The 139,918-nt window shown below is 37.6% G+C and overlaps 16 protein-coding genes, 1 long non-coding RNA gene, 2 other non-coding genes and 3 pseudogenes across 31 annotated transcripts in view; 13 read left to right on the plus strand and 9 right to left on the minus strand.

Moving 5' to 3' along the window:
- Positions 1-591: 591 nt before the first annotated feature.
- Positions 592-5,282, plus strand: LOC125185209 (uncharacterized). Its single transcript, XM_048081709.2, has 3 exons — positions 592-972; positions 2,121-2,269; positions 4,753-5,282. Exons 1-3 carry the CDS (start codon positions 787-789, stop codon positions 4,889-4,891), a joined length of 474 nt encoding a protein of 157 aa, XP_047937666.1. The 5' UTR covers positions 592-786; the 3' UTR covers positions 4,892-5,282.
- Positions 5,283-7,425: 2,143 nt separating this feature from the next.
- LOC125185685 (dof zinc finger protein DOF4.6-like) lies at positions 7,426-9,015 on the minus strand. The gene is made up of 2 exons (XM_048082265.2): positions 8,829-9,015; positions 7,426-8,558 (listed from the first exon to the last, which is right to left on the minus strand). Exons 1-2 carry the CDS (start codon positions 8,850-8,852, stop codon positions 7,755-7,757), a joined length of 828 nt encoding a protein of 275 aa, XP_047938222.1. The 5' UTR covers positions 8,853-9,015; the 3' UTR covers positions 7,426-7,754.
- Positions 9,016-12,950: 3,935 nt separating this feature from the next.
- LOC125185689 (uncharacterized) lies at positions 12,951-16,692 on the minus strand. Its single transcript, XR_007170210.2, has 2 exons — positions 13,775-16,692; positions 12,951-13,405 (listed from the first exon to the last, which is right to left on the minus strand). It is a non-coding gene; the product is annotated as an uncharacterized LOC125185689 (long non-coding RNA).
- Positions 16,693-16,869: 177 nt separating this feature from the next.
- On the minus strand, positions 16,870-20,186 carry LOC125220955 (putative alkaline/neutral invertase F). Its single transcript, XM_048123083.2, has 4 exons — positions 19,602-20,186; positions 18,321-18,758; positions 17,523-18,081; positions 16,870-17,360 (listed from the first exon to the last, which is right to left on the minus strand). The coding sequence occupies exons 1-4, from the start codon at positions 20,130-20,132 to the stop codon at positions 17,062-17,064; spliced, it is 1,827 nt and encodes a 608-aa protein (XP_047979040.2). The 5' UTR covers positions 20,133-20,186; the 3' UTR covers positions 16,870-17,061.
- An 833-nt stretch (positions 20,187-21,019) lies between these two features.
- On the plus strand, positions 21,020-34,748 carry LOC125185681 (transducin family protein / WD-40 repeat family protein). 5 transcript variants are annotated; one of them, XM_048082260.2, is made up of 17 exons: positions 21,022-21,520; positions 22,308-24,881; positions 25,406-25,841; positions 25,952-26,180; positions 27,099-27,263; positions 28,054-28,326; positions 28,436-28,681; positions 29,035-29,430; positions 29,512-30,840; positions 30,931-30,987; positions 31,576-32,004; positions 32,367-32,590; positions 32,957-33,090; positions 33,195-33,452; positions 33,796-33,974; positions 34,104-34,256; positions 34,347-34,748. In XM_048082260.2, the coding sequence occupies exons 1-16, from the start codon at positions 21,112-21,114 to the stop codon at positions 34,212-34,214; spliced, it is 7,449 nt and encodes a 2,482-aa protein (XP_047938217.2). In that variant the 5' UTR covers positions 21,022-21,111; the 3' UTR covers positions 34,215-34,256; positions 34,347-34,748. The 5 variants fall into 5 exon arrangements, with proteins under 5 accessions (XP_088918708.1, XP_047938217.2, XP_047938214.2 ...); XM_048082257.2 differs by having other exon boundaries at positions 21,023-21,520; positions 34,104-34,748; XM_048082261.2 differs by having other exon boundaries at positions 21,355-21,520; positions 22,328-24,881; positions 34,104-34,748.
- A 234-nt stretch (positions 34,749-34,982) lies between these two features.
- On the plus strand, positions 34,983-35,056 carry TRNAV-AAC (transfer RNA valine (anticodon AAC)). The gene has a single exon. It is a non-coding gene; the product is annotated as a tRNA-Val (tRNA).
- Positions 35,057-37,013: 1,957 nt separating this feature from the next.
- Positions 37,014-39,394, plus strand: LOC125185684 (uncharacterized). Its single transcript, XM_048082264.2, has 3 exons — positions 37,014-37,131; positions 37,694-38,441; positions 38,710-39,394. Exons 2-3 carry the CDS (start codon positions 37,702-37,704, stop codon positions 39,155-39,157), a joined length of 1,188 nt encoding a protein of 395 aa, XP_047938221.2. The 5' UTR covers positions 37,014-37,131; positions 37,694-37,701; the 3' UTR covers positions 39,158-39,394.
- A 478-nt stretch (positions 39,395-39,872) lies between these two features.
- Positions 39,873-41,729, plus strand: LOC125185688 (uncharacterized). The gene is made up of 3 exons (XM_048082268.2): positions 39,873-40,023; positions 40,763-40,845; positions 41,459-41,729. The coding sequence occupies exons 1-3, from the start codon at positions 39,945-39,947 to the stop codon at positions 41,489-41,491; spliced, it is 195 nt and encodes a 64-aa protein (XP_047938225.1). The 5' UTR covers positions 39,873-39,944; the 3' UTR covers positions 41,492-41,729.
- A 211-nt stretch (positions 41,730-41,940) lies between these two features.
- Positions 41,941-43,468, minus strand: LOC125185686 (uncharacterized protein At4g00950-like). The gene is made up of 2 exons (XM_048082266.2): positions 42,816-43,468; positions 41,941-42,219 (listed from the first exon to the last, which is right to left on the minus strand). Exons 1-2 carry the CDS (start codon positions 43,407-43,409, stop codon positions 42,121-42,123), a joined length of 693 nt encoding a protein of 230 aa, XP_047938223.2. The 5' UTR covers positions 43,410-43,468; the 3' UTR covers positions 41,941-42,120.
- Positions 43,469-46,916: 3,448 nt separating this feature from the next.
- On the minus strand, positions 46,917-50,693 carry LOC125185683 (auxin response factor 18-like). 2 transcript variants are annotated; one of them, XM_048082263.2, is made up of 14 exons: positions 50,344-50,693; positions 49,895-50,010; positions 49,713-49,808; positions 49,571-49,627; positions 49,342-49,494; positions 49,140-49,224; positions 48,971-49,061; positions 48,733-48,897; positions 48,539-48,652; positions 48,395-48,467; positions 48,183-48,327; positions 47,604-48,097; positions 47,339-47,526; positions 46,917-47,257 (listed from the first exon to the last, which is right to left on the minus strand). In XM_048082263.2, the coding sequence occupies exons 1-14, from the start codon at positions 50,447-50,449 to the stop codon at positions 47,110-47,112; spliced, it is 2,031 nt and encodes a 676-aa protein (XP_047938220.2). In that variant the 5' UTR covers positions 50,450-50,693; the 3' UTR covers positions 46,917-47,109. The 2 variants fall into 2 exon arrangements, with proteins under 2 accessions (XP_047938220.2, XP_088919466.1); XM_089063340.1 differs by having other exon boundaries at positions 49,713-49,823.
- An 8,190-nt stretch (positions 50,694-58,883) lies between these two features.
- On the minus strand, positions 58,884-63,722 carry LOC125222313 (exportin-2 pseudogene; annotated as a pseudogene). The gene is made up of 2 exons (XR_016134539.1): positions 60,554-63,722; positions 58,884-59,293 (listed from the first exon to the last, which is right to left on the minus strand). The product of XR_016134539.1 is annotated as an exportin-2 pseudogene (transcript).
- A 4,738-nt stretch (positions 63,723-68,460) lies between these two features.
- Positions 68,461-70,950, minus strand: LOC125206318 (uncharacterized). The gene has a single exon (XM_089060509.1). It carries the CDS (start codon positions 70,948-70,950, stop codon positions 68,461-68,463), a length of 2,490 nt encoding a protein of 829 aa, XP_088916635.1.
- Positions 70,951-76,034: 5,084 nt separating this feature from the next.
- Positions 76,035-78,731, plus strand: LOC125222051 (transcription factor MTB1 pseudogene; annotated as a pseudogene). Its single transcript, XR_016134563.1, has 2 exons — positions 76,035-76,348; positions 76,467-78,731. The product of XR_016134563.1 is annotated as a transcription factor MTB1 pseudogene (transcript).
- A 1,079-nt stretch (positions 78,732-79,810) lies between these two features.
- TRNAQ-CUG (transfer RNA glutamine (anticodon CUG)) lies at positions 79,811-79,882 on the minus strand. The gene has a single exon. It is a non-coding gene; the product is annotated as a tRNA-Gln (tRNA).
- An 8,476-nt stretch (positions 79,883-88,358) lies between these two features.
- Positions 88,359-90,181, plus strand: CYP703A2 (cytochrome P450, family 703, subfamily A, polypeptide 2). Its single transcript, XM_048119389.2, has 2 exons — positions 88,359-89,302; positions 89,387-90,181. The coding sequence occupies exons 1-2, from the start codon at positions 88,361-88,363 to the stop codon at positions 90,023-90,025; spliced, it is 1,581 nt and encodes a 526-aa protein (XP_047975346.2). The 5' UTR covers positions 88,359-88,360; the 3' UTR covers positions 90,026-90,181.
- Positions 90,182-98,550: 8,369 nt separating this feature from the next.
- Positions 98,551-100,182, plus strand: LOC125224143 (aspartyl protease family protein 2-like). The gene has a single exon (XM_048127501.2). It carries the CDS (start codon positions 98,638-98,640, stop codon positions 100,042-100,044), a length of 1,407 nt encoding a protein of 468 aa, XP_047983458.1. The 5' UTR covers positions 98,551-98,637; the 3' UTR covers positions 100,045-100,182.
- A 6,865-nt stretch (positions 100,183-107,047) lies between these two features.
- On the plus strand, positions 107,048-110,092 carry LOC125218379 (UV-stimulated scaffold protein A homolog; annotated as a pseudogene). Its single transcript, XR_016132545.1, has 3 exons — positions 107,048-107,357; positions 107,877-109,632; positions 109,735-110,092. The product of XR_016132545.1 is annotated as a UV-stimulated scaffold protein A homolog (transcript).
- Positions 110,093-111,600: 1,508 nt separating this feature from the next.
- Positions 111,601-114,157, plus strand: LOC125223300 (E3 ubiquitin-protein ligase SINAT5-like). The gene is made up of 3 exons (XM_048126383.2): positions 111,601-112,018; positions 112,881-113,267; positions 113,632-114,157. Exons 1-3 carry the CDS (start codon positions 111,818-111,820, stop codon positions 113,992-113,994), a joined length of 951 nt encoding a protein of 316 aa, XP_047982340.1. The 5' UTR covers positions 111,601-111,817; the 3' UTR covers positions 113,995-114,157.
- Positions 114,158-114,443: 286 nt separating this feature from the next.
- Positions 114,444-119,789, plus strand: LOC125221907 (uncharacterized). Its single transcript, XM_048124235.2, has 5 exons — positions 114,444-117,092; positions 118,174-118,814; positions 118,971-119,180; positions 119,305-119,522; positions 119,613-119,789. The coding sequence occupies exons 1-5, from the start codon at positions 114,548-114,550 to the stop codon at positions 119,653-119,655; spliced, it is 3,657 nt and encodes a 1,218-aa protein (XP_047980192.1). The 5' UTR covers positions 114,444-114,547; the 3' UTR covers positions 119,656-119,789.
- On the minus strand, positions 119,734-120,687 carry LOC125221908 (uncharacterized). Its single transcript, XM_048124237.2, has one exon. It carries the CDS (start codon positions 120,448-120,450, stop codon positions 119,839-119,841), a length of 612 nt encoding a protein of 203 aa, XP_047980194.1. The 5' UTR covers positions 120,451-120,687; the 3' UTR covers positions 119,734-119,838.
- An 8,507-nt stretch (positions 120,688-129,194) lies between these two features.
- On the plus strand, positions 129,195-132,221 carry LOC125221973 (phosphatidylinositol 4-kinase gamma 4-like). The gene is made up of 2 exons (XM_048124334.2): positions 129,195-131,046; positions 131,631-132,221. Exons 1-2 carry the CDS (start codon positions 129,733-129,735, stop codon positions 132,003-132,005), a joined length of 1,689 nt encoding a protein of 562 aa, XP_047980291.1. The 5' UTR covers positions 129,195-129,732; the 3' UTR covers positions 132,006-132,221.
- Positions 132,222-136,014: 3,793 nt separating this feature from the next.
- The window catches only part of LOC125199178 (uncharacterized), a 3,932-nt gene continuing 28 nt past the window's right edge, over positions 136,015-139,918 (plus strand). The window contains exons 1-4 of one of the 5 annotated variants that reach the window (XM_089062588.1): positions 136,015-136,124; positions 136,833-138,122; positions 138,227-139,111; positions 139,531-139,918. The exon at positions 139,531-139,918 is cut by the window's right edge and continues 28 nt beyond it. In XM_089062588.1, the coding sequence (XP_088918714.1) occupies positions 136,833-138,122; positions 138,227-139,111; positions 139,531-139,581 (2,226 nt within the window). In that variant the 5' untranslated portion in view covers positions 136,015-136,124 and the 3' untranslated portion in view covers positions 139,582-139,918. The other 4 variants (XM_089062585.1, XM_048097294.2, XM_089062586.1 and 1 more) reach the window with 4 other exon arrangements.

A 139,918-nucleotide genomic window follows, 5' to 3' on the forward strand; every position in this document is an offset into this window, starting at 1 on the left:
TACCATTTCAGAAAGTTTCTTCATAGTTGAGTCGTATGGTAACTTTTTCCTCTATCTTACTTTACTCTCTTACTTTATTCACTTTATACTTTATTATCTCTACTTTTTCCTCTCTCTTACTTTTTTATCTATTTATTTAACACACCCATCATTCATTTCTAAAATTCTGTGCCGAAAAGTTCCGCCTCAACTATGAAGAAACGGAGGGAGTACTTTTGATCAAATAAAAATGTGGAGTTTTCAGAAATCCATGCCGCACGCATCCTTATTCTCCAACTAAAATATGACATGCAAGTTAATCAAAATTATGTTAAATAAGGACGAAATGAAATAAAAATCGAAGGATCTATTATAACATAAAACCATTTAATAAAATTAAAATAGGACGATCTAAGAATGTGCCTTACGTAAATGACAGTAATCAAATCAAAATTATTAGATACTACATTTTTTACATTTAAATTGGTATGCATAGAATCGTTTTGAATCTTGATTTAACAAATAAAAGTAGTACTCGTAATTATTTTTATGAAACATGCATCCAGAAATAATTATACACGAGAAAAAGAAAAATATGTAATGATGAACAAACTTTGAACCAAAAATTGGACGGCACTCATTAATTCATGAAATACGGAAAAGGGTTTATCTTCAAAACCGCCACCGGAAAACGCAAAACAAACACATCATTTTCATCACTCCCAAGTCCTCCCCCGCCACCTTCTTCATCGATTAACCGGTTCGGATCCCTATCCAATAATTCCGATCCAATCGCGATCGCCGACTATGGGAAAACTCTACGTGCAGATGGAGCCGCCGGCGGATCTCAACCGGAACACTGAGTGGTTCACCTATCCCGGCGTATGGACTACCTACATATTGATTCTCTTCTTCTCGTGGCTCGCCGTTCTCTCCGTCACCAATTGCACCCCCGGCATGGCCTGGACGATCGTCAATGTCTGCCATTTCCTCGTATGTCATCGCCGCTCGTCTCTTCTATTTTTTTTTTTTTTTTGTGATCTAATTTGGGTGTTTTGTGCCCTAGGGTTATATTGTCATGATTGTGGCCTAGATTCCTTGTCTGCGCCCGAGCTGTAGCTCGGATCTTCTGTCCGGCAACATGACGCTAGAGTTTATTGTTTTAACTGCTAACAATTGGATAATTCATCGATTCAGTACTAGTTGAATCCGGCTAGATTTTTTATTCGTAAACTGACGATTGAGATTGTGTTAGAGGTGCAGCTCAAATAAGCTTTTGGTAATTAACCCTAGCCAAGATGTGAATTGTTTGGTTCATTTGCAGCCCGATGTTTATGTGATTACTTTCTACTATTGGACTGTCCTTATTACGTTGTTCTGCAATTTTTCTAACCGTAATTGGTCTCTGGTTTGTATGGCTCTCCCGTGCCATTCTTGGTGTCATGAACATGGTTATATTTGTGAATACATGTATGGAATGGGTCGGGAAGTTGTTGTGCTGGGCTTGGGTCTGTTAGTAAAATTGGGGCTATGACTAGCCTAACTCAATAATTCTGTAGCTGTTGATTATGCTTGTTCCTCACATGAATGCTTGAGCTAGAAAGTGCTGTGTAGAAGTGTTTGTGGAGAGTGCTTCTAATATGGTAGTGGTTCTTGCATCTGATCTGTTTTAGAATTATGTTGACGCAGTCACTTTCTCCTTCCTATGCTTCATTCTTGGAATGTGATGTTTAGGATATTTATGCACCCCATATAGATAGTACATACTAGATACATCATCCTTTTCCACAGGGAATGGATTTTTGGCCATTGAATACTCGGCAGGAGAGGCTCTAGTATCATATATTCAAATGCTTACTAAGTCTGCTTGTTTGGAGACTTGTATGGTCTCTCTTTACTGCTCGTCCATTAATAATGCCTGTGTTGCATGCAGCCAGTGATAGTTTAACAATATATAGCCATATAGGAGTGTGTGTGTGTCTGTAGTGCAATCGCCATTTAGTTCTTCTTCAGATGACTTTAAGTTGGTTTTTAGATGACTATCAATAGGCTCCTTGATGTGCCTAGAACTGAACTTTTTGTGCTTGCTGATGATCAGTAGGAGGTTCTCTCTGACATGACAGTTTTGTTTCTATATGTAGGTAACTTACCACTTCTTCCACTGGAAAAAAGGAACCCCTTTTGGTGATGATCAGGGAATCTATAATGGCTTGACATGGTGGGAGCAGATTGACCATGGAAAGCAGCTCACTCGCAATAGAAAGTTCCTCACAGTTGTTCCAGTGGTTCTGTAAGCTCTTTCCTCCTTTAGTTTGTTGTTTAATATTGGGAATAATGATATGCATTTATATCTCTTGTTGATTGTATATGAGAATGGAGATTGTTGTGTCCACCAATAAACATCTTGCTTTTTGGCAAATCGGGTTTTAATAAATGTAAAGGAATGTGGTGGAAAAAGATAGTGGAATGTGAATCTTAATTTTATACTCCCTTCGTCCCAACTCCCAAGGTAGTTGAGGCAATTCTTTTGGGCACGAGATTTAAGAATTTGGTGTGTTGAAGGTTAAAGTGGGGAGAGTAAAGTAAGAGAGGGAATAAAGTAGGAGAGAGGAAGAGAGAGTAAAGTAATAGAGAAGAAAATTTCTTTGCCAAAAAGGGGAATGGATGACTCAACTACCTTGGGACAACCGAAAAAGGAATACGACTCAACTACCTTGGGACGGAGGGAGTACTAGTTTTATAATGAAATGTGAGTAAGTTAGTGGAATGTGAGATCTACTTAGTAAAAGTGAAATGAGACGAGACAAGTAATTGTGATAGAGATCAAGCTAATGATCTCCATTATCTCTTGAGATCATTTTCAGTATTGTGGAGATTGATGAAAAGATTGTTTTAAATGTTGAGGATCTGTTTCCTTGTTTATTAATATGCTGATTCACTTTCCTAGATTAGAGTGCGTAGGAGCCCTATAAATAGCTACTCTTTAGAAGAGCTAGAGATCTGGGAAAATAAAGTGTATTAGGACGGTATCAACCGTAGGCCTCTTCGGAGGATTATCTTGGCCTCTTCGGAGGATTGTTCTTCTTTTATATTAATTTCAGTTCTTATTTTACTTCCGCCTTTCACTCCATATCAATTTGGTGCGGTGAACGTGGAACACATCATGGTGAACACTCGGAGCACTGAACAACGTCTTGACACACTGGAGAAGGCGGTTGCGGACATCAAAGTGCATATGAGCACATTCGATGCCCGGATCTCTAAGTGTATCAATGATGCCTTGGCACCATTCTGGCGGGAGCTGCAGTCTCGTGGCATCATTTGGGAGCGCGGGCAGCCCGATTTTTTCACTCTAGATGATCAACATTCATCTCACACCAACAATACCAATTCCTACAACTTCAACACTGAGCCAACACCGCCCTCACTTCCTCCTGCACCTGCTCTGCCCACAACCAGCCCCCTCCTGCAGGAGATACAACCAGCCCAGCAACCCCCCTTAGCTTCCCCACATTTGGATGCACCATCCATCCCTGAAAATCAGCATTTCCGTAAGTTTCCCGTCACCCAACCTAATGTTGCACTTCCACCATCCATTTTGCCTGTAAAATTGCTTGCACACTCCCCGCTCCTGGCCCTGGACATGACAACCGAACATCTCGAGTATGAACGGCTATTTGCAAGCCCAGCAACGAGGACACCCAAGCAATGCATCAATGTTGTTGGTCGTCTTCTCTTGTCCAGCAATCTGGATCCTCTTCGAAAGCACGAGTACGAGCCTCCACCGGTCAAAGCAATGTGTTTAGGATTCAAATCCAGCCTTGCGGGCAAGGCTGTTTTGACAGTGGGGCAATTGATAGAGATCAAGCTAATGATCTCCATTATCTCTTGAGATCATTTTCATTATTGTGGAGATTGATGAAAAGATTGTTTTAAATGTTGAGGATCTGTTTCCTTGTTTATTAATATGCTGATTCACTTTCCTAGATTAGAGTGCGTAGGAGCCCTATAAATAGCTACTCTTTAGAAGAGCTAGAGATCTGGGAAAATAAAGTGTATTAGGACGGTATCAACCGTAGGCCTCTTCGGAGGATTATCTTGGCCTCTTCGGAGGATTGTTCTTCTTTTATATTAATTTCAGTTCTTATTTTACTTCCGCCTTTCACTCCATATCAAATTGAGGATGGACCAAAATGGCAAAATGAGACATGTATAGGAAGGAGTACAATATTTGGTGGCTTCACCGTGATATTGATATGATGATATATTTAGACGCCTATGTCATAACTACTCCCTCCGTCCCAAGGAAGATGACCCCTTCCTTGGGTGGCACGGGATTTTATGCAGTTAATTTTTGTGTGTTAAGAGGAGAGAGTAAAGTAAGAGAGATGGAATAAAGTAGAGATAAATGCGTTTCCATTTTAAGTAATGGGTCATCTTGGTTGGGACAAACCAAACAGGAAAGTGGGTCATCTTCAATGGGACGGAGGGAGTAAAAAAAAACAGAACTTCATAAAGTTTTATCCCCAGATAACTACTTTTCTTGTATACCGCACCTATGTAAGGCGGCCACTGGCCATCAAGTTCCTGAATGACTTCTTATGTTTAGGAAAACTGAAAGTATAAAAATGGGACTTTGTCAAATTGAAATAATGTTACGATGTTAGCCTCGCCTCCTGTCTTTTTTGAGGATGTGAAAGAAATTTGTTACTATTTCTTTATTTCTCCCTTCATATTAATCATGTTCCCTTTTTCCATTTGTGTTGTTGACAGATACTTGATAGCATCTCACACAACGGATTATCAATATCCGATGCTGCTCTTCAACACAGTGGCAGTACTTGTGTTGGTTGTTGCCAAGTTCCCTAATATGCACAAGGTCCGAATCTTCGGAATCAATGGGGATCTGTGAACTGCTACCTCTTCCAACAGTTCATCTTAACTTAGTAGTTGGAAAATGCTTGATCCTCACAATATCTGTGAAGAAGGTTATGCATCTTTGGTGTATAGAATCTGCATCTGAAACTCATTAGTACGTTTTGGTCTGTGTAGCATATTTTGCTTTACTCGTTTTACGGTCACCCTCAAAACTGATAGGCACTAAATTGTAAACAAGCTGTTTATTCACACTAGAAAGTTTGTACACTTGTGTCTTGATCAGTATCTTGATCCGGCTTATAATCTATAATCGTGTCTTTGACTGATCTTATTGGCCAAACATCATGTATATAACTTGCACCGTCACTTGTTATTCAGTGATTCAACCATTTATGTTCTATGATAACTAGGCCTTTATTTGTCAACCCTAGCTATACTTTTCTAGCCTCTGTTGGCACACTTCGAATTTTTGTTTACTTTTCTTAGGACATGGTTTTGTTAAAGGCAATGTTTGGAGGGACCCTTGTATACTAGTAGCTCCAAATTAGTGAATAGTTTTTGTATCGGAGTTTTTATTTGTTGTTTGAAGTTTGAACGTCAACATATGTAATCAAGTAGCCAAACCATTGATTAATTAGGTGGAATTTTGGTTTAGCATGTATATTCAAGTTGGCTTTTAGTTTTAGTACTATAGTTTTAAGGCCTGTTTTCAAATTACTTTATGGATAAAATAACTTATTTATCTGTTTAATCACACATAAATAAACAGATTTAGAATGCCCTGCATTTGGAGTTGAAAATGTATGGGCTGTCAAGAATTCAAACTCACATTCTGGCCATTGCTAGTGTTCTTTATTTCTTTATGGTGTAATTGATTAGTCTTATTGGAAGTGCTTTCTTAGCTGGAAGAATCTGAGTCAAGATGTGACAATTATTAAAACATGCATCTCAAAGACTTCTATCTAGGGATCGGGGCTCCAACATATGTTGGGTGGATTGTGTGTGGGCGAGGGTGATTAAAATAAAATCAATTTTTTTTTGAACCTCGGCAGACTTAAGAAAACATGTTCCCACAAGGCCACAACACAAATTAAAATGTAATATTCGAAGGGAATATGATTTTCAAATAAAAGAAATAGTATCGTTCCATTTTACAACTCTCGCCGTTTTTACTCTATAATATGCTTAACCCATTTCAAATAATTTCTTCACCATTTTCCTCGTATTCTTCTTCCTTTTCTTTTCAAATTCCAATAAGTCGAATCACCATTCTTATTTGCAAAATTTTCTTTAGATTAATGGCCTAAATCACGACAAAATGAACCTCCATTGGAACAATCACTACAACAAAAAAATTGTTAAGGATATTTTTAATGCAATTAAGGACTCTTATTTATACTAGTAAATATACCACCAACGCTTCAAAAAGCATCCTTATTGTTAGTGTCTCAACTAAAATTAGAGGACGAAATTGAAACGTCCTTAAAAAAAGATTAAGTTAATTTATCTTTAATTTTTGAACGTTTTCTTTTGCGTCCTAAATTTTTGTTATTTTTGAAAAATTTCAACCACAATTAATAGTCTCGATTTTGTGTCCTTAAAGATTTTTTTTTTCTAGTGAATCTACCATTTTTTTTCAACTTTCAAATTATATTAGCTTCCACCAACACAATTTCTTAACCGGCAAGCGCCTACTCAAACCAAAGCTACTTAGATTTAATACACAATTGCAAATTATGTGAAATAAAAAAGAATTATAAAAATAAGAATTGTGAAAAATGATCTCTATGTAAAAGTAGTTGTGACTTGTGACTTGTGAGCATGGGTGAACCCAAATGAGGATCTCAAGGGGTTTGGCTTAAGCCCCTACTTAGTTTGTTTTTTTTAATCCCCTTTAAATTTATTAAAATTTTATGTAAATTGTTATTCAAAATCTTCTATCAATGAATTAAACTATATAAAAGTATATTTTCAAAAAAGTTTTAAAAAAATATAGATCCTACTAATAATCACTCCATTTATTTGTTCGTCCCTGCTTGTGAGCCTACATTATGAATGTCCTTGTATTATTAATTTTTACTTTAATTAAACGAGCTGGCTGGACATTTATTTGAAGATGGAGAAAAGGGATATGTTTATATAAAGATAAGGTAATTATTCAGAAGATATACTTTAACACAGCAATGATAACATGCTATGAGAAATGGGAAACAATCCCCAAAAGCAATATCTCATGTTGCTAATATCATATGGCCCTGCAGCTTTAATCTTTACGGTGGACAATTATATACATATAGATAGTCATAGTTTATGCAAATAATAATTCGAGTATCACATCAAAAGTTCATGATACCTAATTTGAGCACTTTATTGTCCTTTTTTCGAATAATTTTTTAGACGATATAATATATGTAGTGTAAAAAATTTCATGAAAACTGTCATAAAATTTTTAAAAGAGATCATACACAAGAACATCTTCCTTTTAAGTTTTAAATTCTGCTCTTTCCCCCATTTATGAAGCTAATTAAGGATACTTATGTACTAATTCTCAAACATTTAATACAATGCTATACATAAACAAATTGTGCACCAATCTAGTTGCACTTAATAAGCAACAATTTCAATTCTGGTAAGATAAAGAATAGTACAAGAAGCTCACTTTTAGGTCATGGAAGCTACCTAGTTAGCTTCAATTACTACTTAATTAAAACTGAAAATAAAAGTAAGAAATACATAACACTTTATGCAGTATGTATGTTAGTTCTTAAAACTCCCGAACAGCTAACCAACCATGACACCATAGAAATAAAAAGATAGACAAAAAACAAGAAATAAATATTGATTAAAAAAAGAAGAAGAAAAAGTGATCAAAGCAGCCTACTTGTTGTTATTTTTCTTCACCAAGAGCCTCCACCTAACATTCCATTCCAGATTAATCCATTCGAATTCTCCTGCCCCTTATCTTGATCTTGATCTTGATCGCTCGAGTTTCGTCTTGTTGCACCCAACGCAAACATCAGGCTTCCATTCACGCCCTCTTGAGGGACACTATTCGAGTTTGAGTTTGAGTTCGAGTTCTCGTATAGACTCCCACCACCGTCTCTAGTTGGGAACGAGAGTGGCGCCGGCTTGCATTCTTGGAACGGGAAACCCGATGCAAAGATGGCACTGTTTTGATCGTGAAGAGTCGGGAAGAAGGAATTCAAACCCCTAGCCGCAATGCCGCCGCCATTGGTGAAGAAATTCAGGGCTGAGAGAGGAGCAGTTGTGGAAGAGGAGGTGTTTGTAGAGTTCTGAATCTTAGGGAAGTCAAGAAACTGGCTGTAATCATGTGGTGGGCCAGCAGCTGCTTGAAACCCTAGATTGAGGTCATGGCCTTGATGTTGGATTTTAGGGTTTTGAGATGAAAAAGGGGAATTGCTTGAGGAAGAAGAAGATCTCTTGTTCTTTCTAGAGCCTCCGCCTACGGGAACATTCCTTAGGGTTCCGCCCTCGGTCCAATAACGCCGGCACGTCTTGCAAAAGTACCTTGGCTGGGTGAGGCTGTAGTTGTTGTAGTAGCAGAATTTGGTGTTTGTGGAGTGGCATCTTGGGCAATTTATGGCTTCCTCTTTCTGTGGCCTCACTTTTCTCTCCATTGTTGCTGGCTTGCTGCATGCATTTGGAGCACCTTCTGTCCTTGATCTTGCAACTCCAAATTCCTAAAGAGGGACATGTGTTTGGGATTGGTGAAAAATGCTAGTAAAATGATAAATGTAAGAATTCTTGAAAATCTAATCTCATAATGAACAAAAATGGAATTGCTTCCTTTTGTGTATGTCTAATAGTGGTTAAAAATTCTGAATAAAAGTAAGTTTGCAAAGCCAAGAAAGATAAAGTCTATGAACATGAACACCCTATAGTTCTAATTAAGCTTGAAAAGTGACTAAAAAATTAGAAAGAAATGAAGAAAAAGGTAAAACTCTTCGCACCTGCGTCCATTGAGCACTATCCATGGATGTTCACAAAAAGGCAAAGTGATGGAGAAAAATCAACTAGTTTTTGTCTGCAGCTGTCTTTGATGCAAAGAAGGAAAGAATGTTTTTGAGTTGCTTGTAATTTGGCTTTCTTTTTTGAGTTGGCTAACTTTATGGATGATGGGAGGAAAAAGAGGAAATGCTGTGTATTGTTGTTTTGACTGCACTCATATCACTAGAGAAAAATATAATTATTTAAATCTAGTGTGAACTGTGAACTAATCCTTTATCTTTTTTTTTAATTCTCTGGTTAGTGCTATATGAATGTGTATCTTCTCTGGTGGGTTTCTGCTTTTTTGACTCTTGAGATATGTACTCTTCAATTTGGATCCCCACTTTGATAAAATATTAATATGGAATTGATTAATTAGTAGTTTTTCAGATGATGGTTTGGTCAATTTGTTCTCCATCCAATACATGGATATTTCATTGTTGATTTTTTATTAAGAGAAAGCAAACAAGAAAAAACCTCTGAACTTTCCTAATTCTTATGGATTACGAAAGTGGTTAAAACATGAAAAAGGTACATTGTCATAATTCAGAGATTCGAAATTTAAAAATAAATGGCATCATTGTTCAACAAAGGCACATAAATTAGACCATCTTTTCGTTCTTTATGCTTTGTTGATGGATAGTTCTTCCTTCTTATGCTTCTAAAGGGGTGATGTGTTCCCATATTCAAAACCATCATCATCACAAGGAAACCCTTTTCTTTAGAGCATTATAATGGTAAGCCATAGGCCAGCCACTCTCTCTCCCTGTCACGTCAGCAGCACAAAATCCATCTGCCACATCAGCATAGGTCAGCTATAGGCCAGCCGCAATAAAAATAATTCAAAAACAACTACATTTTACGGAATAAAATTTACGAGTAAATTACGGAATTAAATTTACGAGACATATACGAGAAAATTCATTCATTTCATTAAAAAAAAGGTACATAGTTTAAAAAAAATACATGATTTTTTTTTTAAAAAAAGGGCTTCCACACACGAGCCCCGCCTCTACTCCTCGTAGTCGCCGCCACCCGGGGTATCTGAGCCCGCGTCTGAACCCCCCACCAGTGCCCTCGAGGCATCCAAACCCACCCGCATGTTCTCGAGAATCGAGTAGAGGAACATCTTCTCTGTGGGGTCGGTTGCGGCCTTCCACTCTTGGAAGACCTCGAACATACGTTCCTCCGTCTTCGCACGCGAGAATAACGTGTACGCGCGTGGGGGTGGGGGGGCCGAGATGACCTCATGGGGCGATAGGGGGGATCCTCCCCTCGCTGCCCATTGCGCCCATTTTGGCCAACCGGGCGAGGGCGATGAGCAACGGATGGAGGGGACGGAAACTCCTCAGCATCCGGGGGGAGGTCGTAGGATCCGCCGCTGCTGCCGCTCTAGTCGCCGGAATAGTTCAGCCTCTGCTTCTTCGGCCACCCAGTGTCGCACCCCGCCCGAAACTTCTCGGAGTCCTTCAGCAACACATAGCATTCCCAGAAGAGGAACTCCTTATACTTCCCCGACAAGAGGAACTGACTCTCCGCTATCCTCCGGGCGTCCTCCTCATTCTGCCCACTAGTCAGCTGGCGGAGGGCGTTGGCGTACAACCCCGAAAAACGGCCGACCGCGGCCCTAATGCGCTCCCACCCCTTCCGGCACTCCTCCCCGCCGAAGTCCTTCCTGTGCAGGCAGTTCCTCCTGTAGGCAGCTCTAATCTTCGCCCACATGGTGACGACCCGCTGGTTGTTCGCAACCAGCGGATCGTCGCACACCGTCAACCACGCCTTGGCCACCCCGGCGTACTCATCCTTCGTCCACTTCCCCCGGGTAGGGGTGTCGTCAACAGCGGGCTGCGACGACTCGCCAACCGCCTTGGCCTTCCCCTTCGTCTTCTTCTTCTTCTTCGCCGCGGCCCGCCCCGCTAGAACGGGAGTGTCCGGATCCCCGAGATCGATCCCCATCTCATGCAATGACAAAAGGTCATCGCCAGTGAACTGCGTCTCCACTGAGGTCGACGTGTGAGACGAAGCCGTCAAAAAATCAATAGAGGGACGATAGACCGTGTCCCCCCCCGGTGGCCCCTGCATCCCGGGATGCATACCGTGCTGCATCCCTCCCTGCCACATCATACCCATCATCTGTTGCATCATCTGTTGCTGCATCTGGGGCATACCTCCCCACCCCGGCGCTGACTGCCCGCCGCTCCCCTGCCCCCCGCCCGGCATCCCCCACGGCATACCCCCCTGGTTCCCCCCTGCATCCCCCCCGACGCTCCAGCCATCATCCCCATCAACTGCCCCCAAGTGACGTTAAACCCTGGGCCCATCTGCCCGCCCATCTGGTCCCATCCAGATCCCACGGGTACCGTGGGCGTATGAGAGCCGCTCGTCGCCGGACTGGACTCGTTGTTGTTGTCCATCGCTCGATGATGCTCTTGTACAGAAAGTTAGAGAGAGACAAAACTCGTTAAAACAAGTGGTGCAAATGAAAATGAAACTAAAATCGCGTATATATAGGTTTTCAAAAAATTAAAAAAAAAACGAAAATAGGCGCTGGCCGATCGGCACGCCACAATGACGGCCAGCGCCCCTGAATCGGCTAGCCCACGCCGATTTTCTGGCCGATTCGCCGCTGGCCGACTGCAATGGTTTGGCTAGCCGATCGACTAGCGACGCGAATCGGCTAGCCGGCATTGTGAATGAAGGAGAAAGTGACTAAATAAGAATGTTATTATTACTTGCTTGAAAATTTAATATATAAGAACTGCACATATATTAATTAGTCTTATATATCTTGATGAAATCTTTAAGTTCAACATATTCCAACTGATAAGACATACTTCCAACTACTTTTAGAGACGAGGCCAAGAGAGATGCTTTCCAACCAAAGCATTTTGCAATTTGTATTTTTGCTACTAATTTGTTTGTATATATCTTTTGCATGCGTGTAACTTTTTTTAATGACCATCCTATATGTACGAAATTTTTGTTCCCATCCACTTTAGTATTTTGAAAAGAGTGAATTACACAAATGGTACCCGATCTTTCACTTTCGCACAGAAATGATACCTGATCTTTATCTTATATTATTTTTTGTTACCTATTAATCACATTTTTGGTACCTGATAAAATTTTCATCCTAAAATGCCCTCTATACAAATACATTTTCCCATTTGTGTCATTAAGGATATTTTAGGTATACACAAAATTAGTACCAAAAGTGATATTATAATATCTTCTTTCATTCTTCTCCCTCTTTATACTAGTATTATTAATCAATATTAATATTATTATTTTATTATTATACATTATTTTTTAATTTATTTTTAATATCATTCAAATATACTTAATTATAATTATAGTTATAATTATATTTAATTATTATAATAATAATATTATTATAATACTAAAAAATAGTTGAAATTAATAAATAATTATAGTATAATTATTTAAATTATGGATCACACAATATTATATAATAATAATAATAATAATAATAATAATTATTATTATTATTATTATCATTTTACATTAAATTAATAACTAATCAATATAGTTTTAATAAAAAATTAAAATTGTGAATTGTATTCATAATAATATTAAGAGTTGAATAATTTTAGTCACGTGTTTCAACCCTAAAATGAGTATAAAATAATTACATAAAAATATTTAATTGATTTAATTATTTTAAGTAATTCATTTAATTAGGTGTTTTGTTCTTGATTTATATTATTAGTGCAATTAGATGTATGTATAAAACACTAAAAAGAAAAAGAAGAGAAAAGAAAAAAGAGGAAACATAAACTAAGGAGAAAAAGAAAGAAGAAAGGAAGATAAAATACTAAAAAGAAAGAAGAAAATGGAGAAAAAATTAAGAAAATGGAGAAAAAAGAAAGAAGAGAAGAAAAAAATAATCACATGTTTGGTGCTATTAAATGAAAAATTGCAAAAATATCCTTCATAACAAAAAAATCACATATTTGGTACCTAGGGTTATTTTTGTCACTGAGTACCAAAAAGATATAAAATAAAGATCAGGTACCATTTGCGTGCGAAAGTGAAAGATCAGGTACCATTTATGTAGTTCGCTCTTTTGAAAAAGGGATCTCAGTCGTTGAATAACTATTTAATACTACTGCAATTTACAAACAAATCATGATATCAAAGTCCCACATATAACACCAATTGATAGATGCATTATCAATACCTTCGTGGAGTATTTTATACGGTATGAGGAGGAAAAAATACTCTTTATAATTCCCTTTATTAGACGATGGGTAAAGTTATTGAATGGATCATTTTCTGGCCTGGTCAATTTATTGAGAATGTGTAATTAAACACGCATTCTGATAATGCGTAACACTTATATGTAGAAATAAAAAAGTGTCCCATTTGGAGACATGATTTTATATACACGTCTGCCTAGATCGAGAAATTTGCCGGGATCTTGCAACAAAGCTCCTTTGCTAGGAGTTTAGGAGGAATCCAGCCAGCAGGACTCTATAGTTAATTTGCCCAGATCTACATTGTATGTCTGCTCCTTCACCTATCCATGAGTATCGTCGAAAATTAAACGATTAATTTTATACTATATTGCCCAAAGATTAATAAAAAGATGAAATAAATTTATGATTTGAAGCATCATTTTAAACATCAAATTAAACATAAAACATTGATCTAATGCATAAACATAAAATGACTTTTAGCATAATATAAAGTTAGGTAAGAGAGAAAATAAGATAGGAAAGAGATAAAAAATAAATAAATGGTCAAATTTTCCTGTTTATATGAATCTCGGGCTTACTAAAAAAAGAAGTCCACCTTCATTACTAGAGCAGGCCCAGTTTTTATGTCATAGTAGTAAAACTTATGAGACTCAGGCAAGGAATCAAGAAATATAGTGTATGTATCTTACTTGGTCTTTGTGTTGTGATTGCTTTGCTGCTGCAGTCTTGATTGTGTTTCTAATTCTCTCCACCAGTTTTGGATCCTGTTACCTTAACACCACCAAATCCAATCCTCAATTATTATTACTAGAAGCTCTGTCTTCCTTGCAAAACATCACGCTCAAATGAGTGTCTCACACTCCACAAATCCATCTCTGATTTGTGATTGTGAAACACTCATTTGAGCAGGATGTTTTTCATTGAAAACACTCGTAATGCTATACCGCAACCACACTAACTCCCCCTACTTATGCTTTCCTTCACTCTCACCAATTCTATCTTATTGTCACACTTTTTACCCTGCTAATAAAGGGGTGGTTGGAATGGAAACTATCTTAATTTCATCGTCCTTTTCTATGCATTGTACAGAGAATAATTCTCCTTACACCAAGGTATTTTTCAGTACAAATGTATATCATGTAGAATTAATTTGGGAATAGGTTCAATCTTTCGCCCTCTTGAATTTCCGTTTGTTATGTTTACATATTATTAATTAGTTTCCTCTTAAACTTATTGTTCGATGATAACCATGGTTTGAGAATAATTCTTCAGGCAGTTGATATACAGCTGATTGACATATGTTAAACATAAACATTAAAATGCAATGGCTTGTTCTGGAGTTTATTAAATCTTGCCTTATTTTGAACCAAACAACTATTGTTCACTTTGATAGTAGTGCCTGTTTTTACTCTGATATTACTCTGATATTTGTTGTTGTACAAACTTTCCATTTATAATAGATGCATTTAGCATGTTCTGAGCATTAACATGTGCTCAGGGAGTGAGAGTAATGAGTTGGTTGGGAAGGGTCCTTCTTGACAATAATTACAACAGATAAGCCCCATGATTAATCCATCTACATATCAGTTCATAAACCAGGCCCCTACACAACATTCATAAATTCTCATCAAGAAACTAGGTCAGGCAACTAATTTGCTCATGTCCAGGAGCTATGTTAAAATAATTTTCGCTCGTGTTTATGAGCCAATTTTGACAGTTTTTGCTCTAATCCATGAGCCACTTTTTCTTCTTCGAAAATTGAGTTTTTATTCTGGCTTTGCTAATTATAATTGCAATTGAGAGGGCTTTTTGTAAAAAAAATTCCTTATTTTATATAGAGTTTAGGGTTTTTATTTTAGTTATGTGTAGATAACTCTTTGGAATAATCCTCGCATGTAGTGGGTTGGAACAAACCATATTTTCGACACATTAATTTCTTGATTGATTTTATGCATATTAATTCATTTCTATTGTTTCGTATTAATTTGTGTTATTTTGTGATGCATCCTTAATAGTAAATTAGTAACACAGTGTTTGCTTATTTTCTGATATCTCCTTTAACTCGAAATTAGAAACAACACATAGATTGGAAATCAATAAAGTTTATCTATTTTAATTTTAGTTCTCTTGCATTTATAAGTATATTTAGGGCGATCTACTGCTTGTGTTTTTCTGTACTTAGAATTTTACGCCTCAAATATGAAACACTTACCTCATTCACAAGTCCACTTAATCATTTCTTTAATACAACAATTGATAACATTTTGCTGAATGATGGTAGTATGAGAAGTAATAATATAATGGGAATTTCAGTTGATGATTTTCACATTTGACGCGGGACGACTCAACGTATGAAACATGTATAGTCATCTATGTAGGCAGTAGGCTAGTATTTAGATTCAGTCAGCTGATATTATATATTAGTGCAACAATTTTCAAAAGTTTCAAAAGTTTGTTAGTATTGAATGATATCCGGGTATGTTTTACTTATTATTGCATAAATCTTCCTTATAATTTTGGATAAGAGCATCTTTAAGGGAAAAGGTAAATGCCTTCATACATCTATATCATAACTAAAAGCGGTTAGTAGTAGATATCATATCCTCAATAATTTTATACTCCTACTATAGCACTATTGATTTAAGATTAAATATGGGTTATTTCTCTAAAAGAAATTGAATATGGATAAGAAATCTTTTTAGACGTGCTACGAGCCTACGAGAGGTTCGCTTTTTCATAGAAGAGGGTCCTCCATAAACAATTATTTTCCATGAGTGTGAAGCTTAAGGATAAAAAGAAACTAGTTCCACTTTATTCAATTAAATTTCGATGATTCAAAGAACTGAATCCGATCTCAAATCACAACATTCGTCCTAATATTTTTCATGGCATATTATATGATTGTTAAAACAAATAACGAAAGGAGATAGAAAATCCAAACTAAGGCTAGCATTGCCAAATTAACCAAATTGCACATGTAAGATGGAAGACTATTGTTTTCTAACTTTTTTCCACACATAAACCGATAGGCAAAAAGAAAAGTTGTAAAATCAATCGCCGGTAATATATATGATAAGTTTTCTCTACAAGATCATATCATTGGTCGGATTCTTAGAGAAGCCACTTTTCCAGACATGTATAATTAGATAGATGCATCACAGAGGCATAGAAATAGTTATAGGGTAATGAAGCTTATCGATGGAAAAGCGGTGGTGGGAGGAGGCTTCAGAGGGGAATCTGGTAAGCATAAGGGGACGATCGTCTGCCTCCTCATCCACATCCGAGTCTAGAGTTGATATGTTAATACACGACCATTTCTCCAGAGACGAGAAGAAGGCCGCAGCCACGCTTGCCCCCACCCACCTCACCACTTTCTCCCACTTCATCAACAAAGGACTAATGGTGCTTCTCTTCTTTTCTCAACATATCAAGAGGAGTAACTCAAGGGTTAATAAATAATGGCCGCTTTTGTTTTTGAAATGCCTTAGCTGGAAAGGAAGCAAAGGCTTTTTAAGTAATTGGCGTGTGGGATTAAAGGGTTGGCCGCACGGTTTAGCTAGAAAAAGTGTCACACACTAGAAATAAAATAATTCAAGAGCCTCAATCACACTCAGAATTAAATACTCCAAAGCCTCAACTTCTTTATGTGTGTATAATCATCAAAAAGCTGGCATTGGATACCCACACATGAGATCAAGGCATGCATTAATGATTAATCACACAACTTAAAAAGAACAGATCCACCATCTTTAGCCTAATAGTAATGGAGTGACAAAGACATCACTAATATGAATTCAGATTTAAACTGTGAATCAATCAACTAATTTCATAGATGGTCTAATATCCATCTTAACAAAAAACAAAGTTTACTTGAGTCAGAAAACAGATGTATCTGAAGATTACCGTTTATTGAACTGAACCCGGATGAAAGCGATCAGAAGAGCCGTTATTTACCATTTGACTCTTCAGCAGAAAGCTAGTAGGTCCATGAGGCAGAACGGGTGAGCCTTGGCTTAGAAATTTTCTTGTCCTCTTCAAGAGATATGATGAGCAGATTCGATGGGTTCTCTATCATTAGCTTAGCAACCAGATATCCTGCAATCGACCATGTTTGGTGCTTCCTTGCCTGCTTTCCAATGTACCGGCCAGTGATTCCATCATAATATTCAGGCCATCCATCTTTCGAGAGACGTTGTTCAATCAACTCTATCGCTCTCTTAGCAATTTGAGGCCTTCCAGTCTTTATGCTTGCTGCTGTGAGTAGCCATAAAAGAACTACAAAGAAATGCCAGTCTTACACATTGAAAATGTAACCTCACTGACACTATATGCTAAATGTGAATTAAAAGAAAGCTTTGACATGGAGTAATAATCGAATTTTGAACAATAAGGTAAAATGCTTCATAGGAAAAACTGCACATAAGTTTTGTTTCATACCTGGCCAAGAACCACCATTGTGATAGCTCCATCTCGTGTTCTTTGGATCACAGCCGGTTACGTTCTTCCATTCATGTCCTTCAAGTGCTGGATATGCAATCTTCAGGGGCATCTCTCCAATCAAGTCTGTCCAGCGCTCCTCGATCAAATCCATAATTGCTGTAGCCTGCGCTGGTGTTGCTAAACAGCTCAAAATAGCAATGCAGTTTCCAACCAAGAACCACCTGAAATCCATGCGCGCTGGGCTCACATTCCCAATGAAATACCCTCCCTTCAGTGGCATGAACTCAAAGACCCAGTCCGGGATGGATTCAGGAATGACATTGAATTTGTTTACAGCAGTGTGAGAATATTCCTCAGTTTTATAGCGATATATGTTGTTGAGTTGAGTGAAATCAAGCCAGTAGTAATTTTGCATATGGTAACTCAGAGCAGTAATCCGTTTATCAATGCGCTCAATCAACTCCTTACCATCATGCTCGTTGTTAAGCAATTGTCTCGCACACCTCAGTGCAAAAAAGAAGAGTGCTTCGATCTCAATGGGATAACCATAAACCCCCTGTCAGGAATGAAAGTAAAGGCTACATCAATTCCAATGCAATAACTCATTACCATCATCACACAGGTAACAGTAGATAAGAGATGCAGTATAGTCTTTGAAGATGATTATAACTATATAGTTCAGAAATCATGCATTTTAACTTCAGGGTACACCAAATCAGCACAACAAGTATCATTAGGCTACTGCAACATCAATCAAATACAAACATAGAAATAATAGATGTAGAGGGATCTTACCATTCGCCTATCAATCATGCTGCATCCATCTGCACATAAGAGTGTAGGAAATGTATCAAATCCATCCGACAGACACAGGTTAAGTATCAGTCTGATTCCTCTCTGCACTTCTGGTAGCTCTGAAAGAGAGTAATCGTGTGTGCATTTAGTATACGAACGTAGCAATATAATCCACCAGAACCCAGAATCCACGGGCGCAACTCTTCCAATTGCACTTCCACCAAAGTCTGCTTGTAAAACCTCCTTCTGGCGGATAGGGTCTTGGATAACCTTGAAACTGGCAGGCATAACACCTTCTCCAAGTGTAAAGTTATCTATCCTCTTCTCCCATCCCTGGAGGTGAAGGGTCTTCAGCAGAAAATTTTTCACTATTTCCACATCAGCATCATTTCTCATCAGGCAAGCCAACCCAGAAGGAACAAAGTCTCTAACAAAAACCTAAAGTCGATAGCAGCTGTCAGAAGTGTGCAATACTGCAATTAGCCAACGAGTTACAGAATATAGCACGGGATATATCATTAATTATGTGGACTAACTACATTTACAGCATCTAAAAGTTTTGAGAGTCTGAGACATTTTGAATCTGTAGTAATCGGTGAGCAATCTAACTCGAAACAGAGAATGACACCAGCATGAATTATGGTGCATGTGATGTAGTTCAATCCAAAACATCAAATAATCAAAACGCATACTACAGAGAAAAGTGCACTAAGAAGGATCGTAAACTAGAGATACATATCAAACAATATAAACAACCGAATCCAAACAAGCAAAGGCCATGAACATTATATAATCAAAACGCACATACTACAGAGCAAAGTGCACTAAGAAGGATCGTAAACTAGAGATACATATCAAACAATATAAACAACCGAATCCAAACAAGCAAAGGCCATGGACATTATATAATCAAAACGCATACTACAGAGCAAAGTGTACTGAGAAGGATTGTAAACTAGGGATACATATCAAACAATATAAACAACCAAAATCAAATAATCAAAACGCATACTACAGATTTAAGTGCACTGAGAAGGATCGTAAACCAGGGAATAGAGATACATATCAAACAATATAAACAACCGAATCCGAACAAGCAAAGGCATTGAACATTATAATAAAATTGATGCTATAGAATGCAACGCGGTGTTGACATGCAATTATCAATTGTTTCAAAGCTCAACACGCTTTTAAATAACGCTAAACATAAACGTAAGCATCGGTCTGATATTTTCAGATTTAAACCTATAAGCATCAATGGAAACATATCTAATTAGCTACCTGATTATAGTTCAAGGTCTCGCTGCCGGGATCATCATTGGCTGCAATTGTACCAACACGTTGTCCTTTGAAGTAAACATATGATTTGCTTAGCAGTTCCCACGCCTCATCGATCAGTGAGGAAGAGGTGCTATTTTCGCTGCTGCCGCTTCCATTCGGCGAATCCATATGGTTCACCAGAGTAGCCCCCACGCTAGGCGACGGTTTCAGTACCGAAGTGCTCTTACCTCCATTACCATTACTTGTATTAGGTACCGGATCCGACTCTCCGGTGTCTGCCCTTCCACCGTCAGAACTGCTCGGAAACACGACATTTACGCTCAATTTCACTTTATCCTTGCGAAGTTTTCCAGTATTCTCCACATCGTTAGCAGAGATACCAAAATCGACGCGAGTAGTCGAATCGTCGTGAGCGATACTCTTCCACGCATCGTCGACAGTTTCCAGAACTTCGGTTTCCTCTGACGGCAGATCTCCCGGTGACAAATCGGAACAATCGGCGATGACCTCATCAGCAGATGCAGTAGACATTATGCAGGAGAAGCAGTAGGGAGGTATAGAGTTTCGGGTGGAGAGAGAGAGAGAGAGAGAAAAGAGTATTAGAGAGAGAATAAGAAAAATGGGAGCAAACTCATGCAGAAATGCGAAATCACAGAGTATTTATGAAGGGTGGTGATCAGGAAGTACTATTTCCTACGGTTCGATTGGATACAGTTCTGCGTGAAATGAATGAAAAACGCTCGAGAAACTGGAGAGAAACGCAGGCGATATGGTGTGGATTTTCATTTTGGCGGTAAACGAGAGGGTGAATATGGGAGGAGAGGACGTATAAATGTTACGGTTATAACATCATATCACGTGTTTATCCTTCAACATTTTCAGTATTTCAATGAATAAAGAACGAAAATACGGAGTATGATTTTGCTGTTTTTTTTCAATCATCCATGGATCAGATTTAGGTGAAATTATTTTTTAGGTGGCATTGAAAAAATTTTATGTGTACAAAACAATGCATCTCTTAAACCTTTATAAAACAAAGTCGTTTAATAATATAAATATTTTTTCCTTGTTATCTTTTCCATTGTCAGATCTCGATTAATCTTAAGACTTAATGATTGATGCGTGAGCAACTAAGATATGGTCCTATTTGAGGCGTCGCTTCTGAAATCGCATTGGAAAATAAAGTAAAATTTTCATACGCTCCAAATTATCAGTTTTAATTGAATTTTCTTGAATTTTTTTTTTACATAATTCGTGAAATTAAATAAATATTCTTCGTGCATCTCAATATTGTTGCAATTGTATTGTTCGATTTCTTTTTTAAAAAAATTGATGAATTTTAGTTTAGAATCTAATTTTAATTTTGAGTATCCATTTTGACTCCACTTAAAATTTGCTCCTAGTATTTTTTATTGGAAGATCTGTTAGTTGTCTTGACATTATCGTGTATGATGCCGTTCAGCCTCTAATTTGCACTGTCACTCAATACATCTCGCTGCTAATTCCGATAATGGCGGAGGCTACTTCGGCCGCCGTTTCTCCCCCGCCGCCGCCGCTCGATGTCGGCTCCCGCTTCCCGCTCCACTTAATCAAATCCGAGATAATTCCTCCCGCTCCCTCACGATCCCGCTGTGGATCCGCGGCGGCCGCCGATTTCCTGCTCGACTTCGCCGGGCACTCATGGATCGCCTACGGCGCCGCCTCTCTCGTAGTCATATCTCACTTGCCAGACCCTCTATCGGAAGCAGAAACGAGAATCGGGCCGATATATCGTCAAGTGATCGAGCTATCTCGAGAAGCCGACGCTCACGTTTCCGCCGTGTGCTGGTCCCCTGCGACGCCGTCCATTGGCGAGCTTGCGGTGGCGTTGGGTGATCGCATTTTTTTGTTATCGTATGGCGGAGATGAAAATCCAACCAGTAAGTTCGCGATTGTCGATTTTCTGACTTGAATTTATGTTTTGAGTTTATTTTGGAAGGGTGGAGTTTGACGAGAGTGTGATTGTTTTAAAATTGAGAATCAAAATCGCATGACTTGAATTTGTAAATGAAATTAGGCGTAATCCTGATGAAACTTGAAGCATTTGCTCTTTTGCATTTCATTTTGGAGTTTGGAGTTCTGAATCACTAGTGGGATGGTTGTGGAGCTCGGTTATGGTTAAGCATATGCAAACTGAACTCGAGATATACTAAAATGAATGGAACTCGCGGGAGCAGCTACATATCTGTTTGATTGATTTGTTTCTAATTTCCCCGTCAAATATTTATTAGGTAGATTTTATTTTCTTAATTAGGTTATTTTAGAATTGGGACTCAGATATATTGTGCATGTATAGGGGCTAAGACCCTGCATTTTACTCTCACACACACATAAAAAGAAATTCTGACCACCTAAGTAAGGAATAAATAATTATTGATCTCACTTATCAGTCAAATCTCAGACACACTTCTTATCCCATCCCTGGAAATAAAGAAATGAGTTAGTAGTGATGAGAGGTTTTCTTTTTCATAATCATCTGCTGTCTGGGTTGTGAGTAGAAACCTGGTATACATCTCTATTGTCGTAAAAAGCATATATGATGGTCTTACGCATTGGTATTAAGTCCTATTGAGATTTTCCTATAGTTCTGACATTGCTTAAGTTAAACGCTCCCCCCTGACGCCCTCTCCCTTGTAATCGAATATGGACTTATTTACTGAGATTCAGGTTCTTTTTGTTGGAGGCAGACTACAATGCTTGTCTTATCCATGAAGGTTGAGGCCATCCAGTGGACAGTTTCAGGAGATGGAATAATTTCAGGAGGCATTGATGTTGTAATGTGGAGAAAGAAGGAGAAGTCGTGGGAAATAGCTTGGTCATTCAAACCAAAAATCCCTCAAGTTCTTGTCTCTACCACCTGGAGTGCCTGTGGTCTTTCAGCTACGGCACCATGGAGTGAAGTACAAGTTGGAGGTTCGTCTGCTTTCCCCAATGATGCAGGAGATTGTGTATTAGTTTTTCAATTTGATGGACATTCTAAATATCCACAACATGAGCTGCGTCATCCAATGCCTATTGGGATGATACAGTGGAGGCCTTCAACAGGAAAACCACCAAGTAAGCATGCTAAGCATGCCCAGAGACCAATCTTGTTAACTTGCTGCCTTGATGGATCTGTTAGGTTATGGGGTGAAATTGATGATGGGAGGATTAGAAGAAATGTAAAGGATAATAGTGACCACAAAGCAAAGTTATCTTTTTGTGTCCTTTCTGTAATCGAGGTAAACCAAACACTGAATGGTATTCTGGGCTCTGATGTCTTTGTAAGATGGGCAATGGACGTTGAAGGTGTGACTGTTAATGATAAAGAAGTATGCTACTATTCATGCTCAGACAATCTTCAGCATGATACAGCTGCTAGATGCGAGTGGTTGATTGGTTTTGGTCGAGAAAGGGTGATAACGATGTGGGCTATTCACTGTCTTGATGATTTTGCTCCAGTGAGATTCCCAAGGGTTACTTTATGGAAGAAGCATGATCTAGTCAGCTCTGTAGTGGAACCAAGTCAATTGCTTATGCATAAAGTGTGCATTATGAGGACTCAAGTTTCTGGCTCTCCCGCTCTTTGCTCATTGGTTCAACTGTCACCTTGTAATTCATTCTCTTGGTGGCAATTATATTCTCAAACCTCAGCTAGCATGAAATTGGAATCTGCTAGTGACGTTCATGCCAACAGCTCTTTGGCAGCTTGTGCCAAAGGAGTGCTAGAAGTTGAAGGTCACATCGATAAAATTTTACAGATTGCAGTTCATCCGTTTTCTTTTGAAGTTAAACTCGCTGCTTCTTTAGATAGAAATGGAATGCTTCTTTTTTGGTCATTTTCAACCTTTTTCAATAGTCATATTGGCCAGCCAATATCTACACCCTCTTGGAAACTCTGTGGAAAACCTGCTATTATCGATCACTCTCCTAAATACACGTGCTTGAGTTGGGCCCCCACAGTGCTAGGTGACAGTAATGTTCTTCTCATGGGACATTCAAATGGCATTGACTGTTTCTTGGTTAAGGTTTTGAAAAACAATGAACAGAAGATCACTTATCACAATTTATTTTCTTTGCCCTTAGTTATTGAAGGTCAAGAACAAGTGCTAACTAGAATGAGCTCCATCCCTTTGCCTTGCAACTGTGATGGGAACTCCGTTTCTAGTAAATTTTTGCTTATAGCATTATGGATGGATACTTTTAGGGCTTTATCCTGGGAAATAACCATCCATTGCGATTATTCACAAGGGAGCTGTTTGAATGACCACTGGAAAACATTTGAAGGTGATTTTTCTGGTAAGCAGTACTTGGTTGCAGTCGACCCTGCCTCATCAGTCATTCCTGTGACTAACAACGATGACAAGGTTACTAGTTGTGCTGTAGTCTGCCCCAGTGACTTGGTTTCATCTTCACAAAAGCTGAGTTCTCCCGATGAGATTGGCAGCACTTGCTATGCCTATCATATGATAACTGGTTGCTTCAATGGCAGCTTAAAACTGTGGAGGAGCATGCCACTCGATTCTTTGAGCTCAGATAAGAAGTGGGCTCTTGTTGGGGTCCTTACTTCTCAGCAAGGTCCTATACTAAATGTCTCTATGAGTCCCTGTGGCCAAAAGATTGCTTCTGCCTCCAAAAATAGTCTATCAAAAAATCATTCTACTACACTTTGCATATGGGAATGCTTGCATGTCAAAGGTGTGGGCAGCTTCATGCTGGAAGATAAACTTTGTTTTGATGGGGTGATTGTTGCTTTTAATTGGTTAAAAATGGGAATTGGTCAGCTATTACTTGCCGTTTGTTCACAAAATGATTTGCGGATATATGCTTCACGACGCCGTGGGGGTCAAGGTGAATTAAAATCAGAGAAGCCTATGGAAGAAAATGCTTGGATATGCATTGCAGCTAAGAGTAATCTACCTCCTATTTCTGACTTCCTTTGGGGCCCTAAGGGCACAGCTGTAGTAGTTCACGACAAGTATTTTAGTATTTTCAGTCACTTTTTGTCGTTATCTGATTACACTGGCTCCCATGACATTGTGCACTATTCAACTTTCACTGATTCTGAAAAAGCACTATCAAAAATTGGAGGCAAATATGAGTCGCAGCCCCCTGCAAAGATGAAAAGCAATGTTGAGAGCTTCCAGTGGTACAGTTATGCCACCGAAAAATGTTTCTGGAGCATGTCAGAAATAGCCGAAAAGATAGGAGGATCTTTGCCTCTATTTCACCCAGAGGCCCTCTTTAATAACTTGTGCTCAGGTACTGCTGGTCATGAAATGGTTACTAATATTTTTATGTTAAGTTTTTGTGTCTCTTTATCCTTTAAACTGATGATGAATGTTTCATCTGTTTAAATCAGCATGAACACCAATTTACAATGATGAATTGTCAATTAAAAGTAGTTTCTGTCCTAATGTGAACCTCAAACTTTTGAGACCCTGGTTCCAAACTTAACAGCTTTAACCACCTGTTTCCTAGTTGTTTGAAATTTGAGAATTAAAAGCAGAATTTATCTTCTGAAACAAACTCTTTTTATTCCCCACTCTGAAATCTGTTTGGAGAAAGGCATACATAGTCCATGCAATAGCTCTAGCTGGATGCTTGCCATCTTCTTGGATGTCACTAAGGGAGTACATTTAGTCAACATATATATCTAATGACATGGATCCCTTTTGCTTTGTTAACTCATTCTACTTGGAACTTCATGATGTTCATGTTCTTAGTTGTTAGAATGCTTAACATTTATCATTACTTTTCTTTACCTTATTGTTTTATGGCTTCAGGTAACTGGAAACGTGCGTTTATAGCTCTACGCCATCTTGCTAAACATCTTGCTTCTGGCACTTTGTCTGAACAAGGTCATGGTGCTAAAATGCCTAGCAGTTTAGTTTCACCAGTTCCCTTGTCAGATTATCTTGATGGGATTCTTCCACTTCATTCAAGTGGTAACGTATTTCATTGGAGTACATCCCAACTTCACACGGGTTTATTTAACTCTGTCCCGGAGGGTGGTTATGGTGCTCATAATTCCACCATGACTTCATCGCTGTCCAAATCTGAATTTGATGGCTTCATTGAATCTCTTGAGAGTTTGCATTCTTATAATTGCATAAATACAGACGAAAAGATACAGGCCATTGCACTTGTTGATCTTCTACGAGAAGTTGGTAATGCTAACTCAACTTCTGCTTATGGAAGTCTAGATGAACCTGGTCGGAGGTAAGTTTGAACTTTGAACCATTATCACTAATATTATTCAATTTTACATTCCATTTCTTAGAACTCTATGGTAGTTTGCCATCAACTGACTAGCCTTTTTTTCACTGAAGATTCTGGGTTGCAGTGAGGTTCCAGCAACTATATTTTGCTCAAAGATATAGTAGGTTGCCTCTGGTGGAAGAGTTTGTTGTCTCTCCAGGACTCATTGGGTGGGCTTTTCATTCAGATTGCCATGACAATTTGTTTAATTCGTTACTACCAACAGAGCCATCTTGGGAAGAAATGCGCAGTATGGGTGTTGGGTTCTGGTATACAAATGTATCGCAGTTGAGGGTTAAGGTATGGTGTGAGCTAATGCTAAAAAGTAGACAAATATTTGCAGTTGCTTATGCTCTGTTATGGCTCTAACATAATCTGAATGGCAAAAGCATAATGTAGAGGCACTACATCTAGTAAAATGCTCTTGTATGTAGCTAATGACTCACAGCACTGTACATGTTTCCATGTGTAGGTCATATATTTATAGATAAGCCTGCATCGTTTTCATCTGAACGAATACTCATAGATACTTCTAATACTCTTCTTGGGATCCGGTGAGAATTGGATTTAATGTGAGAAATGAGTAACATCCATCAACATGAATTAAACATGCATAAACACATAAATACATGAATAAGAGATGAACGAATAATTTGACCTATGGGGATTCGAGCCCAGATGCTTATTCATCTCTAATTCATGGAATTTATGCACTATGCATGCACAATTCGTGTTAATGCAAATTTCTCATTTCTCACGAAATATATCTAGTATATATGTATTTATTTGTGTGTGCCATTATGTTATTTGATGTCAATCTTATGCTCTGAAAGATATTTTGTCCTTTGTATACCTTTTCAGATTGGAAGGGTTTATTTGTAAATAATATCACTAAAGATATGAGTTAAATATCATGGAATAGTAGGTTTTGTCATTAATTCATAAAGCACATATATATAGTACAAGAGACTAAGCCAGAGTAGGTCACATAACTGATGTGGGATACTTATTCTATAACATATTCTATAACACTTTTGCAGCTGCCAGTTTAGATGATTTATATTTATTTTTTATTTGCAAATTTTTATTTTTGATAGCTAGAACTGAATTGTTGAGCACCTCCATCGTAGAATAATCTTGTAAGATGCATGGAAGGGTGGTTGTCTTCCCTCTTAGTCATTCTTATCTAGGGGTTTGACAGTGTCTTTCTTACTGCAGATGGAAAAGCTGGCTAGACAACAGTATATGAAGAAGAAAGATCCTAAGGCCTGTTTACTCCTTTATATTGTGTTAAACAGGCTTCAAGTTTTGGCTGGCCTCTTCAAAATAAGCAAAGATGAAAAGGATAAACCATTAGCGGGATTTCTCTTTAGAAACTTTCAGGTATCTAATGATCTATCACAATTTTCTTTAACCTCACGTAAGATAAAAAGCTTTAAACTCTTCAGCTGCCAATTTTGAGTGTCAAAATCCATACCCTTGTGCAGTTATTTTGTAATCCATTAAGGGAGATTGTATTAGATCAGCAAACTTTGGGAACTTGTGGCTAACATAGATCCCAGAGAAACCCAGAGAATTGTATGCACATAAACAAATTCTTAAAAAATATAACTTCTGATCTATGCTCAATGCCACATGTTGCGGTACTTTAATACTAAAGTAACACACACAAAAAGGAGACATTATTACTCCTGTAAGGCCAAATTCATTTGATGGTTAAGTTGAGGAAAAGGAAAAAATTGAGTGAAATCAAAGGAAGTAAAGGCCAGATATGTGTGCTAGAAAAAATTATCTGAAGGCAAATGGTAATGGTGATGTTTGGTGCCCGAGGGAATAGTGTATACTCATTTCTCAGTTCTCCTCTCATGTTTGTGAGGTTAATAAATTTCACCATTTGCATTACACGCTCCTTGAATTTTGTTTCTTTCTTAGTTTTCATGGACAACAAACAAAAAATTCTTTATGCATTTTGTTCTCCTTTTTAACCAAAACCCTTGAAGCTAGCAAGTTATCAACCTATCTACACTACCCTGTACCCTCTCTAACATTTGCTTTATGAATATATATATCTTTTGCTACTTTCACCTAGACGGTCCTATAGAAGTTACTCTTCTAGATGGTGTCAGATTGTTCCTTAATTTGAATGAGTTAACTGAACCAACTTTCTTTATAGGAAGATAAACATAAGGCTGCAGCTATTAAAAATGCTTATGTACTATTGGGAAAACATCAACTGGAGCTAGCAGTAGCTTTCTTTTTGCTCGGAGGAGATGCTTCTTCTGCTGTGACAGTCTGTGCCAAGAACCTTGGAGATGAACAGCTTGCTCTTGTAATATGTCGTCTCATAGAGGGATGTGGTGGACCTTTAGAATGCAATCTCATTGTAAAGTTTCTCCTCCCATCTGCACTATCAAAAGGCGACTTCTGGATGGCAAGTTTTCTAGAGGTAAGGATAATCTCTACAGCACTATAAACTTTATTTATATGTCAGGTTTCTCTGTCATGCACCTTATATTCATATTGTTGAATGTCCTATTTTATCATTTTGGGAGCAGTGGCTATTGGGAAATTATCCCCAATCGTTTTTCAGAATGCTTGGTGCTGAAGTGGGTTCGGAGGTCAATATTTCTGTCCTTTCATCCTCTCATACCTGTTTTCTGGATCCAAGTATTGGTCAATATTGCCTGATGTTGGCAAACAAAACTAAATTGAAAAATGCTGTTGGGGAGCTTAATGCTGCTAATCTCTGTCGGTGGGCATCTCTGATGAATATTACTTCCTTCCGAAGATGTGGGCTACCTGTAAGTGTCTCTACACAATTTATTTGGACTTATGTTTAGGCTGTAACTCTAGTAAAATGTACAGTATTACGTGATGCTATTACTTCAATAGTATAATAGGCTATAGGCAATAGCACATGTTGATGATAGTTATTGACTATGGAACCGGAAATTACTCTTCCTAAAGCTTCCTTCTTCTTTATGGCGATGACAGTATGCTTAAGGATTATAAAATTTTCACTTCTATGAGTATATCTTGGAGAAGTAATTATTAGCATGCTGAGCTTCTGCTTGCCCATCTGTATAGTTTTATCTTCAAGGATGATTTCTAAATCAAAAGAGTAATGGCCAGTTCTATTTTGTTTCCCAACAAGCTTGAAGCGTTGGAGAGCCTTTTGTCATCTGTGAGCATATTTGGTGGCCCTACCCATGGGAGCTTGACGCATAACCCAACTGGTGATCTTCCTGCTGAATTGACACAACCATCTGTGTATGAGAACTCCTCAAACTGGATGTTGGAAGAGACATCTTTCCATATTATATCGTATTGTAAGTTATATTTAGCATTGCAGTACATGTCAACCTTGATGAAAGAACATCCAAGCTCTTTAGAAAATGATAGGCCATCTTCTTTCAAAGAGGCTATAAACCTGGAGGTTGACCGTCAGGACTTTGAGAAATTACTGAAGGAATTTGAAGACAAGTTGACAGAAGCTATTACATATTTCCAGCAAAAATTCCTCTTGGTTCCTCTCCATCTAATTAAAATGGTAATTGGTGTTGATTTGAACAAGTGCACTGCATTCTAATCATTTTGGGGTTACCTAAACTTTTTTGTTTTGCTTACACAGATTGTATTGTCTTTGTGCCATAATGGTCTAGACTTTATTGGACACTACATATTACAAGATTATGCTCCAAAGTTCCTGTCGCAAGAAAAGAGTAATCGCCCTGATGATTTGTTTTGTTCTCCATCCAATCTGTTTAAAGCTACTGAAGAAATGTTATCACTGTATGTGAAATATATTGTTGCCTCTTGCAAAAACTGCTTGAGATCAACATATTTTTCCGTGGATAGTCTTTCTAGTGAAGGCAGGTTATGCTGGCTTACTGTGTGGGGTTTGTCAGATCAGGGCATGACAGAGACATTTATGTGTCTAAGAGCTATGTTGCAGCTGTTCCTAAGATCCCAAGCTGTAGATTTTCAGAAGTTACTTTTATTTGTTGTCAGTTTGTTTGAATTCCATATACTTTTTTCTACAGCTTGGCTTCAAAAGAATTTCAAAGCTATTATTGTATCTATTGGACCTATTCTGTCTAATTTACTGGACGAAAGTGGCTCTAATGGGTTGAAGATGGAGAATCTGAATAAACTTATTAGTGAGGTTATGGAGTTGCTAGCTCATGGTTTAGTGTATGTTGAGTCAGGACAAAAGCAGGAACCAAGCGGAGCAGTTTCTGATAACAAGGCCTGGCATATCATCAGTTCTTCTTTTTGGGTGTGCATGTCTAAATTCTTGGAACATCAACTCAGTACATTGCCTGAAGTACCTGAAGATTTTTTTTCTTCTGGGCCTCCCCCTGTATTAGAACTTGATGGAAATAATCTACAGCAACAAGCCAGATTGACCTCTAGCACTTTGGTTCAGTTTCTCAAGCTCACGTGCTCAGATATTTCGTTTTATTGTTCAAAGCAATTTGCAACGTACCTACTTCAAGAAGCAAATACTTTGAACAAAAATAACCTTTCATCCTTTGAAAATGGTCTGTATCAATCAGGAGGGGAGAATATTAATCCAATGATTGAATATCCAAAACCATTAGACCACGGCAATGAGTTGCCAGATCTTGATAAGTTAAGGAATATTTTTGCTGGTTCCGAAATCCTTCGTGGAACCTTTGAGAAAGAGTATCACAATTGGCTACCATACATTAAGCAAAAGTCATCTAGTGGATGGAGTTATGCATATGCAAGCATCACAGCAGAGTTCGGATTAGAGGAAAATTGGGATAAAGAAGATGGATTTGGTAGTCCTCGTGCAATTGGATCACCTTTAGCATGTACAACCCCAGATCATCCTTTTAAAACTTCTGATGATAATAATACATGTGACTCAAAGAGGGTGATGCCTTTCCAAAATCCTAAAGAAATATGTAGAAGAAATGGAGAACTTTTGGAGGTACCCTTGCACCCTTTCCTATCCCTATATATAGTTCTGCAATTCCATATAATTTTAATTTCGCCTCACCTGCTTTAATTTTTGGAGCAGGCTCTGTGCATAAACTCCATCGATCAATCCCAGGCTACACTTGCTAGCAATAAGAAGGTTTGTACCTGTGTTTGGTTCATTATGTTTTGCTTTTCCTGAATGTAAAGGGCTGTCTAGTACATGAAAACTTTGGAGCTTATCTGCTATTGGTTGTTTGAATTTGTTTTGAAGCATATATAAATGATAATTAAAAACTTGAATTTGTTATCACTCAATTGTTAGCTTTGTAGGGTGCAAATATTGTAGATTGGTGGAGGATGAAATACTAGTTTAATTTGGAAGGATCTGTAATCTTTGGCCATGTCCTGTGGGTTTGAGCCACTATGAGCCTTTTGCAATTTTAGTAGGATTAGCTTCTGCTATCTTTATCCTGCTTCCTCAATTTATCCTTTAATTTTGAAAATAAGAACTAATAGTACCTGTGAACTTGCCTTCAGTTTTATGAAGTAGATTTTACATTTTTTTTAAAATTTTCGTATCGGATCAACCTTTTGTAAACAAGCTTTAAGCTATATTTGAGCTGTTGTCTAGGTATTTCTTTTGTTCAAATGGGTGCTTGTGCTGTGATATAGCCAAAATTTCCCCAGTAATAATTTATTTCTTGATTGGTTTTCCCTGTGCATATGCTAATGGTTTCCATTTCAGGGGATAGTATATTTCAACTGGGAGGATGGGATTCCTGATAGGTATAAAGCTGAATGTATTTGGGGAGAAGCAGACTGGCCGCACAATGGGTGGGCAGGATACGAGTCCACTCCAGTTCCTACAAATGGTTCTTCTGCTGTGGGCTTTGGAAGTAAGAAGGCCACACACCTTGGGTTGGGAGGGGCCACAATTGGTGCAGGCTCCTTGGTGCGACCAGGAGGAGAATTAACTGGTGGGGGAGCCTTTGGCATTCCAGGATATGCTGGTATGGGAGCATCCAGCCTTGATTGGGATCTACAAGAAAGTTTTGACGAGTTCCTTGATCCACCTGCAACAATTGATAGTGTAAGGACAAGCGCATTTGCATCACATCCATGCAGGCCTTTCTTCTTGGTTGGTTCCAGCAATACTCGCATATACCTTTGGGAGGTATGTTTCTGTGCTTCCATTTTTACCCCTTGCCTCTTCCACTCTAAATCTCACTCCTTCCCTCTCTATCCATTCATTTTTCAATATTTGCCCTGAGTAATTTTCTTCTACTAACCTTTTTGATTTGTATTCAAAATTTCATTTATACCCTTGTACTTTCTCAAAGAAAATAAATGAAAAATTAGAAAACCTTGTGCTTCCTGCGTTATTGATCAAAGGGCAAAGTACAGAAGGCATGTGTAGAAATAAAACTACAGTGGGCATAGTTTAAAATATGCAGGAAGCAGTATATGCATTTTCTTAAAATTCCCTCTCATTGCTCTTGTTTACCATGAAAATCAATCTAAAATATGATCTTTCAGTTTGGGAAGGGCACAGCTACTGCAACCTATGGAGTACTTCCGGCTGCAAATGTACCTACACCTTATGCTCTTGCCACTGTGTCTGCTGCGCGTTTTGACCACTGTGGACACAGATTTGTGACTGCCGCATTAGATGGAACTGTATGCACGTGGCAGCTTGAAGTGGGAGGAAGAAGTAACATTCATCCTACAGAATCTTCTGTCTGCTTTAACAATCATACTGCGTGAGTAACTACTCTAAATAATTAAACTGCTGATAAAGTCTGCAATTGAATAACTATACTTTCTTTACTTTCGTGAGACATTCTGCCAGAAGTGAAATAGGCAAATACAATTTTTTGCCCAATCTCGCTCTTATTCTTTTTTGCTGGTTCCCAATCTGCCTAGTTTTTCCCCAGGGGGAAAAATTCTGCTCTTTATTATTCTTTATAGATTTTTTGTAAAAGGAGTTTATTGTCTGCTGGTTTCTGTATCACTTGAAAATTTGCTCTATGCTTCTTCCCTGACAGGCATTTACCACTGGCATTTGCATGCTCCAGGTCCTTTTTCTTGCTTTTTAGTTGCCTTCTGATTTCATCTCGTCATTATAGGGATGTTACTTATGTTACGGCAAGTGGATCAATTGTGGCTGCAGCAGGATACAGCTCCAATGGGGTGAATGTTGTTGTATGGGACACACTTGCTCCTCCAGCTACTTCTCAAGCTTCAATAATGTGTCATGAAGGTTTGTTTTATTTAAGTTTCTGGTGAACTATGTTCAGAATTTGTTATAATTTAATAATGCATCCTTTCCTGTTTCAAAAAAGAATGTGTGCTTTCTTGATCCAGGAGGTGCTCGATCCCTTGCCGTTTTCGATAATGACATAGGGAGTGGTTCTGTCTCTCCTCTCATTTTAACTGGTGGAAAAGGTGGTGATGTTGGGCTTCACGACTTCCGTTACATAGCTACAGGAAGGACTAAGAAACACAAGCACTTGGATCCTGGGGAACATAATATGAATGCTTCATCTTCTGTTGATATGCGTAGCAAAACTGGTGACCAAAATAGGAATGGTATGCTTTGGTACATACCAAAGGCCCACTCAGGTACCGTAACTTATATGCATACACGTGGGAAGGATCCAGTGAGAATGGTAGATATTCGTGAGAATTGAGAATGACACATAAATGTTATGCATGCATAAACACAGTAAATCCCATGCATAAGAAATTTGTGGAAAAGCACCTGGTTGAATTTCACTAATGGTGAATTATTCGGGAATTTCATATGCATGAAATTCACTATTAATATGCATGCATAATTCACATTTTGCATCATTCTTACCTCTAAGGTTGAGTAAAATTCTCAATGTATCTCACCATCTCTCTCTATGTATATTATTAGCTCAAATACAGAGCTTAAACTGACACTGTCATTATCTGCATGAAGGGAGTATCACCAAAATTTCTACAATTCCAAATACCAGTTTCTTCTTGACTGGGAGTAAGGATGGGGATGTGAAGCTTTGGGATGCGAAGAGGGCCAAGTTAGTATTTCACTGGCCAAAATTGCATGAAAGGCACACCTTCTTGCAACCTAGCTCTCGTGGATTTGGTGGAGTTGTTCGGGTAATTCCAAAGACAGTCACCATTATTTTTAGTTAAAAAAGGCTGAAGTGCCAATTTTATCAGTCTATTATGACTCGAGCACTTCCTGTTTCAAAATGTAGAACTAAATATCCACCCTCTCTTTTGCAGGCTGCAGTCACAGACATTCAGGTTGTTTCTAATGGCTTCCTTACATGTGGAGGAGATGGTATTGTAAAATACATCGGATTTCAAGGCAATCCACTGGAGACAACAAATTAAGATCCAACTCCATCGCTGTGCCGTTGTCTCACATGCAAAGAGGTATCAGACTTCATCTCAGCAATTGAGCACACGTGCAACCGGCAAAGTTATAGTTCCCTTATCCACCCAGAATCTGAACATTGGCAGCAGTGATCTTGTTTCCAAACTTGGGCGTGGAGCTAACTCTGAGGTTAAATGCTGTTATGATTTTCTTAACCAATCTCAGCATTTCTGCCATCACACTCTCCAGTTTAATGGGAACTGAACTAACTGGATGTGGCCAAATGACACCATCATTCAGTTTTGAGAGAGATTATGCATAAAGTCTAGGTCTTATGCATTTGAAGCAAGCCAGCAGAGAGCAGTTGGTTAGTTCTTCTTCAAACAGCATCTGTTGCAGTAATTGGCTGGATGCGACGGGATAGACTATGATGGAGGCTTTGTATAGTGATTTTCAAACATAAATAGGGCACTTCCTTGTCAATTGTCAAGTGTGTATGCAGTGTACATTATTACGAATAGATCAAATCAAATGCGCTTTTTATTTATTAATTTTTTGTCTCTCTTCTAGTCTGGTGAAGCCGAGAATTGAAGTGAGCCAATGTTACAAGTGATAAGTAGAGTGAGATGTAACTAATTAAATTAATTTGATATAAACCAACATGGTGCGATTAGTTGGTTTCGACCACGCCAGAGTTTGGAACTATGCAAGTCTGGTTTGTACATTTGAATTCCTAAACAGTATTCACCAGTATATATAAATAAAATACATGGACAGAGCAACAAGGTTTCGTGGTGTAGTTGGTTATCACGTCAGTCTAACACACTGAAGGTCTCCGGTTCGAGTCCGGGCGAAGCCAATACATGTGTTTTTAGTTTTATAAATTTTAATATTTCAATAATTTGTTGGTGATCAACCTATTTGATTCCTTCTTGTTTCTGCACACAATATTCAATCCTCTGCTTGCTTAATCTGCTGACTTTGACGTTCCAATGGAAATAATAAAGGCTCCATATATTTGCTCGTCTAATAGTATTGTTTTGCATATAGGAACCATCTTTCATGGTCTGAACCGAAACCAACATATCAGTTCTATTAGTTTGATTGTCGTTAATAATCTTATCTCATCTATATTGGTTCGATTGTCATTCATAATTTTTAGAATCGTATAGATCTATCGGATGATATATTAATCACTGATTTTGACCCAAAATTAAAAAAATATTGGGAAAACCACGAAGAATTATTAAAAAAATTGATATTAATATCATTAAATACTTTATTAAGGCTACTTTATAGCATTACTGTTGCTTATTCTTTCTGTGAAAGTCAATATTCTAATATTTCTATATCAAAATTAATCTGTGGATTGCTTAAATTCAATATCTAAAACTCTGACTCTGGACTAATATATATCCAATTAGTCTCACTTATGAGCGCTAGTTGAATTTCTTACCACCAACCGTCAAGTCAAGGTTTAATTATACTGTGAAAGCATTGACAGTCTTTTTTCTTAGGTTTGGCATAATCAATGGAAAAAGATGAAATCACCCATAGTATATTTTATTCAAAGGTAATGTAATATACGTTAGCTATAGAAAATACATACAGGTGGTGAAATGCTCAAATTTGTTTGCATATGTAGTAAATAAATATAGTACTCGTATTATTTTTTTAACATGGGAAATGGTGGTTAAAATTTGGCGATTCACTTTGTTATAATAATAGTAATAATAATACAAAATTTCCTAGCTATTATTATATTCAAATTAGGGCCACTAAGATATGTTAATTTTCCCTCCTTTGACAACTAATGTTTGTTTGTGGTTCTGGGCTAGTCGCTTTCAAGACACAAGACGCCCATTTTATTTCGTGATCATAAAATATCATATTTGCCATTACCAATTAAAATCAAAACTAGCTAGGGAGTGGTCCTTACTCCTTAGCCTTTGGATTCTTTTTCAAGCAAATTAAGCTGGCATCGCCATTTTTACTTATTTTCACATAAAAAAATGAATTTAGCATACTCATTAAGATTTGTTTTAAACTGATATATATACCGCAATTATTGTAACTTTATTGATATTCTTTTCACTTTGTAATTAAAAAAACAAAGTAGTAATCACAATTTCTTACTACCCAACTAAATTGAATCAAAGTAGTAAAAGTAGTGCAGTTGTTGGCTTATGATTGATGCGGTGGATTACATGAACAACAATGCAATTTAATTTTCTTCATTGTGATTAGATTGAATTAGATGGGAGTGTAACATTTGATCAGTATATAAATATATTGATACTGACATTAGAAGATATAAACATAACTCTTTGCAGTGTGCGAATGGCATCTTAATATGTATTCAAATACGTTCCTTAATTATCAATAAAAAAAGAACACTCAAAAATAAATGCCCTAGTTATCATTTTGGGTTATATAAGGTTTTATTCTTATTCAGCAACCTCAAAAGTTTTGGATTGGATTAGCATCCACATTTAAAATATGGGTAATGATTAATAAATATATTATGGGATCTTATTTATAAATGCCAATAGGTTAATATCAAAATGGTAAAATGAGATTATTCTGTGATTCAAAAAAAATATGTGAAAATACGTTACATGATCCATATAACTTGAAAATGATTTAGTTTTATGTAAAATAAATGATTTTTGAGAGTGGAGTAATTAATTGGGCTTTGAGGCTACCAAAGATCACAATGTACGGCACACAACTCGCTACGCCGTATTCGGGGATGAACGCGCCAAGCCCAACAAAAGGCTCGGCAATGCCAATCATTTGAATACTCAAATAAAAATACAAAAGCAAACACCATCTCTCTTATCTCTCTCTCTCTCTCTCTCTCTCTCTCTAGATGAGTGAAATCTGAATCCACACCTATCCTCTCGCCCAATTCTGTTTCCACTGAACTTTCAGGTTTCTTTCTCGCTTTATCTCTCTATTACCTCCCGATCATCATACTTTCTCATGCAGTATTTGTTTGATGCTTGATGAAATTAATTTTACTGAATTGCAAGGATAATTTATCCGTTTTATATGTGCTTGTTGGTTTAGGTTTAATTTGTTCTTCATTTGACTTTGACATTTGGCGTTCATCAATCATAATGTACTTTTGGACTCGCAATTTTACTGGTAGATTATCATGAAATTCTCTACTTTTCTTGTTATAATTGGTAATCAATTGAAATGAAGCAGCTTCAGCAACGGATTTTGCGAAGAAAGTTCTTGTTGCGTGTGACGCCAGTTTCCTCTGATAGTGATTTTCGCTTTGTTGTCTTTTGAATGTGATTAACCTCATTGTCCTTTTATAAAATTTATAAAAAAAAAAAAACATTTCTTTCATCCTCTTCGCAATTGATCCTTTTCCTATTAACATAGTTAATTTTGCCTCCACTTGAATATTGTTTTGGAGAAAATGTTAGTACCACTTAATTGGGGGAGATTTCAACTCAATATAATCTCTTATTGAAATCTGCAGGATGAAAAATGGCAGTAGCTGAAGCTAGGGCGGTTTTGCACAGGACAGCTAACCGATGCATGGTGCAAGAAGATGCAAAGCGAGCTCCAAAATTCGCTTATTGCTCGACAATACCTACTTCTGTGAAACAGGCTGATACTGTCTCTAGTGCATCCAGAGGCCTAGATGTTCCCAATGGAGTGTCCATACCTTTTAATCTAAATCCTTCATTTATAAATTTATCCCCCAATTCGAAATGGTGGCTGCAACCGCAACTAAATTATGGGTATCAGAAGGGTTCGACAAATCAACAGTTTACATCTTCCGAGTGTAGTATGGATATCTGGCAAAAGCACGAAAGCTCTGGAGCTTTAGTGAGGAATGAGGATAATCAGGGTAGAAATATAGTAACTGGTGAAAAGTTAGAGTTTGGAGTTAAAGAGGATGATAGAGAAGTACCTGTTAAAGATCTTGGTCCCAAGGTTCCAAAACATGCTGATGAGATTTCTTTTGATCCCAAGTCGCGGATAGGGGCTGGAAAAAATGCTCCGTGGTGGCGAACTGCTGATACTGATGAATTGGCTTTGTTGGTTGCACAAAGGTCGCTTGACTATATAGAGAATTGTGACCTTCCCATGCCTCAGAACACTCATGTGAAGAAGGATGTGGATGTAAAGCTATCTTGTTTTTGCCATGATGGAAGTGCCTGTGACAAACATTTTGTGTTAGCAGAGGGTCAATCAGAAAACAGTACAGAGAAGCTCTTTAGGTAATTTGCTCCTTTTCTTTAATTGTTCTTAGCCTGCTACATTGAACATTTCATGAGCACATTGTGTTAACATCTGTAGCCTTTGTATGTTCGTTTTGGTAGTGTCGACAAATCATTCACAGTTTCTGGTTGTGGAAGTTGATCATTTTAAATATGTTAAAAAATGCACCAGAAAGATTGATTACATTTGGCATATGTGTGGCTGCATGATTTTAGGCTAAACTTTTCTTAACTAGAACTACACTGATGATTTTGACCTTAAAAACAGTGATATCCCGACTCTTGAAACAACGGTTGAGAATGACCAGAGCAAGGCCCAACTGATGGAAGCCCTATGTCACTCCCAGACTCGTGCAAGAGAAGCCGAGAGGGCAGCAAAACAAGCCTGTGCAGAGAAAGAGCATGTGGTCAAGCTTGTATTTAGGCAAGCATCTCAGCTGTTCGCCTATAAACAGTGGCTCCGAATCGAGAGCATGTATCTCCAGTTCCTGAACAGCTCAAGCCAGTCAGTGGTCCCTATGTTACCTTGGGCACCTCAAATAACTAAGAAGGCACAGACGGCCAGAGACATGACTTCCAGTAGAAACCGCGCCAAAAATTCAAGCTCTCGGCATGAAGCTAGTAAGTGTACAGTTGCTTTCACCATAGGGCTAGGACTAGCTGGTGCTGGATTCTTGCTGGGATGGTCCATTGCGTGGATGTTTCCAAGTTGGTGATAAAGTTGTGCAGTCTGTATATCATCTACTGCAGCTTGAGAGTTTTGTGCGCTTGTATGATTTAATAGAGCTGTATTTTCCCTTTTCTTGTACGTGATTAAGTGTATTGCCTTCAATTTCAGTTTTTTGGTCTTTGAGTTATCCTTCTACGTTATGTAGCAATGTTGTAAATATGATCTTGATGGAACTTTGGTAAATACTTGCAATAAGATTGGGCTAAGGGATGGAGTTGTAGCATTTTGTGGCTTTTAATAGTTAAAATATCTTCTTTGTAGCATTAATTCACATTCTTCCTTGAACATTTATGATTTAATATTATAGTATACCTTTTTCATAGAAAAAATTGTAAAGTACTTGCATTTACAGGAAAATAAAATGAAAATTGTATATAAAGAATATGAGGAAAATTATAGGATTTTTGTGATTCATCAAAATTTTCTACCAATACCTTGTGTAAAGTGGTAAACGGTAAACCGATTGGAATTTGTGGGGTTTTAGAAATGGTATCTATACCATCCCTTGTATTTTAGCACGTTTACAAAAATTAATCTGTTTTCATTTAGAGAGTACATTACTCCATATGATATTATTGTCATATGATGAAGTTATTTAAGTAAAATTATAAGTTCCAGGCCATTTTGGGCTTAAGTGATGAGCACATTTTAGTTGGCCCATCTTATGATCTAACCCGACCCGGCTTTGCTGAATACCCAAGCTATTCACACACACACACAGAAAAAGGGAATACGCACAGCGAGTGGGAGAGAGAGATCCTGAAATTGGAAAGATGCCGGTGATGGATAAGCTGAAGATTTTCGTTGTACAAGAGCCTGTTGTGGCGGCTTCTTGCCTCATCGCTGGCGTTGGTCTGTATTTCTTCTATTCTTCATAGCTTTATTTATATCCACGCATTCCGAATTTCATTGCTGAAGCTGTATTTCATTTTGCTCACATGCTTTTGATTTCTGAGTTTTCTTAAAATACAGATAATCAGTGCTATTACATTAAGTTAGAGCTAACGGATTTGGAATTGCCGAGTCAATCTGCTTCAATTGAGATGTAGTATTGGCTATTTTTTGTTCGCAATCACTAGAGGCCCTAATTCCAGCTTGTGATCAATTATTTGATTGTTACAAAATTATTTTCGGAATTCGGATCAATGGTTTTTATTTATTACCATACAAATTAGGGCAAAGTTCAAGACTTAATTACTTTGATGCACTAGAATTTTGAATGGTAGATTGGACATATGCTCAATAGTCAATATCGTATTGTTCTAGAAATGGGGGAAATAATAAGGTTGGATTGTTTGGGATGCACTAGAATTGTGAATCAGGATTTGGTTTATATTTTTTATCATTAGTCATTGAATGTAGCATTTTAATGGAATGTGATAGTAAAGCCACAATCTTGCTTTTAAGAGATAATGGTTTGTGTGATATCTTGGTGTGTTGATTATCTCTTGCTCCATGTTTTAAAGAATGTCGCAAACATCTTTGTAATAGTAAATTGATAATCTCTTTATCCATGTTTGAAAAGAATGTTTCAAACATCTTTGTAATAGTAACAATTTCTGTCCTCTTGTTTTGTGAAAAAATGATGCAGGACTCTTCCTTCCAGCTGTTGTGAGGCCTATATTGGATTCCTATGGCGCATCCAACCAAGGGCCCAAGACTTGTATGAGTGATGTAAGTGATACATTGCATTAGGCGCCCTTTTCTCCGTTTTATGTGCAGTTTAGTTTCAGCATTAATATGGGCATAGACATTTTGTAGCCAGTATGGTTTTCATGGATCACTTGATTTCATCTGTTACCAGCTTTCCATGCTTCAGATTATCGTTGAATAGCCTAATAAACCACTGGTTGGCCATATATTTGAAAGTATATCTCTTTCTGTAGAAGCCAGTCTTGTTCCTGCTTTCTGTATACTAATAGATCCACTTTGTTCTGCTCTGTATTGCTGCTGTCATTTCCCCGACCTAGCAAATGGAACTTATCTTGAACAAATTAGTAGAAAAGTCGAGGCTTAATGCACATCATCTATGTCCCTCAACTGCTCTCTTTGGGCATCACCGTGCTTCTACTCTTTTCAGCTTCCAAGGATACTGTGTTTTGCTCTGACCCCTATTATCCTGCGATGTTGATTTCCTGTCTTAACACTTAGATAGTCAATGCCTCTTTTGATAATAGATTGAATACTGGTAGTATATAACTCACAATGATTTCTTGCTTTCTAAAATTATTTCTTATCCGTTGGCGAGTACATAGGTTTGAACTCTCTTCTGTTTCTCAATCTGCAGATAGTTGCTACTATGATTGAGAAGAAGAGATAAACGTCAGATTGGGCAATTTTTCTGTTACTATGCAGCTCCTTGAGAATAAATTCAACCCAAATCTCCATCTTCTATAAATGTTATCTTTTACATCCTACTTTGTAAAAGGACGAGAAGACTTATATGCTACTCCTAGCATAGACATTGTCACATGTAACAAATTTACAAAGTTTCAGTCACATAATTGTTGTATGGTATTTTATTTTTCATTGAAATTTTCTGGTTCTTGCTGCCACTACCCATTTCTTTGGTTGGAAATCTTGTGTTGCTTTTTAATGTGAAATCATTACTTATTGACCCATTATCGGATGCGAGATGATTATGCTAAACAACTTTCTTATTTTCTTATGATTATTTTCACCGGCCTATCAAATGTGACAAACCTGTATTTACTTTTGGATTAAAGCCGTTTTCTACGCTTATTTTAATTTGTTGCTCTGGAAATAAAGGACCAGAAAATAGCAATTAACATTTAAATTATACTGCTATTATTCTTCGCTACAGTGGTAATATAGGGTATGAAAAGCAATATCATCACAAGCATGAACATTAGTTCGAAACAGAGAGTTCCAAACTTTTTTCTTCTCTGTTTTTGGTTCAAAGGGGTGTAATAAAATTCTGCAAATGATTTATGATACGTTATCAACCCTTGAATGCCGGCCTTCTTTATTTGATTTCTTGCTGCCTTTCCAGTGCATCACTTGCTTTATGCCATGGCAAAAACTAGTCTGCAAACAAGCACACCACCGTTACATAATAAATATTATACCCAAAAAAAAAACAATAAAAGCCCCAGACCCACTATTTATTCTCTTCTTTCAAATCCTACAACAGTAGTATTTCACAGCTTGCCATGCCCCTGTGATTTGCAGAAGTCTGCCTACCCTTGATAATTTATGGACCATATTTTCAACATTTTTGGTAATTTGTGTGAAAAATTTAAGGTATTAACATTATAGTCAGGGTCCCCTCTTTACTCTCCCACATGACCATATTAATTCTTCCAACTATATGCCAAAAAATAATGATACTAGTCATAAATTACATTGACAACTATAATTATGGCTACAGATATATCCATAAACCATGAAAACCACTATTCTACACTGCCTGTATAAATTTACATCTCATAGTATAAAAATCACAATTCTCTGGAAAAGTAAAAATATTATGTATTAATTCCAACATAACGTATTACTAGTAGTATATGATAAAATTAGTTAAAATAGGTAAAGTAGTGGGCACATTGGAACACTAATCATCCAGCATCCATTGTAGAAACTAGAAGTGATATTTAGAGTCTTAAAAAAAGAAAAGAAAATACCCATAAATGAGGAGAGAGGTTGGAGAAGGTTCCGGTTCCGTTTGTGTTGATTTTGAGGCCACAGTTATTATTAGCAAACAAATCCTCAGTGTTGGTGCAGCTACTAACCGTGGAGGTGGAGGGCGAGAATCTGCAACTACCGGCCTCCGTCTTACCGCCCTTGAATTTACCAAAAAGCCCTCTGGCCTCGGGGCCGTCTCTGAAGAATCTGAAGGACGAGAATTTGGGGCGGCCGACGCTGTAGGGCCCGTCGAGCACGGTGGTGGGCGAGGGCGTTTTCGTGAATTTGTCGGCCATACACGGCGGGAGCTCCAATGATTTGGCGGGTTTGGGGCGGGTTATGATGTCGGAGCAGGGCCGGGGCTTCCCGGGCTGCTCTTCCCATTTGAAGGGGATGGTGGCTGACGCTTGGAACGGCGGCGTTGATGGATGCTCCGCTGAATCGGGAATCTCTGCAAATGGAAGCTTTAGTGTGGGAAAACATGCCTCATTCATCATTCTTTTTTTGTGATTATCAGTTGGAGTTTTTAAGTGGAAATGGAGTTTGATGTGGACAAAAAAGGGGTGATATGTTGTGCTTGAGATTGACTTCATATTGATTAAATGATTATTTATATAACGAGATGAACTTATAAACTTTTTGGTTGTATTCTCTTAACACTACTACAATCATACAATCATACAATGATACAATGGAATGTGGACTATGGAGAGTGGATATTTGACAAGTATTTCATGATAATGAATCATTTTCTTATCTCTTTTCTCATTCTATTACCTATTGTATTAGTTGCTATGATTCATTATCATATAATTATTTTTTTAGACATAAGTTGTGAGATATAATCTAATTATCAAAGATAATAAATATTTAATTATGAGATATAATCTTTCAAATTCAACGTCTCTTTAATGTACAACTATAGTTTAGAAATATTGAAACGCCATAAAATATGAAACTAGCATTCACTACTAATTGGGGGGAAAACATCGCTTATGATTGAAGATAGGCGAGAAATTCCACACATTATGATCCAACAATACATCTATAGCTCATACAATTGCCCCTATACTATGTGTGGTTGCGTCACCGTCTCATCCTCTATATTGATATTAACTCTAATCCATATTATATCGTGAATTTTTAATCACTATTAGTGCCAAAGATGGGAGAGGGCTTAGCTTAAGCCCAACAATAAAAGAAATCATAAATTTGTGAAATTGTTTGTATGTGTGAATTACTATGCAAAAATTTATAAAAATAAATCATAGAAAAATTGACTTATCCAGATATTGCACTTGAAATTCAGAAAATATAACATCGTGTCCTCCAACATATGTTGCAATAATTAAGAATGTGGTGATTTTATGCAATAGGTAAGAATGTAGTAATGAGTTATTGGGGAAGTACTATGATTAGTGGAGTTAGTAACAGTATAAGACACATGATATGCATAGCATTGATGCTTTTCGGGACCTATGATTGGTTACTGGAATAAAAAGGTATTCTATAGTAGGGATAACGAATGGCAGTTAATCAATCCGTATCACTTGGATTTTATCTGCCCATCAACATAATACATCCGACAACATTTACACTTTATGGAATTTTTGTTTTCTTTTCTGTGTTTTCTTTAAATTACTTAGAAATTCTTATTTTCCATGAAAATATATGCCTCCTAGGTATTTTAGAACTCAAATAAACTTCAAATGGGAAACGAAAGTGAAAGGGATGTTGACTGTAAAAGTGACCAGATAACAGCCTTTGATGTTCAATTTCAATTTTTCAAATTAAAGATTGAAATAAAATACATGCAAAGAGAAAAATGGTACTAAAGCAGACGAACGATGAAATCTTTTCTCGGTCTTCCCTTTTTTAAGCCTTTTAGGTTTTCACACATAGATATATAAACAGACGGTCACAATTTTTGTCATTCAATATTTTGAATTTTTGATCATCTAATACATGAGGTGGACTGGTGGTGTATATAGAGAGACTAGAGAGCCAATGCAAATGAAATATTAGTAACATTTATATTTTTCTAAAATTTATTCGAGAATATAATTTTAGGTGATTTAGTTCATTGATACGTTACCATGAAATTTGGTTCTATAAAAGAAATTTAAAAAAATAGATTTGATAGGAGCTCACGTTGTACAATCAAATCAGTTTATGCACAATACTTACATCTGATACAATTCAAAACTTAAACAGCAATTTGTTTGAACTCGATATGATAATAGACATTTCAGTCACTTGCCTCGCCTAATTAATCATGACGAGATTATAATGGAAACAAAGAAATTATAATGTCTAGGCCACGTTTACTAATACAAATTTGATTGATTTAACGCACAAAACGCCAAAAATGTGACCCAAATTCCTTAGTCAAAAATGATTTTCGTTTCGCATGAATATGACTTGCACTTTAATCATCCTTTTCTCTTGTGGTGATTTAAATAGATTTGATTCACACAATTTTCTAAGTGAACCAGAATGATTGAAAATACATTTGGACTTTAGCCGAGATGGGCTCAGCCCAACTTCAACTCTCTACATAGAAAATAGGCCCATTTCTTTTGAGAGTTTCAACTAGTTTACACTTTTAAGAAGATTAATTTAATGGGCCACTGAAATAATAAAAACTAGGAGTACTAACTTTTACTATATGTCAAGAAAATAAAATGTGGATGACAATTAACTATGGGTCCGATTGTTAATGATACCAATATCCATTAAATGGCCTAAACAAAAGGTCATTTATTTTAATTCCTTTTTTTTTAACTTCACGTTCAATTATTTTATTTCGCAAAACCAAAGTTCTCATATTTATAGGGATAATTGTGAAATACCATGAGTTCATTCAAATTCTTGTCTATTCCATAATTTTAAAAAGCAGTATTTAACATTTTTTCTTGTTACATTACATGCTTTGATTTGGGTGAAATAACATTTGATATAACATCCAAAATCTAGGCTCAGTATCCGTTCCATAAAAATAGTTTATTTTTGACAAATTTTCTCTCTTACTAGGCTTATATATTAAATTGAATCTTCATCAATTTAGCAATAGATCAAACATTTAGTCACTCACGTCATCAATTGATAACATAAGAAAATCATAATATTATTTATAATATTATAGATAATACTTGGTAATAATAATTGTTATTATTATTTCAATAAATAATATAATTAAGAATTTTTTTTTAATTATTACATTTATAATTAATTAAGGTAAACTAAATAATAGCATAAATTTGAAAGTGTAAATTTTTATCTTGATATTCATTATATACCAAAAATAAGAATCATATTCTTAGATATCACATTTCCCAACTATATACTAGTACTATGATAAACAAATAAGAGGACAGACCATGTAATTAAGAAGGTTTGGCAAAAAGCGATATTTTTGTTGGTTGAGATTGTGGGCGTGCAAGACAGCAAGAATAAAATCCAGAGTTGTTGATATATTTCACTACTTATTTCTCTTCCTTTTCAAACCAACCTTTCCTATCACAACTCACAACCACGTTGACTATCTCTCTCCACCAAAATACTATATACTATACACCACCACATGTCATTCAATGGCTAACTGAATATCCTAATCCTTAATTCCACATTATCCTTTAAGGAGACGTGTTAATGCAACTAAGAAACATAATTGGTATACACAAAAGCAAAAATAGTCATGACAAGCCACTTAAGTTTTATAGGAGTATTTTCCAACACGAATATAGTACTATTGAATATGAATGCGGCTACATAGTTGGACATTCACTTCGTTTTGACTTTTATAAATACTTTACAAGTCAAAGTCAAAGTCAAAGTCCCGTTATAAACATAAATAGAACAAAATAAAAGTAAAGTAGTAAACATTCATGCACATAACCATACTCTGTCACAAACTCACAATCTATCTCCAAACCCCATTAAAACGCTTTAGACCAATCAAGCAATATTGATCACATTTAATCTTTTATTTCCATCACAATTCACAAGTAATCAAAAAAATTGACACATAATTTTTAGACCAAAACCAACACACGATCTATTAATGCTGAACTGTAGATTGAACAATAACAAACATTGCATTTAAAATTTCAAGAGTATGGAACTTCCATCAGTTCTATTCCACTTATCCTGCTTCAGCTAATGCTAACATAGCAAGCTCTCGAAACAAAAACGATCATCGCGCGCCTAGCCTACCTCGTTGTATATCCTGAATCTAAATGTTTATTTTTGTTTATTATATAAAAAAATGTGGTTGGAGAGGATATACAAACTTCAAGCTTCGGACTTAGGCTGCGATTCTGAGCTTATGATTGTGGCTTCACCGTCTATGGGCGATGCAGGAAGCTTGCACACCGCACTCATCTTCTTCACTTCCTCACTAGAGTATATGCAAATCTTCTTAGCCATCTTACAGAATTCCCTGCAAAAGTATATATTGTTAAAGTTGATCATAAAAGAATATAAGTGATTTCCAAAGAGATGCAATGAGTGAACTACTTACTGCCACGGGTCATCTCCCACAAGCATCATGTCTCCCTCATTGTCAGTATAAACCACCTCCCATTTGTTGCGAGGGCGAAGCTCTCCCTTGATAGCAAACATGCTCTCCAGTTCCTCGATGAGGTCATCATAGCCACGGAAAGCAGACAAGTCCATACCACGCCCCACAACATTTCCTTGCATTTGAACCTGATGGGATACGTATAGGCCGTCAGAACTAAATTCTAAATGCACTACCTGTAGTTAGTTAATCAGGGTGAAGTTACCTTGATCCGAGTTCTTGGTGACGAAACCAGCTGTCCCTGAGTATCAGTCGGAGGGGCCTCCATTTGAGCATCCTTTCTCTCTTTTGATGAAGCCAAGAGGTCCACACCTTGTTTATCGTCGGTTTCAGGGCTCTTAGTGCTTGGACGAGGCAAATGCACTTCCTTTTCCAACAGAGGGGAGATTTTGTTCGAGTTGTTCCTCAAATCAAAGCCAAATACACGGCATGCAGTTGCGTTTCCTGACTTTTTTATTTGGTCCAGACATTTCCTTGTCCTTGTCCTTGATGCGATGGGAGAGTTACAAAGTGCAGATTGGGACAAGCTCAGAGAGGTGTTCACCGTTAACAGAGATGACATTGCTCTGCCAGAACGTGGTGCAGAACTCGGGAGGCTGCTGCCATTAAGGTCTTTCTGCTTAGGAGGCCGGAAGACTTGCTTTTTGCTGCTCTGAACGTTGGAACGAATAGGAGATGCAGCAGGAACAGTAGTAGTTTCTACATCAAGAACAGGTCTCATCAGTCACACACAGGTAAACTCTAGTTTTGATATATGATGAGAATATTTTATAAAGTTGTATACCGGTAAGAGGTCTCTCAAGAGATCGAGGCCTTTTGGTTTTCATAGCTGGCTGCGGTGTCTCATCAGCCGAAGGTACAAAGGGCTCGATCTCCCAGGGTGAGACTCTGTCTGGCCGCTGTATAGTTGCTGGTTCATCCCATTGCACCTGATACAGAAATTTATTACTTCATTTTGCTCACACAATAAGCTATGGTATGGAAATTGAAAGCCACCTTGAGCGAACGCCATGCAGAATCCGTCCACTGTGAAGAGCAGTCTCCAACTCCAACGATAGTGCCGGTGAACCTGAAAATATGTAGTTTTCTACCATTCATATCCGATCAATTAAGAAGTAGCAAAAAATAGAGTAATCAGACCTTCTCTCAGGTAAATCTTCTCTTTCAAATCTCATTTGGAAATGCATTCCAACCGCAAATTCATGTTTAATCGCCTCTAAGTACTTATTTATCCCGACAACGAACTGACTTGCTCTGGGCGTACAGTACACGCACGAGATGACACTTGAATCTCAGAAAATTAAGTGAGATTTAAGGATGCAAGAAAAAAATACCGTGGCTTGCAGTAGACTGCGAATATGGTGTGCGTTAACATAGCATGTGATGCAGATGCAAGAACACCAATAAGCATGCTTTGACTGGAGATGACAGCGGGTGGCATAGAGGTCTGACGTTGAGCAAGGTGGCGTGTCCCAACACGCAGCTCCCCATTTTCACCCCTGTAATTCAGAGTTCAAATTAAAATTTATAATAGTGATGTAAGCACGCAAGAAAGGAAAACGAAAAGAATACCTTAGGAAAATAAAACAATCGCCAGCAACCAATTTCTTTGAGCTTACAAACGTGCTCCATCCAGTTGTAAGTAAGTGTCTCTTCGGTTGACCTGACGAGAAGGGGTTATAAAAGGGACATACGCACGTTTGAAAACAAAAAGAAAGTGAAATGCCTGTAGACTTATTACCTCTGAATATGTGCTTGAAATGCCACTCGTGCCCCTGTAGATCTCTGGCAACCAAATCCTGGCTTGGGGTTGGTTGGCTCATATCCTTTGCCAACAAAAATCAGGAATAGCTTTCAATATTATGACTAATACATCTGCTAGAAATATCTTCTTGGTTTCAAACTCGTGCAATTCGCGTACAAACACGAGACGAGTTACTCACCAATGGAGGGAGGCATTCGTTGGCATGCTTCCTAAGCACGGAGAAACCCCCATGCGTGCTTGTGTCGGAAGCAGTCAGAATCTTAGAAAATGTCCGAACAGACGGCTTTGGTGGACCAGGAGGGCGTGCGTGCGGATTCCGGGGCACAGTTTGCTACAAGAATGCACGTGCATTATACACAGAGTACATTCAAGAAGCAATAAACTCATTAACATAACATAGTGCTTACATCTGTATGGGGAAGTAAATTGACATGGGCATAAATTTCATCTGAATCTGGCTCAGCCTATTCATTCAAACCACCATATCATGTGTATATTTGGAGACAAAAGTGAGGTACCAAAAATGTGGTCTATGCAGAAAAACAATACCATCATTTGCACGTGAGCTACACGACAAAGGATCTTTGGAGGGAGATCGTAGTGAGGGATACGATGATCCAGTTCCTGATTTGTTGAGGCCTCTAACTGTAGAGTAATACACTTGCAGTGAAGAAAAATGAAATATTATATTATTTTAGCAGAGGATCCCCATCCAATATTCGGAGGCTTACTTGTTCAAAGTGACCTTGAGGAAAGTAGTAAACAGTTTCTTCCACCTCAGGAACATTCACCAAAGGCCCTGCACATGCCTTCCATAATTCCCTGTACAGAGCGTCACTTGCCGCATCTACCAAAGATTCATCAAATAAGTCCAATAATTAAAATTCAAATATCCCTTTTTATCACTTTTAATGAACTCCTATTCAATTCTTGATATGAGGCCAAAACCAAATGTCAAGAACATACAACACTTTCAACTTGAAAAACAAGCATTTAACTAAAATGGAACAAAACATAGAAAACTAAATAAAACAACGCAAAACCAAAATAGTGAAACATGATGAAAAATTTCACTAAACCACCATTTCAAAAGTATATGATTGAAGTAATCATAATAATAGAGAAATAAATAAAAAAAAAATCTAAAATCCGAAAAAGGGAAATGAAACATTTTGCTCACCACGTTCTTCAGAGGGTCGTCTTCTCAGGCCATGAGCATGCGCCATTGAAGTAAGTGAAAGAGATTGATAAAAACGAGTGAGGGTGTATGGTTGAAGAAGAAACATATAAATAGAAAAAAAGAAAGGCCTTTTCCCTCACTTTCAACCTACCCCGTTTAAGACCATCATCATCACTAATTTTCCATCCTAATTCACATACAAAAAACACTTAATGAATCCCCCTTTTCAATGCATCCCTATAAATGTGTGTGTGCAGCAAATGCTGTGTGTTTGTGGGTAATGGATGCACGAATTCAGCTCTTTTTCTCTCACTTTTCAGTTACAAAACCGCTCTTGCCTTTTCTCTCTTCACTAACCAATTCCCTCCTTCTGCAATTTTCACAATAACACTGCTTTCTTCCACTATTTCAATTAACCAGGGTTGACTAGCATTAGGAAATCCAATAAAAACAGATTGTGCATGCACTTAACAATAATGTTTTGTTTCAAATTTTAACACGTCCTATTATCGTATTTTTAAATTCATTAAATTTTTTAATTCATATGTTAAAAAAGAAATTAAAAAGGGGAAATAATAATATTGAGTAAATTATATTTCAAATGCGCGTAAAAATTGTTGTAAATACATCTTCTTTTTTATTAGTTGAATGCATTTATTGATATTAAAAACTGCGGACCGAAAAAAAAAATGAGAAAACTGTGGTCGTAAAAGTTATAGTAGCTAAGGCCATTCGAATTTTTATTTTATTACATTGGAAAAATCCGTTTTATTAGTAATAGGTCTGGGCGGTAAAAATAATAAATTGTTGTAAAAGCATCTTCTTTTGTATTAGTCGAATGTATTAATTGATATTATAAACTGCGGCTCGAAAGAAAAGGAAAATGTGAAAACTGTGTTCGGAAAGCCATTGGAATTATTATTTTATACATTAGAAAAATCCGTTTTATTAGTAATAAGTTTGGACGGTAAAATAATAACCAAAATTTAAAAAAAAAGTTAATTAGTTAATTATCATAATCCTATTTATTCAATTACTAGAGTTGAAAACAAATATATAACCTAAATATGTAAGTAGAATAGAAATTTGTTTAGTTGAATCAAATTTTCAAGAGTATCATTTAAGACTCACTAAAATTATTAATGAACAGAAAAATAAGAGATTTTATTTGAGGTCATTGGGATTGGGATAAGCGACCGGGAAATTTTTGTCGTTTGCATGAATCATTGGGATAAACGCAATAACTCGAGAAAAAAAGAGTATCTTACGGTTATAGTAAATTAATACTCCATATATGATTATATAAAAAGGTGACGTGCGACGCACGTGCAACGCAGTAACATAGATCATGGGCCTCCCTTGTGGCTCGAGCCATCAACCCTTTCCTCTACAGTGGCTGCACCGGCAGCCATGCCCTTGGCTTGCCTCAATGCCTAGTCGCTCCCTCGCTCTCCCATTAATTTTTTTTTTATTTTTTTTATTTGGTCTAATTTATTTATTTATTTACATTTTCCTTCAATTTATTTGTTTTTGTGAAGTGATTATTTTTTGCTTATGAGAGGAAAATAGTGTTCACATTATGTTGACATTATTCAAATTAAATACGTAAATAAATGCAATCGACAAAATATAACTAACTATGCTGGTGAGTAAAAGGAAATGCACTATTGACATATAAATTTAATAGTATATACTTTTGCTAAAATATGTGTTCAAAAGTCAAATCATATATATCGCTAATGTATAAAAACAAAAATCAAACCAATCGCGTATGACGTATTGCGATAGAAAGATTCAAATAATACTCACTTTACCACTAAGTCGTCACGAGCCTCATGTCATAAATGCGGTTTTAAATAAAGTAAAGTCGTCACGAGCCCGATTGTAAATTTCGGTTATTTAACCATCAAAAAAGAAAAAAGAAAAAAAAGGGGGATTTAAATAAAGCTTCTTTACTTATTCAACCATTATATTATACGTACAAAATTCATTAACGCAATCATTTTACATTACCGTTTTATTACTGTTGTTTCTCTTTTATTATTTTTTCGTTTTTTTATCCTCCATTCTATTCCAAAATCGATTACAAAAATTCAATTTATCACATAATTTTATTCACACCAAAAAAATAATTTCTCACTCATTTTTCTCTATAAACATTTTCATTTGCATTCTAAAAATTAAATAATGTAATTTTTAATATAATTTTAAGTTTTTAGTATTTTAATTATGTGATTTTTATTTTTTAGGATTTTGTAATGCAATTTAAATTTTTTTACTAAAACTGTATTAATGAATTGTAGTTTTACTAGTTGTATTTTTAAATTAAAGAAATGATATAGTGAGACAGATGAAAAGGGAAGGGAAGAGAAGACAGAAGTGATGGTTAAGAGATGAACAACTGTTCTTATTGTCTCTTGAATAAGGGATGAGGTAAAAAGTGGTGTGGAGCCATGAATAATGAAGGGAAAAGATGTTGCGGATGGCCTAATGAGATTTCAACTTTGGAATTCACATAATTAAATATTATTACTCTATCCGTCCATGATTAAATGTTCCATATCTGACAGGCATGGGTGTTAAGAAATTGTTTGACTTTATAAAATAAAGTGGATAGAAAAAGTTAGTGAAATATGGACCTAATTTTATATGTTGGTTTAATAATAAAATGCAAGTTAATTTTCAATTTAAAACCATAGTTAAAAAAGAAAAAGTTTACCCTTAGGCGGCGGCGGCAACGGTGGCATGTTTAAACAAACATGAGGAATAATATTGTTTGTTCATTTGTCACTTTTCTGACGACGATATATGGAAAGTGTTGGCCGTTGTAACAAGGTTCAATATTCCAAATAAAATAGTAGTTGTGGAAGAATCGGGAGTCAGTTTGGTTTGGCTTGTCTCGTTCCCTTCCTATAGACGTACTTAAATTGAGAAAAATGCTTGATAGATAATTTGGTTTGATGTAAAAAATTGTGTGATGAATGAGTCTATTGATAGATGATTTAGAAATGAAAACAAAAATGAAAATACTTTTTGAAAAAAACGGTGCTCGTGCCGCTGGCGAGCTCGTCACGTGCCGTGCAAACAGCACGAGCCCAACTCATCCCCAAGGCACCGTTTTGCATGCTCTTAGTAGATAATACTATCCACATTATTATTAATGTTTAATGAGTTGTAATGATTGGTCATTGTAGTATAAGTTATAAATAAATTGATTTAGATGGATAATGAGTTTGGACAACTTTTAAAAATGAAAAATCTACATATTTTTATGGGATGGACGGAAATGGAAAGTTTACTTATATTTATGGGAAGGACAAATATATATTAATCCTTCGTTTATGTACAATTAACTTTCTTAAACAAAAAATAAAACAAACATTTTAGTTGAAGAAAAGAATCAAAAGAAGAAAAATACTTAGTTGGATTTTAAATTTCTATGTCATTATAATTTTTTATCTCACTCCAAATCAAAAGTTATGAATCCATTATTGGGCTTCACATCTCGAAAAAAAAATGGAAAAAGGGCTTATATGAGCCAACGTGGAACCCGTGGGTTTCAAGAATTACTTTGGTATATTTAAGTGTTTCTTTTATTTACAAACATATGTTACTATTTTGAGTAAAAGCGAAACGTGGTCTCTAACATATGGTCGTTTTATCAATTTGGCTCTTAACATTATCTTTTTGATTATCTAGTTCCTCACAGATAAACTCGGACTCAAATCGATCCTCACTAAACAGAATCGTCAAAAAATAGACGATGGCCGCAATTTGACTATATTAAATTACTAATGATAATTAATTATACCTAATTATAATTCTTTTCCTATTAGCAAAATTGGAAAAAAGATAGTATCAGTTGCAAAATGAAATGAATAATTTAGTAATTTAATATAGTTAAATTGCAATCACAGTCTATTTTTTGACGGTTATGTTAAGTGAGGACCAATTCAGGTCCGAGTTTATTTGTGAGGGACCAAATAATCAAAATGATAATGTTAAGGACCAAATTGATAAAACGACCATATGTTAGGCACCACATTTGGCCTTTACTCTACTATTTTCTATGTAAGGAGATAGACCACTTCTCTGTGCAACCTATGATTTATGTAATTTTATCCTAAAAATAAAAATAATAAAAGAAATAAAATAGAGATAAATATATTTTTTATTTTTTTACTAATTTGTCATCTTAATTATGACAAATCAAAGAAAAAGTAGGTCAGCTTTGATAAAAACAGAGAAAGTATATTTTAGGAAATTAAGATGGATTATAAGATCAAGTTATATTTTCGGTTTGGGGATAGGACCATTAGACGTTATTATGAAGAGTGAACTGCATAAATGGTACCTGATCTTTTACTTTCGCACAAAAATGGTACCTGATCTTTATTTTATATCGTTTTTGGTACCCTATGACAAAAATAACCCTAGGTACCAAACATGTGATTTTTTTGTTATGGGGGATATTTTTGGAAATTTTAATTAAATAGAACCAAATTTGTGACTTTTTTCCTTCCTTTCTTATTTCTTTTTTTCTTCTTTAGTTTATTCTTCTTTCTTTTTAGTATTTTATCTTCCTTTCTTCTTTCTTTTTTTTCCTTAGTTTATGTTTCCTCTTTTTTCTTTTCTCTTCTTTTTCTCCTTTCTTTTTAATGTTTTATACATACATCTAATTGCATTCATAATATAAATCAATAACAAAAACACCTAATTAAATTAATTATTTAAAGTAATTAAATCAATTGAATATTTTTAATTAAATTATTTATACTTATTTTAGGATTGAAACACCCAACTAAAAATATACAACTCTTTATCATTATGAATACAATTCACAATTTTAGATTTTGATTAAGACCTTACTTATTAATTTAATATAAAATAATACTTAATTATTATTTATTAATTAATACTAGTTTTTACTATTATAACAATAATATTATTATAATAATTAAATATAACTATAACTATAAAGATTAAATAAATTTAAATGATATTAAAAAATAAATTAATTATTAATTTATAATATCAAAATAATAATAATAATAATATTAATTAATAATAATAGTATAAAGAGTGAGAAGAATGAGAGAAGGTATTATAATATCACTTTTGGTACTAGTTGTGTCAATGCCCAAAATACCATTTATGACATAAATGGAAAAATGAATTTGTTTAGAGGGTATTTTGGGGTGAAAATTGCATCAGGTACCAAAAATGTGATTAATAGGTACCAAAAACGATATAAAATAAAGATCAGGTACCATTTATGTGCGAAAGTGAAAGATCATATACCGTTTATGTAGTTCACTCTATTATGAAAGCTCATTAGTGCCACGTGGCTTATCCATTAAGTGATGACGTATTCATACCACACTACTACCATGCCCAGCTTGTTCCGTGGGATGGACCCAAATTATGTGCCCTATCTTTCAACCATAACCATTAGCTTTCCCCTTTATTCTAATAATAAATAAATATTTTTATATTCACAAATAAAAATCCATTTTTTTTCATTTTGGTACGTTCATGAATCACAGTCTCAATTCACACTTATATTATAAATAGTACTAGTAAGCTGTTTACATATTACATTAACTTAGTTTACTCACATTTTATTATATAAAATTAATATATAAAGTAAAACTCACATTTCACTATCTTTTTCGACTCACATTTCATAGAATTCGTACCAAACTCAGTTACAACTTTTAATCACGGACGAACGGAGTAAAAACATTAAAAGGTGAAGCTTTCCTTAGCTGAATAGGAAAATAATTGTGGAGAGTCAAAATCGAATTTTTTTAACTAATAACGTGTGTTGTCTTTGCTTGCTGAGTTTGTGAGGCATCCTTGTTAATATAAAAATTTTAACACCAATATTTAAAGCTCATATATGTGAGTAAATGTGCGTAGCAAAAATAAATCATGAGGGCTGAGGGCTCATCTATGGTAGGTGGATCATAATAAAGAAAAATATGCTATATGATTATATTTACGTTTGCATCCCATGATGACTAGGTTACCAAATAGTAGTAGATATATTTCTTCTAGTTTTCGTCGTCCAAAAATATTCGTGAATGTTGATATGTGTTATATTATATGCAATTTTCTACCCACTTTTTGGGCTCTAATTTTTTCATTTTTTGTTAACTTTTCAGAGGTCTTCGTCGTCCTTTAACAATTTTTTAATAAAGAGTGAACCATTTATGTGAATTTTATATTAACATCCGTACCTTTAATTATTAAACAATATTTAGGCGGCTATTTTTTTTTAGTTTTGGAGAACATAATGGCTGTGATGTGTGGAAAGGACAAAATGGTGACCATAAACTACAACAATGATTTTTGGAAACAATTTTCCTTGTCATAATAATAATAATATGTTATATTCGATTGTTCATATTAGTTGTGATTTTTATCGATCTTCTCAGCGTATAAAATTGGGTGTATTCTAAATTCAAATTGGATTAGTACTAGTATACTTAGGGAAGCAAGGAATATGAAAACTGTAAAATTTTCAAATTAATTATATACTCCATCTGTCTCATTAAATATGCAACGTTTGCTTTTGCGCAATTATTTTGATATAATTATAATAAATAACAAAAGTGGTGAGTCCCATTTATATGATTATCTTTTTTACTTTATTTTTTCTTCACTTTAACTATTTATTATTATTTTTTCAAAACATGTGTGAAAAAGCAAACGTTTCATTTCTAATGGGATAGAGGGAGTACTATATTGGTCTATTTGCACTCTTAACTTAAAGTGCCTTTCATTGCATTCATCCAAGTTCCCATAGCTAAAAATGAGTTTGATTAATTATGTAAAATCTAAATCTCTTATAAAGTGTGAGTGTGACCAATCATTTAGAGGAGACAACTTAGAATGCACATGATAGTAAATTAATTCAAAAATCATGGTCGCACGGATGAGAATAATATAATGAAATGGGTAATAGACTAATAGTGTGCGGAATCCGAATCATAGTCTTAAGTTCCTTTTATTATGCTATAATGTTTCACTAAATCTTGGACCAGAAAACAACTCAATCAACTAAATAACCCTTCAGCCTTCTTCATTAACATCATCAACCTTAATTTTTTTCCCAAGGAAAACACTTCTCTTCACATTTTTATTTTCTTTCCTTTTTAAGCTGCGACTTGATATATTGGTAATCATGGAAATATGTTAGTAATATTAAAAAGTTGATAGAATCTACAAGAATTTGTACCACAAATCCACAATAACATTTTCTCCCACTCTTTTTAGGCTTGTGAGAGTGTAATTGACTCTTTTAGACGCCTGCAATTGATATATTTAAATTATAATCACGACATCATCATTCTGCGTTAAAGCACGATCTATATTTCTAAAAAATGAAGTTATAAGAACACATGAACGATTGAACTAACCTATTGAATACTATACATGTTAATATGTTATCCATTAATAAGAATAAAAATGGGAAAAGGGGAGGAGATGTTTAAAGACTCGTGCACTTTTAGTATGGCTTACTTGGAGTACTACAAACAAACACTACTCTCAATAAGGCTGATTAGGCTATTATATTGACCTCTTGCAAGGATTATTATTTTACTCCTACAACTTACTAAGTAGAGTATGTCTCAATATGCATGATAAGATCTTCAAAATTTATCCCACTTGCAATTTCCATGAAATCTTTTACATATTCTTCAGATTTTATCTTGGGGGAAGGAAATACCATTGACCACTTTTTTCTCAAGTTGAAACATTGCACATAAAGTGAGACTATGATTTCTTGATTATTTGAGGTGACTGATTCACAGTAAATATGGAACGAGTTATGCGTAGAGATTAGAAAACATGTTGAAAGTTGAACATATTTCAAATTATGAGATTTTGAAATTTTGACAATTTATTTTCTTGGTTATGTAATTATGGAAATGATAGAATGATGATTAGGTGATTGACAATTAAGTAGTACTAGTAAAATTGGAGTAAAAGACAAACCACTAACAATGAGATATGGATTTTGACTTTTGACTTTTGACTTTTAGACAAAAAATAAAATGAATAATCATTTCTCTAAATTTTAATACTACTCATATTTATTAGTTGCGGGGATAATATTAAAATGACCTTTTGTTCCTCGCAAAGGTCTCTTTCTCCTCTTAATCAGACCACTATTAACGATAATTAAAGCTAAACCAATCTTATCGAGGATTCTCTATAACATTTGAATTACTAGATTTGATACCACTAATTCGTCAAATTTGGCCCTAGCCCTTGATCCGATTATGTATTCCTTCCGATTCCAATTCTCCAATAACGATGTTCTATATTAAAAATTATGAGAATCGCCCAATTCCAAAAAAATCCATCTATTTATCTTCTTTTGTTTTTCGTTGTGAAAAAATTTGTGATTTGTTAATATTTAAAATTTCCATCTATTTATCAAATTTATGATTTAAATTAAGGCATATAGATCAAATGCACAAAACATTTGAAATCATAGGAAGCAGACATTATAGAAGAAGCACAACCCATTATCTAAAGAAACCGACTCATAGATAGATTGATAGAGCAATAGAAAATTAGAATTTCATCACAAGACATGACAGACAGAAATCGACACATACAGCTTGAGAAGAAGCAAAATGTCAATGACTTTGGCCCTCAAGTAAACCAGAGACTCGGTTTCTGTCTGTGTTGCTTCACATCACAGAACAGAACAAAAAGTTCCATGCAGCTATATAAAAATCGACAGTCTCCTTGAACCATTCATATGACACAGGTAGTTGTTGTTGATAGTTCCATCCAGGGGGACTTAATTCTCATGACCCCACAAGACAAGAAATTTTCCAGACGTAGGACTTGTCAAGAACAGCGGATAATGAAACGACCCAGACCACAAAAAAATATACCAGAAAATTTCCAATTTCATCCAAACATGATCCTGACAAAAAGAGAGGGAAAAAAACAAGTTAGGAACTAAAATAAGAAGCTAGATGAGTATTTCCATAACAAGAATGCCAGCGAGAACGACATAAACAAACAACTAAACGGAGATGCCAACACATGGAGTTAAGTTTTGCACAAAGTAAAAAGAAAGATGTTTTATATGAATGGCGGCCCTAATGTGCAGCCTTACGTTGCAAGGACCATCAGAAACAGAAATCACAGAAAAGGGCTTATTTAGATTTTTAATGTGTTTCTAAAGCTGCCTTCACTAAAACTCAGAAACTGCTCAGAGTAAGGTGATGCAGTAGAATTTCATTGTTACAGACATACAAAAGCCTTTACATTTTACAAGTGCATAAAGTATCAAAGCCAGCGGCAAGAGTAATAACAGAACAGAATCCAGGAGTTAACCTTGAACAAAATTAATAATGGTGTTGCAGGCTAGGAAGCCATTTGTGGAAAACCAACATGAAGTAGAAACTAATCTTGTGTCTGTGGTCATCAAACACATAAATATCCCTAACATCCCAAGACATGGAGGTAATATTTAGGCTCTACCTTATACAGATGTTCAGCTATGAGAAAATATGCATATGTGAAATAGAAATAAGTTCACTAAAGAATTCTAGAGGGCAGCAAAGCATTTTTTCTTTTTCCTTTCTCATACTTGTACCCTTTTTCATGGTTTGGCAAGACCAACACCAGAAATTATTGTCCCAACCATATAGGTGTAATCTCACAAACAGAAATACACCAAACATCTTATCGCCAACATGGGCAACAAGTGTAATCGCACAAACAGAAATACACATAGATACTCGGATTATATGTATAGATGGAAGCATAACATGTAATGGTCTTAAAATCTCACTAGTCATTTCTATCCTTTTGTCATGGTTCGAGACATAGCTGCACCCACCCAAAAAAGCATGCCTTGGACAATGAACCCCCCAACACACTTAAAAGGTTAGTATGAAATGGTGATATTTAATTAGTTGTACCACTTTCACATGCCAGTGTGCCACCCACATTCTTCTGCATCCAATGAATATTGCACTCTATTACGAGAACAGTTGGCAAACCTCCTAACTGTCTAAAATAAGAATTCTTACTGTAACACCCTTAGCTAGATGGCATCTAACATATAGGACAATCTATAAAGACCAAGAGGTCTCAAGTGTTCCAAATAATATAGAAAATAAACAATTTTCAAGTTGTAAAGGGGGAAAAGAGTGTTTCAAATGGTACGACTTACGTAAGGTTAATTAGTCCTCAAACTATGGTGACGGTGTAGGTGTTGCAAAGTTGAAGTAAAGCAGCTTGATTAGCTGGATCAAGATTTCCTGCAATAATCCGAGGCAATGCTCCAGGGGAGTGAGAAGAAAGATTTGCTAAAGATGCAACCAAAAATTGCTTTGGATCTTTGATGTCTGGCAGAGGGTCCTCATCTTTCCTGCCAGCATTGCGCAACTGGAACCGTGCAGCATTAGAACCAATAGTTTCACTAAAAATTGGTTCCTCAGGCTCCTCTTCCACTCTGTCCTCCTCTGGACGTGAAAGGAGTGTAACAATGCTGTCAAGCATTTTTCCCCAAAGTTCTGAATGTGATGGTGGCAGAGACTCACATAAGATCCTAATTGACGCTACTGAAGCTAACTTCAGCTCCATTGAACCCGTGATTGCCTTAAGGTCAGGTATCCAAACTTTCTCCAAAATTTGGAAGAAAACATCGGGCTGCACAGCATTCATCGAGCCAACAAGTTTCTCAGGACCATGCTTCACCAGAAAAAGTGACATAAATATAATAAGAGACTTAACGATCTTCGTTGTTTTGTTATTCTGAAGCAGCTGAAACAGGGTAAACCATATATGGCTAATGTGGGCAGAGACAACATCATAACCAAGATTTTCAATCACAGTATTGAGCACATAAAATCCTTGTTCAGCAGTACTCCGAGATGAAACTAAATTTTTAAATATTCCAAGAATATTTGATAAACACCCCTGCTGATTTAACTCATGTGGAGCCTTCCTAAGGAAAGCCTGGAGCAAGCGAACAAGAGAAGGTACATTAGCAGACTTTTTCCATGAATCTTGAAGAAGGAGTATTGCAAAAATATCCATATAATTCCCTGGTAAAGGAGATCGATTGAATTCCACAAGCTGAGCTAGCAGCTGGAATGCATAAGGGAAGAACTCAGTTATATCTCTCGATAAGATCACCTGTAGGATGGGCAATAAGCTTGTTTCAAAAGCTGAAATAATAGATGGGTCTTGCTCACAAGCCCTCCTGATTAAAAGAGCAACGGAATCAAACAGATGATGATTAAAGTCTGGGTTTTTGGGATTTTCGCAAACTTTAGATAGAACAGTAGCCAGACCATTGGTGCAAGGTAATGCAACCTCATGTGAAATATTAGCAACTCCAAGAACCCTCACAATGCACCTCATCACATAATGGTTCTCCTCCGATTCTGCCTTTTGTAAGGCACCAAAAAGATTGGTCATTAATGCCAGCAGAAATGGGCTAATATCTTCAGCTGAATATCTAGCCCTCCCACCTTCATCTTTAACTAGAAGGAGTTTCTCAATGCAGCTAGCAGCATATGAATGAACCACGTTTGACTCAGAAACCAGGAAGCGGACAACATCAGGAAGCAGTGAGACTGCAACAGCTTTTGGGATCTGGTTCCTGAACATTGTGAAGAATTTCAAAGCACCAGCTTTCAACATAGGAAATCCATCAACATCTTGATTTCGCAGCTCTGGCACAACAACAGACCCAAAGAAGCTCTCAACATCCACCAGGTCAGTGGAAACCGAGGTGCCACTAGCTTTCTTTGTGGCAAGAGAAACAACCAAGTAGATAGCACAATCTTTGTGCTTCCAATTAGCTGCCGGATTCTGAGAAAATGAGGCTAGAAGACCCTGTATCTGAGCAGAAACCTTTTCAGCCACCCTCTCCTTATAGTTCAAAGCAATTCCCTTAAGGAGTTCACAAGCAATCCTCCTCCTGGTTTCTAAATCACTGCCTTCCATATCTCTTCTAATGAACTCAATGTAATTCATCTCAAAAAGCTCCTCGTCCTCATCCCTTAGCATCACATTAGGAATCACTACATTCTGACATATCTGCTGCAGAATATCATCCCTTGCGAACAAAGTATGATGAACACTTGTACTAACTGTCGTCAAAAACTTAATAGCAGTCACAGTGAGACTCTCCCGACTAGACGAATTAGAGGCAGCCACTAAGAGTCCCCACACAGCCTCCACAAACCCACTCAAATACCTTTGAAATGGCTCCTCGTCTCTCTTCATGTACAGGCTAATATTCTCACAAACCACAGCCCTCAAGTCATCAACTACTGCAAGCCCGTCACTTCCACTATCTTCCAAAGCAGAATATTTCACCGTCAAGTATTTATTGAACTCAACCATCCATTCATCCATATGATCCTCAAAAAACTCCGGCAAATCCACATAATTGAAAGAATGAAAAATCCAACAACATAAGGTCTGCGACTCTATATAACCCTTTAGAACAATAGCACTTGCAGATCCAGAAGCCACAGCCTGGTCTAGATACCGTGCAGTCCGCTGGAACACTTGTAACAATGGGCGAGCAAAGTTATCAAGACAATACTTGAGATCGAGTAAGAGATCATTTGTCGTATACTCGTATCGAAACTTCTTGAGCAAGGAATCAACCGTAGCTAAAATTCCATTGACTGAAACATAATCATTTGCCTGACTCAATTCATCCAATGTCACAACCAATTCAGGCAACAAAGCCCGCCATTGCTTAGGGAAATCGTGGTTCCCGATGACAGTCAAAGCTTCACTAAGCTGAGCTTGAATTTTAGGCGTCGCAGTAACCATGAGCCTAACTATCAAACCTTTAATTTGTTCCTTCTCCGTGTCAGGCACAACCACCCGGTCAGGGTCGTCGGGATTCTGCGCCCAGCGAGCTTTGAGGTGGTTCTTAAAGTTAACAGCGGCAGATTGGCGGATCTGCTCATCGACAGCAGGCTCGGCGACCAGGCGGAGAACCGCGAGGCCATAGTTTGGCCGATCGGCGGCCTCCGCCAAGGCCGCCTCCGCGTGGCGACGGGGCTCGGGGAGAGGCGACAGAGTGTTGATGAAACACTGGGACAGGAAGTGTAGGGTTTCGGCGTTCCACTCCATTGCCATTTCACAATCAGTGAGGGTTAGGGTTTAAGGTAGGTTTTGAGATGATAATCTAAAAACCAATAGGCAAGAGATATTCCTTAACACATACTCCTAGTATGATAATCTACAGATTTAGCAGAGAGAGAATACCTGAGCTGAAAGTTACAGCAAAGGCACAAATATAGAATTTGAAATAGGGTAAGGAAGCAAGAGGAGGGAGGGAGGAGGGGCATTGAGAATTATTATATGCAAGGAATTCAAAAAGGAAAATAAAAATAGTGCATCTTTTAATTGGTGCTTGTTATGTTAACCGTTCAGATATTGGGCCCTTGAACTCATGTAAGTACGTTTAAAACTCGATAAACCATGCTCTTAATACCATCGCCAACTATTTACGCCAAACTCAAATATATTTTTGAGTGTATATCATATCAAAAATTAGTTTTACTCCAACTATTTACATCAAATTCAAAATTTACACTATTTTTATGTTTTTGTCTCACAAAATTTTTGCAGTAACACCATATTTGATGTTGTTTCAAAAAACACAAAAAATGAGTTTGAGTTTGGTGTATGGTCAGAGAAGATAGTTATACCAAAACTTATTTTTGGAGTATGGTTGGAGATGATCTAATACAATATAAAAGGGAAAAATTCTTGAAATAATTGTGTTAAATGGAAGATATTTTTTTTTATTCTGCAAATGTTGTTACGCATTCGAATGTATAATTAAGTACTCCCTCCGTCTGTGGATAAGAGTCCTGGTTGAGTTGGGTACGAGTTTTAAGAAAAGTTTTGAGTGTAATAATTGAAGTGTGTGATAGTGGAATGTGGGACCTATTTATATTATTATTTGCTTTATTCTTTGGATTAATGAAATCTAACATTAAGAGAGAGAGTGAGAAATTGCAATCAAAGTGATTTTTTTTAATATAAAATTAATTGCAGCTTCTAAATTAAGGAAATAGTGAGGTCATTTTTTATACTCCTAAGATAAAATGTCTAACCAGGACTCCTAATGGCGGACGGGTGAAAATAGCCAACCGGGACTCCTATTCGCGGACGGATGGAGTAACTTATAATATACTTTGGAGGAAATATTTTTTAAAACAAAATAAAGAAGTATCTATGAAAAAGATTTAATAGATTTGTGTCTATATAGAACTATGATTAGATTGATTTTTATGCATTTGATTTATAATATATAGTTTAGAGAATATTTAAAAAGACAACATAATAGAGTAAATGAAAAAAAAAATAGAAGATATGTCTATAAAACCTTATATTTTGTAGGGATACGAGGGGAAATGATATGTAGGAGTGGGCAAAAAATTGAAAACCGAATATCCGAATTAAACCAAACCGAAATTTTAAAATCTGGTTCGGTTTTTCGTTTCAGTTCGGTTCTGGCGAAAAAAAAAACCGAAAAACCAAATAACCGAATTATATTTTAAATATAATTATATATATACATATTCTATTAATTTAATATATTGTATTATATAATTTATATTCTTTTAATATCTTTTCTATATAATATGTATTCTATTAATTTTATATTTATATTTTATAGATATATATATTCTATTATATAAAATAAAATATATTATTGGGCAGGTTAGGGTGTCACCACCCCTTAAAATAACACTATACCACCATTCCTAGCCAATCATTTGTACACGTGGACGAATAATAAACTGCCACGTGGCAAAAAAAATTGGAAAAAGACGGTCAGCAATATGCTGGTCTTTAATTAGCAATATTTCTTGTCCAACAATATCCGACACACTATACAGCAATCTATAGATTGCTGTGTAGTGTTTGTAATATTGTTGTGTAGCGTTTATAATATTGCCGTATAAGAGGTGTCACGGTGTCAATTTAAGAGGGGTTGTCATTTTAACACAAACCTATATTAATATATATATATATATGTGTGTGTGTGTTTTTTTTGTTTTTTCGGTTTAGTTCGGTTTTCGATTTTTCGGTTTTGGTGTTTCGGGTTCAGTTCGGTTTGGGTTTTGAACTAAATTCGATTTTTCGGTTTTGGTTTAGTTTGGGTAAAAACCGAACCGAAACCCAAATGTTCACCCCTAATGATATGTTTGTTACACACTTTAAGCATCATCCTCATTTGGAGCACACTTAACATTGTTTGTTTTATTTTATATATTTTGTTTGAATCTAATATATTATAAAATTTATTGTTAATTTTAATTTCAAAAAAAAAAAAAAAAAAAAAAACTACTTTCACTGAAACAAAAACAAAATAGCAACATTAAACTAGCAAGCACACCTTAGCATTGAACTTAGCTCAATGTTGAGACTTTGTAATATTCAACATGAGTCAAAAGTCGTCTTCTCACCAACTCTAACCGAGTATATATGATAGGATATTTAGTCCTATCGGTTTTGAATGAGCACACGTTTGTATGAAAGAAAACAAGAACAAGCCCTAGCAGCAACTAGGGTTTGGAGAGAAACAAGGTTTCGAGAAAAGAACGTTTTATTTCTCAATTCTCGATGATTTTGACTCTCTAATGGACTCTATTATATAGAGTCCGGACCCTGCTTGATTCGACTCTTACGATTCGGGAAAGAATCAAGAAGAAAACCCGAAAAGATTTATAAATTCTAGCTACCAAAAATACTATTGTTCAAAAGGAAATAAAAATAATTATGCATAAGGAAAATAAATAACAGCAAAATATTGATCTGTATCTAGCACTCATAATCTTTGAATTTCGCAGGCTTCGACCTGTTCCTCTTGGACTTGCGGCTCTTGCTCGAACTGCTCGGCATCCTTGTACTTTCCACGTCCGTTTTGTCGATGCTCTCAACCTCTGACTGATCCGGTTCCATGTTGTCGTGCTCATCGACCAAATGTGGCTTCCCCGTCGTTGTAGGGTCGTATCAACTCCCCCGCCCTTCGAAACCGCCTTGTCCTCAAGGCGAACAAAAGGAAAATGACGCTGCAGCTCCTCCTTTGGTTCCCAAGACGGGTTAAACTCTGGGTCAGTGGCCTAATGCACTAACCATTGCTGCTGCGGTACGCCCTCCAACAAAATCGTGCGTTCCGCCGACGCACGCACTGGAACATCCAACGGGTTGCCACGGTGAAATGTCACTGGCAGGTCCAACACAATATCATCCGAAAATGGGGGAATAAAAGGCTTCAACAATGAGACATGGAATACATCATGAATGCGACTTTCCACCAGGAGTTTAAGTCGGTAGGCTACCTTCCCAATCCTCTCTGTTATCTCATAAGGGCCATAAAAACGTCTTCCTAATTTTGCAGACAGAGGCTTTCCCACAGAGTGTTGTCTTGTCTGTAAGGCTGCAGACGTAACAGAACTCTATCACCCACTCTGTATTCGACGTCGCGTCGATGGCGATTAGCCGATGCTGACATCTGCTCCTGGGCGCGACGAATGTTTTCGCGTAACTTCCGTAGGGTCGTCGTCCTATCCTCCAAAAGGGCCGCAGCCTCTCCATTCTTCGCCGGGTGGGCAGGGGTAGCAAAAATCGATGGAGGTTCCCGGCCATATAAAGCTTGGAAGGGAGACATACCAATGCTCGTGTTATAACTACAACTAAGAGCTAATTCTGCCCAAGGCAAGAGCCGAGACCAACGAGCCGGCTGGTTTAACGTGAATGAGCGCAAATATTGTTCAAGAGCACGGTTAGTGACCTCCGATTGGCCATCTGTTTGAGGGTGATAGGCCGTTGTAAATTGTAGCTTCGTGCCGCTAAGGGACATCAGCTCATTCCACATATCACTCATAAATATGGCATCTCTATCTGATAGTAATTTCTCCGGAAAACTGTGCAACTTAACCACGGTCTCGACAAAAAGTCTTGCAACCCTGGGAGCGTCGAATTTCGGTTTCAGTGCACCGAAGTGAACGTATTTTGAGAGACGATCTACTACCACCATCACGGTTGTGTGACCTTGCGAATTTGGGAGCCCAACAATGAAGTCCATGGATGCTTCCGCCCAAACCAAGTCCGGGATAGGGAGCGGCTGAATCAATCCAGCCGGTTTCTGCGTCACATACTTCGTCACTTGACAAACTGGACAAACCGCGACAAAAGCAGTCACATCGGCTCTCATTCCCATCCAGTAAAACACCGCAGTCAGGCGGGCCAATGTACGTCGAACACCCGGGTGGCCCGCGGTATGGGATTCATGAAACTCTACCAGAACATCCCTTAAAACCGCTGAATCCCGAGTAAGAACAATCCGGCGCTTGAAATACAAAATCCCATCTGCTACTGTAAAATGAGGCGAAGCTGACTTGTCTGCAACAGACTTGTGTAGATCGATCAGCTCTTGGATAGATTGATTCTCGGCCCGGATCGTGGACCATATCGTAGGTGATGGTCGTGTATAAAGAGTCAATACCGACGCCATCTCGTCAGCGTCATCATCCCCTCTTCGTGACAAAGCGTCTGCGACACGATTCGACGCACCAGACTTGTACTCGATTCGGAACTTGAAACCCATCAGTTTTCGAATGTAGAACTGTTGGTTGGGTGTTTGAATGACCTGAGACAACAATTCCTTCAAGCTGCGTTGATCACTGCGGATAATGAATTCCCGACCCAACAAGTATTGTCTCCACTTTTGGACAGCCTCGACGATCGCGTATAACTCCTTATGATATGTAGAAGAGAGGCGACGTTTTGGCCCCAATTTTTTACTAAAATAGGTAATGGGGTGATGCTCCTGCAACAAAACTGCACCCACACCGAAGTCCGAGGCGTCAGTCTCAATGACAAAAGGGATCTCAAAATTTGGCAGACGTAGCACCGGAGCCGAGCTCATCGCTGCTTTGAGTGCTACAAAACTGTTGGTCGCATTGGTGGACCACCGAAAGGCGTCCTTCTTCAGAAGCTCAGTAAGTGGGCTCGCAATCATTGCATAATTTTCGACGAAACGCCGATAATAGCCCGTCAATCCTAGGAAACCTCGGAGTTGCTTGATCATGGTGGGGGTGGGCCAGGCAACCATTGCCTCGATCTTGGCTTTATCTGCTCGAAGCTCGCCAGCTGAAATAATATGCCCCAAATATTCGATGGTGTTGACTCCAAAAGAGCATTTGGATAACTTGATATAGAAGCAATTTTCAGCAAGAATAGTGAGGACTTGAGAAAGGTGTCCCACGTGGTCCTGAATAGAGCTGCTGTAGACCAGATTATCGTCAAAGAAAACAATGACAAACTTCCGTAGGAACGGCTAAAAACACCATTCATTGCTGCCTGAAAAGTTGAGGGAGCGTTGGTCAATCCAAAGGGCATGACGAGGAACTCAAAGTGGCCATCATGAGTACGGAATGCCGTTTTGTGGATGCCATCCACCTGCATGCGTATTTGGTGATAACCGGACCGCAGATCCAACTTAGTAAATATCCTCGCAGCATGTAATTCATCAAACAATTCGTCTGCCGTGGGGATCGGGAAATGATCCGGTGTAGTAGTTGCATTCAACGCGCGGTAGTCAACACAAAATCTGAAAGTGCCGTCTTTCTTACGGACCAACAGGACGGGGGAGGAGAATGCGCTCGTGCTATGTTGAATAACCCCTTGCTCGAGCATCTCCTGAACTTGTCGCTCAATCTCTGTCTTCTGAAAGTATGGGTACCTGTATGGGCGGACGTTGATCGGGCGGTTTGGATGAGTCAGATGGATCCGGTGGTCCCAGCGACGTGCCGGAGGTAAGACCGTTGGAACCGCGAACACCGGCTGAAATTTGGCCAGGACAACCCCCAGAACAGGGTCAACGGAAGGAAAGGGATCTGGGGACGGAGGGTCGGGTGTCGGCTGATCGGCAGCTACAACTTCAAATAGGTCGCAGTCATCCTGCTGCACTAAGAGTGAAAATAACCCATGATAAGATATTTGCCGTGGGGGTGAACCTTCACCCTGGAGGAAAATTTGTTTGTCACCTAATTCAAACCGCATAGTCAGCTCCTTGTAATTCTTAGTGACGTCGCCCAGCTCTTGCAGCCACTGGACGCCCAAAATGACGTCAGGTCCCTCCACTTGGAGGATATATAGATCAACTTCAAAAGCGTGTCCCTGCAAGGCAATAGGGGTATGAACACAAGCATACGAACAACGGAGTGAGGCTCCGTTACCCACAAAAACACGAAAAGGATTAACTGAAAGCACAGGGAGACTTAGCTGTTCAGCGACGGCGGGCTTAATGAAGTTATGTGTGCTGCCGCCATCAATCAGCACGTTCACCGTCTTGCCATTAATTGTTCCCAGCAATCGAATTGAACGAGGTTTAAGTCTCGGGTTGACCATGTGAATGCTCGACACATCCCCTGTAATTACCATGTTTTCACCATCCAGTTCAGTGTTGGTTTCTTCGTTCGGGTCATCCAAAAATTCCTCATCATCCTCGCCGATCAAGGCATAGAACTTCTTACTACACACATGGTCGCGAGTGTATTTTTCTGGGCAGTAATAGCACTCATTTTTCCTCTGTTTCTCTGCCCGTTCAGCCACGGACACCTTGATAATCGGGTAGGGTGGGCGGTTCTGTCCAGGCGGGGCTTGCCCCTGGCGGTGTTGCACCGTGGTAGAGAGTCCCGAAGAGAAGTTCCGTTGGCGGGTCTCACGGTCCTGCAAGCTTGATTTGGGTGTGGGGGGTGCTCCGGTCAGGAGAATCTGACAAGCCGCCACCTGCTGGGCTAGGGCGAATGCCTCGTTCAGGGATGAGGGTCGCCTTGTTAGCAGGTCCTTCTTGATTGGGTCTCGCAAGCCAGCGATGAAAAGAGACATAAGGGTATCGTCTGATACGTTGGAGAGACGCTGCATAGTGTCCTCGAAGGCCGTTTGGTAGGCTTCAATTGATCCTGTCTGCCGTAGAGTAGCAAGGGTTCCCAAGTGATCGATGTAGATATCGGGGTCGAAACGGTGCTTGACCGCTATTAGGAACTCGTCCCAAGTTCTGATCCTGCAGTTATCCTCCCAATATGTCAACCAACTCGAAGCCGGGTGGTCGAACAGATAGGATGTGAGATAGATCCGATCATGCAGCGGTGTGAAGTAGTGATTATAATATTTTTGGATTTTTCGAATCCAATCGGGTGCGTTTTCCCCGTTAAAACGGGGCGGTTCCGGCTTGACCTTCACTAAGGGTTCTGGCACAGCACCGTGTGGCGGTTGAAGGATCGATGGCGGAGGGTGCCAGCCACGAGTGGCGGTCGTGTTAGGGGGGCGGTCCGGCAGTTTGGTATGGTGACCGTGACCGGGTTCAAGCAAGAGGGCAAGGTTGTCCTCTATTTTTCTGTTCGTCGCTTCTTGACGGCGCATAAAACCCTCAAGGTCGCATTGCTGTGACATCAACTTTTTATCTAGAGCGGCGTGACGGATATTTGCGCCAAACATCATCTGACCCAATTCCTCCACCGTGTATTTAGACGGTGGGTCCTCCATGTCGTTCGTCGTACCGGAAGTAGACATCGTAGAGTGTCGGGAGAAGAGGGCTCAATGCAAGCACCAGATGATAGGATATTTAGTCCTATCGGTTTTGAATGAGCACACGTTTGTATGAAAGAAAACAAGAACAAGCCCTAGCAGCAACTAGGGTTTGGAGAGAAACAAGGTTTCGAGAAAAGAACGTTTTATTTCTCAATTCTCGATGATTTTGACTCTCTAATGGACTCTATTATATAGAGTCCGGACCCTACTTGATTCGACTCTTACGATTTGGGAAAGAATCAAGAAGAAAACCCGAAAAGATTTATAAATTCTAGCTACCAAAAATACTATTGTTCAAAAGGAAATAAAAATAATTATGCATAAGGAAAATAAATAACAGCAAAATATTGATCTGTATCTAGCACCATAATCTTTGAATTTCGCAGGCTTCGACCTGTTCCTCTTGGACTTGCGGCTCTTGCTCGAACTGCTCGGCATCCTTGTACTTTCCACGTCCGTTTTATCGATGCTCTCAACCTCTGACTGATCCGGTTCCATGTTGTCGTGCTCATTGACCAAATGTGGCTTCCCCGTCGTTGTAGGGTCTAGGGTCGTATCAATATACTAGAGGCTAAAAATAACAAATAAAAAAGATGAAAATACTTCAAAAACGCATCTAGGCTTGCCAGTGGGTCACCAAGTTTGAACTCATCGACTCGTTATAGTCCAACTCTAGTATATGAAATGCATAGAATCTTTTGAAGTGTGGTGTGTGGACTCTTCACAAAGAAGAATTCTAGTTAGCTCACTTCACGCAAATCTCTCTATAAACACCTCTTCACACATCAATTTTTTCAATCAAAGTTCTAGAGTCATGGTAGTAGGTGACAGTGTACAGAGTGGAAAGTGAAATGCCTTCAATCGAGGATAGCAAGATTAGATGTAGAAGATTTGAATAGAATGGAGACCACAGATTAAGCTGACCCTTATACGGTTTACAAATAATTCTAGAATTAGTGTAATACTTGGACTACATTACGATGGTTAGTCATAATGTATAACATTTGTTTTTTTTTAAAATTTCCATGTAGGAGTAGTATTTGTCAACATAAATAAAGTTACAATTATATAAATTATTATAATTAAATAATTTTATTCTTATTTTATCATTTTAATGAATAAAATATTCGGATTTTAGATTTAATATAAGAATCTTATAATTTATTTTTATTATGTTAATTTTCTATATATTATATAAAAGACACTTCCGCTTACGTATCCAGTAAGGAACAAAGGTGTACAACTATACCCCAAAGCTTTAGATAATGGAGTACATACTAAAATCCCCTTTCTAACATAAAATATTAGTGGTCTAGTGGTATTCTCCTTCCTTCGCAAAGTAGGGAAGTGGGTTCAATTTCTTCTAGCCCCAATTTATATTTTAAATAAATTTATCTTTTTGTCATTTATTTACACTCTCTTTTATTGCTTTGTTTTTTAATTTTTATAATTTAAATAAATTTGTCCTTTTGTCTTATTTTTTACACTCTTCCCACGTTCTTTTATGGCTTTATTTTTTAGACTTGTATAAATTAAAATAAAATTTTTATTGGAAAATATAAGCATGCATTATGTGCTTTTTTCAATAAGTGAAGTTTTGCACAAATAAGTGAAAATATGATTTTTTTTTGGTAAAGATAGCACACTTTACAAAAGCTAAAATAAATTTTTCATAATATACTCCCTCCATCCCATAGAAATAGGTTATATTTTTTTTTTGTCCGTCCCATAGAAATAGTCCATATCCATTTATGGAAACCTTTTTCTCCTTTTTCCTTTATCATTTATAGGCCCCACAATCCACTACACAATTTCAACCATTTTTTTTCTCCTGTCTTATTTTACCAATTATACATTAAAACTTATGTCAATCTCAAATGGAATACTATATAAATCTAAGAGAAGTCATCTAAATAGTAGTAATACAACATGTTAATCAATTCTTTATGCATAATAATTTTTTAAAAATAAACATTTTAACTAAAGAACCGAATAAAAAGAAGGGAAAATAATTAGTAGTAATATTTTAAAGTTATGAGTCATTGTAATAATATCTTTCGTACTCCCAAACTAAAATTCATGGATATGGATATGCCACTGTACACTCCTCCACTTTCTTAAAAGTAAGAATCTTGAAAATGACACGAATTTTAATATAAAAATAGGTAAAATAAAAAAGAGAAAAATAAAAATGAGTAAAGTAAGAGAGGTGAAGCGAGAAAGTAGTGGAATTAGCGTTAGTAAGCGGTGTATCAAGGTGGGAACCAAAACTTACAGCTTAATAGTATTATCAATTTATGAGGTAACATTATATACAATCGCAAGTGATTGGTGGTGCTCTAGCATTCTCACTTGACTATCCTGGGATCAAATCCTTTCACTATCGAGCTGTGATTTATTTTTCTTTTTGTTCCATTTTCCCTTTTTATTTTTATACATTTCTTTCATTTCTCAATTTTTTCTTTCTTTTATCCTATCTTTTATTTATATGAATGAAATATTTGTCCATACTTTCTTCTTTTTTTATCTAAATTTGTATTCTTAATGTTTTCGTCAAATAATTTATATGACTGAACAATTTGACGATTCTTTCTTCATAGTATATTTTTAGTTTTTGTTTAGATTCATCTAATTTGTTATATCACATCGAATGAATATATTGTAACATAAATTGTTAGTTTAACTTTGCTATAAAAACGTGTTATTTTATATTGAATGTGTGATTTTAAATATTATATAATCTTTAATTAGATAAAAAAATATTATTCGAGTATCTCATTTATTATATTCAAATTAAATAAATTTATTATAACACGAATTGTTAGTTTAATTGTACTATAAAATAAGTGTTATTTATTGAACGGCATTTTAGGATGTAGTACTCCCTCCGTCCCGTTTTAGCAGTCTCATTGATTTTTCTGTCCTCTTTTTGTAAAAATGATAAAAAATAGTTAAAGTGGAGAAATGGTAAAGTAAGAGAGACAATAATGTAGATAAGACGTTTCTCTATATTATTCTCTCTCTTAATTTATCATTTCTCCTATTTAACTATTTTTTATCATTTTTACAAAAAGAGGGCAGAAAAGTCAATGAGACTGCTAAAGCGAGACGGAGGGAGTACTATTTTTAGTGAGTTACTATATAATTAATTTTCACATATTTCGCACCCCAAATTAAAATATCATAGATACGCTAGTAGTGTTAGTGGCGTGTGAGATCCATTTCCTAAAATGAAAAATTTATATTTTTTGGAAACAGACTAAAAATGAAAAAATTTCAATTTTTAGAAAATAAAGAGAGTATATTTATTTATTCATTTGTTGTGTAGTTTATCATTTGATTTTTCATAGTCATAACTTTGATGTTTTGAATATTACTCGATGAATTATTTTATTAAAAAATGTGATATTTGTTTTTGTAGTAGATAGATAGGATTAAATAGGATAGTTATAACATATTTTTCAAATCAAAATTGCCAAGACTTGATATATTTAATGAAATCAAGACAAGTTGCTAAATCTAAGCCTTGGTCCAGTTTAAAATTATTTTTTTCTACGAAGATCCAATTTCAAAAAATATATGGATACAGGTTGTTTCAAAAATTAAAATCCAATGATATACCAAACCTAAACCTTAACCGCAGTTTATGGTTACATACACTCGTGCTAAACATGGATTCAATTAAGTAATACCTTAATTAACCTACCAATAATTGTAGGTATCTATCATGTGTTGCACAAGACTTGAAGAGGCGGGACCCACCGTTACCCCCTATACATCGCATGAAATAATATTAAGAGATTAAATATATAATTAATAAAGCCCATTGCTTTAATTAAGACATATTTTGGAATCATTGGTAGGCTTATGCTTTACTCAATATAATTATCACCAGTATTTTATTTTCTTAATCAAGCTGTTCAAGACTTTAATTGTGTCTCTTAACTTCCATCAAAAGATTATCAGTGAATCCTAGGACGCCCTTTTGCTTTTGAGTTGCTAGGCTGCTTTGAAATTGCAATAAAATTAAATATTGAAACACAAAATTAAAAATAAATAAAATACCAGTTTATGCTCACTCTCTCCTCTCAATTTTATCTTTTCCTCAACCGACTCCACCTCTAAATTTGTAGGTTTAAGCTCAAATTTTTATCTTTCGTAAAAAAAATAAATAATATAGTAGTAGTGGAGTACTATATTATTTGTACCATGCATAAAATGTAAGGTAGATGATAAATAGGTTCGAAATTTATAGTCCATATTTATAATCAAAGGTTTCCCTTGATTATTTTTAGTTAGAGTTTAGTGATTCATGATTACAAACCAATAATCCATATGAATTCAGTGATTAATTTAATTAAACTAATAAAAAAATACTACCGTGTCAACTTCTTATAGAAGTGAGACTCTATAGGATTTATTAGTCTCTATGAATGCTATAAACGAGTACAGTACATAATTTTACTATTGTACCAATATATATATATAACACGATAGCTAAATGAAATAAGTACCTAGGTATTTATGACTACTACAATATTAAACACATGTATTAATTCTGAGTTAATTTTGGCCCCATTTTCACCAGTACACTTCATTGATCATTTCCACATTTAACACTCATATACAGTTGTTGATGGAAAATAGCAGTACTATTTTTGGCACTTGAATTTCAAATAGCCACATTTAAAATATGGGATAAAGTTTTCTTATCTTATGATGGAAAAGCTGAAATTATTTCTTGTTTCATAATTCTTGGTGATTGATTGATTATAGAAAAAGGGGGTGCTTCTAAAGTGTCAATTTCTCCAACCCAAAATTATCCAGTAATGTTTCATATCCTATCTATTACTCATAAACAAGTTTGTTAGGAGTGTAAAATAATGTATTAATATCATGAATCATGTCCATAGCTCCAAAATATTAAAAAAAACTAAATAAAAATCGAATTTCTACGTATTTGTTACACCTATGAAACGTGGCTCACACATAGCTTTATGTAACTCAACAGGACTTAAATGGAAAAAAGGAAAAGGAAAAAAACAAGATTGTTGCCGACTGCACATCTCTCTGCCTCTCTCTCTCTCTCTCTCTCACACACACACACACACATACAAAAACACAGTAACCATGGTTACTTTTTCACTATTCAGAATACCCCAAACCCAAACTTCATACACATGCAGCAATTTGGGCAAGAAAATTTAGAAACACCAAAGGAAATCATCTCCACTCCATCTCATCTGCTCTGCAAAAATAAAATAAGAGGCAAAAAATAAATTCTTCTTATTTCTGTTGCTGATTATTTTGTTCTGATTTTATCTCATAGACTCTTAGCAAATACATACTTTCTCGGAAAGTGGAAGAGCTCGAGATACTGGTGAGCAATTTCATTCAATTCCTGCTCTTGGTGGATTGTTTATTGTTCCTGAATTTCATGTTTTCCTTACATTTGGAAGTTTTTTTTCGCCTTGTTTGTGGACATGCATGTTCTGTAGATGCCTTGTGTTTGAGATCTGAGACTAAGAACTGCGGCTTATGTGGATTTGAAGAGTGGAGCTTCAATTTCTGTGATGTTGGATTGGTTTGTTAGATGAGTTTGATTTCTGTGATTTGGGAATTTTCAATCGGGAAGTACTGGATTTTTTGTTGTTTTTCTCAGTTATTATTTGGATTTTGAAGCTGAACAGCTATTGAGAATTGGGATTAGAAATTGGCATGGGGGTTGTCGGCTGGAGCAATGAGGATAAGGCGATGGCGGCGGCGGTTTTGGGAACTAAGGCTTTTGATTACTTGTTGTCGAGCTCAGTTTCTGCTGAATGCTCATTAATGGGGATGGGGAATGATGAGAATTTGCAGAATAAGCTTGCAGATCTGGTTGAGCGCCCAAATTCTTCCAATTTTAGTTGGAATTATGCAATTTTCTGGCAGCTCTCTAGGTCCAAGGCTGGGGATTTGGTGTTGGGGTGGGGGGATGGGTGCTGTCGAGAACCTCGTGAGGATGAGGAATCTGAGGTTACTCGAATTCTTAAAATGAGGCTTGAGGATGAATCTCAGCAGACAATGAGGAAAAGGGTTCTCCAAAGGCTGCATACCTTGTTTGGAGGAGGCGGTGAGGAGAATTACGCGTTTGGATTGGATAAGGTAACGGACACTGAGATGTTCTTCCTAGCTTCAATGTACTTTTCCTTTCCTAGGGGTGAAGGGGGCCCTGGGAGGTGTTTTGGATCTAGCAGGCATGTATGGTTGCTGGATGCATTGAAGTCACCCGTTGATTTCTGTGTTAGGTCATTCCTTGCAAAATCAGCTGGCATGCAAACTATTGTTTTAATCCCAACTGATGTTGGGGTGCTTGAATTAGGGTCTGTCAGATGCATCCCAGAAAGTATGGAGCTAGTCAAGGTGGTTGGATCTTCCTTCTCGTCGTTCTCTTCGCTCAACAGGTCCAAGCAAACAGCAGCTGCGGCTTTGGCGACAGCAATGAACAAAAAAGATACAAATGGCCATATTCCTAACTTGGCTATTCGTGACCGACCAGAAGTTGTTCCCAAGATTTTTGGGCAGGACTTGAAGTCCAGTAATGTGCAATTCAGGGAAAATGTTTCCATTAGGAAACCAGAAGTGCAAGAAAGGACTTGGGACGCAAGTGGAAATAGGAACAAGCTACCATTTACCAACAATAGCAATGGTTTTCATGGCCCTACATGGACACAGTATAGCAATTTAAAGCGAGGGAATCCACTAGAGGTTTACAGTCCTCAGACTCCAGCCAAAAAGCCTGCTGAGATTGTCAACGGGAATAGAGAAGAATTCATGATCAATAATTTTCAGCATCAAAAGTCGGCTCAAATGCAGATAGACTTTACTGGAGCGACCTCAAGGCCTTTAACCCCTCATCCACAGAGTCTCGAGTCTGAGCTTTCAGATGTTGAGGCTTCATGCAAGGAAGAGGCTGCAGGCCTATCAGAAGACAAGAGGCCAAGAAAGCGTGGTAGGAAGCCCGCTAATGGAAGAGACGAACCATTGAATCATGTAGAGGCAGAAAGACAGCGAAGGGAGAAGCTGAACCAGCGCTTCTACGCTCTAAGAGCTGTTGTACCAAATATCTCTAAGATGGATAAAGCTTCTCTCCTTGGAGATGCTATTGCTTACATAACAGAACTGCAGAAGAAGCTGAAGGACATGGAGTCTGAGAGAGAAGGAGTTGGCAGCATGTCGAGAGAAGCATCTGTTTCAGAAACTTATTCAAACAGAGAAACACAAGACCTCCTGGCTTCTAGCATCAACATCAAAGCTGACCGTGAAGAAGTCACTGTTAGGGTCAGCTGCCCGTTGGACACACATCCAGCATCAAGAGTCATCCAAGCAATCAATGATGCACAGGCAACTATTGTCGATGCAAAAATGGCTACAGGGAGTGAGCGAGTGTTCCACACATTTGTTGTCAAATCCCATGGATCCGAACGGTTAACTAGGGAGAAGCTGCTTGAAGCATTTTCCCGTAGATCCAGATCACCCCATCATCAGTTATCTCTCGGGTAATAGAATTATGGTCTTGAACAGATTAGTTAGTTGCTTTGCAGTGTATCATCATAGAAGCTTTTGAGGAGATTTTGATATATAGCAGTTAATGCTAGAAATAGGGGAGGAAAACTTTGTTTTGGCCTTCTAGGATAGCAAAGCTGTAGTTGCTTATAGTTTTATACATATTTAGTCGAGTCGCAGGTCGCAAGATTAATTAAACCCATCAATTTTAGATATCATCCTTATTTATTTTCTTCTTTTTTGGGTCTTTTGGAATCTGTATATCTGATTTGGCTCATTTTCTTGTGTTCTAAGTTTTGCACTTGTTCTAATCTAGTTGAGATACAAAGATAGCAAATCTAGTTTTAGTAGAAAGTTTAGTCCACATCGAATATCGTATGAAATGTTTTATGTTTCTCTATCTAGTACTCGGTATGATGATTTGCTTGGTTAGTAGTCTTACCATATATGTTGAAGCAGCAAGTATGGAAATGGTTTATGTGTTGATGGTTGGTAGACTTTTACAATAAAAAAAAACAGTTGATTTTCCTCTGTTTTATGGTCTGAAAAACATGTCATGAAGATGTTGTATTACATGTAAGAACTCTCTCTACATAACTGTCTGATTTGACGACTAAATTATTTGTGGATAAGAATGTGTGAAATTCGTAGTGACAAAGGAATGCAATAAAAACGTTTTAAGACGTGGGAAATTGTTATTGAAAGAAATGGTTGATATGCATTCTTCTTAATTAAATAAAGAATAAAAAAAGGAAATTAAGATAGGATGGATGATGGATGATGAATGATTGCTTTATATTCATCTGGGGTCGAAGTGACATCATCGGTGGGTGAGTACAAATTTGGAATCTCGTCAGATACGGCTCTGGTTTTACCGTTTTACTGAATTCTCTAATTAATTTGTTTTAGCGTTAAGTGTAAATTACTAAATTATACTCCTAGTATAATAGAACTCCTTAAAATGATAATTTGCACAATTTTGAAAACATGAAAATTGAGAACAATCATTAATTTTTAGGCTCATGTGAATTCCGCGTTGTAAACGCGTGTAATATGATTGTAATTATTCGCCATGTTGATGATAGTGACAGAGATATTCGCCCTTATTTTTCCCATCTCAAATTAAATAAATTGGAGTAAGCTGTCAATTATTAATTGCATCCACATGAATATTCCACATGATAAGTGTGAATGCACGCACACCACAAATACATGTACTACTCCTACTATTTTATTTATGCAATCGAATAACGTGAGTTAAAATGCAGGAAACACGTGAGCAAAATTCAAAAGCCTTAGGTTCCACCGAGACTTGAACTCGGGTTACTGGATTCAGAGTCCAATGTCCTAACCACTAGACCATGGAACCTTTTTAATATGTTGCTTCCGTAAACGTTATTTGAGTAAAATAAAAAGCGGCAAACGGTAGCATTTTGTTGAATACGATACGTGAGATTGATGCTTCTGAGTTCTAACTCAACGCATGATTCATGAACAAATCATATCTGCTTGCCATTATGCATTTTCTTCACATATTCTCTACGAACAGAGACAAAACAATAAGGAAAACACATCTTGGTCATTCATAACCAAGTTCCTGGAATTGTTCATGTCCTTAAATACTTATGGATTCCACAACATTTTTACCTCATTCCTTAATTAAGAAACAACATGTCCACTCATTTATACGAGAAAAAATTATGTGCTCCCTAAATACCACGGTGGACAATTGATGTGGTATACCCTACCAATAAGCTTTTGACAACTAGATATATACATGGACCACACCAGCATCTATAAACACACATGGCTGCACATATATAGAAAATTTTCATGTCCCATATATAACACATATACCTACCTCTCTATATACACACATTATTATGTTGTATTTAATGCACTTAAATCTTTCACAATAAGTATGTTGGAATAAATAATTAAACTTGATTTTGTAGTAGAATTATCTAGATATTAGTATGTATTAAAGTATCTAGATATTTTAAGAGAATTCTCTAGATTATAGATATTTTGTAGAGTTCTCTAGAATTAGGATGTATTAAAATATTTAGATATTTTAGTAGAATTTCCTAGAATGTTAGGAAAATATCTAGATTTTTATGGAGAAAAAATCTAGATATAAAATATTATAAATTCTAGTAGAGAATTCTAGAATATGAAGTGAAGCCCTATAAATAGGGGAGAGTTGTAACATTTTGAACAAGTTGAAGAAGTTGAGAAGTTGTGAAGTTGAGAAAGTTTGAGAAATTGAGTGTTCTTTCCTTCAACACATCAAAACATCTCCTAAACCATTTCCTACATATTCCACTCATCCTCCTCTCAAATATTTCCTCCAAACTAAATTATTCCTCCAACATATAGCTTATATATTTTCCAACAAAGTGGTACCAGAGCCATAAGTTCCTACCTGTAGTATGGCTAACTTGCCGTCGTTCCAAGTCCCCATGCTCAATAAGAGCAGTTTCGATAATTGGAGTATCAAGATGAAAGCGTTATTAGGAGCCCACGACGTTTGGGAGATCGTGGAGAATGGCTACGAGGAGCCACAAGACGAGACCGATTTATCCCAACAACAAAGGGATAGATTGCGAGATGCGAGAAAGAGAGACAAGAAGGCTCTCTATCTCATCTATCAAGCTCTAGGGGATGACGATTTCGAGAAGATCTCGAGTGCAAGCACCGCCAAAGAAGCGTGGAAGAAGCTCCAAATCTCATGTGTTGGTGCGGAGCGAGTAAAGAAGGTACGCCTCTAAACTTTAAGAGGGGAATTTGAATCTTTACATATGAAAGAGTCCGAATCAATTTCGGATTATTTTTCAAGAGTCTTGGCGGTGTCAAATCAAATGAAAAGAAATGGTGAAAAATTGGAGGATATTAGAATCATGGAGAAAATATTGCGCTCTCTAACCCCTAATTTTGAGCACATAGTAGTTACAATAGAAGAAACAAAAGATTTGGAGGAAATGACCATCGATCACTTATTGGGTTCGCTACAAGCATATGAGGAGAAACAAAAGAAGAAACAAGAAATTGTGGAGCAACTTTTGAAGTTGCAAGTAAGCCCAAAGGAGAAACAAGAAAGCTCGAGCAATGGTGGTGGCCCACAAGGAAGAGGTCGCGGACAAAGACAAGATCGTGGTCGTGGTCGTGGTCGAGGATATGCTCATGGACGTGGACGTGGACGAGGATATTTTTCCAACAATGAAGAAAGAAAGGAGTTCCCAAATATAGGACGAGGAAGGAGCAATCCACAATCGAGGTACGATAAATCTTCAATAGAGTGTTATAATTGTCATAGATATGGGCACTATGCTTCCGAGTGCAGAGAGAAAAAATCAAAAGTTGAAGAGAAGGCCAATTACGTGGAGAATACGAATGAAGAAAATGGATGTGTTCTTCTAGCTTATAAAGGAGAAGCTGGAAGTAAAGATGATATGTGGTACCTCGACACGGGAGCGAGCAATCATATGTGCGGGAACAGGAGCATGTTCGTGGAGCTTGATGAATCAGTAAGTGGTAACGTCTCCTTTGGTGATGAATCTAAAATTCCAGTTAAAGGAAAAGGCAAGATTCTAATTCGTTTGAAGAATGGAGCTCATGATTTTATTTCTAACGTATATTACGTGCCCAACATGAGAAACAATATATTGAGTCTTGGACAACTCTTAGAGAAAGGTTATAACATTCACATGAAAGATTATAGCCTTTCAATAAGAGATGGCAAAAATGAATTAATTGCCAAAGTGCATATGTCCAAGAATAGGATGTTTTTATTAAATGTTCAAAATGATGTGGTGAAGTGCCTTCACGCATGTTATAAAGATAAGTCTTGGCTATGGCATCTTCGATTTGGGCACCTGAATTTTGGTAGCTTGAAATTGCTATCAAATAAAGAAATGGTATGAGGATTACCACCCATTGAGCACCCCGATCAACTCTGTGAAGGATGCTTAATTGGGAAGCACTTCAGAAAGTCGTTCCCAAAGGAGTCAAGTTCTAGAGCTCAAAAGCCATTGGAGTTAATCCATGCAGACGTGTGTGGACCAATCAAGCCAAGCTCCCTCGGTAAAAATAATTATTTCCTACTTTCATTGATGATTTTTCAAGAAAAACGTGGGTATACTTCTTGAAGCAGAAATCAGAAGCATTTGACGCATTCAAGAAGTTCAAGGCTGCCGTCGAGAAAGAAAGCGGTCTACAAATCAAAGCAATGAGGACCGACCGAGGTGGAGAATTCACATCTAGGGAGTTTCAAGAGTTTTGCAAAGAAAACGGAATTCGGCGGCTATTGACGGTCCCAAGATCCCCCCCCAGCAGAATGGAGTTGCCGAACGAAAGAACAGGACTATCGTCGAGATGACTCGAAGTATGCTGAAGACGAAGAATTTGCCCAAAGAGCTATGGGCAGAAGCAGTGGCGTGCGCCGTATACCTGTCTAACAGGTCTCCAACAAAAAGTGTCTGGGGAATGACTCCTCAAGAAGCTTGGAGCGGGAGAAAACCAGGGATCGCCCACTTGAGAGTGTTCGGGAGCAAAGCCTATGCACATGTACCAGATCAGACGAGGAGCAAACTCGATGACAAAAGCAAGCCATTCATCTTCATCGGGTACGACTCTAACACTAAAGGCTATAAGTTATATGATCCAACTTCACAGAAAACCATGATTAGCCGAGATGTGGAGTTCGATGAAGAAGGAGTATGGGATTTCGGCTCAGACAATGACTTCACCTTCATACCACCATTTGGAGAGCAAAGAGCAGGTGAGCAGACCGGAGAGGAGCACCAAGAACAAACAACTCCACCTACATCTCCCACATCAGCTGTCAGAGACTCGCCACCATCTTTCTTGAATGAAAGAGCCATAGAACGCACACGAAGTTTGGATGGAGTGTATGACGACACAGAAAGGTTATAAGATCTCACTTTACTTTGCCTTTTTGCTGATTGTGAACCAGTTAGCTTTGAAGAAGCTACAACAAGTGAAAATTGGCGAGTCGCAATGGAGGAAGAGATCAAAGCCATCGAGAAGAATGACACGTGGGAGCTGGTGTCACTACCAAAGGGACACAAGGCCATTGGAGTCAAGTGGGTGTATAAAATCAAGAAGAATTCCAATGGTGAAGTTGAAAGATATAAAGCGAGACTCGTCGCAAAAGGATATAGCCAAAGAGCTGGAATCGACTATGACGAGGTATTTGCTCCTGTCGCTCGCTTAGAAACTATTAGGCTAATATTATCTCTTGCAGCCCAGAATAGATGGAAGATTTATCAAATGGATGTAAAGTCGGCTTTCTTGAATGGATTTCTTGATAAAGAAGTCTACATCAAGCAACCTGATGGTTATGTGGTGAAAGGCCAAGAAGGCAAAGTGTTGAGGTTGAAGAAAGCCTTGTACGGGCTAAAGCAAGCACCGAGAGTGTGGAATACCAGGATCGACAAATATCTTGAAGATAACGGCTTCACCAAATGCCCACATGAGCACGCGCTCTATGTGAAAAGTAAAGGAAATGATATCTTAATAGTGTGCTTGTATGTGGATGATCTCATTTTTACAGGAAACAATCCAAAAATGTTCGAGGAATTCAAGAAGGCCATGACTAAAGAATTTGAGATGACAGACATCGGGCTGATGGCATACTACCTCGGAGTGGAGGTAAAGCAACGAGAAGATGGAATATTCATCACACAAGAACACTATGCAAAGGAGATCCTGAATAAGTTCAAAATGGAGGATTGCAAACCAATCAATACACCGGTGGAATGCGGGATCAAGCTATCAAAGAACGATAAAGAAGAAAAGGTGGATCCGACGCTATACAAGAGCTTGGTTGGAAGCCTACGGTACTTAACTTGCACAAGGCCAGATATATTGTACGCTACAGGACTCGTAAGTCGCTACATGGAGAATCCAACCACTACCCACTTCAAGGCAGCAAAGAGAATACTCCGATATCTCAAAGGTACGATCGACTATGGCCTATTATATTCAGCTGCTAATGATTATAGACTTGTTGGCTACAGTGATAGTGATTGGGCTGGAGACAATGATGACCGAAAGAGTACAAGTGGATATGCGTTTTACATGGGAGACACTGCCTTCACTTGGATGTCTAAGAAGCAGCCCATTGTCACATTATCAACATGCGAAGCCGAATATGTGGCAGCCACCTTCAGTGTTTGTCATGCAGTATGGCTCAGAAGTTTATTATCGGAGCTCGGGTGGCCACAAAAGGAGCCAACAACTATTTGTGTGGATAACAAGTCGGCGATTGCGCTATCCAAAAATCCAGTGTTCCACAACCGAAGCAAGCACATCGACACCCGCTACCACTACATCAGAGACTGCGTTGCAAATCAGGAGATCCAAGTCGAGTATGTGAAATCGCAAGATCAAGTTGCTGATATTTTCACAAAGCCCCTCAAGTACGAAGACTTTATCAAGATCAGGATGTTGCTCGGAATGACAAATCAAGTTTAAGGGGGGGTGTTGGAATAAATAATTAAACTTGATTTTGTAGTAGAATTATCTAGATATTAGTATGTATTAAAGTATCTAGATATTTTAAGAGAATTCTCTAGATTATAGATATTTTGTAGAGTTCTCTAGAATTAGGATGTATTAAAATATTTAGATATTTTAGTAGAATTTCCTAGAATGTTAGGAAAATATCTAGATTTTTATGGAGAAAAAATCTAGATATAAAATATTATAGATTCTAGTAGAGAATTCTAGAATATGAAGTGAAGCCCTATAAATAGGGGAGAGTTGTAACATTTTGAACAAGTTGAAGAAGTTGAGAAGTTGTGAAGTTGAGAAAGTTTGAGAAATTGAGTGTTCTTTCCTTCCCCACATCAAAACATCTCCTAAACCATTTCCTACATATTCCACTCATCCTCCTCTCAAATATTTCCTCCAAACTAAATTATTCCTCCAACATATAGCTTATATATTTTCCAACAAAGTATATATTGTGGAGAAAAATTTACATACGTAATAGGCATCACCTATTTACATTGTGAGAAGTATAATTTTTTTTTGCTAGCATTGCGTATAGGAGTAACAAAAATTTAATGGCATTGTTTTTTTTCTTATTGCTAGCATTGTGCACAATAAATTATCTATATGTATGATTATACAGTATAATTCTTGTTTTCTTTTTGCATGGCACGTTAATTTGGTAATATTTATATTCTATGCTAAAATATAAAGATAATTAATAAAATTAGAGTGACCAAAAATTATTTTTATTATATTAAAATTTTGTTAGTATACCAAAAAATATTATTATAAACAAAATAGAGTGAACGTTTGTTATAATAAATAGGAATTAAATTTAAAATAAATATAAATTAAATTATTATACTCAAAATCACCAACCATAAAGTTTAATCATATCAACAATATTCGATAGATTGTACATAAAATATTTTCATAAATAAAATAGTTTCAAGAGTTTTGTGATGACTCTAAATTTGGATTATTGTTTATTTATTTATTTCTTTTATTTATGAAAATATTTTATGTTGGCGTACAAAATACTTTCCCACCATTTAAAATTGTGATGTATATATACTTGTGTAAATTTTACTTTACAATCTTATTTAATGGTTTAAATGCATTGAATATAGGGTAATTAATGAGTGTAGGGATGTCAATTCAACCTGAAACCCGTGGGTCGGCCCGAACAACCCGGTAATATGAGCGGGTTAGGGTTGTAAATTTATTACCCGAATACAAAACGGGCTAAACTGGTTGGCCCGAATGGGTTGGCGGGTTAAACGGGTTGGCCCGAACGAGTTGCGGGTCAGCCCGATGGGTTGTGAGTTTTAATTATAAAATATTAAGTTTTAGGGGTTTTTTTATATTTTTGAATCCTCAATCTTCATTCTACACAATCATTAGTCTTATTCAATCTTCATTCTACACTTTTCCACTCGATTCCACAATATCAGCTTTCAAGTTCCATCTCAACTCATTATAGCATCGTCCCATCATCTGCCACTAGTGTCTTACCTGCACCAAAGCCAATTAAGACAAAATTAAGAACTACCCCATCAAAATCTTAATATATTTATCATTTTAATAATGATTCATGTAAGATATGATTTTCAATTTTCATAAAGAATTAGTTACGAACAATGTCATAATAATGACACGAACACAAGCTTTAATTTATATTGTAGTTGATCGAGATGAATGGCTTCTTTTCAAGTATTATTGAAGAAAACTATGAAAATTTGAAGATTTTATATGATTCTAAACTAAAAACAAAAAAAGTATCTAAAATTTAAAATCATTTTATAGAAGAAAATTTTGATACAAGAGATTATTTTCGAAAGCTTTTAGGCCCGAATAGCCCGATGGGTTAGCCCAAAACCCAACGGGTTAGGGTTAGGGTTGAAAATTTATGACCCGAAAAATCCATAACCCGAATGGCCCGCACCCAAATAGCCCGGCGACCCGAGTGGGCTGGCCCGAACCCGAACGGGTTAGCCCGATTGACATCCCTAAGTGTATATATGGATGTTTATGGACATACAAAATTTCTATATATGTGCAGCTATGTGTGTTTATAGGTGGCGGTGTGGTCCATGTATATATCTAGTTGTCAAAAGCTTACTGGTAGGGCATACCACATCAATTGTCCACCGTGGTATGCCTGGAGCACTGAAATTTTTCTCCATTTATACGGACTATGGACTATTTTTATGCGTTTCACCTTATTTTTGTCCTTTTTTCATTTATTTTAAGCTGTAATTTATCAATTCCAAATATAATTAAATACAAAATTCATTGAAGTCTTTAATTACATTTTATTGATCCATTTGTCCAAGATTTAAAAAATCACTTTTAAGATCCATTTTGTCATTTTGGGACGTCCACGATTTAAAAATCCATTTTTTTTTTCATTTTTGGTACGTGGACACCACATTCCATGACTTTTTTCACGCATAATTCATTATAAACAATACTAAAAGTGACACTCACATTCACTAACTTCTTCATTCGTTTTTCTTCGCAGAGTCAAATACTCTAATTTTTTAAAATTCGTACCGAGTTAAAATGAATCTTTAAATCATGGACGGAGGGAGTATCAGAAACTGAGATGTTGTTCAATAAATTTTGTTTGAAATGTAGCGAATTGAGTTTGATGTTTTATACTTATCATACATAGTATAGATCTTCGCGTGGATAACAGTTCAAGGTTTATTATACTCCATATAGTTATACTGCAGGTATTTTTGAACATGTGAATTGGTGCTTATGATGCAACCCTATCGAACTTAATCCTGAATCCTGATTTTGGAGCTCTTCAACACATGCCCTTCATGGTTAGCTTTGAGATGGAGGTTAATCATGTCTATTTGTATATACAAAAAATAACACTCTTGATTTCTATTGGGATTATCCAGCAAACAATTGATCCCATTCTGTCCAATAAACAATTTATCCATGGATTTATGATACTTCAAGATTTTTGATAGAGCACTCTTTGGCTTATTTGTTTTTTTCTCTCTGCAGATAAATTGAGTTCAAGTTTTACAAACCAATATCACCAAAACTTCTCTATTTCTTGGGGGAATGGAGGAATCACTTATTTATAGAATGCCATGACTTTCTTTTATTCCATTGTTATGTAAATTTTCATCACGCACATGCATATGATGCTTCTTTCTTATTAGATAAAATGTAGGCGACTAACCAAAGCATGATGATGGTTTAGCATGCAAGAATCATCAACTTAACATCGATCTACTCAATCTTACCATCTATATATTTGAAATTGATCTAGATAATAAAATCACTCAAAATCTTGCCATAATAAATGGATAGTGATTTGCATTTTCTTAAGTTAAATCATCTTCTAACATTTTTGTGCATCCTAAGTTCTTCATATATATTCTTCAAATTCATTAGTTGGTGGCTTTTCTTCTCCAAGAATTCCAGTATCGGAGCCATCAAACTACCCCCGGGCCCACCCAAATGGCCCATATTCGGCAACCTTCTTCAGTTGGGCCAGCTTCCTCATAGAGATTTAGCGGCCCTATGTGAGAAATATGGACCCCTCGTCTATCTCCGATTGGGTCGGGTCGACGCCATAACGACCAATGATCCCGACATCATCCGTGAGATTCTAAGGCAACAAGACGATGTATTTGCCTCACGACCACGAACCTTGGCAGCGGAGCACCTTGCCTACAATTGTGGAGATGTTGCACTGGCCCCTCTCGGCCCAAAATGGAAACGACTACGACGAATTTGCATGGAAAATTTATTAACTACCAAAAGACTTGAGTCGTTTGCGGGCCACCGATCAGATGAGGCCCAACATCTGGTTAGAAATGTATGGGCCTCGGCCCAATGTGGAAAGGAGGTGAATTTGAGGGAACTCCTAGGTGCTTTCTCGATGAACAACGTGACTAGAATGTTGCTAGGAAAGCAATACTTTGGGGTTGGATCGGATGCCCCACAAGAAGCCACGGAGTTCATGCACATAACGCATGAGCTCTTCAGGCTTCTGGGCCTCATCTATTTGGGTGATTATTTGCCCATTTGGAGGTGGGTCGACCCGTTTGGATGCGAGAAGAAAATGAGGCAAGTCGAGAAAAAAGTTGACGAATTTCATACAAAAATTATAGAACAACATAGGGCAAGTAAGGAAAATCAAGATGATGGCCAAATGGATTTTGTTGATGTCTTGTTGGGTTTGCCCGGTGAAGATGGAAAAGAGCATATGGATGACATAGAGATCAAGGCAGTCATTCAGGTCATTTCAAACATTTTTCATTATATTCATCTATTAATACTATAAATAAAAGTTGTTAAATACTTAGATATGTATTTATTTTAGGACATGATAGCGGCCGCGACCGACACTTCCGCAGTGACAAACGAGTGGGCCATGAGCGAAGTAATCAAGCATCCACATGTTCTCAAACGGGCCCAACAAGAGCTGGACTCAGTCGTCGGCCCAAATCGGATGGTCCAAGAAGCCGACTTGGCCCATCTAAACTACCTACGCTGCATAGTCCGAGAAACATTCCGGATGCACCCGGCCGGCCCGTTTCTGATCCCGCACGAGTCGACCCGGCCCACCACGATAAACGGGTACTACATTCCGGATAGGACACGTGTGTTCATCAACACGCACGGCTTGGGCCGCAACACCGCGATCTGGGACGACGTGGACCGGTTCGACCCGGAGAGGCACTGGCCGGCTGACGGGAGCCGAGTCGAGATCAGCCACGGAGCCGACTTCAAAATCCTGCCCTTCAGCGCGGGAAAGAGAAAGTGCCCCGGCGCGCCGCTCGGCGTCACGCTCGTGCTCACGGCTCTGGCGCGTCTGCTGCACGCTTTCGATTGGGCCCCGGCTGCGGGCCTCAGGCCCCAAGATATCGATACGAGTGAAGTGTATGGGATGACTATGCCCAAGGCCCGGCCCATGATTGCCGTTGCCCGCCCTAGATTAGCGGCCCATTTGTATCATTGACTTCTTATTATTGCTTATTGTGTTAAATTAACCCCCCTAAATTATGTAGTTTACGACTTTTTTTTTTTTACTTCTAAATTGTGCTTAATCGTAGTATTTTGAATAATTCATTTAAAAAAATGGAAAGAGCAAAAATTTTATTTAAGACTGTGTTGGTAGAGGGAAATTGGTTGAGTAGGTGAGGGATGGGTGAAGCGGCAGTTCAAGTTGAATAGTTTGGGATAAAGTAAATAAATAGTGAATAAATTGAAAAGAGAGAAATATGGGTGGGGGACAGAGAGTGGACCATTTCTTGGTTAATTACTAATTGCATACAACACCATTACTGCGTTTAGTGCTTTACAGGAAAACTCAACTACTTTCCCTCTCTCTTTTTCTTTTGAGCACGAGAAGAATTTGTCGAATCATTTAATTCTGCAGGGCCTGTCGTTTATGGTCTTTTTTAGGTTTGAAATTAATTTGCAAACGACAACATTAATTTTCTACCCCCTATATTTGAAGTCGAATTTACTGCTAGTTAGTAAGCGAAATGAGGTATGATTAGTGTATCCGGATCTTTAATCCTGAGATACTATCATACATATTTTATAAAAGTTTATTTAGTGGAAGTGGAAGAAATTTCACGATATGACAATGAGTTAAGTTATGTGAAGTTTTTTTTTTTTTTTTTTTTCGAAAGACAAGTATGATAGATATTGACGCGTTTATATAAGATTAATTACTAGAATTGGCTACAATTAATTAAATAGGATACGACATGGCACATACACACATTTTAGCTGAAAAATTTCGCCTCTGTTGTAACTAATTTGATTACAATTTTGTCATAATTCATTTGATTACTGTACTTTGTTGTATTTTATTGGATTACAATTTTGTTACAATTCATGTAGATTATGGAACAGGGAGTAACATGAACCAGCTGGTTACTGAAGCTACTTGGGATGTGACAGGACAAGTGTAGTGTGTGTGCAGTGTTGCGATATTCAAATAAGGCAGGTTCCCCAAATCCAGCAAGTCCACTAGATCACTTGGTCTAGGAACTCGTAGGTTGTGCGGAATCCCGGTCGTCGGACACACAAGTACTTCCCCGCTTCAAAAACCCTCAACCACTTTACTAACCTAGTATAGGGAAGTAGGGATCGATCCCACAGAGAAGGATGCGTAAGACTCGTAATCAAGGATTTGGGAGTATTTTTGGTGTTGGCTGCTGCCACGCATTTTCTTGGGTTGAGGAAAATTAAAATTAACTTGACTTGGGAATATTAGAAAGAAACTTAACCTAATAGCTAGACCTAGGAAATAATTCTACGGTGGGACCACATCTAAGAAATAGCAGAGTACGACTGGAAAGTGGCAGAATAACTAACTCTCGTACTACTGGCAGTGACATCGTCTTCTACAACCAAATTCGCATAAAACTTTTTGAGAAAATACATAAGCAAATCAAAACAGGGCTACTAACTTGAAATCAAATCTATGAATAAATAACGAAGAACTTAACAGATCTGCATACCTAGACGAAGTGAAATAGAAAACAAAGGAAATTAAACAAGTCTATCAACTACTGTTTCTTTCACACGCCAAAACCAACTTCAGACGCTAAATCCACTCCGGATCCAAGCGTCCGACACGGACTCCAAACAGAAGAAATTCTCCATCACGTCAGATTTACAAATTTAAGCTCCGAACACTCAATCAACCACAGATCTGTCACCAAATTCCACATCAAACACCTCAATAACGAAATAAGCAGATATCGACATAGCAATTTAAGAATTACGCTAACAGCAGAGAGATCTAAGCAAAATAACTTGAAATTAAACAGCTAAACTCAGATCCATGAGCGATAAGCAATTAAACATTATCAACATCAAAGTCGACTCCCAAAAGTGAAGTTCGACGGTGGAAACTAGCAAAAAACAGCTGAAATTAAAACAATTGTATCTTCGCCCTCACTAGGACGGTGTTACCAAACTCGAGATCTTCAGAACCCCCCCTATCACGATTATCCCCAGAATTTTTCCCAAGTGTGTGTGTATGTATGAGCTAAGAAGAGTAAAAACTATATATTCTGCGTTGCATGCTCTTCTCTATATATAGGCGTTTTAGGTGGGCCCAGCGAGGTATTGATAATGACTTTGTTGCCCTCAGCTGTAGACTCCTCTGTCACGCCACTTTTCTTTGTAAATTCTGCTCATTTTCACTCTTTTCTCTCGCTAGACCATCTCCTTCCTTACTTCCTTGATCTAGCGCTTTTCTTCACACACCTGGCTTAGGAAACGTGTTAGACCCAGCAAATTATAACATTTTTTTGCGCATACCGATGCATGAAATTAGCCTTATCAGTTACTTTTAGAATTTAAATTTTTTGATATGCTTTTTTTTCAAAGTGACATTATTATTGCTGAAATTAGGCAAATAACATGGTCTGGATTGGGCATTAGGCTATAACAAAGCCATGCTTTCTCACTAACGCCATAAGGTAAATAAACAAGGGGATTCTTGGTCTGATGGAATAGAATGGTGGAATGGAATGTGATTTCTACTTTCATTCTATTCATTTGCTTGGTGTGATGGAATGAATGATTGAATGGATGAAATGCAAAATAAATGCAAAGAAATTGACATTTCATTCCAATCTTTATTTTATTCTAACCTCCGTTCCATTCCGTCATAAGGAATATAATATCATAAAAATCATTACAAAACAATGATTACATAAGTACAAGAATTAATATAACGCGCTCGTATTAATTTCTTTTCGTCAACCTGCTGTGCACTTCTTCATATATGTCTATCATTATTAGAACACAAATTTATAGCACCCATTATTCTCTACACAATTTATCGCCCAACTAAATCCATGAGTAAGTTGATTCTATTGGAAAAAACTGATTTTTTAGTAGGTAGAGTTATTAATTAATTTGGAATTGGTTTTGAGTCGTAAGCCTCTTAATTACTCTATCCAGTCCTATAAAATATTTCTTACTTTTCTTTTTAGGGCATCCACAATTAATGCCTTAGTGGAAGCCCTAATGAAAGCCCTAGTGGTTGCCACGTCAGCATGCCCTATCTTTCTGCAATGGTGGAGCCCTAGTACATGCCCTATCTCTTATCCACTTTTCATTTCAATTTTAAATCATTGTTTTTTTTAATTTGTTTTTAATTACTATAAATTATCAAAATATATTATTTCAAACACCACAAATGCAAAAAAAACAAAAAACTACATTACTTAATAGAAAAGTGGAACTACATCATACTTAGATTAAAAAAAAAAACTACATTAAAACTAAAATACTAAAAAAAAGAAAAAACCAAACTAGTCATCTAAATTCAACTTCTGCGCCAAATTCTTGATCATATTCTTAGTCCTCTGTCGGGCTTCCGGATCGGTTTCTTCACGAAGGCTGTTTTGGGCGTCAAGTATAAACTTATACTCAACCACCTCGCGATAACCTCTGAACTCCTCGATCGCCCTGTCCATGAGCTGAACAGATGGAGCAGCCGCAGCCTGCGGGGGGGGCGCTGATCCAGACGCGCCCGCCTTCCCCTTCCCTTTGGCCTGGGCTTTGGCAGCCTTGGTACCAATGGGACGTCTAAAAGTAGACGTAGGCGTGCCGGAACTCCCTTCCGGCTCAGCGTTCAGATCCACAGGAGATGGGCCGCTGCTCGTGTAATCGCCAGCGGCGGTGTTCTTCGTCCGCTTCGGAGCCGAGGATCCAACCGGTATCCCTCCGTTGAACTTCCCCTTGTCCTTCAAGATCAGCCAAACATTGTACAGCTTGAACTGCCCGAACTGCTGTTGGTACTCGGACAACGACTTGTTGAGGACATCCTCCATGCTCTCACCGCTAGCTCTTCCGTCCCTGTTCCTGTTGTAGATATAGCAGAAGTTGTTGACGTGGAGCTTGATCCAATCCCAACACTTGCGCAGCTGAACCTTGGTCCGCTTGAACGCCCACTTCGGTTTCACCTCGTTGTAGCGTTCCTCAATGCGATCCCACATCCTGGCCGAAGTCTGGTTGTTGGAGGCTATCGAATCCTCCGATACATCGACCCAACACTGAGCCACCTTCAGGTACTCATCCAACTCGTAGTCAGTACGCCCTGTTGCGTACTCCTCGTTCGGCTCATCGTCTGGGAGTGGGACTGGGACCGATGGCGCCTTTTCTTTCCGCGCCATCTTCTTCTTCCCTTTCTTCGGCGGCGGCCGCACAGGGGCAGGAGGTTGCCCACAACTAGGCTCCATATCCTCAACCCGATACTCCTCGGTGCCGAAGAACGGATCGAACTCAGAGTCGGAGACGAAAGTGGATCCTACAGACCCAGGCGTCTCAACCCGGTAGTCTTCGTGGCCGGGCCACCGAGCGCCGCGGCCGCCGCTTCCTCCTCCAAACATCGGCATATCGTCGTCGACATTATTCGGGCTCGGGTATTGACTCGGATCCATTGTTGGAAGTGTGGATATTGAGAGAATATAGAAGAGAAAGTGAAAGGTTTGGTGTGTGAAAAGTGAAGAAAATGGAGTATTTATAGTGGTTTAAATTAGGGTTAAATAATTAAAAAAAAAAATTATGGCTCGGGCTCGGGCTCGGGATCGGGCGCGACCGAACTATCGGTCGCGCTCGGGCGTGACCGAGGGCTGCAATGGATGCCCGACCACGCCCGAGCGCGATCTCGGCCGATCGGGCGCGCGATCGGGCATCCATTGTGGATGCTCTTAGTAGGTCGCACTAGTGATATTACATTTCTATTTTATTTACTCTCTTGCAATGATATACTAATAATTATATTTTCTCTTTTCATCTAAAACACAAAATAAAATCTCCTAAAATCTTGTACTGTACTGCAAGCGTGACTTCTTTTGTGAGACGGATGGAGTATTAGTATTAATCTTTATACTCCTCCTACAAATTAAAGAGTTTGATACATTGTGAGTGGATAATCGACGTATTTTTTCTAAAATTAATTTTTGGTAAGTAAGAAACGATATGTTAAAGTTATATGGGTTAAGGTTGATCAAACAAAATTACTTCATTCATTTCCTAAAGAGGGAACTTCTTTTTTGATTCACAAACTTTGCCAAAGTATCATTTTAGGTCCGTGAACTTTGAAAATATCATTTGATCAACTATGAGATAATATCATTTGAAGTACTCTTTTACTATTTCTAAGTTTTTCTGGACAAAAATACTCTCAATACCTTAAAGGGTATATATTTTTAATAAACTTATCATATACTCATATTTTTTATAAATATCTTTACAATATATTTTTGACGATTTTTCTAAATATAATTTGACCTTCAATATTATCACTTAATTTTGTGACATGCAAGTTCAATTGCTTCTTCAATTATTTATATTAAAGAATTTTAAAATTGAACATATAACTTTTTTAATAATAAAAAAATTGAATAAAAATTATTTCTTGCATGTCACAAGAACAACATCTAGCGATGAGTAACGCTGGTGGTAGCAGTGGTGGTAGCGGTGGTAACGGTGGGAATACTGAGGAGTACTAACGGCAGATGAACGAGGCTATGAGGCCTACATGAACCGCGAGGTAGAGCGGTACATGCGAAGGGTCGAACAGCAGGCGGTACCTCGCCTTCCATCGGTTGTCCACCGCCGAGCAATGATTGATCGGGATCACGTAGCTGCACATCAGCGGCTATATGATGACTACTTCGCTCCGGACCCGCGGTTTCCAGCAACCTTGTTCAGTCGGCTTTTTAGAATGCGCAGGCAGTTGTTTATGCGTATCGTTGACGCTTTGGAGCGTCGATATATATTTCCGCTTCAGGCACGATGCGGCTGGCAGACCCGGCCACACCCCTATCCAAAAGTGCACGGCGGCAATCAGGCAGCTGGCCTACGGAGGTGCGGCAGACATGTGGGATGAGTAGGGCTGGGGAAAAATATCGAAAAAATGATATATCGCTCGTATCGTATTGAAAAATATTGAAGAATTATCGAATTTTTGATATATCGTAATTTTCGATACGATACGATATCGTATCGTAAGTTTTCGATACGATAACGATATGAATTTCCTTATATCGTGATATATCGTTTTATATCGAAAATTTCGATATATCTTTTCGATATATATCGATATTTAACGATATATCGAATTTCGGTACGATATATCGAAATATCGATACGATAACGATATGAAATTTTTTTATATAGAAAGTTCGATATATCGAAACTTTCGATACGATAACAATATGAAATTCTTTCATATCGATATTTTCGATACGATACACGATACAACGTTTTCGATACGATATATCGTATCGACCCACCCCTAGGGATGAGTACCTCCACATCGGTGAGACGACTTCTCTGCAACGTCTGAAGGTTTTCTGTCCGAGCGTGATTCACATTTTCGGTGAGCAGTACCTTCGAAGCCCTACCCCCCAAGATTGTCAGAATCTCATGCAGATGCACGGGGAGCAGCATGGGTTCCCCGGGATGTTAGGCAGCATAGATTGTATGCATTGGGAGTGGAAGAACTGTCCGACTGTCTGGAAGGGGGCCTACACGACCGACTACAAGTCAAAGAATCCCACGATGATCCTCGAGGCCGTAGCTGATTACCGGCTGTGGATCTGGCATGCGTATTTTGGGGTAGGCAGGTCGAACAACGACCTCAACATCCTCAACTCGTCGCCCCTCTTCAATGAGAAGTGTTAGGGCATCGGTCCAGCCGTCTCATTTGTGGCCAACGGCAACCGGCATGATATGGGCTACTACTTGGCGGATGAGATATACCCTAGGTGGCCCGTCTTTGTGAAGAGGATCAGACACGCGGCGGATGAAAAGAAGGCCTACTTTGCGGAACGACAGGAGTCGGCGCGCAAGGACGTGGAGCGCACATTTGGTGTGTTCCAGTCTCGATGGGCGGCAATTAAGGGTTCAACGCGTTTGTGGGATGTCAAATGCGTTGCTGATATAATGTACGCCTGCATTATCATGCACAACATGATCGTCGAAGACGAAGGCGTACAACTGACTAGTTGGGCCAATGACGATGAAGCCGGTCCAAGCCACGGATCGACCACCCCTAGCGTACGACATGGGGTACCTCTCGATGAAGTCAGCCGCCTCCAGGAATATGCCGACATACGCCAAGTGGATGCTCTTATTCAACTCCAAAATGATATAATTGAAGAGTTGTGGGTACGGAAGACTGCCCGGCGATAGTTTTTTTTCTTTATTATGTAAATTATTTTTTTAAATGAATGTACTTTTTTTTTAATGCAATTAATGAATTTTCGCGTATATGTCTCGTAAATTTAATTTCGCAATTTAATCGTAAATTTAATTCCGTAAATGTAGTTGTTTATGAATTATTTTTATTGCGACTGGCCTATGGCTGGCCTATTTGAGTAAATGCTGACGTGGCTGGTGGATTTTTAGTGCTGCTGACGTAGCAGAGAGAGAGAGTGGCTGGCCTGGCCGATTTCTATTGTGGATGCTCTAATAGCAATCACATTCATTATATTTAAGCGAAATCTCTTGATTTACTTGCTTGCAATCGCCTTCTTCATATTAACAGAATGGAGAATGGGGTCGTTATAGTAACGTCTCAAACATGATCTCATTTTCTTTGAGCATAATGTTATTACCCTCCAAATCTTATGAGAGTATTGGAATGTTTGGCTCTCAATAAACATCATAAAATTTGCTGGTGCATAACACATTTGACATATCTCTACGCATTAGTAATAAACTTATTTTATCATTTGGAAGGAACTTATAATATTTGGATACGATAGTCACTTAGTACTAGCGTATTTAGTCTTAGGACATAAGAGTATCCACTGGCACAATCACGATTCCGCCCAAGGCACAGTCACAAAAATTCTTCCATAGCCACAAAAACTTGTCCAGTCCACTAGGCAACGCCACAACCACAAATCACATTATTTTATCAATTATTGGTATACTTTAATTGGACTGGAACAAAATTAATTGGATAAAAATAAATAGAATGAAATGGAATGGAATGAAATAAATGATTTGGGAATAGATTATTTATAGATAAAGATTATTTTTTAAAAAAAATAAAAAATCCGGAGGCGCCGGCGTCGCGGTGGTCGGCCCTCCCCCCCCCCCCCTCCTCGCTGCAGATGCGGCTCGCGCCTGTCCTCCTGAGCCAGCTACGACGCCCTCGTCCTCGGCTATAGCACGCAACGGCTTTTTCTATTGTGGACACTCTAAGGGTACTCTTAACCTGACTAACATTAATCAATTTGTGACGCAGTATTGTTTAGTACTTAAATAACGTTATTAATGTGTTAAGTAAAAGAAAAAAGTAAAAAAATAAATAAAAGAATGAAATTTTTAATTTTTAGAAATATGTAATTTAATTGGGTTGTGTAATTTAAGCGATTTTAATTAGAGTGGGTGGGGCATTAAATAAGAAAGTATAGTGAATCTGATGTTAAAGGACGATGTTACATGATTATCAATCCAAATACTATAGAATTTGACTCATAAAACAAGCGCATTCCTCCAAAAAAATCCACAGCTATCCAACACACAGTCACTATTTATACCGCCCACTCTTCCTCCCCGTTCTCCACCCTTTTCAAAATGGACGGAAAACGGGCGCCCCTTTTTGTCTTCATTTTCCTTTCTCTCTCCTCCGCCATTGCTCTTCCCTACCAGAACTTCCTGCTCACCTCCCTTCCCCAACCTCTCTACCAATCCGACTCTTCATCCGACCTACTCCAAACTCTGCCTCTTCACGATTCCGATTTTGCACTCGATCTACACCACGTCGACAATCTCTCTCCTGCGCAGGACTCCACGGCGGAATCTCTCTTCAAACTCCGCCTCCGCCGCGACGCACTCAGGGCCAACTCGCTCTCTCACCTCGCCTCCTCCAACATCTCCGCCAGGAACAGAGGCGCCAACGGCTTCAGCAGCTCGGTCATATCCGGACTCGCGCAGGGAAGCGGCGAGTACTTCACGCGCATCGGCGTCGGAACGCCCGCGAGGTACGTCTACATGGTGCTCGACACCGGCAGCGACGTCGTCTGGATCCAGTGCTCTCCCTGCCGGAAATGCTACCGCCAGTCGGATCCGGTCTTCGATCCCACCAAATCGACTTCTTTCTCTGCCGTTTCCTGCTCCTCGCCGCTCTGCCGCCGCCTCGATTCCCCCGGCTGCAGCAATCGGAGTAAGAAATGCCTCTACCAGGTTTCCTACGGGGACGGATCCTTCACCGTCGGCGAATTCTCTGTCGAAACGCTGACGTTTCGGAAGTCTAGAGTGAAGAACATCGCCCTAGGCTGCGGCCACGACAATGAGGGGCTCTTCGTCGGCGCCGCCGGCTTGCTAGGCCTCGGCCGTGGGAAATTGTCGTTTCCTGCTCAAGCCGGCCGTCGATTCGCTAAAAAATTCTCCTACTGCTTGGTCGACAGAACGGCGTCGTCTAAGCCGTCTTCGATGCTCTTCGGTGCGGCCGCGGTGCCGCGAGCCGCCGTCTTCACTCCGCTGGTGACAAATCCGAAGCTCGACACCTTCTATTACGTTCATTTGAACGGAATTTCCGTCGGCGGCGCACGCGTCCCCGGCATTACGGCGAAGCTTTTCAAAATCGACGCCAGCGGCAACGGCGGCGTGATTGTGGATTCGGGGACTTCGGTGACCCGGCTGACCCGGCCCGCTTACGTTGCCCTAAGGAACGCGTTCCGGAGCGGGGCTTCGAATCTGAAGCGGGCGCCGGAGTTTTCTCTCTTCGATACGTGCTTCGATCTGTCAGGGAAGACGGAGGTGAGGGTGCCGACTGTGGTGCTGCATTTCGCCGGAGCTGACGTGTCGTTGCCGGCGTCGAACTACTTGATTCCGGTGGACAGCGACGGAACGTTCTGCTTTGCGTTTGCGGGTACAACGAGCGGCTTGTCCATAATTGGGAATATCCAGCAGCAGGGTTTCCGGGTCGTATTTGATTTGGCGGCCAATCGGGTCGGCTTCGCTGCTAACACTTGTACCTAGGCAGGGTTTATATTTTCGCTTCCATTTTATATTCAAACAAGGGAATTATTTGCTTGCTAATTTCTAAATTTATTTTTGTTTAGAAAATGGTTTATGATGAAGTTTGAAAGGGAACAGTGGCACATGTTGTCTGTTGAATTGTGTTTGTCCTATAAATTATTGTCGTAACTTGTGGACTGTGGAGTATCATACATAAATGAGGATGCATTCGTACCAGAAAATTTCCAGTCACATGCGATTTTAAACTGAGGTTTAACTATCACCGCATCATCTAAGCCTCCTTGGAAATCGTTTACCATTCACGATGTAAATATTGAATACCTTTTCAATATAAATTAATTTACTGTATAAGTTATCCATTCAAAATCAAATAGTCAAAATTGAATCACACTAATTAAAATTAGTAAAGCATGAAATCGCTAACTATCGACTTTAATTTAAGTTTAACTGAGTTGATAAGCTACTTGAATCGCTCACTGATTATGATCGTAGATAAGTTTATTGGGTAGTGATAAAATGCAAACTTATATATTGTACAAACTCAAAACTTTTCAATACATCTTCAACACTGTTTCAATACAATATCAACATAGTGTAAAATTTTAAGATTTTAATGTCAACACAGTATCAACACAACATCAATCATTAACAACGTTGAACTTCTGTTGATATTTTTCTGTTAATGCTTTTTTATGATCTATTGACATTTTTCAATGGTCCAGATTATAATTTTGAATTTATATAATATTTAAAGTTTTCATTTGATCATATTCCTATTTGATTAACAGTAATTTTTTAACTATTGTGGCCGCAACCCAAATGATGCCCGCAACTGGAGCCCTAATTAAAGTTAGAGCATTCCCAATGGAGGTGGCGAATTCTCGGCGATAAATCGCCGGTTATCGCCGAATTATCGCCGGCCATTGTGGCGAAGTCGGCGATAATTCGGCGATAATGTTGCCGTTGCTTCGCCGAGTGGCGTTCTAACGCCGGATTATCGCCGAGCGATCGCCGGCCACTGTGGCGACGCTCGGCGATAATCGGCGATAATTAAAATTTTTTTTTTTTTTTTTTGAACCCAACGGCTATTTTACATTCCACCCCTATAAATATTTCCTCCACTTCCTCCATTCATCACCCACAATCTTCATTCTCTCCATTTTCAATCTCTTCTCCCAATCTTCAATTTTCATCAAAATTATGAGCTTTTGGAAGAAAAGTTCCCGATCGGGTAAGGATAAGGGTAAGGGGAAAGAGTCGAGTTCACAAATTCCCAACACGGATGAAGCAAACGAGCAGTGGATGCAGTCGTTGTTGGCGATGGGTTCTCCTCCCGGCCAACTTCCATACGGGGGTCCGTCTCCTTTGCAGACTCCTCCGGCGCGGAGACTTTCTCCGTACTTCAACTCTGCCGGCAGAATGCCCTTTCCAGCCGACGATGTGTATCGGCCCCAGTTCGACACCCCCGGATCAACCCCAGGCGACCAAGAATCTCAGGCCGCGACACTGAGCGCGGAGGACTTCGAGGTGGAAGAAACGCCCACCGAGCCGCCTTCTAGGAGCGGGAGGGGGAAGGCGCCGGCGTCGTCGGCTGCGACTGATACGGGTTCCGATGAGAGGCCGAAGCGGGTAAGGACTACTTACACTCTGCAAGAGTCCGAGCTGATAGCCGACTGCTGGGCGGACACGTCACAGGACGCGGAGCGCAGCAACTACCAGACTGAGATCATATTCTGGGAGCGGATTGCCGCGAAGTACAGGAGCCACAAGACTGCCTCAATGAAGGACCATGGCAGCGAGGCGATCCGTCGGCATTGGGAGCGCCTCATGAGGGACTGCGGGCACTTCAACGGTATTTATTCTAACTTGATGACTCACATGACGAGTGGCCAGAACGAGCACATGGTCCGAGATGAGGCCATCCGGATGTATAGTAGCCAGTACTTGTCGACGAAGGGCTTCAAGTATTGGAACATCTACGATAAGCTGAAGGATCTCCCCAAATTCCGGACGGGAATGCACGACGCGCTGCACGGGAAATCGGTGCGCTCGCGACTTAGCGTTTCGGAGAGCGAGGGGAGCGCGGCCCACATCGACTTGAGTGGGGATGGTCCGCACGAGCGCCCGGAGGGAGTGAAGAAGGCGAAGGGGAGGCGGAAGGGGAAGGGCGCAACGTCGGAAGTCGCGTCGGAATCCGTCATCGACTTAGAAAAAGCCACTTATTCGAGCAATGTCGCCAATCTGACCCAGATGTACACGCTGTACTTCACCGGCGGCGGGACCCCTGAAGAAAAGGCGGCCCTCTGGAAATGCATCCAACACCTGCAGAGTACGCTGGGGCTCGATCCCGACGCCCCTCCGGCCCCTCCGTCTTAGATTTTTTTTTTTTAAATCTTTGTTTATTTGCGTTTTTTATTTGTAGTTTTTTTTTTCTCGTTGTATTATATTTTCCAATGATTAATACAACGATGAATTGTTCATTATTAGTCTATTTATTAAATACATTTGTAGGGAAAATTAAATAATATAAAAAATAATGATGTAAAAATGAAATGTTGAGTTAGGGAGAAATAAGGGAGAAATAAGGGAGAAACCAATGTAGCACTTGGCTAAAAACTGGGGATAAATTTTGGTGCTGATGTGGCGCTGATGTGGCAGGAGTTAGGGAGAAATAAGGGAGTTTTTAGGGAACTCCATTGGGAGTGCTCTTATGGTTGTAAAATTTTTGTTTATATATAACCTTCGTAACGTAAATTATTATGCAAAGTTAACTTTTATCAATAGTACTATTTTTTGTGTTCGCTCCTAATTGTGGGAATGTGTCAAAATATAAGTATTGCATATTTATTTAGTTTAGTTATAAGACAAATTAAAATTCAAAATCAAATTCAGTACTATGTAGGAGTACATTTTTGAATGATTGGGTATTACTCCTATGTTTCTTGGCCAAAGCATAGTAGTAATAAATTCGCTTGACTTCTTATAAATGTGATCGTGTCATTTGGCTTGTTGATTAGATGACTGATGTTGGAGTATTACTATTAATCACAATGGGCTTATTAATCAAAAGTTTTGTGTGCAGGTTGATGCTATCAATCTCTAATTTTAACTGAGGTATTTTGTAATCTACTGTTTAATTTAATAGGAGTACTATCTTCTACTACCATGGATCGGGAACTAAATACATTAATCGAATTCATATAGTATTACGAATAATCCAAAATTTCAATTGTTTAAATAGGAGTAGTGATAATATTATTAGCAATAATTCGAATTAATAAATGAAAAGGAAAGTTAGGCACAACGCACGATTGACATATCTGTGGCGTGAATGCCGTTGAGGAGAAATTGAGTTTCTAGCATTTCACATGGTACGGATCAATTCTCTTTTGCTTTTTCAGTTGTAATTTGTTTTATTCATTATTATATTCATTAGAATGTGTAAAAGTGTGCTTTTCTGTCGGTTTGCTCCTAGTATTCCATAGATTCTTTATAAATAACAGAATTAGTAAAATATAATCAAATGATGTACAGTGCAAAAAGTTTTGAAAAAAAAAATGGATACTAATGTTTGTCTATTGGATGATTTTAAGAAGAATAAATGGAAATTCTTGTGCTTTACATATTTCTTAAATTGGAATTATAACAAATGTAACTTAACTCTAGTTTGTCTGATTAAAATTACGTGCTTTTTTAATCCTAAATTAGCTTTTTAATGTAAGTATATATTTACGATATTATACAATGCGTTAATTTGATTAGTTTCAAGAAATTTTTTTTGCCTAGTCGTATTATTCTTTTCTTGGGTTGAATGAAACCAGCAGCTGGCATACACTTTCGTAGTCTTTCAACGACATTATTTTTTGAAATAATCTCGTTTCTTTAGTTATATGTAATTATGTAAATTAATTTTTTGATTCGATTATTTCGTAATAATAGAAACAATGAGATAGACAAATCGCAGCAATTCAATGATTCTTCAAGTTAGGAGTAATCGATTAAATTAAACAAAAATGCTATATCAAATAATTCATCATGTATAGATTCACGCACGATGCATGTTACATAACGTGCAACAAAAAATGTTTAAAGTCAAGATAAGATGAGTAAGATTTTTGTGCATGTGGCAATGTGGCATGTAATGTAGCATGTGCAAAATCAAACACAGCACTATATCTCAGATAACCCCACATGTTTCTATTGCTTACGCCTGATTAATTATATATTTCCATCACAAGATTTGCCATCAATATAGTAACACATCCATGTCTTTTAATTAAATCATTTGGGTGACTTAGTTGGCGGAATGACTGTGTGAGTATATTCGTTATTTAAATACTAGTATTAAAGTTTGAGATTAATTAATAAAGCTATTACAAGTAGTAATTTTCTTTGGATCAGGTGTCTTGTGTCCCAAAATATAAAAGTCAAGCACACAAATGAGAAAAATTTCTCTGAAATTGGACTATGGGCTCTAAAATGAATAATAATGCTATTTGAGAAATCATAAGATAATTGTCAAATTCAATACAAGGTATATGATAGATTGATACGAGATTCGTCGATTCTTAATTAAATGACCAGGAATCAATTCCTACCTTCGGATATGCCTATAAATCAAAACAAAAAATAATTCGCCAGATTTGTTTAATAAAAAAAATATAGTACTCCCTGATTACCAAATTCAAAGGATAAGAGAAAGACAACTGCAAATATTATGGCATCAGATATTTAAGGGTTTAACCTATATAATAGCATTTTAATAATTGGGATTGTACGTAATTAAATTTATAAATTTTATCAAATTCCGGTTCATCCCTTGGAATTAAAAAAAATTTAATATTTTTTTATCGGGTCATCTTCCATTGCTTATAGCATCATAATCTAAAATTAAGACCAAATCTACATCCTTAGATTTTAAAATGAGTGGATGAGCTTGAACATTACGAATTTTAATAAATAGTAGACAAAATATCAATAAAATGGTAATATCGTCAATATGTTATCATATGATAATTTTCGTGAGTGTTTCTTTATATCAACATAGTGTATTACAAATATCAACAATATGACATAAGAATATCAACACTAGTACAAGAAAATATCAACACATATTTATTGAGATTTTAAAATTGTTTTATTGAGATTTTATATGCATTATATTGAATTTTTTTGATATATTTGTTGATAAAATTCTGGTTATCAACATTTACAAAAATTAAAATAAAAAATATCAAATTTCATTATCCGAACGTCGTCGGAACATATGCAATTGAGATCTCGCTGGAATCCTTATAAAATTATCTTTAATTTGATATATTTTTTGCGAAAATATAATTTAAATCGAGAGAGTTCCGTAAATTTAAAGTTTTAAGATGATTTAATGAGAGATAATTAACATTAATACTCCTTATTTTTATTTAATAATTTTCATAATTAAAAATATAATCCATGTGACATTATTTCAACCACTAGATACTAAGATTTGGTCTTAATTTATGATTGCTAATTAGTTGGCAATTGATCACTCTCTTTTTTTATCTGTCTCATTTATATATAAAACAATATATTTTTTTGATGCTCAAAATGACCTTGTTTCATTAAAATATTTTTTTTCCATCCATTTTCTTATTTTAATTAAACAACGTCGTTTTGAGTATTACTCTTTCTTTTAATGCATTTTTTACATATAGCCTGGTTTTTAAATATTGTCACTAGTACAATTTTTCTAAAACTTATAATTTGTGGATTTATAACATCGGTTTATTTTTAGCAAGATTGACAATGACACCACTATCACTATGTATGAAAAAAGTACACGTGAATAAGACATGTAAAATTTTCAAAATTTCAAAATTGAATGACAATGACACGTGAAATGCTAGTCCATATCGGACAACCACGTCAATTATTTTCGTATAGTTTCAAGTTCAACTATGTTGCAATTCACATAAATTATGGGTATGACTTCGATGTTTAACATTTAATTATCATCTTCTATACAAAAAACTAAGAATAGCCATTGAGTCATTTTATGCAATTGTTCATATTTGTAAGTTTGTTACAGATAAAACATTTTATTAGCTAAAACTTAACCTTATGACATGGTACAACATCTTTGGCAATAAAATAAGACCAATCAAATCTCCTTCCGTGCTCCTATTTTCTCTACATGTATTTTAAGTAAGTGAAGTTTGAAAATTATTGGTAAATTACTAAACTCCAACATGTGAATTTTTTGTAACTCAAAATTTAATCACCACTCACTTTATAGTTTTGGGCCTTTTGGCATAACACCACTAAAATGAGTGTTCTCTCGAAATTGTGGGACTGTCAAATGCTAGCCATAATGATTAAATGTATGATATGTTTGAGGTACTTATACAATTTTTTTTTTTATTTTTTTATTTTAAATGGAAAAGACAAGAATACTTAATAAGTTTCGCGACCAATAATACTCTCTCTCTATCTCTCGATCACAACCACACACGATGGTAACTAATTATGAAATCGGAAAATCATAAATTCACTGAGAACGGAACAGGAGCACGAGCACATAACATCAAAAAAGAGAGGTTGGCACAACGCGTGTCCCATCAAAATTCATCGTGTGACAGTCAAATACAATAAATTTATCATCCAAAACATAGTACAATATGTTTTAATTCGCGACTTAAAGTGAGTATGCTGATATTGAAGTTCAAATTTTTAGACAATGTAATATCGACTGTAATTTATTTTCTCCGCATTTGTTCTTAATAATTGTAGAACATCATTTTACTATTCCATATAATTTCCTCCAAAAAAAAATTGAATCACTAAAAATATGGAATGGTATGAAAAAGTATTTTGTTCGTCCCAATCAAATTGATATATTTTCTTTTTAGATATGCTATTTAACTGATAAAATAATACTAGTGCATAAAAGAATATAATCTTAGAGAAGAATCTAAGTAGAAACTATAGTTAGAATGGACCACTGCTGTTCTGATTGACCCAATAGAATGCTACCATTAAATTCCATTAATCGCCTTGGCATACGCCTCCAAGTCTTATGGTGTCCAAGGACATTCTCGTCAAATGTGTAGCTAAAGAGTGATGAAATTAAAAACCAACGATAAACCGACTTGAAACCCAGATTGGGACGTCGTGATGGCGGAAGATAGGGCTACGGCGCCGGAGGTGGCTTTGACAGAGATAACCGTTGAATCCACGGCGGCGGAGGTGGATCGATCAAATTCGTGGTGCATTGTTCCGACTGCAGCTCCGTTTCGCATCCCAATCCTATGTCTCTCATGAGCAACATTTCTCAGGTACGCTTCGGTTTTAAATGTTATCAGTAATTTCCGGTTTGTTTCTGTTGTGATGTAGAAATGGTGTCCTCGTGTTTGGAATAGATTTTCGAGTTCTTCGGTAAGACTTTATTGATTTAGAGTTTGGGCAATTAGCGGAATGTATAAATAGTATATTGGTGGTTATTTCGGCATCGATTTCATTACGTCCTGTTTAGCTGTAAGCCTGTAATCAGCTCACATGATCTTTGTTTATTCAAATTTGGTATATCCAGATATAATTGATTGCCGCTTTTTATTTTATGCTAGAACAATTGGTTAATTTGCTCATGAATGCTTATGTTTGTGACAATGTTTCCGTTTTTGTTACTCCACTTTTTTAGAAAATGCTTATCTCAGAACATCTGTATGATATTCTGTAGCTGCACACCTCAGTTTTGTATATTATCTTCATTTTCTGTATATTCATTATTGATAAATATGTTTATAACTTTATTTGATGAACTATCTGTTATAGGTATGGTATCTTTCACTTCTCAGTTCTCATAGTAGATGAGCTTTTCAAGAAGTCGGCTTGTTGAGTACTTGGATCCATTCCTTAGTATTATTGGTTTTGGAAGAAAGTAGAAACCATCCGCCTCCTGCTTCTGTTGAATAATCTCTTCATTTCTTAAAGGCAATTGAGTTCTGTGAGAAGTGGAGTGGTTTGTTTGGAATTCATTATTGACATCTTGGATTAGGTTACGACTATCTCAAGTATGCATACCCTTCGTTTCCAGTTTCCTAACCTGCAAGCTAATTCAGCATGCATACAAGTTACAACAAGTGAGGAGGGAGAGGGAAATGAGAACAAGAGATATCTCGGAAGAGATATGAATCTTTGGAAGCAAAAATAAAAGAGGAGATACATACCAGTATTGATGAAATTGACTTGAGTGTTTACGAATTAATAGGATGAAGGATGATGGCATGCAGTTTGATCCTGTATATGATGAGAAATGGAAGAAATTTGTAACTCAGAACTACAACAGATCCAGCTTGTTTCTTTGAAAGAGGGGAAATAATCATAGAAGATAGTTCAAATGAAGTTGTTATCACTGCTTTGAGGAACCCTATAAGGCTAACCATCTTGCTGCAGTGCAGGAGTGGATTTCTGTTCTTATAAGAGTGGAGTGGCCGATCTCCCTTTCGGGGTTCTGCTTTGAAAAATATAATAGATATAAGAAATCTCGATGCAAAAAGAGCTATAAATTTGTCGAATGTAACTGAGAAAAGAAATGCTTGAAGCAGTGAAAGTAACAGTCACAAAGATCCTGTATGAAGTGAGCTTTTGGCTGAAGCTACAGTTCTTAACTGGGAATCTTCCCGGATCGTTGGGGACCAAATGAGGATGTCTTGGCTTAACAAAAGGGGACTGAATGTTGAAATTCACTGGGGTAGGGTCGACCAGGATGCATGCAGTTATACAAGCTGAGAAAATTGCAGAACTGAACATGTAGGCATCCATGTGTGAAGAAAAGGCTCTCATAGTCCAACCATGTAGAGCTCCTTTGAAGAATGATGCACTTTGTCAAAGAAAAGATTCGAAAGTTTGCCCATTTCATGGACCCATCATCCCTTGAGATGATGGAGGAAATCCAATCAACCGAAGAGACTGTCAGCCAAAACCAACCAGAAGAATCTAGTTCAATGCCGAGAGTAATGTGTTGCACCAGCTACTGAAGCAAGCTGTAAAGAATATTCGAGGGAGGGACAGAGAGGACTAAAAACTGGGAGAAGTAGACAAGCAGGTCTCAAGCGAGCACAGTGAAGCTATGCTCTGAGTCCGAGGTGCAGCAATTGCTTCTTCAACATCCTATTATGTAAAGGAAGGTACAAACGCTCACACCAATGCTGAAAAAGAAAGAAACTTATAAAGACAGTTTAGCTCAAAGGTTATTGAACACTAATGCCAGAGATTCTGCTATCCGACAGTTGACGATAGCAGAAGAGGGCATTTCCTAACAATGGTAGAATTAGAATATACCCAAAATTTCAAAGCAGCTCTTCTCGAGGTACACTTATGTTTTGGTTCATTAGGTGAATTGTAATAGTTAGATTTGGACAGTTTCACTGTGGTTATTGTCTGTGCCTCAGTTTTGCAGCCTTGTTTTTAGTTTTCACCGAACTTTTTAAAGCTCTGTATGATCTGTGGTTTGTTAGAGAATGAAAAATAAAATAGGCGTCTCTTGTCCTGCTAAAGCCAAGCCATTGCCTCTCTCCTAATAACGAACAGTTTGTCGTTCTCTCACTGCAGGTAACTATATACTATTAATATATCTGACTTCAAAATTATTCATGATGTTATAGTATATTATATAAATGCAATAATTTGGATAGATTCAACTGATTTTGACAGGAAATCTGGCGAGCATTGAGGAAAATGTCAATCATTGAAGACTAAGAGAAGCCGGCAACAACAACTAATACTCTCTGTCAATGATACTACAATAGTAGGTATTGATTATTTTTGCATAAACACGAAAATTTTGTAAGGGTAAAAAGAGGGGGTCCCCTCTCCTCCCATCCCAAGTTTCACTAATTAGTGTATTGAAAGAAGAGTGAATAAACACAGGCCACATGGCTTAAAGGGCATAAAGAATAATGGAAATCTTGACGGGAGGAGTAAGGAATTGTTGTCTAACCAATCAAACAAGCCAAAGATGCTTCATAAATCTTTGGGTCACTCTAGTGCTCCTTTTTACTTTTTTTTTTTTTTTTTTGTCTTGCTTTTGAAATTAATATTGATTTTAAGTAATTTGTAATAGCGATGCTTTTGCTTTTATGCCACTATATCTCCAAATGTAACACCTTCGACAATCATTGCTAATAATTATTGGCATAACCCAATCTGCTGGCAAAAATCCAAGCAACTTTTCAAACACGCTATTTCTTTTGTAGAGTATAATGAATTATGGCCGTTTAGTTATGCACTACCACTGTTATTCGCAATCATCCATATAAGAAAATTTATCATAGTACTAGTATATTTTAATCAAATGAGCAATGTATTTCACGATAACTATAGATAGCAAAACTGATTTGGGATAATATTTTCATATGATTGTAAGTTTTAAGTTTTACTCCGTATAAACTTATACATGATCCACACTTATCTTTTTCCTTAACTTTACCACTAGTCTCATCTCTTTTTAGTTGTGCATATTTATAGATCCTAAGTAAATCAGTAGTAATATGCAAATAATAGAAAAACATGAATATCAATAAAAAAATTTATAAAATTATAGTATAATTAAAATGATCTAATTGCATAATTATTTGTAATCTCCTTGGATTTTCTATGTGAATAGATAAACCCACTACTTTTGATGGTTATTTTAACAATGCAAAATATGAAAAATTGAAAATGCGTATACATCGGGCTAGACAGTCAATAAGGGCTAATGTGTAAAATTAACACACAAACCAAACAGCTAGTAATACCAAGATAGATTATTTTATCATAGCAAAACACGGAGCGTCCTTATTGACTCTCACATGCTTCACTCGTCCATCGGGACTTCAAGTTGAGCCCGGAAATGAAGACAGAGGCTCCACATGCCCTAACATAATTTATAGTGCTCCGGGCATGGAAGAACATCCTTAGCATCTGACATGCATATTTAATTAGGTCCATGCCATTTCAAATTTCAAATATTTTACAATGAAGCCTGCATTTATGAGCTCTCAACCTTATTTTTGTCCCAATTTGATTCCACATCAAGAAAGAAACAGGACATAATCCACCCTTTTGAGTCTTATCCAAGAGGACCTTCTATATCATAGCATATTCATAGATGTGATCAATAAATGTGAATTTGTTTATAGTTGTATATTTATTATTTTAGATATTTCAAATTTTCCGAGTAAACTCAATTCGTATATAGTACTCCTCTAGTATAATAAATTGGCACAAGAATTCTTAGTAGGTTGGTTGTATAATTATTCATCCACCAACTATATACCAAGTGCCAAGTGGGTATTATATTAAGAAAAATAATTTTCTGCTCATGTATTTGCAAACATTAAGCCAATGTAGTAGGTAATTATAATATGGATACACAACATGAAATAATACTCCTACTAATAATTGCAATAACATTGAGATAACTTTCCCTATCTGAATTGCCATATGAAAAAACCAGATTTTCATGTGTTTTTTTTTAAAAAAAAATCAATAAATATTATGGCAAGATGTAAATTGACATCTCTCTGTCAAATACACACACAAACAAGGAGAAAACAAATTTAAAAAGAAAAGAGAGCTCTCCATCAAGAAAAGCGCCTCCATTTGAGGCTCCTCCAATTTTCTTTTGTAACCCTTCCAAAATCTCCACTATTAGAATTCTGAGAAATCCCCAAATTCAAAATATCGCCATTCCTCGCACTCTCCAGAAATGATCAGCCGTTTGATCTGAGCAAAGAAGTAAACAATTGCGAGAATGGAATCCAGCATTGAATGCGTAACTGACGGATTAATGGACGAAGATGAGATCTCTTCTCAGTTTTCGTCTTCGAAGTCGTCTCACACTAATATCAACACCAATAATCTGAATGGGATGGTTATTAATCCGGCCACGAGTGTTCACGAGCTTCTAGAATGCCCTGTTTGCACCAATTCTATGTACCCTCCAATCCATCAGGTTTCTCTCTCTTCTCTTGCCGTCTTCTTTTGAAGATTCAATTATATCTTGATATTTTTGGGAAATGGGTTTTTAGTTACCGTTGTGATGGGTTTATATGCTTGAAGGTTGAATCTTTCTGATTGTTTTATCTGTTGAATTTGTTTTTGTTGGGATCGTGTTGATTGATGGAAGTTTGTAGAAATTGCTGGTGGAATCTGATTCTTCTTTCCTATCCTCTGCTCGAACAGCTTTTAATTTGGGATAAATTTATGAATGAGTTGGTAGGGTTCGCCGATTATTTATTTATTATTGTTTCATTATTATTTCTTTACTATTTTAGGTTTCACCGATTTTGTCCAATTTCTGCAAAAAAATAGCAAATTTATCGCAATATTTCAAAAACTTGTTATTTTGATGAACCTTGTCTACCTTGATCCTGTTTGGGAATATACAAAAAGTATAGGTTTAAACCCTGGGAAATTTCTTTCTGGTTTGCCAAAATCTGTTTGTTTCCCTTTCTGCATTAGAGTATTGGACCTAGAAGAAACAGATTGAGCGAAATCGATCAAAGCTTGTTCAGGGCTTCCCACTCGACTTGAGTCACATCATAAAATTGTGTTTGCTGTAATAAAACACTGGCAGGAGATTTACAGGGATGAAACTTGACTATATTCATGTTTTTTGCATTAGCATTTGACCTTCAAGCTGCTGATGTGAAATTTTTAGATGAGAATTTAGTTGATTGGTTGGGCCTTTGTAGACATCCTTTCTAAATACTACTACTAGATTGCCTTCAAATGAATTGATCTTGTAGTTATAGTGTGTTATGCTGATTATACTTAGTTGTTTGTTTGTCCTAATGCAAAGACGTTTCCTGCAGTGTCACAACGGTCATACCATATGTTCGACATGTAAAGTAAGGGTCCATAACAAATGTCCGACTTGTAGGCATGAGCTTGGTGATATAAGATGTTTAGCACTAGAAAAAGTTGCTGAATCACTTGAACTTCCTTGCAAGTATTCCACCCTTGGATGCCCCGAGATCTTTCCTTATTATAGTAAGTTGAAACACGAGGCTGCCTGTAATTTTAGGCCTTACACCTGCCCATATGCTGGATCAGAGTGCTCCGTCGTTGGGGATATTCCTTACCTAGTTGCTCACTTACGTGACGATCACAAAGTGGACATGCATTCTGGATGCACATTCAATCATCGCTATGTTAAATCAAATCCTCGGGATGTAGAGAATGCCACATGGATGCTGACTGTAAGTATTTCTCTACAATTATTGTTTCCTAATAATCACTTCTTGTTTCTTTAATATTTAAATGAGTCTTTGAGCTCGGTTACTGCACGATAATGGCAATTTGCAGATTACAATTCTTGTATTAGCATATCAAGTAGGGCTTATCAAGAAAGTTGTGATTGAATATGCTGGTGAACCACTCGTTTTAAGTCTAGATCAATAACATTTGTGGAACTTTGGATTCATTTAAATTCCATCCTTCACCAGTAGAACCCTAGGATATTTTGTTCTGATTACTTATCAAGAAAGTTGCATTAGAAGAATGCTAGTTTACTCGATTGAAGTCTAGATCCCTGATGAAAACCTTGTTGATTTTCCAACGCAGGTATTCCATTGTTTTGGCCAATATTTTTGCCTGCATTTCGAAGCTTTCCAACTGGGCATGGCTCCTGTCTACATGGCTTTTCTTCGATTCATGGGAGACGAGATGGATGCCCGGAACTACAGCTACAGTTTAGAGGTTGGGGGAAACGGCCGGAAGCTTATATGGGAGGGCACCCCTCGGAGCATCAGAGACAGTCACCGGAAGGTTAGGGACAGCCATGATGGCCTAATCATACAACGGAATATGGCTCTCTTCTTCTCAGGAGGGGACAGGAAAGAACTTAAGCTTCGTGTGACGGGGCGAATATGGAAGGAACAACAGAACCCAGATGGTGGAGCTTGCATACCCAACTTCTGCAGCTAATGCTGCTTCAATTGTTGTTGTTTTTGGGTTGTTTTCTTCCCTTTTCAGAAAGATGTAACTTCAAATCTAAAAAATGTGTTGCTATATCACAAGGGTATGTTATGACAATTTCTTAAAATGTAGTTTGTGTTTGCATTAAATCCAATACCATTAGATTGTATTATGAGTTATATATACTGCACCCAAGTGTTTGAATAGAAAAACTGAATTGCTAAACAACAACATATAAAACCAAAGCTATTCAGTTCATTTTTTTTCTACACTTGTATTGCTATATTTTCATTTTTGTATCCATATAAGTTAATTCAAACGTAAATGACACTTTCCGGAATATGTAAGTAAAATTGCACATACTAAAAAACATTTAAAATTTTACTGTAAAAAACATTTAAAATACTCAAGTTAATAGAAAAAAATGTGATTTTTAGAATTTAAATTGTGTAAAATAAGTTACTGTAAAATCGTTGTCGCCGGCCGTGGGTTTAGGCATCGAAACCGTTAAACCCTCTCTCTTCATCTTCTCTGTCTCTCTCTGCTCCTGAGGAAATAGTTGATGCTCATGGAGTTTCCAAGCTCCAGAATATCCACAAATCTTCAAATTTCTGCACCAATTTCCTTCCTCACACGGAAAGGCACGAGATATCGTTCAACTCTGACCATACCTAACTCCAAGAGATTCCCTTTGCAACTACCGCTTTCTACAAATGTATTTCGCACAATTCCGTCGAGAAACTTCCGGATTTCAGCTCATTTCGGCAGAGCTTCTAGCCGCCAGAATTATCTGAGGAAGAAACTCACCAAACAACACAAGCAGCATCAGGTGAGTAAACACCTTCATAAATTCAATACGCATGACTCCAATTTTGAAAGTTCTAGTGAAATAACCTTGAATCTCGAGGGTGGTAGTGGCGTTAGTGACGAACCGCTTGATGCTTACGGTGAAGATAGAAAGAATGTTGATGATAAGTTAAGTCAGAATGAGGGTGTGATAGAATTGGGAAAGGATTTTAGGAAAAAGAATATAGGGGAATCTATCATGTGGAACAAATTGGAGGGTTGGGTTGAGCAGTATAAGAAGGACTCCCAATTTTGGGGCATTGGAACTGGTCCTATATTTTCTGTATTTCAGGATGCTGAAGGTAAGGTAGAGAGGGTAGTGGTGAATGAAGATGAGATTTTGAGGCGAAGTCAGGTTGATCCTCAGTTGGATAATGAAGATGAGGTCTTGGCTGAAGTTGATTTTAAGATATCTTTTGCAAAAGACTTGGCAAGAGAGATGGAGGAGGGGAGTAATGTTATTCCTAAGAATAGTTCAGTGGCTAAGTTTGTGCAATCTGGTGCTGAGGAATCGCGTTTTGTGGAAGCAGTTCGCAGTGTTGCAGTGAAGCCAGTTTCATTTCCTAGTATGTCAAAGGTTGGGGTGTTAGTATTATGTGGCTTATCTGTGGTTTGGGCAATTAGGGGGCTATTCACTGTTGGCAAGGATAGTAAAGGTGAATACACAGCTTTTGAGAAGGAGATGCTGCGGAGGAAAATGAAAGCAAGAGCGAAAGAAGAGAAGATGGTGAAAGGTAGTGTGGAAGTAATGCAGGTGCCCATAGAGCCTAAAGGCGTGTCGTTCAAGAGGCCTCAACTTGATAAAGAAGAACTTGTCAACAGCATTATTAAGGCAAAGGGGTCAAATAATCAACTGGGGATAGTGGACCAAACTTCTGAAAATGAACTTCAAGGCAAAATTGAAGAAATCAGGGCAATGGCACGGCATGCACGGGAAACTGAGAGAAGAGATGCTCTGCAAAAGTCTAATGCAACTTCAGAAAATGAACTTCCTAGGGAGGAGGAGGTATCTGTTGAAGATATTGATGAAAGGAGAGAACATGTGTCCATCACTGACACTGACACAGACGATGTTATTGAACTGTCCATCAATGGAGCTTCAGATGATAAATGTGAGACAGAGCTCCATACCATCACCCCTAATGGAAGCTTGAAATCAGAAGTGAGCTATGAGAAAGAGGTTTCAGCATCCTCAAACTTGACTGATGCCAATGTACATTCTGATGGTTCAGACCAATATAAAAATTCTCCCCCAAAAAAACTAAGAATCATAAAATCTGCCAAGGAAGCAAGGGAGTACCTTTCGAGGAAGCATCAAACACCAGTAAGGAACCAAAAAGATGATGTTGGAAACAACGAACACGCGGATATTTCTAGTCTGGTACCCACTGCAAATGTGGCATCTGGTAACACAAGCCCAGTAATGGATTTAACTGAAAAAGTACATGATCCTACCCCTACAAGTGGAATAGATGAATTTTCGTATCCATCTGAAGATTGCAGCCTGGGTAGTGAAACTCCACAAGGAAATGCGGATAGCCTAAATCATTCAGAAACATCCAGAATATACTCAGATCATGATGTTAATATCTCTAAGAAAGTTGCTGGGGTACCCGTAGATGACATCCCCAACGCAAAAGATACAAATATTGGGACTCTCTGGACTTGTAATAGCGCAAGTGATACATCGTCTTTTCTGGGGGGCATACAAAAATCTAAAGTTGATGCACCTGGCAAGCCCCAGACAGAAAAAGTGCCTACTCAGCTCAGGAACCATAAATCTGAAGATACTGCAAATAATGGAACATCAGTAGGTCTTCAAGAGTTTGTATGTGCTACTTCTGATGAAGTTAATGATAATGAGCTAGCTCCATTAGTAAGTAAGGAAAACTGGATGGAGAAGAATTTCCACGAATTTGAGCCCATTGTGGACAAGATTGGAGCTGGCTTCAGAGATAGTTATCAGCTTGCAAAGGAGAAAGCAAGTCAAGGATTGGGTTCAGAAACTGATTTGACGCAGCTTAAGTCAGATGATGTTGAAAGTGAACTTGAATGGATGAAGGATGAAAGGCTTAGGGAGATTGTTTTCAAAGTAAGAGATAATGAGCTATCAGGAAGAGATCCATTTCATCTTATGGATGAAGAAGATAAGCTCGCCTTCTTTAATGGCCTTGACAAGAAAGTCGAACAAGAGAACAGAAAGCTGCTGAAGTTGCACGAATATCTTCATTCAAACATAGAAAACCTTGATTATGGAGCAGGTAAATGGCATCTCTTATGCACCTTTCTTGAAAATATGAAACAGATCAATTAAAATCTAGCTCTATATATCTATTTTATGGCTTTGTTTGCTCTTTATTCAATATGGGTTCAAAAATATATTTGATTATCCATTTAAATTTAAGAAATACTACTAATTGCTTGCTTAAGATGGGTCATGAGCATGTTGATATAGTTGGTGGGAGAGAATCGTCTTGTGCATTAGTCTTATTTGAACTGCCAAACATGTTGCAAGTATTTTCAACAAGTATTGCAACATGCATCTCTTTTATACCATAGTACTCCATTAATTAATTACTGATTTTAAGTTTATCAATCCCGACATCCTTTCCTTTGTGATATTCTCGATATATGTCTTTGACCCCTTGAGTTTCTTTGTTAACCTCTCTTTCTTTCGCTTGTTTCGATTTTGTTATTGTTCCTGCTTTATTTTCTTTTCTAAATTTTGAGCTATATATATTTAAGCCTGGATTCGATGTTATAAAAAGCCCTTCTTCTTATAGTTCAGTAACAGAGGATAAATCATCCTAAGTTAATTTAAGAAGATGCTTTAGAGAGCAAGCAATGTTAATTTTGTTTTAGTGATGTGAGCTGAGTTGAGCCTATTTGATAAGGCATCTAATTTTTTCAATTTGATTAAGTTAGCTGTAGGAACTACCGATCCACATACTCTTCTTCCTATCTAGTTCTTAAAACAATTTGTTATTTGATTTTATCATTATTTCTACTTGAATACCAGAGACATCTTGTCTGGTTGTTGCCATTTTTTGTAGTAGAGAAGTTTTGGGTGTTGCTGTTTCTTGTGTAACTCTATAAGAAATGAGGGTATCTTTCCCTGTAATCATGTTAAAATGGCTTCGAAAATTTTCATGGTCTTGCAAATGTTTTATCTTAGAATTAATCGACTAGAAACAAATTAGACTAAAAAACTCCCAACAGCATTTCTCCACCATATTAATGATTCCAAATATTCTATGGGACTTTACTTGGCAAGTGATAGTTCAAGTGGAGATATTACGTGTTGTGGAAGATATTAGTTGATGATTTGTATTTTTACAACAGATGGCATTAGCGTGTATGATCCGCCGGAGAAAGTAATACCTCGGTGGAAAGTCCCACCTGCAGAGAGGAACCCTGAGTTCCTCAACAACTTTGTGGAACAAAGAAAGGAACTTGTTTCTGAAGGCCTTAAAAGCTCGTTTCTCTCGAGGAAAATTGCAAAAGAAGATGTTAATACATCAGAAAAACTATCTTCCCTCGAGAATAGTGCTGTGGCTGCAAATGACTCTGATCCAAGGGCAGAAGTAAAGAAAGATATTTCAGTGTCTTCAAAGACTGTAATAGAAGGTAGTGATGGTTCTATTAGGGCAGGCAAAAAACAGGGAAAGGAGTTCTGGCAGCACACAAAGAAATGGTCTGAAGGTTTTCTTGAGTCTTATAATGCTGAATCAGACCCGGAAGCCAAAGCTGTAATGAGAGACATAGGGAAAGATTTGGACCGATGGATCACCGAGAAAGAAATAAAGGAAGCAGCTGAGCTAATGGACAAACTCCCTGAAAAAGGATTCATTAAACAGAAACTCAATAAGGTGAGAAGGGAAATGGAACTTTACGGGCCCCAAGCTGTTGTGAGCAAGTATCGTGAATATGCTGAAGAAAAGGAAGAAGATTACCTGTGGTGGCTAGATCTTCCCCATGTTCTGGTGCGCATTCTATTCGTATCTTTGTGATTTATTCAAATGTTTTGAGCAGGTGTCATTCTGTTGCGTCTGATGGTATCGCACGTTCTGTAAAATTTTCTTGCTGTGGCGGCTATGTCCCTAAACAATATCTTTTCCTTGTTTGAATTATGTTGTCAGTGCATTGAGTTGTACACTGTTGAGGATGGGGAGGAGAGAGCTGGTTTCTATTCATTGGAGATGGCTGCTGATCTAGAGCTGGATCCTAAGCCATATCATGTTATTGCTTTCGAGGATGCTGGTGACTGCAAGAATCTTTGCTATATCATACAAGCTAAGATGGAAATGCTAGGAAATGGAAATGCTTTCGTCGTTGCTAGACCACCCAAGGTAATCCATAACTTTGATGCATGGTGCTGCATATGTCTCTTGATCATATTGTGCTTTTGGCAATACCCTTGTTCATAAACGGAACATATGCGTGGATTTCATAACGTTTGACCTGTCTTTGTAGGATGCTTACCGAGAAGCCAAAGCAAACGGGTTCAGTGTGAGTGTCATCAAGAAAGGGCAATTGCAGCTGAACGTGGACCAGACGTTGGAAGAAGTGGAAGAGTCGATAGCAGAGATAGGAAGCAAGATATACCATGATAGCATCACGAAGGAGCGGTCCGTAGATGTGAACGGATTGATGAAGGGGGTGTTCGGCATCACCAAACCTACTACCAAGAGGTATAGTATCTTTTATTCTACAGAGTAGTAGTAAGGACTATAATTTTCTGTTTTTCAATTGAAAACGTATCTGCATTGCCTTGGTTGCAGGAAGAAATCGAAAAGAAAATCAAGGAGGCAAATCAAGCCTTGAAAACGCATGTATTACACTGATGACCCACAAATTAAACTTATTAATGCAGAATGTTGATAGAAAAAAGTGAAATGGCGCTTAGCAATAGAAATATTAATATTAATATTAATGATATGAACATCTATTTTTTTTAATACATTCCCCTTTGGGAAAAGAGAAACAAGCAGAATAAAAAAGGTGACGTCAGCAGCGGACGCCCTGAACCGTGCCGCGCGTGACCTCAATCGTGACCCCGCATTTCACCTTGCTCTCCACTCGGTGCATGAACACCCGCAGCACGCGAACCCTCCCCACCAGCTTCATCCGCGTCTCAATCACCATCGTGTCCGCTTCAACGGCGCCGATCGCCGCCCTCGACGGCAGCGCCAGCGGGTACTTCTGCAAATCGAACTTCGCCGACATCTTCTGCCTGCCGCGGCCGCCGATTCTCCCCGCCGGGATGAAGACGGTGCCGACCGGCTCGCCGGAGTAGACGAGCTGCAGCGAGCTGTCGTAGTGCGAGAACTCGTCGCGGTTGGGGTTGGTGACGGTGACGAATTGGAAGAACTCGAAGTTGACGGTGCCGTTGGCGACGGAGAATGTCGGGAACTGGACGGCGTTCACGGCGATCAGCGGAGGCTTCGGCTTGAAGAGGAAGAAGTAGACGGCGACGGATGCGGCGGCGATTGCCAGCAGAAACACCGTGGCGACGGCGCACGATGCTAGGTTAGTACGGCCGCTCCTCGATTTGGTAGTGTAATCGTAAGGGTTGCGATTATTGTTATTAGATCTGTGATGGATTTGAGGTTCATTCATCTCTCCAGAAGTGAAGAGAGAGAAAGAGGAAGGGAGAGAAAAAAGAGATTGTTACTTACTTTGCTAGGTGGTTTTGGAATCAAGTATTTTATGTTTAATGCAATTACTTTTTATCTAAGAAAAAAAAGAAAGCAATGATAGGGTTTGGGTATGGCCACATCGTTACTTTATTTGAGAATCTTGAATTTCTATGCGAGTTTTTCCGGTGAAAGGGTTTCTTTTGCGGCGGTGATAGTGGCGGAGATGCTGGTTCATAATGACCCGTGTGTAAGTGTGAAGTGAGGTCTCATTGCGATTTAAGTCTTTTTTCGTTAGAATAAACCAATAAGGTTTGGTAACAAGTTGAATCTTTGTCACGTGATTACTTTAACATAATATGATATGGATCCAAATTGATTGTAGGATCGTTTTTAACCACCACTATCTTGATAAGTTCGCATAAATTTTGTAAATTTTGGGAGGTAGTAGTTGGGTTTTTTATCTTTAATAGGGTAGCTTGTGTTTTGATATTTATTGTTCAAGTTGGATCTATATATTTTAGGACTTTGCTTTCGTTGCAACCTAAGATAGGATTATAAATGTTTGCTGTATATGTTAATTAAAGGAATGGTACGTGCATATTCTAAAATTGTTTCTTTATGTAGAGATATTATGTCTCCTCTTCTACATTTGCTTCTTCGACGATATGGTTTGTCTCATCACTTCATTTTAATTATTACTAGTATTTAATTTCATACACAATGAACTAGTAGGAGCCCTGCCCACCAACATCATTTTGAGCCATCCTTGATCCGCCCATGCATCAACATTGTGTACGAATAGTAGTCAAATTTCTTAATTTACACCCCAATTAAGTACGACTAAGTTGAATCGTGTTCCGTTTCAAAATTTGCTAACTAAGTTAGTCATTTTCTTTTTTGGCAAAAAAAAAAAATAGAATAAAGTAAAGTAGGAGATGAAATAAAATAAAAGTGATTAGATGTTTATTTCTCCAAAAAAAAGTGATTCAATTTAGTTGGGACATCTCAAACGAACATGACTCAGTGTCAATTTACAGCAATAAAACCTATATATTTTTATTCATTAGTAAGGCAAACATTGGAGATGGGAAGAGTATTATTTATTTTGAGAAGAGGAACTTAAATGCAGTGCAAAGAATATTGTTTTCTCATTCAGCCTAAGTGAATACTGATTATACTCCTACTATTTTTCAAAAATAAATATGCTTAAGAACATAGGCTTTCTAACATATGTAGTAGAAAATGATGCTCCTAAAATGCTAATCTTCAATAACAACATCCATCCACGACTATCGGCAGCCTTCTACCCTTGTCGACTTCACTATGACACATTGACACTATGTTACCATCACAAATGAAAGGAGTTTCTACTATCACAAGAAATAGATAAATTTGAGTGTGTATTTTCCATTGATGATTTTAGTCAGCCCAGTTTAGGAATGTACAAAACAGTACTCCTAATACATCAATATGATGAAGCAGACAAGTGGAATCTATTTGGAGATAAAAAAAACCTTTTCCCAACATATAATCCCTCTCCTATAATACCTATCTTCTATTTTTCTCTCACTTATAAAAATTGTAGATACTCATATATAAATTTCCAAACCTTTAGGTATTATGCGTATAAATTATATGGGAAGAAACTTCATTTAGTGTTTTTATTGTGTTGAATGAATTTATGATCTTGATTTCATATTTTCACAACAAAATTTACACTATAATGAAGTCAATTATGATTACCAGATTCATCTATTCAATTGACATACAACATTCCCATATCTCCAAATTTGACGCCTAAATATACCCTGTTTTATCAAAATATGAATAACCACTTGAAAACATATTTGTGTATACCAACACAAAAAAACAAAGACAATTCACAAAATATATAAAAGTAGAATGAATGGGTTGTTCCAAAGCCTAAGTCTCCAAATTTGAATCAATTAATTAGGTGAGCGTAGAGCCGTAGCTTTGCAGAGGGGGCAGAAATTGAGGGCACGGCAGAGCCACCTCCTTATGCAGTGGGCGTGAAACTCATGGCGGCAATGCAGGGTCGCAACGAGCCCATGATGCAGACGCTCGAGACATATGCAGCAGTTATCCGTTTCTTCTTCTTCTTCATCATCAGCAACACAATGACGCGTGTTGAATTGAGAGAGAATGTCGTCTTCATCTACGATGTAATTGTGATCATCATCGTCGCTCCCTAACAATAACATCCTCTCCAATTCAGCCACAGTTTGTGCTGCTATCTGCATTGCAGCGTGGCTTTGTTCGATTAGCTCATCAAAAGTGTAGCGTCGGATTTGGATACTAGTTTCCATCGCCATCAAAACAGAGAGAGTTTACAGGAAGTTTAGTGATATGAGAACTAAAGAGTTGGGGTTTTGGGTTTATTATATATAAGCGACTGCGAGGGGGAAATGTCAAACCTTTTTGCTTTCGAAAAAAGAAATACGGGCTGAAATATATTACTGGGCCGTGCGGGCTATATTTTATTCCAATTCCAAACCTTTTTTACAAAATCATACTGGTCTATTACTGGGCCGTGAGGAGTAAAATATTAATCAACTTTCATCAACTTCCTAATTTTAACACCAATTTCCAAATTGTTAATGTGTGCTGTATTTAGATAAATATTGTTGTTGAATATGGAGTAGTATATTTCAGTGCTTTGCTTACGGTAGGATTATTAATGTTTGCTCTCTCTATATACTATTAATTATAGGAATTAAACGTACATATTCTAAAATTGTTCCTCTACATCACGACATGTTTTGTCTCATTTCTTCATTTTAATACTACATCGGATTATGCCCACAATAAACTAGTAGGAGCCCTGCCCACCACCATCATTTTGAGCCATCCTCCCATGCATCAACATAAAGTACGAAAAAATCATACCCAAATTCACCCTAATAATTAATGTTTCTATATGTAATTGAGATTAATTAAATCGAAGGTGGCGGACATCTGCACCAGAGTTCCGGCAAATTGCATCCTAATTTCTCATATCAATTTACATCAATAAGCCAAATTAAATATTTTTATTAAACTTTACTAAGGTAAAGGTTTATTGTTTCTCCAATAGTAGAAGGAAAGGAACTTCAGTGTAAAGAACAATGTTTTCACTTTTCTCATTCTGGATAAGAAAAAACATTGTTGGCCCAAAGAATTTTTAAGTGAATGATTATGTGTTGATAAAGCCTAAGAGTATCCACGATAGAAATCGGCCAGCCATAGGTCAGCCACCCTCTCTTCCTGTCACGTCAGCAGCACTAAAAATTCACCTGCCACGTCAGTATTTACTCAAATAGGTCAGCCATAGGTCAGTCGCAATAAAAATAATTAAAAAACAACTACATTGATAGAATTAAATTTACGATTAAATTGCGGAATTAAATTTACGAGACATATACGGAAAAATTCATTAATTGCATTAAAAAAAATACATCCATTTAAAAAAATAAATTACATAATAAAGAAAAAAAACTATCATCGTGCAGTCTTCCGTGCCCACAACTCTTCAATTATATCCTTTTGGAGTTGAATATGAGCATCCACTTGACGCATGTCGGCATATTCTTGGAGGCGGCCGACTTCATCGAGAGGTACCCCATGTCGTACGCTAGGGGTGGCCGTTCCGTGGCTTGGACCGGCTTCATCGTCATTGGCCCAACTAGTCAGTTGTACGCCTTCGTCTTCGACGATCATGTTGTACATGATTATGCAGGCGTACATTATATCAGCAACGCATTTGACATCCTACAAACGCGTTGGACCCTTAATTGCCACCCATCGAGACTGGAGCACACCAAATGCGCGTTCCACGTCCTTGCGCACCGACTCCAGTCGTTCCGCAAAGTAGGCCTTCTTGTCATCCGCCGCGTGCCTGATCGTCTTCACAAAGACGGGCCACCTTGGGTATATCCCATCCGCCAAGTAGTAGCCCATATCATGCCGGTTGCCGTTGGCCACAAATGAGACGGCTGGACCGATGCCCTGACACTTCTCGTTGAAGAGGGGGACGAGTTGAGGATGTTGAGGTCGTTGTTCGACCTGGCTACCCCAAAATACGCATGCCAGATCCACAGCCGGTAATCAGCTACGGCCTCGAGGATCATCGTGGGATTCTTTGACTTGTAGCCGGTCGTGTAGGCCCCCTTGCAGGCAGTCGGACAGTTCTTCCACTCCCAATGCATACAATCTATGCTGCCTAACATCCCGGGGAACCCATGCTGCTCCCCGTGCATCTGCATTAGATTCTGACAATCTTGGGGGTAGGGCTTCGAAGGTACTGCTCACCGAAAATGTGAATCACGCCCTGACAGAAAAACTTCAGACATTGCAGAAAAGTCGTCTCACCGATGTGGAGGTACTCATCCCACATGTCTGCCGCGCCTCCGTAGGCCAACTGCCTAATTGCCGCCGTGCACTTTTGGATAGGGGTGTGGCCGGGTCTGCCAGCCGCATCGTGCCTGAAGCGGAAATAAAGATATCGACGCTCCAAAGGTTCAACGATACGCATAAACAACTCCCTGCGCATTCTAAAACGCCGCCTGAACATGGTTGCTGGAAACTGCGGGTCCGGAGCGAAGTAGTCGTCATATAGCCGCTGATGTGTAGCTACGTGATCCCGATCAATCACTGCTCGGTGGTGGACAACCGGTGGAGGGCGAGGTACCGCCTGCTGTTCGACCTTTCGCATGTACCGCTCTAGCTCGCGGTTCATGTAGGCCTCCATAGCTTCGTTCATCTGCCGTTCGTACTCCTCAGTATCCCCACCACTACCACCACCACTACCACCACTGCTACCACCCGCGTTACTCATCGCTCGATGTTGCTCTTGTACAGAAATTTAGAGAGAGAGAAAACTTGTTAAAACAAGTGGTGCAAATGAAAATGAAACTAAAATCGCGTATATATAGGTTTAAAAAAAAAATAAAAAAAAAATGAAAATTGGCGCTTCGCCACAATGGCGGCTAGCGCATCGGCCAGCGCCCTCTAATCGGCTAGCCCACGCCGATTTTTACGCCGATTCTCGGCTGGTCGGTTGCAATGGTTTGGCTAGCCGATCGGCTAGCCGCTATTGTGGATGCTCTAAAGTTACAGTCCAAATTGAAAAATATGAGCCCATTTTTAAGTGGAACTTTTCCTTGGATTAAGCTTAATGCGTGATTGCTTGCGGACGGTAGTTCGGTTGGAACAAATGGCTTGATCCATATATAGTAGACAATACCCTCTATAAATTAATATTGCTAATGCTGTCATCCGAAAATTTTATTAATTATGAGAATTTAAATAATTAATAATATATTCATTTAGAGATGTTTTAACATTTATACATAAATTATCTTAAAATTTATGAGATAGTATACTCTTCTTATTATATGCACATTAGTTATTGAATTTTGATATTTTCTGATTGTCTTATGGTGTAAATTAGATTGTGATGATAAATAAATTAAATGTATATTTGTCTGTAAATTTTTGAATTTTTGTTAAATTTTAATTTTGGTTATCAACTTTAAAATCTGTATATAAATTATGAAACTATTAACTTATTTTTATTTTATAACTGATCACGATTTCAATGACAACGTTCTTCGTGCCTTTTTTTGTGGTATTATCGAACATCAACCAAAATGATGTCACATTATAAGTAGCAAAATAACATCATATTACACAAAATTAAATCATTTCATTTGTTATACTTTATTCCCTCTTGTTTCTCTTTTATCGTTTCATTTCTTCAATCTCATTATTTTTTGATACTCTATATGTCCCGTCTAATGTGAAACACTTAAAATGAGACAGATGGATTATAACCAATGAAATTATTTAAATTGATATAATATGACATTGTTTTGCTACCTATAATGTGATGTCGTTTTGATTGACGTCCGATAGAGCAAGGTAAGTAAGTCATTAAGCTAATTGATTGCAAAATCATGTAATAATAATAATAATAGTAATAATAATTTGGTTGTAAATAAGAACAAATCAATAGTTATAATTTACAAGCAGATTTTAAAACTGATATTTAAAATCAAAATTTGACAGAAATTTAGATATTTTCAAACAATTTACCCTAAATTAAACACAAATTGTAACTAACGTTCAAAGAATGCATACTCATATAGTCATGTTAATTTGAAGTTTGAATAGTCTCATTCATTATTTGACGTAGTCAAAATAAAAGAATGGTTCATTGATTTACATTATACATTATGTAGAATTAAATCAATATGTAATGACCCATTGTATTGATCCTAAACCATACACAACAATGGTTTCTCATCTAACAATTATTCCAAAATCAACCATGACCAAATAAAAAAAATGTTATGTGAAGAAAAGAGAGATCAACCCAATTACACTTAAAAATGCTCGACAGAATGAGTTGAAAGTTACAATCTTAGACAACATACCAAGCACTCTAGCAATCATGGAGAATCAAGTTCTATATACTATCAAAATGGCATTTTCAGCTTGGACAACAAATGCTCAACTAGAGAAGCATTAACAAATTGGTTTTAACATTGCAATCATGATCATTAGTATGCATTATCAAAATAAAATGGATATAAATCACTTGCTAGATTTTTTTGGTAAGAAATTCTTATGAATGTTATGAAGTTAATATTTAAGGAGAATTAAGCAGTGGCTGATTCATTCAAAATCCTATGAAATCGATGATGGTCACTCGAAAAGAAGCATTGCAATAGATAGAACTCATCGTAACTTTTTCTTGCAATATGAGACACTAAAATAAAAATAAAATTGAAAAATAGTAAAACTTAATGACACAAAAATAAAGACGCACTTACTTGCCTTGAATTTTTTTTAAAAATAACAATAATTTAGGATGCAAAAGAAAACGTTTTTAATTAAGGATAAAGAAATTTAATCTTTTGCTTTTTTTAAGGATGCTTCCATTTGCATCCTATAGTTTTTAGTTGCCACACAAATAATGTATTATGATATATTTAAAAACGCAAATTAACATCCTTATTTGTAATAAAAAAAAAATATTCTTAATGATTTTATGAGATGACAACAGCACAACTCTTGGGTATCAATGTAAATTTGATATTAACAGAAAATACTAACCAAAATATCGATCCTATGACGTGAGAAGCAATTTAAGTGAAGAATTCCAAACAACTTTTTTTTAACAAATGAGTTAACTAGAAATCCAAGTTTTGAATCTCAATTCAACGGAGGATTCAAGAAGAAGACTAAATAGAGCAAAAGAAGGTAGAGGGCGGTGATTGGGCGGCACCGCGTTCACAGCGGAAAGGACAGAGGGCTCTAAGAGTGTCTACACTCTACAATAATGCGGACATACCAAGGCACAATTACAAAAAGTTATCCACGGCCAAAACAAACTTGTTCAGCCCAATGGTAGACACGCCACAGCTATAAATTACATTATTTTTATCAATTATTGGCATATTTTAATTGAATTGGAATAAAATTAATAGAGTGGAATTGAATAAAAAAATGATTTGAGAATAATTATTTTATATATAGAAAAAAAAATTTAAAAAAAATTCAACAATTTGACTGCCGGCACCTCCGCGGCCCCTGCACCCTATCCTTGCCGACTACTTGGCACGCCCGCGTCCTTCCCCTCCTCGGCCACCGCAGTACACCACTGTGGACACTCTAAACGAGGTGCATGCGTTTTATATTAGTGCAATATATAATTGTTATATGTCTTTTACAATCTAATTCAAATATTTTTATCATTTCAAGGAGTAGTAAATTCAAAATTAAATGCTTTATTTCTAATTCTAAATATCTAATTTCATACTAAGTATCAAACACGTCATCACACAAATTTAATTCATGAACGAACGATCAAAGTGGAAATGTGCTTAATTAAAATTTGTGGTATGTATTAAGAATTTTCAGCCTGAATGATCAGTTACAGTAGTTCGTATGTTTTAATTCGAGTACATTATATTGAGATAACACTTTCTACCTCCTCCCTCAATTCTTGATTATTCGGTCATTGTAACAAAATAGAAATGTGAATACATTTAATATGAAACTGACCTTATCCTTGTCAAAACTCAAAACTGTGGACAAAAACCGACAGAAGCTTCGTCGTAATTTACAATGACGGAGAATTAAATAAGATTGTTATCAATCCGTTGAAATCCAAAATGGTAGTAGTACTATAAATTTTGAATATTCTGTAACAGAAACAAAACGGATAGTTCTTTTATAAATTAATTAAAATATATTGATTGTTTTGCCACATCACATCCACCAACCTTTTTCCCCAAGTTAAGTTTTGGGTGATTAATCCCATTGATAATTATACGAATTTTAAAATGAAAGAATAATATGAATACATATCAAACACGTTCTAATTAAGAGTTAAATATTCTCACTTGACCAATAACAAAGTTCACACTGTTATATTTTGTTTAATTATATGTACAAAATTTATCTATACTGCCACTCGTGAAAGCTAATTATTAATTATAATTTCCTCATCTTATTTTCTGAAAATTTGGTTATAAAAACTCTAATTTCGTATCAATTATTATGGTATCTAAAAGTTAAACCAACGTTAAAAATGAAACGTGAAGCAATTAGTAAAAAACAACGTACTAAAATAATTAAGTTTATGAAAATGGATAACGGCGTTAAATTAATCGTGAAAGTGAAATTCAACGCTAAGAATTGAAGCTAAAACCGCGTTCTCTTTCTTCTTCTCCACCCAAACAAAATTTCTCTCACTACACGCACCGAAAAAAGGGAAGAAAATTCTCAATTCTCCTCTGTACCTATTCTCCATTCAATCACCGCGAAGCCCGTTGTTCTCACTCTAATTTCTTGCCGATTTAATCATCATTCTCTTTTGAGGGCGCCGATTACCTCGGCTCTTGCTCTCCGGCAAAAAACCCCCTTTTCTGCTGCAATTTTTATGAGGTGAAATCAGAGGCGCTGTTTTGATTCGATTCCTCAAGCTTCGATTCTGAAAAGTTTTATCTTTTAGCTTTTCTGTTCTTCAATTTGCATGCTTTGATTTAATGGCCAATCACGAATCCTATTAGGGTTTGTGTGGTGTTTCTGGAATTCGGGGTAGTTTTAGGTTCCTGCATTTGGGTATAGTTTTTTGTGTGAAGGTGAACGCCATGTGTATGATGAATTATTAATTATTTTATTCTTTAAGGTTTGGTAGTGTAGTTTCTTGTAGGGTTTGGGGATTCTGAGGTGAGCTTCAGAAGAATACAGAAATATGTCTTCAGCAGGATTGGTTTCCATTGTCCCAGTTCTTGAGGACAGTATGACATTTTTACCTCCTGAACATAGTCAAGAGTCGATTTTGCTATTTGTGGCAATGCCAGGCTCCAAGGTCCCAATACGGGTTTTGGAGTCGGATTCGATTGAATCTGTGAAGGTCCGAATCCAGTCCTGTAAAGGGATCTTCCGCAGGAACCAAAAGTTGGTCTGTGGTGGTAAAGAATTGGCTCGAAGCAAGTCCCTCGTGCGGGACTATGGTTTGAGCGATGGAAATGTTGTGCATTTGCTCCTCCGCCTCAAGGACCTTCAGGTTATTAAAGTGAGGACGTGTTGTGGGAATGAGTTCGAGTTTCAGGTGGAAAAGTGCCGGGATGTTGGCTATGTCAAGCGTCAGATTGCGGAAAGAGAATCGGAGCTCATTGAGGATCATGAGGTGTTGCTGAATGGCAAGCCGATTGAGGATCAGAGGTTGATAAATGACATCTCTAAGGATGATACAGATGCTGTGATACATTTGTTTGTAAGGAAATCTGCTAAAATTAGGGGGTCTCCAGTGGGGAAGAACTTTGAGTTGTCAATTGTTGTACCACAGCAGAATGATGTGGTTAGTGAACGTAAGGCCGATCATTATGTGCCAAGGAAGGCCCCTGAAAGAGTATCTGTATTGGAGCCTGTAATTATCAACCCAAAGACTGAGTTGCCTCTTGAGATTAGCCAAATGATAGATTCTACTAGGAAAGGATTGGAGCAAGGTAATTATCCAATCAGGTCTGTGGAGGGCACAGGAGGTGCATATTTTATGCTTGATCCATCCGGTACTAAATATCTATCTGTTTTTAAGCCAGCAGACGAGGAGCCTTTGGCTGAGAATAATCCTCGAGGGCTACCCTTATCGGAGGATGGAGAAGGGCTGAAGAAGGGAACAAGAGTTGGGGAGGGGGCACTAAGGGAGTGTGCTGTCTTTTTACTTGATCATCCAAAGAGTGGTAACCGTTCTTTCTCTGGTGAGATTAGGGGCTTCGCTGGTGTTCCGCCTACTGTATACGTGAAATGCCTGCATGAAGGTTTTAATCATCCTGGTGGCGTTTCTATCAAGACTGGTTCGCTGCAAATGTTCATGGAGAACAATGGAAGTTGTGAAGATATGGGGCCGGGTGCATTCCCGGTAGAGGAAGTTCATAAGATTGCAGTGTTGGATATGAGGATGGCCAATGCAGATAGACATGCTGGAAATATATTAGTAAGCAAAGGTGAAGATGGTCAAACTGTGCTCATCCCGATTGATCATGGATATTGCTTGCCATACTCTGTAAGTCTCATCTACCTTTGTATACCATTTTTATATACTACTGTGACTTGTTTTCTTCAACCATAGATTCATGCTATATGTTGCATAATAATGTATATTGTGATTCTGTTAAAATGTCATACTACCTCCGTCCACGAAAATTCGTCCCGGTTTGACCGGGCACGGGTTTTAAGAAATGTAATGGAAAGTGAGTTGAAAAAGTTAGTGGATTGTGGGTCCTACTTTTATATATTAGGAGTAGTTTTATAATAAAATGTGAGTAGGAATGTGTTAGTGGAATATGAGGTCCACTACCAAAAATGGTAAAAGTGAAATGGGACAAATTTTGGGGGACGGACGGAAATGGAAAAGTGGGACAAATTTTCGTGGACGGAGGTAGTAATTTTTTGTGTTTCATGCTTTTAATCTGGTTGGGATCTTATGGGGTAAAATTCACAACCACAGCATGTTTCTGCCAGATATATGTAGCACTTTTATTGAGAGAGTTTCATTTCATCATGATATGTTGATAAATGCAAAACCGATTAGTTTGTCATTCAATCCTATCAATCACACAATCTGATCTCTTTCTTTCATCATTGTAGTTTCAAGATTGCACGTTCGATTGGCTGTACTGGCCTCAAGCTCGCCAGCCTTTCGGAATGGACACCCTTGAATACATAAGGTCGATGGATGCAGAGAAGGACATTGCCTTGCTCAAGTTCTATGGATGGGAGTTACCGAATGAATGTGCTCGTGTACTACGCATCTCCACTATGCTTCTGAAGAAAGGCGCGGAAAAAGGGCTCACCCCATTTGACATAGGCAACATGATGTGCAGAGAAACAGTGAGGAAGATCTCTGTCATTGAAGAGATTGTGGAAGTAGCTCTCGATTCTGTCCTCCCCGGGTCGAGTGAAGGTACCTTCCTCGACTGTGTTTCGAGCATCGTGGATCGCCACCTTGAGGAGTACAAATAACCCTCGTCCACTAAGAAAGTTCGGTACATATGCACACTGTGTTGGTTGTGAATGTCAATTCCTTCGAATTCCCAAGTCAGGGGCTACTCTTTACCTGATTATTTTTATTACTTCTCCATTCATTCAGTATTAACTGGATCCTGTTTTTAAGGGCTTTAGTAATTTGGGGATTCTTCTGCCCTTGAAACATAATGAATAAGAATCTCTTTTTCAGAATTCATTTGTTTGAGCTTTTCACAAAGGGTTTCTATACAAATACATACTCTGGACATGAGATTTAAGAAATTGATAGTTAAAGAGTTAAATGAATAGATTAAAGTATGATTGACAAAAAGGTAGAATTGGACAAAGAAAATAAAGTAAATGAGAACAAATGAAGGAAGAAGAAAGTACTACGTTATTTTTTGTTGAAAGAATTTGATTAAGAAATTGATAGTTAAAGAGTTAAATGAATAGATTAAAGTATGATTGACAAAAAGGTAGAATTGGACAAAGAAAATAAAGTAAATGAGAACAAATGAAGGAAGAAGAAAGTACTACGTTATTTTTTGTTGAAAGAATTTGATTCATTTAGAGCATCCGCAATGGTGCTTAGGCTAGCCATAGGCCAGCCATTCTCTCCCCTGCCACGTCAGCAACACTAAAAAAACCACCTGCCACATCAGATTTAGGCCAGCCGCAATAAAAACAATTCAAAATATACTACATTTACGGAATTAAAATTACGATTAAAATACGGAATTAAATTTACGACACATATACGGGAAAATTTATTAATTGCATTTAAAAAAGTTACATAGATAACAAAAAATTACATGCATAATAAAGAAAAAAAACTATCGCCGTGCAATCCTCCGTGCCCACAACTCTTCAATTATATCCTTTTGGAGTTGAATATGAGCATCCACTTGGCGCATGTTGGCAAATTCCTTGAGTCGGCCGGCTTCATCGAGAGGTACCCCCTGTCGTACACTAGGGGTGGCCGTTCCGTGGCTTGGACCGGCTTCATCGTCACTGACCCAACTAGTCAGTTGTACGCCTTCGTCTTCGACGATCATGTTGTGCAGGATAATGCAGGCGTACATTATCTCGGAAACACATCCGACATCCCACAAACGCGTTGGACCCTTAATTGCCGCCCATCGAGACTGGAGCACACCAAATGCGCGCTCCACGTCCTTGCGCGCCGACTCCTGTCGTTGCGCAAAGTAGGCCTTCTTTTCATCACTTGTTTGTCGGATCGTCTTCACAAAGACCGGCCACCGAGGGTATATCCCATCCGCCAAGTAGTAGCCCATATCATGCCGGTTGCCGTTGGCCACAAAAGAGACGGCTGGACCGACGCCCTGGCACTTCTCGTTGAAGAGGGGAGACGAGTTCAGGACGTTGAGGTCGTTGTTCGACCCGGCTACCCCAAAATACGCATGCCAGATCCACAGCCGGTAATCAGCTACGGCCTCGAGGATTATCGTGGGGTTCTTTGACTTGTAGCCGGTCGTGTAGGCCCCCTTCCAGGCAGTCGGACAGTTCTTCCACTCCCAATGCATACAGTCTATGCTGCCTAACATCCCCGAGAACCCATGCTTCTCCCCGTGCATCTGCATCAAATTCTGACAATCTTCGGGAGTAGGGCTTCGAAGGTACTGCTCACCGAAAATGCTGATCACGCCCCCACAGAACTCCTTCAGACATTTCAAGGCTGACGACTCACCGATGTGGAGGTACTCATCCCACATATCTGCCGCGCCTCCGTAGGCCAACTGCCTGATTGCCGCCGTGCACTTTTGGATAGGGGTGTGGCCGGGTCTGCCAGCCGCATCGTGCCTGAAGCGGAAACACAGATATTGACGCTCCAATGCCCCAACGATGCGCATAAACAACTCCCTGCGCATTCTAAAACGCTGCCGGAACATGTTGGCGGGAAACCGCGGGTACTCTGCAAAGTAGTCCTCGTACAGCCGCTGATGTGCAGCTACGTGATCCCGATCAATCACTGCTCGGTGGTGGACAACTCGTGGAGGGCGAGGTATCGCCTGCTGTTCCACCATACGCATGTACCGCTCCATCCCGCGGTTCATGTAGGCCTCCATAGCCTCGTTCATCCTCCGTTCGTACTCCTCAGGATCCACACCACTACCACTACCGCTACCACCCGCGTTACTCATCGCTCGATGATGCCCTTGTACAGAAAGTTAGAGAGAGAGAAAACTCGTTAAAACAAGTGGTGCAAATGAAAATGAAACGAAAATCGCGTTTATATATGAATTTTTTTTTTTTTAAAAAAAAATCAAAAATCGGCGCTGGCCGATCGGGCCGCCACAATGACGGCTAGCCGATCGGCCAGCGCTTCGGCCAGCGACGAGCGATCGGCCAGCCCACGCCGATCCGCTCGCCGATTTCGTGTTTGCTGATTGCAATGGTTCGGCTAGCCGATCGGCTAGCGCGACGAATCGGCTAGTCGGTCGCTAGCCGACCATTGCGGATGCTCTTGTGGTGGAACATAAAGGGACTCGTTTGTGGCAAGATGAAATGTGTAATATTTATTATAAATAGACTAAATAAATAATTGTAAAGGAAAGTATTCTGACTATGTTACGTCCCCCTCGAGATTAAATGTTTTATTGTGATTGGTCACGAATTTTAATAAACGTAAAAAAAGATAAAGTGAAAAATTTTAATTCGAGCGAAATGGTAAATTACTATACTCAAATTATTTGTATATTATATATGGATAATGATTGAATCTGAAATCAAGGCTGTGCATAATTTGATTGGATTATTGGTATACGACTACTGGATAGGGCCCAGAAGTCAAAAAAATGTTTACCGAATCCATAAAGTCGAACCACCTCTAGAGGGACATTTGCGTAAATTCAGCCTTAGTTTTTAAAATTATTTTAATTTCCGTCACTATGTCAGAGTAAAAATAACTACTAGTTAGCATTTTTATCATGATTAAAAAGTTTACTAAGCAACGTATTTTAATTTTAACAAAAAATTATTGATTTATTTTCGTAAAGAATTAGAGGCTACTTATTTAGACTCGTCGTAACATCTTATTTATGAGTTGAATGAAAACTGTATAGTCTTTTTATAAAAAAAAAAATTAAACTTAAGTTGCACATAAATGTTCACCCGAAGGCTCAATAAACACGAAAAATTAAATAATCAGACATAATGGTTTAGGCGTGTATATAGTAACAAAATCACTATCTCTATTTTAGTTAATTCTTCAAATTATTTAATTAGCTCCTAATTTGCGTCTTTTGTTGCAATTTTGGCTTATATTACCAATTTGATCAAAATTAAGTTACTCAAATAACAACTAAACGTAATACCATGTAATAAAAATATACAATTTGTATGCCTATGTTGGCTTACTGAGAGAGTAGTTATACCTGAGATCAAAGTTTGTAAATTTGAGTTCATAAAAACGCACACGGTCACACGCACCCATATTTAAAATTGGGCTGAATTCCCAACTACAGTTACATGCAGCACCATTCTCAACCGTGCTTTAGAGAAGTCCGACTTAAGAATATCTCCGAGGAGGAAAGGTAAATTGAGAAGACACATTTCTCATTTACCTTCTCAAAAAGAGAATTATACCTTTTTGAAAAAAAAATGAATTCTAAGAGAAGAAGGTGAATTTGATTTCTAACAATGTATTTCGTGTCACTTTCACAATATCAATGATATATTGTATTTTATAATTATTTATATATCACCTATGACTAATTTAATAAAAAATAAATTCAATTTGATTTACTTCATAGTATTTTATTTTATTATTATTTTATTTAACATTCAAGCATTTCCTAAGATTATTAATAGCGGATGGAAGGATGGACTTTTCTAATATACATATTTTTATTTAAAAACGATCACAATTTTTATCCAGTCATGATTTTACCGGCATTCAGTAAAACCGAACGAGTTTTATTCTCAGGATTTAAGGTTTTACAGTCCTCGTTTTCATAATTTGATTGAATTTCCTTTTAACGTATCTATTTTGCATCTATATATAAGTGTGGTGAGAGAGAGAGAGAGAAGAGAGAGAGGAGCAGCAGCTGTGTACAAATTAGTTTTTGCTTATTTCAGCATTCTCTCTCGACGCTGGTACCCTTCCTTTCTCTCTCTTCAACTTGTATATTGCCTCACTGTTACCATTTATATTATTACTTTATCTTCTCCTATTGCTTCATTCGTTATCTTATTTTTCCTGAGAAAGACCAGATTTTTTTCGGAATTATCGGTAAATTATTATTCGAAGATGGAATTACGTTGTCAACACATTATTTTGTTTTATAAAATCGTTTCTGCTTATTGATTATGATTGTTTTTCGACTGGAATTCGAACAAATTACTGAAGGGTGAGGATTTTCTGATTCGATGTCATCTAGGTTTTTTTTGGGGATTTATCAAATTCGAGATGAATCAGATCGGTTTGGTTTGATTGCTTATAGAGTAATAGTTTGGGATTTCATTTGATATTGTTGTGATTTGATTCGCCTATTTTGTTGAGTTATTGTAGAAATTAAATGGGATCGATCTTCTGGATTGTTTAATTTGGTGATATGATGTAAATTCATGGACTGGGAATTGGTAAAACAGTGATCTTTCTGTTTGATTAACTGATTTATTGCTTTCGTGTATAAACCTTAATCATTGAAATTTGGATATGTATCTATTAGCTTAAAAGAGAAAGATATGAAGTGTGGGTTCTGGATGTTAACACCTCAATTAAGTTTATTTTGGTATATGCGATGTTATTTATATGTTCCAATTTTGAATCATACCATCATTTAACAGCGGGTGCCTGAACAGATGGCTAGGGGAGGCAAGGTTGGTTACGAACGCAAGACTAGAAACAAAGTCCGATTGGAGAAACAAGATTCAGATGAGTCTGATGAAGATTATAGGGTGGACGAAGATGAAGAGATTCATTTGTCTGAAGACGATTATTGTTCTTCCCTTGCCGAGGATGAATCAGATGGGAGTTTTGGGAAATTTGATGATGAGGAAGAAGAGTGGATAGAAAAGAAGGATAAGACTAAAAAGATTGCCATGCCAAGAAGGCAAAAAAAAATTCAGACAAGAAAGAAAAATATGGTTGTGAAGTCTAGAAAGAAACAGGTAACCGACAGTGAAGAGGAAGAGGAATATGACGATTATTGTGTTTCTGGGTTGAGGCAACAAAAGAAAAATAAAGTCTCACTTGAAGAAGAAGAGGATTACGATGATGATAGTGAACTTTTTTGTCGACAAGATGAGGACGACTTTGTTGATGAGAACCCAAGAAAGAAATCCCAAATTTCAAGAACCGAGATATATGAGGATTCTTATAATGAGGATCCTAAAGAAAAAGATAAACTTGCATTTACTGAAGAAGAAGAAGAAGAAGAAGATGATGATGATGATGACGATGATGATGATGATGATGATGACTATAATGAGTCTGATGATTCTGAGGATGAGGAACGTACTCCAGGTGAGGTTTTGACAAGTAACAGTAGGAAGCCAGTAAGAAAACGAGTTTTAAGGCCAAAAAATAGGTCTAAGCTTTCAAAGGAATTTAAAGATGAAAAACATGCTTCAAAAGAAAGGAAAACAACAAAGAAGTGGGTTTGGGGAAGGAGGAAGAAAGCAACTGTAACTGTGAAGTCTGACTCTGATTTTGTGAGCTCAGAATCATCTGATTATGAATACACGATATCAGAAGAAGAAAGAGAACAGATTAAAGAAGGTACTCGGTTCTGTAAAAGGTTGAAAACTAATCTAAGAAGCTCTGGTTCTTTGAAAATGATGGAAGAGGAAAAGTTAGTGCCTTTAAAGTGCCCAGGAAGGAAGGGTAAACAAAAGGTGGTGGATTTGAACATTGAGATCGGGAAGCAAGTTTGTGGGATTTGTTTATCTGAAGAGGGTAAAAAAACAGTCAAAGGAGTTTTAAATTGTTGCAGTCACTACTTTTGTTTTGCTTGCATCATGGAGTGGTCGAAAGTGGAATCTCGCTGCCCTCTCTGCAAGCAAAGGTTCACAACCATCAGTAGAACTGCACGAACAGATGGTGGGCATGATCTAAGGGATGCAGTTTTTCCAGTTCCTGAGCGTGATCAGGTATCAGGATATACATTTACTATAACTTTATATGATCAAGAAACAATCTCTTTTTTCTATCTCTAAGATACTCAACTTATCTCATTCTTAATAAACACTGTCAGGTTTATCAGCCATCTGAAGAGGAGCTTAGGGGCTATCTTGATCCTTACGAAAATGTTCTTTGTACTGAGTGTTTACATGGTGGGGATGATGCGTTTATGCTTCTTTGCGACCTCTGCGACTCACCTGCACATACTTACTGTGTTGGTCTTGGGCGTGAGGTACCAGAAGGAAATTGGTATTGTGATGGCTGTAGGCCAACAGCCCTCGCTTCCTCAAATGCCCAAGGTCTGAATTCTACTCCTGATCATGGACCAATTAACAATTTATCAGTTGGCTCATCACCTGGTTGTGCTGTCCGTGAAACTTTCGATCTCAATGAGGCATACGTACCTGACACCCCATTGAGTCAAGTAAGTGGACACTCTCAATCACCAAGATATTCAGTTGGGCATCTTCAAACCACTTCGCCTGCCTCTGGGTCTGGGGCATTCACTTTGCATGACAGACGACGCATACAGCGAGTGATACACCGATTTATTAATAGCAGAAGTCGACAGTCTGAAGGGAATGATGCTGTGGCCTCAGCCTCAGCAATCAATCTGTTTGGTTCGCCAATCGGTCGTGGAGTCATAGCTACTCAAAACCCAATTATGCCAAGGATGGCTCCACAAAATATCTTTCGGGGACTACTGGCTGACTATACCACATCTTCATTGTACAATAGGGATGCATTTTCTCCAAGATCAAGCAATTTGAGGGGCAATGTACTTCAAAGTCTACCTTCTACCTCGAACGTTCACCCCTTTGGTGGACTATCACAAAGTGAATATACTGGGATTAGTGCAAGAATAAGTGGGGATTTGGTTCAGCAGCAACTGCATCCTTGCAGTACCACATCAAACACTGGGGCTAATGCTAGCACATCGCCATTTCAATTTACAGAGGTGAGCACTGGGCCATTCTTTTTAGTTGAAAACAAGGGTTATGATGACTCAAAAACATTTTAAGAACATAACGTGCTATTCCAGAAGCACACAGGTTTTACTCATCTTAGTCAATGTTTTTCTATAGCTGTATACCTACTGTCTGTTTTTGAATGTATTATGTTGAGTTTCCAAAGAGTGTAGAAGCTTTACTTACTCTATCAAAATTGATTTATACAGAAAATTCTTGCCTAGATTTGATATTTAAATTTTCTCTTAAGACTTTAACCACTCTACACTCCTACAGTATATTCTCAGCTCGCACCATTAAGTCATGAGTTGAACCTTTTTGTATTGAACATAGTAATATTCTTGTGGTTTTCTCAAAATCATTTTCATGGATGATATCTGGTTAACTTTGGTGTGGTATGCTGAGGCAGGCTACTGTACCTTCAAGAACATTACAAGGATCTCTACACACTCGATTTTAGCTGAATTCGGACATGAACAACCTTCCATTGGAATATTTACAGCACATACACAATTTTTAGTGACGGACCAACATCCAGAGAAAATGCAGACACCTTGGATTAAAGGTAGATCCTTATCTTGCTCTCATTGCTTTTTCAGGACTCGTCTCAAAATTCTTAGATGGGTGACTTGGCCTCCCTTTTTAGTAGTAGGATTTACTTGATTTTGTCCACACAATATTTGGTGACTTATGTAGAATAGATTGTTACTCACATTTGTTATTTGTATATGGGATCCAAGAACAGGCCTCTGTACACTGCGCTATTCATTGACTTGTATTTTTCAAAGCATTTTTCC

Source organism: Salvia hispanica, chromosome 1 (genome assembly GCF_029641045.1).
Source record: "Salvia hispanica isolate PSC_SH4W2 chromosome 1, Shi_PSC_v1, whole genome shotgun sequence".
NCBI lineage: Eukaryota > Viridiplantae > Streptophyta > Magnoliopsida > Lamiales > Lamiaceae > Salvia > Salvia hispanica.

Excerpts from the sequence above, each read along its gene's own strand:
- LOC125185209 (XM_048081709.2), top strand. The coding sequence starts at position 787 with ATGGGAAAACTCTACGTGCAGATGGAGCCGCCGGCGGATCTCAACCGG. Across the intron at positions 973-2,120 it reads TCAATGTCTGCCATTTCCTC|GTAACTTACCACTTCTTCCA; the intron begins GTATGTCATCGC and ends TTCTATATGTAG. Across the intron at positions 2,270-4,752 it reads ACAGTTGTTCCAGTGGTTCT|ATACTTGATAGCATCTCACA; the intron begins GTAAGCTCTTTC and ends TGTTGTTGACAG.
- LOC125185685 (XM_048082265.2), bottom strand. The coding sequence starts at position 8,852 with ATGGATAGTGCTCAATGGACGCAG. Across the intron at positions 8,559-8,828 it reads ATAGTGCTCAATGGACGCAG|GAATTTGGAGTTGCAAGATC; the intron begins GTGCGAAGAGTT and ends GTCCCTCTTTAG.
- LOC125220955 (XM_048123083.2), bottom strand. The coding sequence starts at position 20,132 with ATGTCTACTGCATCTGCTGATGAGGTCATCGCCGATTGTTCCGATTTG. Across the intron at positions 18,759-19,601 it reads AGACCTTGAACTATAATCAG|GTTTTTGTTAGAGACTTTGT; the intron begins GTAGCTAATTAG and ends TATCGACTTTAG. Across the intron at positions 17,361-17,522 it reads CAATGGTGGTTCTTGGCCAG|TTCTTTTATGGCTACTCACA; the intron begins GTATGAAACAAA and ends ATTTCTTTGTAG.
- LOC125185681 (XM_048082260.2), top strand. The coding sequence starts at position 21,112 with ATGGCGGAGGCTACTTCGGCCGCCGTTTCTCCCCCGCCGCCGCCGCTC. Across the intron at positions 26,181-27,098 it reads TATCGCAGTTGAGGGTTAAG|ATGGAAAAGCTGGCTAGACA; the intron begins GTATGGTGTGAG and ends TTCTTACTGCAG. Across the intron at positions 28,327-28,435 it reads GGATGGCAAGTTTTCTAGAG|TGGCTATTGGGAAATTATCC; the intron begins GTAAGGATAATC and ends TTTTGGGAGCAG.
- LOC125185684 (XM_048082264.2), top strand. The coding sequence starts at position 37,702 with ATGGCAGTAGCTGAAGCTAGGGCGGTTTTGCACAGGACAGCTAACCGA. Across the intron at positions 38,442-38,709 it reads AGTACAGAGAAGCTCTTTAG|TGATATCCCGACTCTTGAAA; the intron begins GTAATTTGCTCC and ends CCTTAAAAACAG.
- LOC125185688 (XM_048082268.2), top strand. The coding sequence starts at position 39,945 with ATGCCGGTGATGGATAAGCTGAAGATTTTCGTTGTACAAGAGCCTGTT. Across the intron at positions 40,024-40,762 it reads TTGCCTCATCGCTGGCGTTG|GACTCTTCCTTCCAGCTGTT; the intron begins GTCTGTATTTCT and ends AAAATGATGCAG. Across the intron at positions 40,846-41,458 it reads CCAAGACTTGTATGAGTGAT|ATAGTTGCTACTATGATTGA; the intron begins GTAAGTGATACA and ends CTCAATCTGCAG.
- LOC125185686 (XM_048082266.2), bottom strand. The coding sequence starts at position 43,409 with ATGAAGTCAATCTCAAGCACAACATATCACCCCTTTTTTGTCCACATC. Across the intron at positions 42,220-42,815 it reads ACCTCTCTCCTCATTTATGG|ACTAGTTTTTGCCATGGCAT; the intron begins GTATTTTCTTTT and ends GCTTGTTTGCAG.
- LOC125185683 (XM_089063340.1), bottom strand. The coding sequence starts at position 50,449 with ATGTTTCTTCTTCAACCATACACCCTCACTCGTTTTTATCAATCTCTT. Across the intron at positions 50,011-50,343 it reads ACGACCCTCTGAAGAACGTG|ATGCGGCAAGTGACGCTCTG; the intron begins GTGAGCAAAATG and ends AATCTTTGGTAG. Across the intron at positions 48,898-48,970 it reads GATTGTTTTATTTTCCTAAG|GGGTGAAAATGGGGAGCTGC; the intron begins GTATTCTTTTCG and ends TCTGAATTACAG.
- LOC125206318 (XM_089060509.1), bottom strand. The coding sequence starts at position 70,950 with ATGTCTACTTCCGGTACGACGAACGACATGGAGGACCCACCGTCTAAA.
- CYP703A2 (XM_048119389.2), top strand. The coding sequence starts at position 88,361 with ATGGATAGTGATTTGCATTTTCTTAAGTTAAATCATCTTCTAACATTT. Across the intron at positions 89,303-89,386 it reads AGATCAAGGCAGTCATTCAG|GACATGATAGCGGCCGCGAC; the intron begins GTCATTTCAAAC and ends TATTTATTTTAG.
- LOC125224143 (XM_048127501.2), top strand. The coding sequence starts at position 98,638 with ATGGACGGAAAACGGGCGCCCCTTTTTGTCTTCATTTTCCTTTCTCTC.
- LOC125223300 (XM_048126383.2), top strand. The coding sequence starts at position 111,818 with ATGGAATCCAGCATTGAATGCGTAACTGACGGATTAATGGACGAAGAT. Across the intron at positions 112,019-112,880 it reads TGTACCCTCCAATCCATCAG|TGTCACAACGGTCATACCAT; the intron begins GTTTCTCTCTCT and ends CGTTTCCTGCAG. Across the intron at positions 113,268-113,631 it reads ATGCCACATGGATGCTGACT|GTATTCCATTGTTTTGGCCA; the intron begins GTAAGTATTTCT and ends TTTCCAACGCAG.
- LOC125221907 (XM_048124235.2), top strand. The coding sequence starts at position 114,548 with ATGCTCATGGAGTTTCCAAGCTCCAGAATATCCACAAATCTTCAAATT. Across the intron at positions 119,181-119,304 it reads TCGTTGCTAGACCACCCAAG|GATGCTTACCGAGAAGCCAA; the intron begins GTAATCCATAAC and ends CTGTCTTTGTAG. Across the intron at positions 119,523-119,612 it reads ACCAAACCTACTACCAAGAG|GAAGAAATCGAAAAGAAAAT; the intron begins GTATAGTATCTT and ends CCTTGGTTGCAG.
- LOC125221908 (XM_048124237.2), bottom strand. The coding sequence starts at position 120,450 with ATGAATGAACCTCAAATCCATCACAGATCTAATAACAATAATCGCAAC.
- LOC125221973 (XM_048124334.2), top strand. The coding sequence starts at position 129,733 with ATGTCTTCAGCAGGATTGGTTTCCATTGTCCCAGTTCTTGAGGACAGT. Across the intron at positions 131,047-131,630 it reads GATATTGCTTGCCATACTCT|TTTCAAGATTGCACGTTCGA; the intron begins GTAAGTCTCATC and ends TCATCATTGTAG.